The sequence below is a fragment of the Hibiscus syriacus genome, unplaced genomic scaffold (assembly GCF_006381635.1).
Source record: "Hibiscus syriacus cultivar Baekdansim isolate YM2019G1 unplaced genomic scaffold, ASM638163v2 tig00000002_pilon, whole genome shotgun sequence".
NCBI lineage: Eukaryota > Viridiplantae > Streptophyta > Magnoliopsida > Malvales > Malvaceae > Hibiscus > Hibiscus syriacus.
In genome coordinates this window covers 1,027,687-1,129,277 of record NW_024061752.1, presented here as the reverse complement: position 1 = coordinate 1,129,277, position 101,591 = coordinate 1,027,687, and the positions used below count along the sequence as shown (strand labels likewise).

Sequence of the window (101,591 nt, the reverse complement as noted above, 5' to 3'; positions counted from 1 at the left end):
GCTCGTGTATTCCAGTTTCATCTGTCTTATAAACTGGTCATCAATGCACTTATTCTTGAACTCTTATATAATTCTAATCACAGCATTTAATCTTTTAATGTTCTTATGGTGACAATTGTCCACCATACTCTAACTTACCAAAGTAGTAACAAAACTACTCAATTCAACATCTCCACTTTGAAGAAATGAAAACCTTCTATCATATCATTCAACCAAAGGTCTATAACAATAGAACCTTCCTCAAATCCACCCTTGAACTTGGGTGCTCGTAACTTTATCAACTAATTTGATATATTCATTCTATTAGTTAAAGAAGTATAAATTGAAAACACATCAGAACATTCTTCAACATGAAGAATAATTTTCCAAATTTTATACAGGCACTTCCTGAGGTGTTCGCTCTTCTCCCTGCCTGGTCAGGGCAGGTGAATGCTATTACCTTTAGGTTTATTATATTTCACTTCTTTCGAAGCTCTTATTATCATACTTCTATTATCACATAATAATCTATTTTTATTAGCAAGACAACATACTCCTTACACTATCATATCAGAATTTTTCACTTTGAGTTGGCATGTATACTTTTTAAAACACTTCTGACTTCGATTTAAGCCTAGAATCGGCTAAACCGTAGCTCTGATACCATTAAATGTAACACCCCTAACCCGTATCCGACCCGGATACGAGTCCGAAGTGTCACATTGACTTTTCAAACTTTGACTCTTATAGAAAATCCCGAGAATTTTTAAAACTTTCATTAAAACGAAATACATTAATTTACATAAGACCATAGAATACAAAATCGATCAGAGTATTTGTAATTAACACTTATTACATGCCAACATTCTATACATAACCAAGTACATACTTTGTCAATTACTTCTGATCTGATCTTCTAGTAATGATACTATCTTTACCACTTCTATTCTTGCTCTTCTCGTTTCTTGGTACCTACGTGTAAATCACTTACACGCTAAGTCATAGACTTAGTGAGGCATATAAAACATATAATATTTCATATAACATAAATCATACATAAACATATATTATCATTATCATTAAGAAACACACATAACATCATATGGTTCATGTAACACATTTCAAACCACTTACATTTGATAACCATTTATAAACCCATCATATACATATCACATTCAATATGTTTGTTTAATCTCTTTATTAGCCCATGTACACTATTAAGAACTTAAGGTATGTGAGTATATTGAGGTTGTTCACTAATACTGTCACCACAGCTCGTATCAATTCCCTCATGGGGCACCGAACCTTAGTTCAGTATTCGTCCCGAAGGACCAGTCCATAGATTCCGAAGAACCTAGGTAAACAGTCCATATGTCTCGAAGAACATAGGTAAACAGTCCATATGTCCCAAAGAACATAGATAAACAATCCATATGTCCTGAAGAACATAGGTAAACAGTCCATATGTCCCGAAGAACATAGGTAAACCCTCAACCCTTGGCATGCCAACTATACCACTAGCTCTCTTATCACATAACATGGGCATTAACATTCATAACAGTTCAATTTACTTATTCATATCCTTTCTCTTATGAACATATATCTTTTCTTTTCAGTCACGTACCAAATGTACGTGTAATCATTGATCTTATAATCAGATGTTCATTCTCTTCGGTCACATACCATATGTATGTGTAAACATATATCTAATATCATATAACACGCATCACAAGTGCATGTATTCACATAAATAATTTCTTATAGCTTTATTCATATCACATATTCATATAAGCTCATATCTTATTTCACATATACTTTCCATATAATTTATATATCTCATAATCACACAAATCATAACATTGATCACCAATCAAATAACATTTTTGGAGTTACTTCTTACCATAGTAACTCCATCACTTGCTCATCGCAAGCCAAATGTTTATTCAATAATATAAGTACAAATAAAATTGCACTCACCTTAGCTTTGCTTTGATTCGATTATAATCCTTCAATTGATCCGGAACGGGATCACGTTCTATATCTACATCATCATACATAGATCTATATTAGTATTATAACTAATATACTCTAATGGTTCACTCTTTAGACTAAGAGAAAAGGCAATTTCATCTTTTAATGAAGGTATGCATCGATGCACTACTGATGCATCGGTGCATAAAATACATTCGATGTTGTATTATTACTGGGATGCATCGATGCACTAATTGCATTCGATGTTTCTATTTTAAAAGAGTGCATCGATGCACTTCCTGTGCATCGATACACCTTCAAACGATTTCTGGGTTTTAACCTTGATGCATCGATGCACTCTGCCCAGAACCTCTTTTTGAACCCGAAAATCATCCACTCTTCACTCAAATGCTTCATATTTCATCCCCTTTCATATTCCTAACTTTCATATACTTGTTTAAACTCATTTATAATAAATTATCTCGTCTTTAACCTTAATATCCTCTCCTCTTTATTAACTTCAAGAATCATACCAGATTTTAAACATGTTTTAAATCTAATTCTAACACTCCATATTCCTTAATTAGATTGATGACAAGTCAAATTCCTTCTCAAAATTCACTTACTAACTCTTTTCCAGAATTTCCTTAAGAAACTCATTTTCTTTAATCTTTCATAACTTCTTTATCTTTTGATTTTAGGACAACTTAAGCTTTCCATAAGCTTAAGTATTACCTAATGATCAAAACCCACTCTTAAAATTAACAAATAATCAGCTAACAAGGAATCTTACCTTTGCAAGCTTGGCTCTTCTCTCTCTCGTACGTGAAGAAGAAGAAGAAGAAGATGAAGAGAATATCTCTTCATCCTTATCCCCTCTAACATATATATCCTTATCATATCTATTTTTAATTCATTTATTAGTCAAATGACCATTTTGCCATCAACTTCATTTGATAATTACTAACAAATTTTAGGATTTATTTCCAGATAAATCATTGAACTAATCCATTCTTCTACTTTAATCACCAAATTTCTGAAACTTTACCATTTAGTCACTAACCCATTGTTTGGGATGTTACAATGACCTTACTTGGACTTTGGGGTGCAGTTGGGTATGCTCCGTTGTTAGCACTTAGACAGTATGGGGCACGTCAGTTTGTCCCAGTAATATGCAGACTAGCCAGATCAGAGTTTGAATATCACGGTGACAACTATAAGAAGATGATCAAGGAAACAGTCGATTCATGGAAGAAAGTATTTCAGATGAATGTTGTAGCTGCCAGAAACATGCTTACTCCGGACTATGTGGAGTGGCGAAGATTGAGAAAAAATGACAATATCCCGGTGCCAGACTGTGAGGACACCCGACTCTGGAAGAACATCTCAGGCCCATCTTTTCTGAACTTGAGATAGCCAAGACAGAGTTTGAAGCTGTGAATAACGAGCTGAAGCAGAAGGTAAAGGAGCTTGAAGCTGAGCGCTATCAGTGGAAGCTAGATGTCGACTCTCAGAAAGATCGAGCAGAAAAACTTGAAAAAGAACAAAAAAAAGTATGTTTTGAGCTCGAAGACTTGAGAAATGGGTATCAAGAAAAGTCAAGGATAACTCCAAGTTGAAAGTGGCTTCTGAATACTGGAAAGACGAAGCTCATAGCCTGAAAAGAAAGTTCGAAGGGCCTGATGAGAGAGCTTGGAAGGAACAGATGAAGACTGCCCAGAGGCGCTTAGACGACAGTCAGCATCAAAACCAATGCTTGAGAATCCAGATGACTGATCTGAAGAAACAACATGAGAGATATGGCAAAACAATAGCTGAGTTAGAAGCTATTGTAGATGGGTTCAAGAAGAAAGTAAGCGAACTTCAGATAGTGCTCTTCGACGGAGGTTTACAGTGGCGTTTCCGTTGGGAGCAAGCACAACAAAAGGTGAAGGCCAGAGACGCAGTCATCCAAGACTTCCTGGATCAAGTACAGAAGGCAGCTTGTCATCTACACGGCCTAGAAAGGGAAGCTGGAATGGTCTGACAAGGCATACAACCAGTGATAGATGAAGACAGAATACTTGTCAACCTACTAGAAGCTGTTCGGGGTCTAGAGGATTTAGTCTGAATGTACCTTTGATCATTTTTATGTCTCTTATAAGATAAAACATTTTTGTCTAAGTAAAGATTATTTATAATAATGGACACTTTTCTGGATCAATGCCTCGAACATTTCATGCATTCTTGCATTTTGCATTTTTGCCTTTTTGCATCTTCATCTACATTTTTAAGCATTTTCACAAACATGAAATTAAGTCATGAAGGACTCGATGAAGTGGATTTAACCACATGGAAGCAAGATTGTAACATTAAAGAGCCTGATCAGCTGATGGTAGGACAAAGCCGGCTAGGATGATCTAAGAAAAGAATCCACATATCCTAAGGACTACGATGTTAAAGCTGTTAGCTGTTACCACATAAGAAGCCCCAAACATTCCTCTGAGAACTATAAGGCGCTGAAGCGCAAGATCCAAAACCTGATGGATTCAGGGGCATAAACGACCGAAGAAGGGGACATGACATATACCATTTGTACTTAGAGGATTATTTTGTTTAAACACGTCTCTAATATTTCATCATTTGCTTAATCTTTTAAAGGATTGAATTTATGCTACTTTCTAAGGTGGAGCAATTGAACAAATTGTAATCTTTAGTTCTTCGAATATTAAATGAATTAAGGATTCTTTTAATTCTTCAAGAATTATAGATTTTTGACATATGGCAAGGTTAGACCTTTCTTATCCTGTCTCAAACCCCAAAACAAAATACATTGATTCTTTACCCAAAATAACTCATTATCATTACCAAAAAGACCAAATTTTGACATTACCTCCCTTTGAAATTCTTGAACATTACCTTTATCTTTTTGATACACCCACACCTTTCTTTGAGTTAATAAGATCACACCATTGTCTTTTTAGACTCAAAATTGACATTTTTACACCATTAAAGCCCACAGCATCGAGTTGTTCATTTGAACATGAGCATTCTTCTAAGACATAACTTGGGGACATCTCGCAGGGAGCTTGAACATTAAGACATCTGGGGGGGAAAAGAAGAAGAATTCATCCAAAATAATTCTATCATGCATTAATTACACTGTTTTCATGTAAATAGAATTAATCCTGAAAATCTATCCCCCTGGGGATACCTCTTCTGTGAAGACTTCCATGTATGAAATAATGAACGTCTTTCTTTTTTTATCCCTTCACAACAGGAGAAAAAATATATCTCTTGTGTTCCCTTTTGAGCCTATAGTATTTTTCTTCTGATTCAACCCTAACCAAGGATCACCCTCCACACTAGGGGGCAAGGTGGAAGAAATCTGCTCACATGAGTGAAGACATCAATCTAAAGGAAATACCAAAAGGTAGGCCAAATACCAAGTGCGAAGATTCAATCAAGAACAAAAAAGAAAAGAAGCAAAAAAAAAAACAAGAACAAAAAAGAAAATAAGCACAAAGGAAAAAGGACAAAAAGCACATGCAAAGATTCCCTAAAGACAAATGGAACATCAAGCTTCAAACTATGAGATTGATCAAGCACAATCATTCTTGAATCACTTCACTCGAAGATCATAGAGCATCAGGAGAAAGAGGCATTTTGAGCAAGACAAAATCGAGGGCATTAGAATGAATTGATCCTTGGTTCAATACCCTGAAACACTTATTTGGTCCTATTTATCCTTTTCTTTCATAACCATGAGCCATGGCCTACATTACGTGCCTTAAAAGTCCATTCTAATCATACATGGATTTCTAAACAAAAGAGACTATCTTCATATTTCAACCCGCCCATCAGGATTAATTTGCAAAAAAACAATGTAATTAATGCATGGTAGAGAAAAATGACAAAGGGGGGTTCAAGACGTAAATCCTGAATAACGTCTTGAAACCAAAGGAGGGTTCGAGTTGAAAACCTGAAAAGGCGGCTCGAATATAAAAATTGTGCAACTGAGGCGATCACACAAATTCCTTGATAAGGCATCGCACAATCCGAGTTTGACAACGAAGGTTGGGAGTCAGAGAACACTTCCAGCAGAGAAACATGCAAGCTACCCCATCAATCATTTGAGCATAAAATGCCAAACCTTTGACCAAACATGATAATCTGAGACTTTTTTATCCGTTCCTTACTTAACCATTTCCCAAAGATAGCTTTGAACTTGACACTTGTCAAATAGCTATAATTTATTGAAGGATTAACATTGTAATTAATTCTTTGATATCCGATGAACTCTAGTTTTATGATTCGTCTCAATTGTAAAACCGTGAAAGTGACAATATTTTCAAAACTTTTGGTTAAACATTTTTCGAAACTCTTTTAATTGATATTTTCATAACTTTGAAAATAAAAGAGAAAGAAAAACATTTTTTTCAAACAAGACAGTCTCTCTAGAGTGGATCTTGGTAAATGACATTTGACTCTTAGACACAAAGCTCGTGCTCAGAATCAATGTTGAAGTAAGAAATGAGGAATATTTGGGGCATCTTTGAAGATTCAACATCAAATATTGGGGCATTTTTGGATATTGGGGCATCTTTGGGGATTCAACATCCTAATGCGAATTATTAGACCTTCTGAAGACATTTCCTCTACATGCAGGAACAAGCAGGCAAAAATGAGGCTCTATCCAAGAGATAAATGACATTAATTCATGTTTCTTGCATCTTAGACATACTTGAGAGCATCACATTTATCATTTTTAGCATACATAATTTTTGCAGTTTTAGAGTCAAGTTTCAACTTCAATACGAAAGATACCTGATTCAAAAGAGTTTGTAAAAATCGATAGTGGTTGCTTAACTCAATAGCAAGGAGCTACACCTCAACTAATTTGATATATTGAAAGATCGACAGATCTTAGAATCAACTTCAGACGAGTTCGAGAGCTAATTCAGAACTGATCCAGTTCGCATTTTCAAGTTGGATTTCAACTTCACGACGAAGGATATCCAATTCCTGGCTCAACTTCACGGCGAATGAGCCACCCACGGTTTCAACTTCACGACGAAGGGAATCGTGCTCACTATTGTCTCTCTTGAGACAGTTTCCCTTGAAACAAACTTTGTCTCTCTTGAGACAGTTTCCCTTAAAAAAACCTTTGAAATTGTTTCTCTTGAAACACAAAAACCTTTGAAACATAAACATTGAAAACATTTCCCTTGAGATGAATTTTGTCTCTCTTGAGACAGTTTCCCTTGAAACAAAATCTTTGAATATGTTTTCCTTGGAACTAATTTCATCTCCCCGTGAGACAATTTCTTTTGGAACTAAGTTTTGTCTCTCTTGAGATAGTTTTTCTTAAAACAAAATTTTGTCTCCCTTGAGACCGTTTCTCATGAAACAACATATATCTTTGAGATCGTTTCCCTTGAAACGAATTCTGTCTCTTTCGAGACAATTTCTCTTGAAGCATCATCTGAACCGTTACACTCAGCTCAGGCACATACTTGGGATGGTCGAAAGCATTTCTCAAATCAAAAAAATAGAATGTGCACATCAGATTTGAACATTTGAAGAATTCGAGATCAGAGATCAAAACTTGAAGATTCTAGAACTAAGATTCCAGAAAAGCAACCGGAGATCGAGATTTCTCTCCTGAGCCCAAAAATAACATATGTTGTATATGCATTTTAGGCATACCTAAGAGCATTGCATCCATCTCATCACATATATGCATAACTTTTTCAGGTTTTAGCTAGAGTCAATTTCAACTTCGCATCGAAGGATATTGAGCTCAAAGCTACACAATCAACTCGAGAGTAGATTTCAACTTCGCGACGGAGGATATCTAGCTCGAAGCCAAACTTCATAATACTTGGATTTTAACTTCACGACGAAGGATATTCAAGTCAAGGCTCAACTTCACGACGAAGGGGTCATCCACGAATTCAACTCCACGACAGAGGATATCGTTCCCACACATCAGCGATTTCAACTCCACGACGGAGGATATCGCGCCACTCGAGACAACACAAGTTCAACTTCACAACGAAGGGACGACTGGTTGTCAACAAACCACTTTTCAATTTCATTCAGAGCTAATTTCAACTTCACAGCGAAGGATATTGGACTCGGGACAACACAAGTTCAACTTCACAACGAAGGGACGGCTGGTTGTCAACAAACAATTTCCCAATTTCAGAGCCAATTTCAACTTCACATCGAATGATGTTGGACTCGGGACAACACAAGTTCAACTTCACAACGAATGGACGGCTGGTTGTCAACAAACAATTTCCCAATTTCAGAGTCAATTTCAACTTCACAGCAAAGGATATTGGACTCAAGACAACACAAGTTCAACTTCACAACGAAGGGACGGCTGGTTGTCAACAAACAATCTCCCAATTTCAGAGCCAATAGTGAAGGATATTGGACTCGAGACGACACAAGTTCAACTTCACAACGAAGGGACGACTGGTTGTCAACAAATAATTTCCCAATTTTATGGTCAATTTCAACTTCACATCGAAGGATATTGGACTCGAGACCACAAGTTCAACTTCACAATGAAGGGACGGCTGGTTGTCAACAAATAATTGATATTGGACTCGAGACGACACAAGTTTAACTTCACAACGAAGGGATGGCTGGTTGTCAACAAACAATTTCCCAATTTCAGGGTCAATTTCAACTTCACATCGAAGGATATTAGACTCAAGATATCACAAGCTCAACTTCACAGCGAATGGGCGGTTGGCTGTCAACAAACAATTTTCCAGTTCCAGAGCCAATTTCAACTTCACGGCGGAGGATATTGGACTGGGAACAATACAACCTACTCGGATTTCAACTTCACGACGAAGGATATCCAATTCTCATGCTCAACTTCACGACGAATGGGCCATATACATATACAACTTCACAACGAAGGGTATCATACCCCAACGGATTGACTCAACTTCACGATGAAGGGGTCATCTGTAACATCACAACACCAAAGTCTTCAGGTCAAGTTCCACCTTCACGACGAAGTATCTTGAGCCAGAAGACGATTCAGAGGCCACTTGTCAAAAGCTTTGAGCTCATTTTCAACTTCACGACGAAGGGTTTCGTGCTCAGAATTTTCCAATTTTGACTCAACCTCATAATGATTTCAACTCTACGACAGAGGATATTCGATATGGACAAAATTTGTGTCTTGTAATCTTTGCTCTATTTTCGTTACACGATAATGAGCAAAGAGGGGCAGCTGAAGACACCAGATTTTGTCCTGCTAACCGAGGAGTCTTCATTTAACCAAAAAAGAAGAGTTGGATTAGGACTCAAATATTAGTCTAAAATAGAGTTGGATTAGGATTCAAATACTAGTCTAAAATAGGGTTTTTTTAATACTATAATTAAGCCTTGTAATTACCACACCAGGGGACACGATTATCATACGGGATTACGCACACACAAAAATACCCAAAACAAATATGCAATAAGCCCCAAAGATTCGCTTGTAATTTTCAACAGAGAAATAAAATAGGTATTTTTACCTATATTGCTTCGATTCTCGCTTGCATGTGGCTTGTTTCACTTCTTGTTTTCCGTTTTTACTTTGAAATGACCGATGAACATAATGGAACCGAGATCTTTTTTCTTAGATTTACGCTTCCCCTAGGCTTATTTTGAAAAACCGGTTTGATTTTTGGTTAAAGGAGGGGAACAGCTTTTTAAAAATCTATATTAGTCCTTTTATTTATTATATGGATATTTTATTCATTTATTTTTATTATTCATGTTATTATTATACGTATATATATATATATATTTTAAATTATTTTCATTTGATTTTTTTACTATATTTTATTATTATATATATATATATATATATTCCTTTAATATTTTACTTATAAGCATATTATTACTATATATATTGTAATTATCTTTATCTAGTTATATATTTTTATACTTTTAATAGTTTATTTATATACCTATTATTTATATATATATATATATATATATATTCTTAATTATTTTTATTTGATTATTTATTTATTTACGTAATATATCTTATAACTTTATGTATATATATATATATATATATATATATATATTATTTTTTATTATTTTCATTTTTTTATTCATTATTATATTATTTTTTTAAAATCTTGTGTCTTTATCATTATTATTATTAAATATTATATTATATACTACTAAAGAAGGCCAATTTTTTTGTTTTATTTCTAACTAAAGTCTCTTCCACTTTTCTCTTTTTGTCTTATTTCTGACTAAAAGCCCTCACTTTCGGTGAAGTAAGAGGGTAACTTTTCTATTTTTAAATATTTGTTGTATATATATATAGCTTATTTATTTTATTAATACTTTGATGTATATATATATATTTTTTTCCTTTTTCAAATATTACTATATATAATTATTACTTTACTATTTTTTTTATCTTATTTATTTTTTTTATTTTTTTTATTTTATTTTATTCTCTTTATCTTATTTGTTTTCTTTACCTTGTTTATCTAACATATTTCTTGATTTTTTAAGGATATTTTCAAATCAATCTAAGGTAAGTAATCATGATCAAATTTTACCTTTTTATTTAAAATTACAATTTTCTTAATTCAAGACAACTGAAAATTATGTGGTATCGAAAGGACGGTTCAAGGGTGCTAACCCTTCCTTGACCGTAACCGACTCCCGAACTCAACACGTTTCTGATACAACGCAGATCAGGTAAAATGGTGTCCGACCCACCTAAATTCGTTTAACGTGATCGGTGGTGAGTCCAATCCACATTTTCCCAAGTCGAAACTCAATTCCAGGACCCAACCAAAAAACGGTTGCGACAGTATCAAATACAGATAATTCAACACATACCCGAGAATAAGAGAGATTTATAACAGAAATAACATCAAAACAATGGCAGAATTAGAGAATTTAAAAGGAAAATAAAAGCTACCATTTCACATATGTAAAGTTTAATTATCAAATATATACCAAAATGTTAGAAAAGCTTTAAGGGGGCAATGACCACTCGGGTTCTCATTGTGACTTTAGCACTGGCTCTCATTCCAGTAATGTGAAGACTCAAAATAAACTATGCTTCACATTCTAAAGTGATTAGGAAACCTGCTATCATTTACAAAGCTGAATGGATACAACACCACTTCAACAACAACAAAAAACACCTAAAGTGGTGATATCCATGGTTCAAAGACCCTTTTCTCGTTATTATATATATAAAGGTGATGGCCGACTTGACAGAGGACCCATTGATGAATCTACTTGAAGATGGAAGTCTCTGATTTCTTCCATTTGGCAAGACGTAATAGAAAAGCTAATACCTCAGACGGATCACGCAAGGAGTACCAAGCTATGGTGTCTCTTGGAATGGAAGAAACTATTATGGGAAACCCTTCACGTCTACCCGCTATGACCTGCAACATTTGACCATAAAAATGCATCAGTAAACAGTTACATGTTAGTAAATTATATGGCAAAAACTATGCAAAAATGTATTAGACCTTGAATGCATCTTCATCGGTTCGATCGTCTCCGATGTACAATGGGAGAACATCTTTGGCATTGTTGAATCCTAAAGTATCGAGCAAATAATTCAGGGCATCCCCTTTGTTCCACTCTATTGATGGTCGCACTTCTAAAACCATTTTACCCTCAGTGAGATGAAATTCGGGGCGATTTTCGACTAGAGATTTCACTCTCTCCTTCAAAATTTCACGGTCCTGCATACATAAGGACAAGAACCGGTTAAATTTGTGCTGTTTTAAGAGATAAAACTATGGTATTTAAAAGGTTTTACCTTTGGTTGAACTTGACGGTAATGCACAGAGATGCAGAACTTGTTATCCTCTAGCCTAGCACCTTGTATTTCTCTAATTGTGTCCTCTAACTCTACGGATATCTGTAGTTAACAAACAGCTAATTTAGATGTAAAATATATACACCATAAGCTTTAAGAACAGCGAGTTCTTGAGCAAATTACCTCTTGAATTGCAGGTAAATATAATTTTGCAGGTTGAAAGACACCTTCATTCACCTTCTTATCTGCTCTGGGTGGCGCCAATATGTCCAGCCCATGACTCCCAGCATAATATACATTGCTTAACTGTACAAATTCTTTAACCTTTTCTCGGCTCCTACCACTGACTATAGATGTTGGAAAATACTTTGCAACTTCACGTACTGCCATACGCATCTGAAATCAAGAAAAAAATAGAGTTATTTTACCTCAAAATGCATGGTGGAGATATATAAACTGAAGGGTACCTCAGCAGACATGAAGGCCTTGTCGGGGTCTTCAACGATGGGTGACAAAGTGCCGTCGTAGTCCAAAAACACGACAACCTTTTTCCACTTAGCTTCCTTCTTTATGGAATCGAATGTGTTCAATGCAGAAGGGTGTTGCAACTGGACAAGAACATGCACGGCAATGATGAGTTTCAAGACATGCATGCATGATGTTCATTTGAATGTCGTCGGCATATTTCAAATGAAAGATCACTAGGGGAAATTTACCAGCCATGAAGCATAGCCTGCAACATCAGGTGGGTTGACTAATGTGAAAGAGCCATTGGTGGTTCCATCATCATCATTCTCTGGAACATAGAAAGGCTTCACTTTCTTCTGCTTGTTGGAATGTGATATCTGAAACCCCATTGCGTGCTTAAGCTTTGCCAAGTTTCTCTTGATCATCTATTCATATAGAATCTTTAATATCTTTAACTTACAGATGCAGGAGTCGGTGGTGTACTATAACACATATACCTAACACCATTAAATTAAGGGGAAAATCATTTAAAAATTTATTATGTGGTTTACCCCTTCTTTTCCAGAACATGAGAATATGGTTTCAACAAAGGTCACTGGAGTTGAAAAGAAAGTACATTAGGGACCAGAAGAAAACAAAAGACAAAATGGTTTTATATTTCAGATAGGTCTGATTTGATGAGTCGACAGAACTGGACATGGCATAAGTCGTGCCTGAAATCTAAAGGGTTTTGTCTCACAAGGGTTACTATCAACTGATTCAGAAGACACCGACATCTTCTACTGCCATTACTAGTTCAAACGAAACAGGATGAAATTTGAAAACAATCTTTAACTACCCTCTTTTGCCTTTATTCTAACTGAATTCCCTTAGGTTCGAACTCGAGAAATGGAAATTCCGTTTAAAAACAACCATACAGATACGATGAGATTCAGAACATAGACATCGAGCCGGTGATAGTATTGACAAGACAAGACTCGGCGAACATATGTTTATCTAACATCTGATGCTCCTTTGATGCGAGCTGATAAGATGGTTACTTCATGATGATATATGGTAATTAAAAAAACAATAATCAATTTACATATTCTAATAAACTACATTAATAGTTCCTGAAATTTTATGATATTTTCTCTTTAATCACTAAAATAAAAAAAAAGCTTTAATTAAAAAAATATTTTCACCCTTGTTAAATCGATAACAACAAATATAGAGATACATTAAAAAAATCTAAATAATGTGATAATAGTTTTTTCTTCTTCTTTCTATCAAATTCGATTATTTCATCAATCGAAAAGGTTCTTAAATTATTCTTCATCTTCCTTTATTTTTTCTATTTGTCGAAACTCGTCAAAAATTCTTTTAAATCTTTCCAAACTATATTAATGTTCCAATTAGATAAAGACTTTCTACTATTAAAATTAATAAATAATAATTTCGTTCATTAAAATTTTTTACGATAATAATTAAAGTAAAGTTTATTCTATGCATTTTGTTTTTCCATTAAAGACAGAGACAAATAGGCCTCAAACTCAACCAGCAGAAGCAGCCAAACTCGATTGTCAGAGTCGACGACCAACCAAAATAAACAAAGGGCTCCTCGACATGGCAGGTCCCATAATACACGTGTATCCAATGCAGACATGAATTGACAATGTTTTTATGGATTGCTTTTTAAAAAGAATATCAAAGGTGACTTTTTGAACCCTGGTTAGGTGTGAACAAAGGAAAAAATCCGGTTTTTATAATATTAAACCTATATTTTCTGAAGTAAAAAAGACAGATTTTCACGTGTCGACGGGGTAAAAAGGTTGATCGAGGAGCATCGGCCGATCATGGCGTATATGGAGGACACGTCGAGGACACGACTTAGAGTAGACTATAAGTTAAAGTAAAAAATTTCAAGTCTTGTGGGAACCAGTGCATGGACTAGGTAATGACACCTGTTCTCACTTAATTTATTAACGAAAACAATTCTTTTAAACAAACAATTAGAAAACATAAAGCAACAATTATAAACTAAGACTAATTTCAAAACTGATTACATTGTTTTGAAAATCGAATCGAACCGACCGGTTCAACCGGGAATCATTGTCTGATCCGATCCATTATACCCCAATTGAATCGGTTCTAGTAAACCGCAAAGAACCGTTTGAACTGACTTTAAATCGATTAAACTTAATCGTGAATCGGTTCAACCTAAATTTTTTATTTAATTTTTATTTAATTCTTTAAATAATTATAACGTCATTCGGTTCTTACGATCGATCTGACCAGTTCGACCGGTTGAATCAGTGAACCGGTAACACGATCAATTCGCTGACCGGTCCGGTTCTGAAAATCATGCTAGAGGCATATCTTAATGAGGTTAGAAAAAGTCTTTAAATTTTAGAAAATTAACATTTAACCCTCTAAATTCTAAAAGAATTTAATTTGATCTTTTCAAAAAAAAATCTCATTAAATTTAGAGTTTGAAAATTTTATATAAAAGTAATTGCCTTGATATTTTCTAAGATTCTGGGTCAAAGTCAATGGAGGTTCATCTAGAACTAGGGACAAAGTAGGGCAATTTTATTATCAAAATATACCACTAACCGTTTTTCAGGTACAAGTCGTTTCTTTGAAAAGAGCTCTCTGTGGGCCGTAGGTTAACGCCGACTCCCTTTTTTCACTTTACCCACTACGAGAACCTTTTAAAAACTAGTCGGTGGAACCTACAATCTCTACCCTACGCGCGCCCAATCCTACGGTCAAGAAAACAAGACGGTTGAGCTCGGTCCCGGATTTAAGATTTACGGCCCTACAAGACACGCGTACGAATCTCGGAAAGTGAATTATATGAGTTTGTTTCTTTGGTAACAGAAAATAGAAGAAATTTTACATTCCGAATAAAATAAGGTGTTATTGATTTTATTATTATTTAAATAATAAAATTAATAAAAAAATATTTTAAAAAATATTAATTTTTTAAATATTTTCAATAAAAATGTTCCCACCGTCGCAGGGTGTGTGTTTGAATCAAATTAACGAATGAATCGACATTATTATTTGCAATATATATATATAGAAAAATAAATGAAAAAAAAATGAAGAAAATTGCGTACCGAATATAAGTGATTTTCTCGAGAAAATTGAATCGACGAAGCAGGAAAAAGAAGAGAGGACCGAAAGTATAATTTTTTTTCTCTTTGTTTTTTTTTTAAGTTTGGGAGAGAGCAAAGAAAAATGAAGATAGAGGTGGAAGAAAGACTAAGGAAGGGTTTAATTTATAGAGTGGAGAAAGGGGGTTTCAGGGGGAAATTTCTTTTTTATTAAAAAAAATTACTTTCTTTTTATTTAAAACTTCCTAGAATTTTACCACAATTTGATGTTTTCTGAGATTGCTTCGGTTTCACCAAATATTTCTTTCTTTTTTCGTCTTTCTTTTCTTGTTTAATTTCACTACGGTTGCTGTACTTTTCAGATTCTTGAAATTTAGTCCCTTTCTACTTTTATTTATTATCATTTTTTAAAAATAAATTATCAATCATTTTCTAATCAAATTTATACCCGATTAACACTTACACCGTCTTAATCACAGATTTAATATATTTGTTACCACTGTAATTTCTCCTGAACTTCATCGAAATTTCTACTGAATTATTTCAAAGTATCATTAGACTTAAAAGAGAATATATTATTGATAGTCACTGTATCGAACTAAATGACTGTAAATGACTTTTTTACAGAGAGCTATAGAAATTTAATCCCGCTGATTTAGGGGAATACTTACATAAATAATACAATAACAATACACCAACCACAATAGGATAGTAAAATATAATCTTATTAAAACATAATACGTGTGCAATCTATAGTTAAAGAGATTACACTTTGTAGAATTAAAAATTAAAATCAATGTTAGGATAAAAAATATAATTAAACACTTTTTTTTTGGATAATTCAATTTTATTACCCAACGAATCAAGAACTGCTACAAAAATCATATGTACACCATACTTACAAGACAAAAGATCGGTTAATCAATACCCCAAGGATTACATAGAGAAATATTGATACTATCAGACATATTAATATTAACCCCCCTCAGTTTGGTAGAAACAGAATCTTTGATACAAGCAAAAAGGTCGTCAGCAGTCCTTGTACATCCTCGAAAAATTCGTCTATTGCGTTCCTCCCATAGTACATAGATTTTGGCACACCAAGCAATCTTTAAAATGGTTGAGAGAAGAGATTTGTCTTTCCAGTTATTGCTTGCCCATGTGATCATGTCTTCCCAGGTTGAAAGTGGTTTCTTTAACCCATTATGAAGCAATATTGAGTCCCATAAATTAGCAGCCAGTGGACAATCAAAGAATAGGTGAGACCGAGTTTCCATCATTCCGTTGCAAAGCACACAATTCCCCAAAGTGGTAATCCCCATCCGCAAAAGTCGATCCCGGGTCGGGAGTCGATCAAGAATAGCCATCCATGCTATAATAGTATGTTTCGGAATATGATAAGGGTACCAAATCAAAGGATGCCATTTTACTTTGTCTCCATTCAATCTAATTTCCAGCCAAATATGTTTGATGGTGATAGTATGATTCGTGATAGCAGGGTAAGCTTCGGGCCAAAGCTTTAGAATCCTATTAAAGCTCCAGCTGAAATTGGGACTTCCTTCGATGTGCCAAAAATCTTTCTTCTTTATAATATTTAATAAATAAGCTGTTTTGATTGCAAAGACAAAGGTGACGATAATCATGTGGTGTCTTTTCCATATTATAATGTCTTTGAATAATTAATCAATAAATAATAATGTGTTTGAATATGGTGTTATTCTAATAAATTTCTGCTGTGGAACATGGGTGTTGGATGTTAGTACTTCGAATATTGCTGGTCCTGGCTCTTCGTATGGTTGTTTGTTTCAAGTGTTTTGGTGGGTTCCCCAGGGCCTGCTGCTGATTGCTAATTAACGAGGCTGTTTCATCTCCTCTATCTTGGAATTGCAGGTGTTGGATTACTGCAGAGAGTCTATTATTCTACTTTGATCGCTTCTTTTCGGGGATGTCCAAAGCTAGTTTTCATGCTGCTGTGCCTGGGCTCGTGTATTGAAGCTGTTTTTAACGACCTATCGCAGTTTTGTTCTATCATTGTCGTGTTTTCGGGGTTTTTTTTTGCTTAGGATTGTGTTGTTTGATTGGATAACATGTTGTATCGATTACTGATGATTGTGGTGTGTTGTGGGGATGATGAATTATATCTTTTGAGAGATCTTTTCTCCTTCCACTGTTATTTTTTAGCTGACTTGATCGAGTTACAATTTTTTTTTAATGAAGTTCATTTTTTTCCTTTAAAAATACTAATAATTATATAAATAATAGTGAGTTAAAATATTTTATTGATGAAAATAGAATAAGAATATTGATAATAATGTACCAAAAAGAAAATAAGAATATTGATAATTAAAATATAAATTTAAATCTCGAATTGCGTAAATCAAGCAATAAAATATTTTTGATAAATTCACACACTCTTACACCAACAACATTGTACTCACATTCTTCAACCTAAGTCGAAAGTTATCTATCAGTTAAAAAGACTACATTGTAATCACTCCAGTATATTAAAAAAAATTACTCATGCTAGCCACTTGGATAGACAATAAATTCAATATTTGAAAATTTAGTATCATTAATTATATTTCAAATCCATAGATTTATTAGATGTTTGTCTAGCATGTTTTCGAATATTTTGATTCTTTTTCATAAATTTATATATTTTTATTTATTTTTGAATTTAGAATTTTTAATTTGTAATACAATATAGTACATAAAGAAAAGAGTGAAACATATTTAAATGTTGGTATCTTTTAGTTTATGAGAGAGAAAAAAAACTTAACAGAATAAAAACATTATATTAAAATAACAAAAAATAGACCAAATATACTTTTTCAAATTGTTAATTTCAAACTGACATACAATTTCATCTAAAAATTAATGGAATTTGCCTATGAAACTTCCTTGGATGCATTTTAAAAGAGAGAAGGAAGGGAAAATTCATGGTCTTCGCTCCCAATTAATAAGGCAAGAAGAACGGTCTTAAGACTTTGGGCTCAACTGTTGGCAAGTCTTCTGCATTCCTTGTCAATGTCGACATAAATTCTACTCCATGTATCTAGATTTTTGAATGATTAAATTACCTTTTTTAAAAGAAAAAAAAAGAACATTTTATTTAACTTGATTTATATAATAGGTTGAAGATTTCATGTGCGATCAACTTTTAAGAATATAATGGAATAACTTCATTTTCAATTAGTAAATAAATAAATAAATCAAAATTGAATCATATTCTTTTTTTCAAATTGAATCACGATTTGATTGATGATGAGATTTATATCAAATCTTCAATTAAGATCAATCAGTTAATAGATCAACTTGAAAGGCTTATTAGAGTTCAACAAAGCATAGAGATGAACACACGAAAAGAGTGTAGAAATGGGAACAAACGGGGCATTCGGTCCATGCATTCCGTTTCGGGAATTAGGAAATTAAATTGAATACGCAAATTGTCACCTTGTTATATATGCAAATGCAGCATACTACAAGGACTTCTAATCACACGCTTGGGGATCAGGATTGACTCGACCTGCCTTGTCGTGGTGGAATCTCACCACGATGCATGTTATATTGTCGGCACTCCCTCGGGTGAATGCAGTTTCTGTCAACTTTCTAGCAGCTGTCTCTGGTTCTTCTTCTACTCGGGCAAGCGAAACAGCATCCTGGAAACACAATGATTTTAACTCATAACATGCAAAAATCTAGGATACTACTCATAACAATACATCAAGCTCGCGTGCACTGGTTTCCTACCCCTTTCTTTTCCCCCCTTATTTACTAGTTAAACCCTTATTTACTAGTTAAAATGTCCTGGATAACTAGTATGTTCACTCTTAGACGTTGCTCAAACACAAAACAACTTGATGGAATGTAACTTTAAATCGACAAGCTTATGCGAGTTTCCTTCCCAACACAAGAAATTAAGTGCAACCATGCACATGTCAGTGAAAGGTTTACCTCATTAGGCACTACATCCCATAATCCATCACTAGCAAGCACAAGCAATTCGAACTCCTCATCTATCTCTTGCTCCTGAGAAATAACAAAAACAATAAAATTTTCATTAACACAAAACAACCTGTCAAGGTTTTAATGGAATGAGATCAGAAGAAGGGAGAGTAAAGTTCGCTGGTAAAGCTGGTATGGTTTCCAATGAATGTGCCAAAGTTCTCTATTACTTTCTGAATGGCTTAATTTGATAGGTTGCCAACTAAAGAATGGCTCCTGAGCATGGTAATGGTTGTGCAGTTGGATTGTAATTTTTGCAACAATGGAGTTTATGAAAGGGATCATATCTTCTTTGTTTGCCCTTTTTCAAAGAAGATCTGGGACCATATTCTTAGACTTTGCCATATTCAAAGCAGTCGGTATCAAGAAATTCAATGGGCTATATCACAAGGCTTAAAGGCTAATCACTTCTCACTTTTATATTGGAGGTTGCCCTGACTGCTTATATCCATAGGATTCGGAGTGAGAGAAACAGAAGGCTTTTCAGAAATGAACAATGCAGAGGAACGTATTGTAGATAGGATTAAAGAAATTGTTCGATATAGATTGACAGGGAAAAACATTAATAGGGTGGAAAACGAAAATAGTAGACTCTCTATTGATTGAAGGCTAGTAGATTTTGACAGCAATGTATAGAATACAGGTACAGAAGCCTCTTGTATGATGTTCCATTGTAGTCAGATCACCGTATGTAAGAAAACAATGGACCAATTAAAATGGAGCAAGGGTTAGTAGAACTCAAGGAAAAAGGGGAGATCAGATTTGACTTTTTGGATGTTTGTGGTCAATCAGGAAAGACGAAAAAAAGAAGTTAAAACATTAAGATTTTCTCGTGGGATGATGTTTTCCCTACATGAGCCCTTAGTATTACACACAAGGCAATATAATGGAAGAAAATAATTGCAAGATTAAATGCAATAGTGATGAAAGATCACCTGAATATCTGGTTCGGCAACAACATATTGTTTCAACATTCGATTACCGAAAGCTCGAGACATAGCTAATACACCTCCTACCCTCCAAGTTCCTGAAAACATGATCAAAAATAAAATTTATGATGAAGTTTCAGGAGCCAGCTCTACCATTTTAATCACCAGATATAATGGAAAATATTTGACTCGACTTCAATACGACAAGATGGATCTTTAAACAGTTTACCTGCCCACATAACAACCCCTCCAGCACTTTCAATTCTCTTCCGTTCATCACTTCTATTTGGTTTATGATCTTCAGAAAGTGGGATAGCTTTAAAAGAAAAAGAAGCTGCTATTAGGAATCCCGATTTACAAATTAAGAATTCACAACATTCATTTTCATGTCAAGTGTAGTTACTCTAACAAAGCCATAGGCTTCATATGTAAGATACACCAATCACTCAAAAATGTAATGTACATTTCATATTATATATATCTCATACTTATTAAAGATTATTGACCATGCTCATGAGTAACAGTAACTAGGTTAAGATAAGTAGTAGATAACCCACAATCTCTAAAAACAAAATAATGTGGCATGACTACTCATTTATAATAAACGGAGGACAGAATAAAGAAAAACTGAAATGCTTTCAGAATATGTTGCCTGGCATTCTTCCGTTTACAGGACCCTTAGAGCAAGCAATTTCAAGGAAGAATATACTAACGCATGTATTGATGCACTTGCAACTAACATATCATTAAGCACTAAATAATGCATAGAATACCTTTTCCAGCCTTTGATATTATAGTCCGTGAGTCTCCAACATTGGCAACATATAGATGGTTACCAACCAACACTGCAGTTGAAGCAGTCGAACCATCGTCTCGATAACTATCTCTTTCAGAATCCAAGAAATCTGCATCAGTCTGTTGATATGTTTCACCTGCAGGCATATCCATTGAAGCCAATATAAATTACAGAAAAATTCCAAATGGGTTGATTGTATTTATGTGGACACAAGTCCATGTGAATGAAACCTACAGAACAGAACAGAACAAAACAGAGATACAAGTACTTGTAATTGCATGGATCCTCCAAAACATTAACAACAAAGGACACGCTACAATTTATATGCTCCATAAACACAGCACATCAGAGATCTTGAACGCACTTATCGCAAGTTTGGTGTCAGTCATGAACTGTGGATGCTTCATTAGTTTCTCAAAAAGGTGTTGCTTCAAATACTCAGCGGCATGAGAACCACCATGCCCTGTAATTGCAAATGATAGTGGTTAAATCACAGATTAACAAAAGCTGTCATTCTCATACATGAAAGGCACCTTAGTCTCAGGAAATGTTACTTATCATCCAAGAACGCATTGCTAGAATGATTGATGACATAGGTCAAAACTCAAATCATAAATCCAGAGGCCCTTTTGACATGTTAATTGAAAATAAGACATATTGATTATCATAATCACATATCCGCTTCTACTCTGATTTAAATGAAACCACAAAAAAGCTTAGAAGACATAATTTAGAATTTCAACTCTCTTTGGAATAGGAAACATTGGACATTTATGCCACTAATTAGTTGTAAGCATGTCCCAATACACTACTCCAAGGTTATTTAACTTGTTCAGATTATATGGACACGGATTTAAACCACAAATATATCATACCATCAACAAACTTGTATGTTTTAGCATTTCTTTGCATTATCAGTCTTGTGGTTGTGAAAATCCAGATCCTGTGGAAAGACTAGCCCCATATTGTAGAGTAAGCACTTAGCCAATGATCATATTGGATGGTGCCCTCTAAGTGCTTTTAAATAATATGTTACATCAAATTTACAATATCTTATATTTCACATCCTTCTACAAAGAAAGCAACGATAAGAGAGAAACTAACCATCAAAGATTCCAAACAAGCAGACTGTCTGCCCATTAATCTTGGAGGTTTTGATATCATAGCAATCTTCCATGGTTGCTCTCTTTCCCCTGAAGCTTGAATAACCACAGCTTAATTTTCCATCTTCACTGCCAAATCAGAGTAAGAAATGTACTATGAATTTAACCTATCAACACATATAAGATTCACATTATTGAATTCCTTAGATTGTATAAACAGTCAGTGACTGCCACAATCAGACCTAAATCTAGCTTTCCATGATTAATTAATATGCTCATTGAACCAAACTCCAAACATGCAAAGTACAGATCTCAATTGAATCTGACAATAATTATTAATCAGTATACAAGTAACTTCCTAGCAACATTTATCCAGAAACAAAATCATAATTTTTGATCCGACAACATGCATGTTTGGTTCTGAACCAATGATGGAATTCATGAAAACTGGCTATGCTTATAGCTCGAACTGTATGACAAATACAACTAATTAAAACAGGTTGGAAAACTAATATTTACCTTTTCCACCCTCCACTAACATATCCACCATCATCATTCTCAGGGAATTTATGGACAACAGGGCCCTGGCTTGCCGCAGCACCTGAATCAACCATCATCTTAGCACTCGTTCGAAAGTTATGATTCCACGGAAAAGTCAATCCAGCACCACCGGCATATAATGTCCTTGCAGTATTTCGTATATGCAGCCTTTTCCGGGTTAATATTGTTCCTGTCTGCCCAGTTTGAACAATTACACTCTTTAAACAACTGTTGCATACCATCTAAACTGCTGTCCCACTTATGGCTTTCTGGAACCAGATCCTCAAAACCTCGCACGATGCTGCATACCAAAATCATTAAACATGTATAAAATCAACAATATTTTTTAACTTCGAAATCGAAATATACAAATATAACTATTCATCACAGTAAATAATTCTTAAACGGTCATTAAATAAAATAATAACGCAATTAACTCCAGTAATTCGCATAGACTATATAAAACGCTTGCAACAAAATTGAATGAGTACACTTTCAAGTCGAATATTCTGGAGTATAATGTTTTTAATCAACAGCTTTTAATATCCATAAGATGGAAAATCTAGCAGGATTAAGCTGAGATTTTGAATTACGGAAGTATGTTTAACCAGCCTAATAACAAATATTTATATATATATATAGAGAGAGAGAGAGAGGGAGGAATCAAAATCTCACATTCGGTTTTTGTTGTAATTAATTCATTTGCTGAGCTGATAAATGATCAAAAGTGAATCATTTCGCGTTCAATCCAAACGAAACTAAACAAACAAAAAGGATATCTCTCTCGTCCAGAATTTTGGATTAAAAAAAAGGGGGAAAGGATCGGACAGGGTCCAGGTTAGAACACATGGAGGATCTGAATCTGAAGTAGAGACCAGTGGAAATCGACCGCGTAGCGAATTGTAGCAAAAATAGAAAACGCCAGGGGAATCTGAAACCCTAGAGAGAGATGGTGGAGAAAGCGATGTGAATTGTGAAGAGATCAATAGATTGAGTTGAGAGAGTGCGGAGTGGAAAGAGGGGTAGTGAGAGGGAGAGAGGTGGCGAATTTGTGTAGGCTGGCCCCGAAGAGGAGGCGCAACGTGGCACTCTTCATTCATCTTTCTTTTTTGGGAGAGGATAATCTTCGATAATTTTAATATACAGTTAATAAAATATTTTACTAAAAATATTAATATTTTTTAATATTTTTAATAAAATATTATTTAAAATATTATTTTTTTAGTGAAAATATTAATTCTAATCTATTTTTTTTGAAGAAAAATGATAATATTTCTGGTAAAAAAAATAATGTTTTAAATAGTGTTTTATTGAAAATATTAAATATTTTAGATAGTGCCCAATATTAATATTTTCGGTAGAAAAAAAATTTTAAGTATTGCTTTATAAAAAATATTAAAAAATAATAACATTTCTCATAACACATTTCTTTAGCTGTATATTAAGATTGTCGTACTTTAGACATCCACATAATCTTTTGTGCTAATGCTTTTAATTTCAATGTTTAAATTTAGGAGTATATAATTTTTTTGAATTTTTTTATGATTTCTTTTTATTAAGTTAAAGATAATTATAAAGTAGTATTTATTCTAAATTTTTTTTAATTTTTCATTTGGTCAATTTTGGTTATTTTATATTTTAAATTTTTGTGTGTTGTTTTAATAACAATAGTTCTATTTTATCATTTATACTTTTTAATTTATAATAAGATTATGCGCATTAAATGAACTGGAAATAATTACATATTATTATTATCTAATTTATTAAAATTAAAATTTTATTTTATATTATAGTGATTAATTTTGATTAGAAAAATTTAAACGATATTTTAATTCTTAAAATTAAATTTTATTATCTAATTTTTTATTCAGTTTTATTTTGAATTTTTTAATCCTGATATACATTGTTTAGTTTGTTATAATTTTGATTCTGAATTTTTTTAATCCTGAGTTTTTCCTTAAAAAAATGTTTTATGAAATTTAAAGTTTCTCAAATTAACAAAAGTAACGTATCAAAACATAAAAAGGTAACTCAAAGACTTGGAACTTGGAATGATTTTGAATATTGTGGGAGAATAACATTGGTATTTCTTTTATTGCTAAATGATTTTTTTTCAACTTTAACGGAAAATACATTTTTCTTTTTGGAATAAGGATTCCCGTTCCCTCCTCTTACAGATTAACATTCCTGATCGTATCTTAATCCATGGAAAGGTGCTAATTTGACAAAATTAGGATAAAATTATAGTAAATGGACTAGTTTGACAAAATTAATAGGAAGAAAGAACTCAAGAATACACATTTCATGGAAAGTATAAAAACTATCAAATTACGGTAAATGAGCTTATTTCGGAAAGAACAAATGGCACAAGGACCCTCAACACGATTTGGCCTTTTCTAAACATCAATGGTAAGTGCAACGATTAGGATTTAGGCTCTTAGATGAACAAGCACCCGACTCGGACTATGACCACTGGATTAAGTACAAGATATATTCTAAAATATAAGTAAAAGAAGAATTCCATCTGCACTCTTACAAATTCCCTTGACCTCTTTTTTCCCCTCGGGAGGAACACGAGCCAGGGGCGCAATTTACAGAGATCCATAAGAAAAATTATAAACACAAACTGCGATAATTATTATAAATATGAGAAACATGAAATGGTACCTTATTCTTCAGGTGTTTCAATGTTGTCAAGTCCAGAACACTGACTTGAAAGACATTTGAAGCACCACGAATCAAGCAAGCACACTACTGCATCACAACTCATTCGATTAAGTCCCATGCTATGTATTCCTTGAAATAAAACCATAATACATACTAGAATGGCTCCAGTTGCACCTACATGTTGAAAACATTTATTAAATGAACGAATATGAACAAGATTTTGTGTTCGTTTAATTAAATGAACGAACATGAACAAGATTTTGTGTGTAACCCCCCTAGACCCGGCCTATGCGTTTCGACTAAGTCTAATGGATCACAAAGACATTTTCCAAAACCGTTATCCAATCAATGTAAAACCACATTATTCATAACATGAAATTATAATAAATTATACTATTTAAAACTCAACTCTTAAATATAAAATCAATCAATAATAAATTAATTTAAACCATATCTTAAAAAAATCAAAACCACGATAAACTGAATAGTAATAGCAAAAGTATCATCATTATAAAATCCAATACTTTAAAATAGGTCCATGTCACCAGAATAAAGTCAACTTGCAATTTTAAAATATTACAATCAGACATACTTCAAGAGATATGTTGATCCTCCAAGTGCTCGAACCGAGGTATCTAACCAAAAGTATCTGAAAGGGGGAAAACATTTTCGAAATGTGAGCTAGGCTCAGTGTGTCCCAACATTACCATAAAATCACAATATGTACATTAAACAAATCATAGTCCAGTAAATCTCACAAATTCGTAAAAGAGTTTAACTTTTGAAAACCATAGTTTAAACCCTTTTCTGGTACACCATCAGTAGTTCCCAAAATTATTTTCCATATAGCTTACTTTATGCACATAGCAAAAAGAAAGCCGACTTAAGGATAAGCTATGAAGCATGTATCCTTAAGCCCAAGTCAATAAGTCCATATAGCTTACCCTAAGCACACAGCAAAGGAAAGCTGACCTAATGAAACATCTTGGGGCCCTCAAGAGTCACATTAGGCCCGTTTATTAGCTTGATCAGAGCTATACAATTGTAGTTCAATCATCCCAAAATCAATATCCATATACCAGTCATCAAAGTCCATAAATCATCAACAATAAATCGGTGTACCAACAATAATAAACCATAGATTTCAATGTACCATATTTCAAAACATATAAAATCATTATTTAGTAAACAAGAACACACCTCGATAATGGGTTCAGATAGTAGATCTACTGATTGTTGGTTTCACCACGCTCTGTTACAGTTTTCGAACGGGTGAATACTGGTATACGTGGTTTAACTGATCTAGAAGAGTTGGGTCGAGCTGTCGAACGATCCGGAGAGTCTATTGTACCTTCAAACAATAATAATTAATTAACCCCAAAGCTTACTTAATTGTTCAAAGCTAAAATTCTTAAGTATATAAGTATTTTTCGGGTTTGACTATCATTTTGGGGTATTTCGAGTCTGAATTTGGCCAAACGGATTGCGGAATCGAAATCAGGACGTCAAAAAACATAAAGTATGAATTTTCAAAATTTTAGATTCTTGGTCAAAGTCAAAGTCAACCACTTTGACCGTCAATTTGGAGGCCTTCGAGTTCGAATTTGACAAAACGGACTTCGGAAACATATTCGGGACGTCAAAAACTATCAGAATAGGTATACTCGGAAAAGATTTACGGTCGTTTAAGGGTCGGTCAAAGCCATTTTAAGTTTTGGTCAAAGGAAGTCAACGGTCAACGGTAACGGTCAACAGTCAACGGTCAACGATCGGGTCAGTCGGGTCGGGTCAGACCGGTCAAACTGGTTCAGACCGGTCAAACCGGTTCAGACCGATCAAACCGGTTTCCAGCCCTCCACTCTCCCTGCGGCGGCGCGTAAGGACTCCTCCGGGGGTCTAAAAATTCCGGAAAAATTTCTAAAAATTATTTTAAGCGATTTCGAGATACTTACAAAGATCGGTTCAAATTTTTGAACGACGGAGAGCTCGATTTCAACTCGGCCGAATCTTTGACTGCTCCACCTCCTCACGCACCGCCGTCGACGGCGAACAAGGTTGACACCGGCGGACTCGAAACGACACAAGGAACACGATGGTGCAGGAGGTGTCGAAAACCGATCAACGATCGGAGATGAATTTAAGATTTTCCCGACGGTGGTGCTAAAAAAACGTCGATACTTTAACTCGAAATTCACGGCGTTTGGCAGCGTTTAACTAAAATTGGTTTATTGGGCTTTGTTCACGAGTCGAAGATGAACACGATGGTGGTTTTAATTTGACGATCGGATGTCGAACGGCGTCGGGATCAGACTTGCAAGAAGGGTGCGAGAGGAGGAATTTTGTTTACAAAAGTTTCTGATTTTAAAATCAGAAACGCAGTGCATGTATAAAACCACATAACCTGCCGACAATCTTTGGCTAAATTCAGGGCTTAGCCCCTGAATTTCCTTTAACTTCTAAAATAGCCTAAAATTTTGAAAACTTCCAATTAAATCCTCAAATTTTGCCAAATTACTTAATTAATATTTTTTTTCCAAATTTTATTCCGGGTTGTTACAATTCTCCCCCTCTACAAGCAATTTCGTCCTCGAAATTTACCTTATAAGAATAGTTGAGGAAACTGAGCCTCCATTGACTCCAATGTCTCCCAAGTAGCTTCAGAGGGGCCTCGGTTACTCCATTGGAATGCGCCTATTCCGAAGAACTCGCTCATCTCTTTCTAAGATCTGAATAGGCTCCTCCTCATATGAAAAATCAGGTCTTAGCTCTACATCCTCAACCTGAATGATGTGATCTGGATCTGGACGGTATCGCCTCAACATTGATACATGAAAGACATCATGAATACGATTGAGCTGGGAAGGCAACTCAAGCTGATATGCAACAGGTCCTACCCTCTTCAAGATACTAAATGGTCCAATAAATCTTGGACTCAATTTACCCTTACGCCCGAATCTCAATACTTTCTTCCATGGAGATACCTTGAGAAAAACCTGATCTTGAACGTCAAACTGTATATCCTTCCTCCTTTGATCTGCATAAGATTTCTTCCTATCAAATGCCTCTTTCAGACGGTCACGGATCAATCTGACTGTGTCCTCTGTCTCCCGCACTAACTCGGGTCCCAAAGTCTTCCTATCACGCAACTCAGTCCAACAAATCGGGGTGCGACACCTACGCCCATAGAGTGCTTCATAGGGTGCCATACAAATGCTGGTATGGTAACTGTTATTATAAGCGAATTCAGCCAAAGGCAAAAAGTTCTCCCAGCTACCATGAAAATCAATTACACAACCCCGTAACATATCCTCCAGAATCTGAATTACTCTCTCAGATTGACCATCAATTTGTGGGTGGAATGAGGTACTATAATCCAATCTCGTACCCAAAGCCATATGTAGCGCCTTCCAAAATCTTGAAGTAAATCTCGGATCTCGATCTGAAATGATAGATAACGGAACACCATGCAATCTAACAATCTCTGAAATATACAACCTCGCCAACTTGTCCAATGTATAATTTACCCGTACAGGAATGAAGTGAGCTGACTTTGTAAGTCTGTCAACAATCACCCAAATTGAGTCCTTTTTCGAAGGAGTCATAGGTAAACCAGTAACAAAATCCATAGTAATACGCTCCCATTTCCATTCAGGAATCTTGATAGGTTGTAACAAACCTGATGGATGTTGATGTTCCGCCTTAACTTGCTGACAAGTCAAACACCTCACCACAAAATTCGAGATGTCCTTCTTCATGCCGACCCAATGATACCTCTATCTCAAATTCCGATATATCTTATCTCCACCGGGGTACATAGCATATGGACTACTATGAGCCTCCGTGAGGATAGTCTGCCTCAACTCAGAATCATTCGGCACACAATACCGACCTTTGAAGTATAAAACTTCATCCTGATCAAGGGCGTAATCTGAGCTTGTCCCTTTCTTTACTTGCTCAAAGATGGAAAGCAAGGAGCTATTAAGGGGCTGCTTAGCTTTGATCTCATCAACCAAGGTCGGCTTAACTTGTAATTATGCTAACAGAGTGCCATCGTCATATAAATTTATCCTGGCCATTAAAGATCTCAACTCTGTTACCGTCTTTCGACTCAAAGCATCCGCTACAATATTAGCTTTACCAGGGTGATAATAAATCACGCAATCATAATCCTTTAGAAGCTCTACCAGCGTCGATGTCTCAAATTAAGCTCCTTCTGGGTCAGAAGATACTTTAAACTCTTATGATCCGTGAAAATGTAACACTTCTCTCCATAAAGATAGTGTCTCCAAATCTTCAAGGCAAAAATCACTGCTGCTAACTCTAAATCATGAGTAGGATAATTACACTCATGCGGTCGCAGCTGACGGGATGCTTAAGCCACTACCTTACCTTCCTGCATTAGAACACAGCCGAGTCCTGAGTTTGACGCATCACTATACACTGTAAAATCCTTCCCGGACTCTGGTTGCATCAACACTGGTGCTTGAGTCAATACTGCCTTTAATTTCTCAAAGCTCTCCTGTTGTGCCTCACCCTAGTCAAACGGCACATTCTTCCTTAACAACTTTGTCAAAGGAGAAGCAATGATCGAGAAGCCCTCAACAAAACGTCGATAATAAGCAGCCAAGCCCAAGAAACTGCGGATTTCAGAGATATTCTTGGGTCGTTTCCAATTCACAATCGCCTCGATCTTGCTTGGATCGACCTGAATACCTTGCGTAGAAATAATATACCCCAGAAACGACACTTCTTGAAGCCAAAATTCACACTTGCTTAGTTTGGCATATAGACAATGCTCTCTCAAAGTCCGCAGAACGATTTTCAAATGCTCGTCATGCTCTGCCTCAGTATGAGAATAGATCAGAATATCATCAATAAAGACCACCACAAATTGATCCAAATATGGTCGGAACACCCGATTCATCAAATCCATGAAAGCTGCAGGAGCATTCATCAAACCAAAAGGCATCACTAAGAATTAATAATGACCATATCTAATGCGAATGGTCGTCTTGGCAACATCAGATCCTTTAACTTTCAATTGATAATAACCCGAACGAAGATCAATCTTAGAGAATACAGTAGCTCCTCGCAACTGATCAAATAAGTCATCAATTCTGGGTAGTGGATATTTATTCTTGACCGTCATCTGATTCAACTTCCTATAGTCAATACATAATCTTAGCGACCCATCCTTCTTTTTCACGAACAGAACTGGAGCACCCATGGTGAAGTACTATGCCGAATAAATCCTCGATCGAATAATTCTTGCAATTGGACCTTCAACTCCTTAAGTTCTTTTGGAGCCATGCGATAAGGTGCCATAAAAATAGGTGCAGATCCCGGATAAGTCTCTATCTCGAACTCTACCTCTCTATCAGGAGGTAAACCAGACAACTCCTCTGGAAAGACATCAGGAAACTCGCTAACTGTACGGATCTCTTCGATCGTGGACAATGAACCTTTAGTGTTCAAAATACAAGCAATGAAAGTCTCACACCCCTTCCGTATCATACGATCAATTTCCATCGCTGAAACTATATTGGAGAGATAGCCACGCCGTTCACCAATTAACACAACGGTCCGACCATCTGAAGTCTTTAGAGTAGCCCGCTTGTATTCGCAATCCAGATTTACCTTGTGTTTATTCAACCAATCCATCCCAAGAATTAGATTGAACTCCTCTAAAGGAAGTTCCATAAGATCAGCGAGAAAATTTTCTCCCTGAACCTCGAGAGGACAACGCCGAAATACTTTATTCACTAATACCGCTTGTCCTACTGGACTCGTAACTGTAACAGTATTTTCAGTGTTCTCGATCGAAATATGAAGGTTTCGAGATACCGAGCTCGATACATAGGAGTGAGTGGAGCCATTGTCCAGTAATGCAAAGTATGGGATATAATAAATAGTAAATGTACCTGCAATAACCTCAGGCTCATCTCTGTCATCCCGACGTCTAGTGGCATAAAACAAAGCTGGTTGTCTAGCCTCAGAAACTGTTGGCCCTCTATTTTGCTGAGGTCAGGCTCTACTGTCAGTCCTGGACGCTGAACCACGAGCCTTTACTTGGCTACGGTCTCTAATTGGAGTCTGTACTGTAGTCTGAGAACGCACAGGAGTCTGAGTAGCGGTCTGCTCAAACGAAGCTAGTTGAGGACAATCCCTCCGAAAATGACCACTAGATCCACACTGATAGCAAAGACTCATCTTCTTACGACACTCTCCTGTGTGTTGTTTACCATAAAACTCACAGAGAAATCCATGATAATACGACGAGGAACCGCCTCGACTGCCAACTAACGGTGAGGATGCTGCAAGCCTGAAACGTGTATTGCTTCTCTGAGGGACTGAAGTACGAGTCCTTTTCCCGGACTGTGCTAATGACTCCATCGGGTTTGAAAATTTCTTAGATCGTTCCTGTTCAACACGCTCTCTACCAGAAGCTAAAACCTCCACCTCTTCAGCAACTTTGGCTCTGCCCACCAGCACATCAAATATCTCATCCTGATGGGTTACAACTTGCCAACGCAGCTCGTATCTGAGTCCAAAGACAAATTTACGACATCGATCTCTCTCAGTAGGTACCATACTGAATCCATACTTCAGCAACTTCAAGAACTCAATCTCATACTCAGAAACAGTCATGTCTCCCTGAATCAGGTCTTGAAACTGCTAACGTCTCTGAGCTAAGTAGCGCTCTCCCAGAAAACGACTCCGAAAGCGATCCTTAAAGAAATTCCAGGTCAAACGATCGGTAGGAACACTACTGGTCACTGACTCCCACCAAGTGTAGGCATTGCCATCTAACATCGCCACAGCACCCTGATATCTCTTAGTTGAGTCTAAACCCAACTGATCCATGCTTCTCTCTGTATCCTGGAGCCAATCCTCAGCTTCAATAGGAGCTCCACCAATCGGTCCCCCAAAAGTTCTAACTCCATTGGCAATCAAAGTCTGCGAAATAGGAACCTCTTATACAACACCAGTAGCTCTGACTGCTCTCTGTATCAACTACAGAAATTGTCTACCAAAATTCTCATCCAAAGCAACTCCGGTAGACTCTGACTCAATATTGGTCGCTCCTATGATAGGTGTAGTCATGCCAATACCAGCGACATGAGGCAGATTCGTTAGGGTCGTAGGAGCAGGATCACCTATCGGAGGTGGGGGATCTACCCGTATCTCATCAATCGGATCTGCAAATCTAGCCACTCGACCTCGTCCACGGCTAGTTCGACGACTACGTCTAGCACTCATTTTGATGGATCTCAAGTTTACTACAGAAGATAAAACTTAGGGTTAGATAAGCACTTTGAGTCTCGAACACAGTTAAAATCTTAATAACTTTATGACATGGCCTTAGTAACTTGTTTTGTAAAATATTTCAAAATCGTATTTTCAATGTGGACTCATACACAGTCCGAGGTTTAAAAACCAAAAGCTCTGATACCAATAAATGTAACCCCCTAGACCCGGCCTATGCGTTTCGACTAAGTCTAGTAGATCACAAAGACATTTTCCAAAACCGTTATCCAATCAATGTAAAACCACATTATTCGTGACATGAAATTATAATAAATTATACTATTTAAAACTCAACTCTTAAATATAAAACCAATCAGTAATAAATTAATTTAAAACATATCTTAAAAAAATCAAAACCACGATAAACTGAATAGTAATAGCAAAAGTATCATCATTATAAAATCCAATACTTTAAAATATGTCAATGTCACCAGAATAAAGTCAACTTGCAATTTTAAAATATTACAATCATATATACTTCAAGAGATATGTTGATCCTCCAAGTGCTCGAACCGAGGTATCTAACCAACAGTATCTGAAAGGGGAAAAACATTTTCGAAAGGTGAGCTAGGCTCAGTGTGTCCCAACATTATCATAAAATCACAATAGGTACATTAAACAAATCATAGTCCAGTAAATCTCACAAATTCGTAAAAGAGTTTAACTTTTGAAAATCATAGTTTAAACCCTTTTTTGGTACACCATCAGTAGTTCCCAAAATTATTTTCCGTATAGCTTACTTTATGCACATAGCAAAAAGAAAGCCGACTTAAGGATAAGCTATGAAGCCTGTATCCTTAAGCCCAAGTCAATAAGTCCATATAGCTTACCTTAAGCACACAACAAAGGAAAGCCGACCTAATGAAACATCTTGGGGCCCTCAAGAGTCACATTAGGCCCGTTTATTAGCTTGATCAGAGCTATACAATTGTAGTTCAATCATCCCAAAATCAATATCCATATACCAGTCATTAAAGTCCATAAATCATCAACAATAAATCGGTGTACCAACAATAATAAACCATAGATTTCATGGTATCAGAGCATGTGCGTTTCGACTAAGTCTAGTGGATCACAAAGACATTTTCCAAAACTGTTATCCAATCAATGTAAAACCACATTATTCATGACATGAAATTATAATAAATTATACTATTTAAAACTCAACTCTTAAATATAAAACCAATCAGTAATAAATTAATTTAAAACATATCTTAAAAAAATCAAAACCACGATAAACTGAATAGTAATAGCAAAAGTATCATCATTATAAAATCCAATACTTTAAAATAGGTCCATGTCACTAGAATAAAGTCAACTTGCAATTTTAAAATATTACAATCAGATATACTTCAAGAGATATGTTGATCCTCCAAGTGCTCGAACCGAGGTATCTAACCAACAGTATCTGAAAGGGGAAAAATATTTTCGAAAGGTGAACTAGGCTCAGTGTGTCCCAACATTACCATAAAATCACAATAGGTACATTAAACAAAGCATTGTCCAGTAAATCTCACAAATTCGTAAAAGAGTTTAACTTTTGAAAATCATAGTTTAAACCTTTTTCTGGTACACCATCAGTAGTTCCCAAAATTATTTTCCATATATATTACTTTATGCACATAACAAAAAGAAAGTCGACTTAAGGATAAGCTATGAAGCCTGTATCCTTAAGCCCAAGTCAATAAGTCAATATAGCTTACCCTAAGCACACAGCAAAGGAAAGCCGACCTAATGAAACATCTTGGGGCCCTCAAGAGTCACATTAGGCCCGTTTATTAGCTTGATCAGAGCTATACAATTGTAGTTCAATCATCCCAAAATCAATATCCATATACCAGTCATCAAAGTCCATAAATCATCAACAATAAATCGGTGTACCAACAATAATAAACCATAGATTTCAATGTACCATATTTCAAAACATATAAAATCATTATTTAGTAAACAGGAACACACCTCGATAATGGGTTCATATAGTAGATCTACTGATTGATAGTTTTACCACGCTCTGTTACAGTTTTCGAACGGGTGAATACTGGTATATGTGGTTTAACTGATCTAAAAGAGCTGGGTCGAGCTGTCGAACGATCCAGAGAGTCTCTTATACCTTCAAACAATAATAATTAATCAACCCCAAAGCTTACTTAATTGTTCAAAGCTAAAATTCTTAAGTATATAAGCATTTTTTGGGTTTGACTATCATTTTTGAGTATTTCAAGTCTGAATTTGGCCAAACAGATTGCGGAATCGAAATTAGGACGTCGAAAAACATAAAGTATGAATTTTCAAAAATTCAGATTCTTGGTCAAAGTCAAAGTCAACCACTTTGACCGTCAATTTGGAGGCCTTCGGGTTCGAATTTGACAAAACGGACTTCGGAAACGAATTCGGGACGTCGAAAACTATCAGAATATGTATACTCGAAAAAGATTTACGGTCGTTTAAGGGTCGGTCAAAGCCATTTTAAGTTTTGGTCAAAGGAAGTCAACGGTCAACGGTCACGGTCAACGATCAACGGTCGGGTCGGGTCGGGTCAGTCGGGTTCAGACCGGTCAAACCGGTTCGAACCGGTTTCCAGCCCTCCACTCTCTCTACGACAGCGCGTGCGGCGCGTGAGGCCTCCTCCGGGGGTCTAAAAATTCCGGAAAAATTTCTAAAAATTATTTTAAGCGATTTCGAGATACTTACAAAGATCGGTTCAAATTTTGAACGGTGGAATGCTCGATTTCAACTCGGCCGAATCTTTGACTGCTCCACCTCCTCACGCACCGCAGTCGACGGCGAACAAGGTTGACACCGGCGGACTCGAAACGGCACAAGGAACACGATGGTGCAGGAGGTGTCGAAAACCGATCAATGATCGGAGATGAATTTAAGATTTTCCCGGCGGTGGTGCTAAAAAACGTCGATACTTTGACTCAAAATTCACGGCTTTTGGCAGTGTTTCACTAAAATTGGTTTATTGGGCTTTGTTCACGAGTCGAAGATGAACACGATGGTGGTTTCAATTTGACGATCGGATGTCGAACGGCGTCGGGATCAGACTTGCAAGAAGGGTGCGAGAGGAGGAATTTTGTTTACAAAAGTTTCTGATTTTAAAATCAGAAACGCAGTGCATGTATAAAACCACATAACCTGCCGACACTCTTTGGCTAAATCCAGGGCTTAGTCCCTGAATTTCCTTTAACTTCTAAAATAACCTAAAATTTTGAAAACTTCCGATTAAATCCTCAAATTTTGCCAAATTACTTAATTAATAATTTTTTTTCCAAATTTTATTCCGGGTTGTTACATTGTGCGTTTATTTATTAAATGAACGAACATGAACAAGATTTTGTGTTCGTTTAATTAAATGAACGAACATGAACATAGGTCTCGTTCGTTCATTTACGTTTGTGAACGTTCGGTTTTGTTCGTAAGGTTATGTTCGTTTATGTTCGTTCGGTTATGTTCGTTTATGTTCATTCATTTATGTTTAACCCAATATTCTTAAATCAATTTTGGTGACCAATTTGTAAGTATCTTAAAAATATTAATTAATCTAATATTCTGATGACTAACTCTATAATTAACCCAATTTTATTTGGAGATTAAATCCAATATGTTAACCCGTGAGGCACCTCGCACCTATATTCATTTCCCATTTTTTCCCCAAACCCTAGTGTTCACTGGAGAGTGGAGACGATCACTCAAAACTTCAAAACAAGTTATATTATAGTGCAATCTGAAGTTTTACATGTCTGTTTTCATCTCTTTCTCTATTTTATTTGGCTTAATAGTTGATATGTAAAGTTATTGCGGGTATCTTCACATCTAAAACTCAAGAAAGCATCATACTTCTTTCTAGAAATAGATGGGAAGATAAAGGTAACAATCGGAAGTATATGAGCATCAGTAAAGAGAAAAATATATAGAATTTGCCAGAAAACAAAACAAAGGTTTCTATGCAATTTCTGAAAAAGAGTGTAATAGGTAATGTGTTTTCCAGGAAGAACCCATTAATAAATAGAAAATACACTTTGACAATGAACTTTTGTTTTCATAGTTCTTGTGTGACCTTTAGTTGTGGAGTAGACTTTAGGTACGTTAAAATTTTGAATGGTGGTTTAGCAATAATATCAATTATGATAAGTAGCATCGAAGGGATTTCGGATCTATGTTATTGCCTTGTAGTTCAATTTGTACCGTTCGAAATCTTCATGCTGTTAAATTTTCTACTCTCACAACGGAAAAGACCATTATTAACAAACCTCACTAAAGTCTGACATTAATGTCACAAAACTTTTAGCTGGCGAATTTATTAGAATAAAGTAGTGAAAAATGATTGTTCATATGTAATTATGGACCACTAAGATAAATGTTGTAGCGTTAAATTAAAGTCGTGTGAATCATTTAATATCTTTAAAAGATCGATCGAAATATTTGATATCTTCAAACATTTCATCACTGCTAATCAGCTCCGCTATTTATCACTGTAGATTTGGTTGATTTGCATTGTCGACTATTTTTCATGAAAGAACAATGGAAAGTAGGGTCTCCAACGTTTATGTTCGTTTATGTTCGTGTTCATTTATGTTCGTGTTCGTTTATGTTCGTGTTCGTTTATATTCGTTTATTTATTAAATGAACAAACATGAACAAGTTATATTCTTAATAAACGAACATGAACAAAAAAAAAATTTGTTCGTTTATATTCGTGTTCGTTTATATTCATTTATTTATTAAATGAACGAACATAAACATACTTCCGTTTGTGTGCATTCGGTTCGTTTACAGGCCTATGAAAGACATTTGAAGCACCACGAATCAAGCAAGCACACTACTGCATCACAACTCATTCGATTAAGTCCCATGCTATGTATTCCTTGAAATAAAACCATAATACATACTAGAATGGCTCCAGTTGCACCTACATGTTGAAAACATTTATTTACTATGTCCTGAATGAGAGTATTTCAGTTTATGGGAATAAGTTAACCAATCGCAAGTCTACATATTTGCTTCAGGAGAGGCAAGTTCCTTGTTCCTCCGCATCAGTCTCGAAGTAGCCTCACCTCCCTCTTCAGGAATGGAGGCAATGCAAAAGCAGCCCTATGCATCTGTCAATAGAGAATAAATATTTTATTTCTACTATAAAATGGTTAGATCACAAAAGAAATTACAGTAAAAGAGATAAGACTTTGCAGGTCAAGATGCTAAGCCATCGAGAAATAAAATGGACCATCACTCTAACTCGATGGGGTTCATTTCCTTGCACGGAACGAACTATAATAGCTTCAAGGAGTCCATGTTCATAACAAAAGTAAATACCAGTTACTCTGCAGAAGACTAAAAACTGAACTTGATGGAATGAGTTCTCACCTCAGAGTTGTAAAATCTAAGTTCTCTCTTATGATGGTAAGCTCCATCTAGCTTCTCAATAGGGTTTATGGGATTCAGAAAATCAACCGGTAGTCCCTCTGTGGAGCATAACAGGAAACCAATCACACCACTGCATTGCAAAAGAAAAGGAAAACAGAAGTCAGAAGTCGGAAATGAGATAGGCACTGATTTGAAGACGGGTCTGCAATTGGTAAATGATACAATATAAAATTACCACTGTCAAAACCATCATTAATATCTAAAAGAGAACCAAGGGGAAACAACAGCTTAATTAAATACCTAGGATAAGTTGGAACACTTGTCCATGCATAACGAACACAACCCTTGAATGTTTCACGGCAAACAGAAATCATATCTTCAATTAAATGTGTATGAAGCCACATACTCTCAGCCATGTTACAGAGGACACCACCAGGCCTTAATGCTTGAGCTATAGTCTCAAAAAATGGTTTTTCTACAAGCTCTTGAGCAGGACCTAAATTGCAAACCGGAGGAGTAAAAGCTTGAATGACGTTAAGTCTTAAAAGCAAAAATACCATGTAAATGTTCTTTAAGAAACCATCAATGCTGAGAATAAAATTTTATCATATCATACATTACAACGTACCTACAGGATCTGATGAATCAACAATGATCGCGTCATACTTCGCTTTTGGAACATGACGAAGAAACTCAATAGCTGTTAAGATTATATGCAAGTAAAACATCAGTTTGGGAATTAAAGCATCATGCTTGACCACTCAACAGAAAATTCACATAAAAAAAAGAGTATAAATGAAACACATAAAATATTCAATATTGCTTTCACATACCATCACCAACATGAAGATGAACACGAGGGTCCTCAAATCCAACAGCTAATTCTGGAAAGAACTTTTTGGAAACCTATAAAAAAAAAGTTACATATGGCTACTAAATGAGCGTTTTCATACAAAAGGTAAAAGGAAAATGAAACAAGAATAGATACTAAAATACAACATACATCTATAACCATCTTATCTATTTCACATATATCAATGTGCTCAACAGAGCTGTGCCGAGAAATCTCCCTAAGAACTCCACCATCACCACCTCCAACAACCAGGACCTGCATCCAATATTTAGGTAAAAATCAACACGAAATAACTGATGGGCTAAAATAAAATCTTTCACGAACTGAGGCAAGATAGGAAAGATTTGATAAAGTAGAGAAAATTCAAGACTGATCAGCCAGTAAGAACTTTGAATCAACCAAACAGCTTAGGGGATATATCGATGACAAAAAAGACCAACCAATTTCAATAGCCTTTCTGGCACAAAACTTCATCAAGATTATCTCATTATGCAATCTTAGAGAAAAAAATAATTTTGAATGTCAAATTAGAAATTGAACAAAAGAAAGTAGGATAAGCTCATCAATAGACGAAGATATTAGCAAGATAAGATGAGATTACAGTTTTGGGAGATGGAATTGAACAAAGCGGAAGATGAGCTATCATCTCCTGATATGCACATTCATCTTTCTCGGTCAACTGAACTATTCCATCAAGAACAAGCACTTTCCCGTACGTTGATGACTGCAGGGAAAAAAGTATTTTCATCAGCAAGATTATGCATAATGAATGTAAGAAAAGAGGCAAGCCAAGTCAAGAGGAAAAAAATATATAGGAAGGAACTAGAGGTAGACAGAATTGGAAATATAAAACACAGTTAAAATGCCAAACCTCAAAAACAAGGACCTCTTGGAAGTCTGATTTCTCCTTGAATAAAATGCTTTCAACTTTCAGAGAATGTGCTTCTCCTGCAGCAAAAATTTCAAGCATTGTAAATTAAGAATGTGGTGCAATATGTATGAGGTATTCACTAGTTCAACTCAAGGCTCCTAAGCTCTAATTTCATAGAATAAGTTACTACGATAAATTATAAAAGGAAGACTGGGACTCTAGCACAATGAGAAGGTAAAGAATAAAGATACTCTAAAGAATTTCAAACATATATAAATTGCAAAAGAAATTGAAACTCACCAGGCCACATAGGATTGTTGAAGTAAACCCTTTTACCAGCTTTATCTGCCAGTGATGAAAAAAGAAAAATAAAGATCAAACCAAGTAATTCTTGTAAAAGAATGAAAAAGAACGGGAAAAGCTAATTCAAAGATAAAGACCAGAGGAAGACTGAGATTCTGAGAACCACCCAGAAACAACAGTTGAATGGCATTTTGCCTCAAGCTCAGGGGCTGAGGCCCTGGCCTTCAAGCAACAAGAAGGGACAACCTTCTCAGAGCCATTCCCACTATTCACCTTCCCATCCATAATCTTCTGGCATTCCAAATCTCTTCCTGCGTCTTCCCCCATAGACAATCTTTTTCTTCTTCGGCTCCAGCCTCTATATGTCAAAAAAAAAAGTTATAAGCTCCCTTCTTAAAGAAGGAGAAGGAAAAAACATATGTTATCACGTGCAGTGTAAATTTTTTTTAGCAGAACCATTAAAAAAAACACATGCATGATGGTATAAAGAAGTAAATATATTTCTTTTAGAAATAAAAAATAGTAATTTTCATAATGTTCCCTACGAAAAAAAAATAGCATCAGATTCCTTGTTCTTCAATCACTAATTTGATACATTCCTCAACATTGTTAAAAATATAATAATAAGCCTCAAAGTGGGGGGATTAAAGAAAAAAAGTTATGCTACATAGAACTTTGGCAGCAGAAATTCCAGGCCCATTGGCTCGTCAAAGTGATTAAGGAACTAAAAAATATAACCTAATCACCTAAAGTAATACAAGAAGATTCTGATGTCATACAATAATAAAAAAAAACAAATCATACCACAATGATTGAACTCACATGCTATGATTACTGAAAAACAGAATTTACCAATTCTAAAGGGAAAAATTAAAAACAACCTAAACTAGGCTATATGCGTTTCTTAAACGAGTATAAACAAATAGAAACGTTGCTTCTATAAATGATCAAAGTCAAGATCATCAAAAGGACGTCGTTTAGTCTGAATAAAATATATCATCAAGGGAAGAGAAATCCCATCAAGTAACGTAATGTAAACGAGACTTTCAAATCAAATTTTGTTGGAAAGAAACCCATAATTAGCCATGAACTATTATTTGCTGCAATTAAGCCAAGTTAACATTCATTTTTTTCCTTGCATGACAGAATTGAACAGACACAAAAATAAAATAAAATAAAATAAAAGCAAAGCTCCAATTCTCTCCCGCGAAATTTTCAAAATGGAAGGAACTAGGGTTTTGAAAAGCGAAATCAAAACAAAGAATCTCCAAACCACGGCTTTTCAAACTCAAATAAATCAATAAACAAAATAGGGAAAAATAGAAAAATCGAAGTGTCAGAGATCATACAGCAGCAATTAACATATCAAACAATAAAAATTGAGGGGGGGGGGGAATGCAAATCGCAAAATAAAAATAGATTAATAGAAATAAATTCTGAACTTATAGAGAAAAAAATAATTAAATAAGGAAGAAAAAACCTTGCCTGGTCTTATTGGCAGTGAGAATTTGATTAAAAAAAGATAACGAACCTCTGAGTAATCTGGATAATCCAAAGGGCTAGAGGGAAGGGTTACGATGAAGGGGGGGAAATAATTTATTCTAATTATATTATTCAGTTCAGGTTGTTCAATGCTTACCTACTTATTTGTTTGAATAAATTACTCTGACGGTCACTAATGTTTATATTAGTTTCTTTTCTCATCATTAAGTTTGAAAATTTATATAACATTCATTAACATTATAAATTTATAATAGAGTCACTCTATTGTTAATGTTTGCTATTTGAGATACTTTAATCTGATGTAGCACGTTAGAAAAAATAATTTGATATACTTTATTTACTTTAATCTCTATTTAACCCGTCATTTAACTTTCTTAGGGAAAAAACTATAATTTTTTGTATTAATAGGAAGTTGATATTATAAACGAAGAAGAAAAAAAGTTGACAAAAATGGAAGAAATAATCAAGAAATTCGAAAGTAACATAATCTATTGATATGTCAATGTATAATTGTGGACACATTTTTTTTTTTTGAAAGATAGTAGTATGATTGATAGATGAAAGCAAATAATACATGGTAAAACATTTACATGAATCTCGTTAGGAAACCTCCCTAAACCTAGCCGGAGGACGAAGAGTGTTCATGTCGATGTTGGTTTTGAAACAAAACAACGAAGAGAAATTCGACCACCAACACAGCTCACACTACACTTATGCGAATGTTATACCCCCAAAGGACTAAAACGTGCATACACTCAGCTGGTCATCCACATAATCATAAAAGAAGATTTTTTAATTCTAGAAATCATAAAAAGAAGATGCATATATCTTGTCTCTTTCATCGGATGGATCCTTTTATAATACCTCGTGTAATAGTGATTAATTATGAATTTATGATACGATTGTAATGAGAAGTGACAAATATAGAGAGCAAAAAAAGAAATTAGATAACTTCTTATTTTATGTAGGGTTGAATGTGTGTGGATGCTGTAAAGTGAATAATGAATAGGTTGTAATGGTTTGGATGCATGGGATGTTATATTAGTAAACCTCAGCTCGAAGATGATCTTCAAAAAGTGCTAGGGTTTATTTAACTCCACCACAATCACACTGTTAGCAGTCTAATGTAAGTGGGTGTGCAGCTGATTGTAACAGATTGTAACTAAGTCATGCACGTGGCATTTGCTGAATGAGTCAGCTGTTAGTTAGTTAGCAATGCAGTTAGTGTTAACTGCTTATATGAGGCTTGTGCTTGTGTATATAAACTAGTACCATATCTCAGCTGAAATATACAAGTTATGTAGTACTTTTTCAGTGTGCAAATTACCATTCCAATATGGTATCAATCGCCATAGATATTGGGGTGCTTTCTTTCGCTGCTTAAAGCCTTTCTTGATGGAGTTCAACACCAACGCCAAATCGTTCACTCACAAGAAAATAAATGTTGTTCTTGATGAGATGAATTTTCTCCTTTGGAAGCAGCAGATTTTGCTCACCATTCAGAGCCACCGTTTGGAACGGTTTCTTACCGGTGCCGTGACAACTCTACCAGAAACTATTGTTGATGATGATGGTATCACCCGAGTCAATGACGCCTATGAAAATTTTGTTGCACAAGATAGCGCACTTGCCTCATGGTTGTTATCCACCATCAGCAATCACTTGCTCCCTCAATTTGTTGGGGCTGAAACTGCAGCAGCCGTATGGAACACAGTTCTTCAGTTCTTTGCCAATCGCTCCACGACTGCAGTAATGAGTCTCCATTACAAGCTTCAGTCATTAAAGAAAGGAGGTGATAGTATGCGTACTTACCTTACCCGTGTAAAAGAGGTATGTGATGCCTTAGCTTCTTGTGGCAGTGTTGTACCTCAAGTTGAACACATAACAAGTGTTTTGAAAGGTCTCCCTCGAGAATACCAGCCTTTCATGGCAGTTATAACCTCTATGAGGGAAACGTTGTCCCTAGATAACATCTACACAATGCTTCTTGATGCTGAGACTCAACTTGCGAGCCTTGATGACCAGCTGGAGACCTTACCTATGAGTGCCAACGTTGCCCAAAGGGAGAATCAAAATTTTGCAATATCGAATTCAGGCTATGATCATCGCCCGGGAACTCGAACTGGTGGCCGAGGTCGTGGTAGGTCACGCTTGCAATGCCAACTTTGTGGGAAGATTGGCCATCTCGTTGATCGATGCTGGCATAGATTCGATGAAAATTTCTCTTGTGTTACCACTGATCGATGATCCAGTCACTCGGACCGTAAGTCAACTTCATCTGCTTACAACTCCACGTTGTCATCTTCTGATGCTGGGTGTGAGTACTGCGCCAAGCATAAGTCTGGCTTAACTGTGGCTGGGCAACCACAAGCTCATGCCTCCTCCATGTCCTCTGACCGTTGGATTGTAGACACTGGTGCCACACACCATGTCACCTCAGATTCCAACAACGTATTAAATACGACTGAATTTCTTGGCCCAGGTAAACTGCTAGTCGGTAACGGTATGCCACTTAATGTAGTTTCTACTGGCCACTCTCATGTTTGTGCTAATTCACGCATACTTTTGCTGAATAATCTACTGCTTGTTCCTCAAATAACCAAGAACCTACTGTCTGTGTCCAAGCTTGCTAGGGACAACGACGTTTTTCTAGAGTTTCATGCAAATAGGTTCTATGTCCGTGATGAGAAAACCAGAAATATTCTACTTCAAGGTGATGAGCATGAAGGTCTATATTCGTTTTCCATGAATAACAACTCCTTGGGAGTGAATCTTGTTGAAGTCAACACTAGCTCAGTTTCGTACTCTTTAGAAGACCTTTGGCACAGGCGACTTGGTCACCCAGCTGCTGAAACATTAGTGAAGATAGCTAAAGAAATAGGCATCAAGATACATTCTAATGTACATAAGACCTGTGTAGTGTGTCATATGGGAAAAAGTCATAGACTTCCCTTTGTTGAATCAAATACATCAGTTGATTCTCCTTTCAAACTTGTGTACTCTGACTTATGGGGGCCACCTCATATGACATCAAATGGATTTCGTTTTTATGTTTCATTTGTAGATGCCTTCACAAGACATACGTGGATATATTTGTTAAAAACGAAAGGAGAAGCTGTGCTGGCATTTCGTATGTTTCAAAAACTGGTGGCAAATCAGTTTGGCAGCTCCATTAAAGCTTTGCAGACTGACTGGGGAGGTGAATTTCGTACCTTGTCACCCATGCTAGCCAGTGAAGGAATCTTGCACCGATTAACATGCCCCCACACGTCTGAACAGAATGGGGTTGTTAAGCGTAAACATCGCCACGTTATTGAGCTAGCACTTGTTTTATTAGCTCAAGCATCTTTACCAGTCAAATACTGGTCATATACTGTTGTTTCAGCAGTCCATTTAATAAATCGTCTCCCTACTGCTGTGCTACAAGGAGTATCTCCTTTTGAGAAACTTTATGGCAAGAAACCAGACTACACTATGATGAGGGTTTTCGGTTGCCAATGTTTTCCCCACCTGAGGTTATTTCAGAAACACAAGCTCGCATTCAGATCTCAAATCTGTACTTATCTTGGCATCAGCCCTCGACATAAAGGATTCCAATGCTTGGCATCAGATGGGAAAGTTTATATCTCTAGGCACGTTGTATTTAATGAATTCATTTTTCCTTTTGCAGGACAAGCAGCTTGTGAATCCTTGAAATCGCTTGAGCCTACAAAATCAGTACGTTGGTCCTCTCAACCACTAAGGGTTGTTGCTCGAAATATGCCATCTGCACTTGAACAACCTACTGTAAATGATGGACTCAGTTTTGACTCTAGTGATGCTGCAACAGGAAGTGTTGGATCTCCAGACTCTAGCAGAGTCAATACTGGTACGAATAACACTGAAGTTGACGATGCTCATGAAAGCACTAGTGCTGCTGCAGAATCTGGAAGTATTGAGCCAGCAACAGATGTGTGCAGCAGCCCTGCTGAACCCAATACTGATGAAGCAACAGATGCGTGTAACAGTCCTGCTGAACCTGATACTGATAATCATCGTCAAGACATTGTTCTCGATTCCAGTACTATGGGATCTTCAATGCGTGTTCATCCTATGATGACACGTAGCAGGTGTGGAATTTTTAAACCCAAAGTATTCTTTACTGCTGAAGAGGAGGATGTTCCAACTACAATAAATGCAGCACTAAAATCACCACATTGGTCTACTACTGTACATGAAGAATACAATGCCTTACAGAAGAATGGCACTTGGTCTTTAGTAAAGCTCCCAGAAGGAAGAACCACTGTTGGATGCAAATGGATATTTCGAATCAAAAGAAATCCGGATGGGACTGTACTTCGATATAAAGCCCGTTTAGTTGCTAAAGGGTTTTCTCAAACACCCGGTTTTGATTTTGGAGACACATTCAGTCCAGTAGTTCGTTTCTCTACATTCAACACTGTTCTATCGATTGTTGTTTCTAAAAGCTGGGAGCTTCGACACGTTGATATAAACAATGCATTCATGCATGGAGATTTAAATGAAGACGTTTATATGCAGCAACCTCCTGGATTTGAGCAAACTGACGAGAGTGGCAAACCTCTCGTGTGCAAGCTTCTAAAGGCTTTGTATGGTCTTCGTCAGGCGCCTCGTAATTGGTATATAAAACTCAAAGAGAGTTTGCTACAACTTGGGTTTACAGTATCTCGTGCAGATTCTTCCTTGTTCGTTAAACAATCTAGCAACGGATACATGTATGTACTAGTGTACGTAGACGATATAGTTATAACAGGGCAATCATCTACACTAATTGAAGAGACCGTGTCACTACTACAAGCTCGTTTCTCTCTTAAAGATTTGGGGGACTTAAGTTTTTTTCTGGGCATCGAGGTTCAGCGTATTAATGGCTCGATTCTGTTGAGTCAGAAGAAATATATCCTTGAGTTGCTTGAAAAAACAGGAATGATGGCAGCTGCAGAATGTGCTACACCTATGGTAGCTGCGTCTAAACTTTCCAATGCAACAGGAGACCTGTTAAGCAATGCAAGTGATTACAGGAGTATTGTAGGCTCATTGTTGTATATCTGTCATACGAGACCAGACATATCGTTTAGTGTGGGACAAGTTGCACAATACATGCACGCTCCACGTGAAGATCACTTTGTTGCTGTTAAAATAATACTTCGCTACCTACGTGCTACTCTAAATTTTGGCCTATTTTTTTCACCTGTTGAAAGTGGACAGAACATAGTTGCCTTTGCCGATGCTGATTGGGGAGCTAGTATTGATGATCGAAGATCCATAACGGGGTATGGTGTGTTCTTGGGCAAATGCTTAGTTACTTGGTGCTCAAAGAAACAAAAGACGGTCTCTCGGTCGACAATGGAGGCCGAATATAAGAGTGTAGCTGATGCAGCTGCAGACATAGCTTGGGTGAATGCTCTCCTAACTGATCTTGGTATTCAACAAGGTCGAGAACCGATTGTCTGGTGTGACAATACCAGCACAGTGGCTATGAGTGCCAATCCAGTTTACCACGCTCAGTCCAAGCATGTGGACCTTGATGTGCACTTTGTTCGGGAGAAGGTGGCAGCTGGTCAATTGCAAGTTAGCTATGTCCCTGCAATGCATCAAATTGCTGATGGATTCACCAAACCATTAGCGCGAGCTGCATTTGAGGAGTTTAGATCCAAAGTATGTGTGTATTCCTTTGAACAAAGGAAACAAGAAGTAGGGAAAATGTTAGCAGTCTAATGTAAGTGGGTGTGCAGCTGATTGTAACAGATTGTAACTAAGTCATGCACGTGGCATTTGCTGAATGAGTCAGCTGTTAGTTAGTTAGCAATGCAGTTAGTGTTAACTGCTTATATGAGGCTTGTGCTTGTGTATATAAACTAGTACCATATCTCAGCTGAAATATACAAGTTCTGTAGTACTTTTTCAGTGTGCAAATTACCATTCCAATACACACTAATGTTGTCCTTGCTACCCCGAGCCATTGCGAGCTCAACCAACACCGCAGCAGCTCCTACAGCACGGTTGCGGTTTCCGTCAACGATCGTAGTAGATCTTCTCTTAATCCGACTGTTCATACATTTCCTCACTACTCGACACGTGATTTCGTTAGACACGACATCCCACAGGCCATCACTAGCTAGTATGAGGAACTCGTCGTCATCGGTTAACTCTCTTTTGATTACGTCTGGTTCGGATATGATAGATGGTTTAAGGTATTGATCGCCTGCAAGCATGCAAATTTTACTCTCCGTGGTGAGGAAACAAAAGGTTAGCTCTTAAAAAGGTAAGATTTAGAAATAACATATAAGTGATACATGTTGATATATAACAGATGAGATAATGATTCATAATGTTATCTATTACACATCAATAATACATACCTATCGATCTTGAAGTAGCGACTACTCCTAGCACACGATGGCCATTCCAATTTATGACCCTTCCACCAGCAGTTTCGATTCTTTTCAGTTCGTCTGGCCTATCGGGCTTTATATAAGAATGTAATAATGTAAAACTGTTTAGTTTTACATTATATTATTATAGTTGGGATGAATGAAGATGATAGTTAAAATTAATAATGAAAAATATTAGTTTTAATAAAAAATAATAATCATTTATTTTCATCATCTAATAATGTTAAAATTTATTCTCTTCATATTAAATAACCCAATGATCAAACATTAATTCAACTGTTACTGTTATTATTGTATTATTTAAAAAAATAAATCTAACATATTTCAAAACAATGGAAAAGAAACGAATGAAATCATTGTAAACATTACCTTATGATCGTCAGACAAGGCCATAACAATACCACCCGTCGATAGCATAGCTTTGGAGTCTCCACAATTCGCCACCAACTACAGCCACAACCGCCGTCGAACCCACCGTCTCCTCCCCCAACCTCCCTCGGCTCACTTCTTCATCCATCTTCTCGAAACATCTGTTCATCGTCCTTGTAACAACCCGAAAATTTCAAAATAATATTTAATTGAAAATTGAGGTTTTAATTGTGAAAATTGATAAATTTTGGGGACTAAATTAGAAGTTTTTAATACTTGTAGCTTATTTTAGAGTTAAAGAAAATTCAGAGACAAAGCCTTGAATTTACCCAAAAAAAAGTTGGTCATATTGGTTTATATATACGTGGAAAATAGAAAACCACTCCAAAAAGCTCCCTTCCCTAACCTCAACTTCCGACAACGATTCCGACGTCGTCTGAATTCCGATTGTCGTTTTAAAACCATCATCATGTTCGTTATCGAGTGAGGAATAATTCCCTTAAATCAATTGAGGTGAAACACTGCCAAACGCTGTGAATTTCAAATCAAAGTCTCGACGTTTTTTTTAGCTCAATCGCTGAGAAAATCTTAAATTCATCGCCGATCGTTGCTCCGTTTACGACACCTCCCGCACCATCGTGTTCCTTGTGTCGTTTTGAGTCCGCCAGTGTCATCCTCCGTCTCCGTTGACGGCGGCGCGTGGGGAGATGAAGCGGTCAAAGTTTCCGATTTGATGAAATCGAGCTCTCCGCCATTCAAAAATTTGAACCGAGCTTTGTAAGTATCTCGAAATCGCTCAAAATGATTTTTAAAAATTTTTCTGTAATTTTTCCGACGTTTATAGACGCCGGCGTGTGGGGAAGACTAAAATAACTGGTTTTTCAAAGGGTTGACCAGTCTTGACCGACCCGTTGACCCGACCCGACCGTTGACCGGGTGATATTTTAGGAATTAATTTGAAATGGGTGTTATTTTGGGAATTAATTCGAAAAGGGTGCTATTTTGGGAATTTAATTCGAAAAAGGTGCTATTTTAGAAATTTAATTCGAAAAAGTTCTATTTTGGGAATTTAATTCTAAAAGGTGCTATTTTGGTAATTATTCTAAAAAGATGCTATTTCTGTAAAATGGTTGACAGTTTATTGACCTCCTTTGACCAGAACTTTGATCGGCTTTGACCGGCCATTAAACAACCGTTAATCTTTTCCGAGAATACCTATCCTAACATTTTTCGACGTTTTGAATCCGTTTTTGGGGTCGGTTTCACAAAATTTAAACCCGAAAGTCTCCGAATCGTCAATCAAACCCGTTGACTTTGATTTTGACCAAGAATTCAGAATTTTGGAAGGTCATACTTTATGTTTTTCGACATCCTGAATCTGATTCTGAAGTCCGTTTTGTCAAATTCTGACCTGAAATTCTCGAATCGAGCTTGTAAACCCAAAAGGCTTAATATTTCAATATTTTGATTATTTATTTGAGATTTGGTTAAGGAATTGATTCAATAAAAATATTTTATGAAGATACTCGTGTTTCACATGAGCAAGGATCATTTAGGTCCGGTGTTGTCCGTTCGTTTGATCTGCCTGAACCACGTACTACGAGAATTACCCGTAGGTTTTCGTATATTATTTAAATAATATTTAGATTATTTATATTAGGTTTCCAATATGGATTTTTCCAATTCGTAGGATCTAGCGCTGCAGCAGAGCGTGATCGACAAAACCAGTAATAAGTTTCCCTATCTGATTTCTCAGACTGTTACAAGTGTGTTTCCTGACAATGTTATCTTACAGTTTTAAACTATATATCTGAACTGGTTTATATTATGAGAATATAATATATTTTATGAGGAAATATCCGGTATTTTGAATAATGTTTATTAAATGTCTGATTTACCGTATAATTTTTATATGGTTTATAGTTATAGTATTTTTGTACATGATTTCTAAATATGGAACATTTCCATATTTAATAGATTAATTACTGTTTTTACTCCAATGCATACATGTTTATTTTTTTCATTAGGGGTACGATTGAAGGAAGTATTGTCAGGTCCCTTTTGCTGTATGCGAAGGTAAGCCTTACAGTTTCCCATGTCCCTTTGTTGTGTGCGAAGGTAAGCCTTACAGTTTACCAGGTCCCTTTGTTGTGTGCAAGCGTAAGCCTTACAGTTTCCCAGGTCCCTTTACTGTGTGCAAGGATAAACCTTACAGTTTTCCTAGGCTCCTCTGCTTTGTGCACAGGTTAAGCCTTACTGGTGTATAGGTGGTGTACGGTTCAGGTGAACCTACATATTTTGGGGATTGGATGGGGGTAGTGTTCATATTATTAAAATATATTTGATAAATTGTTTTATCTTATCTGAATTATTTTGTTATGTATGTGTTATACATTGTATAGGGCACACTGGGCTTTTTAGCTCATTCTATAATTTTTACCTTTTTCAGATAACAACAAACCTTAAGCTAGCAGATTTGGCATCAGGGGAGATCAACTACTTATTTTGTACGAACTTATATCTATATATGTTTTTCAATTATGTTTGGTGACATATATTTGCTATCGTTTTGGATATATATGTATTAATACATTTTGTTATGTATTATATCTAATGTATTGTAAGATATTTTAAAGAAAAAAAATATATCTATGAATGGGATATGTGACCACTTAGGTTTGGGTCTAAATTACAGATCGGGTCTGGGGGTTATATTTGGTGGTATCAGAGCTTTCGGTTTTAAACACTCGGACTGTATATGGGTCCTAAACTTTGAATTTTTAAGAAATTTGAAAAAAAAATGTCACCTTATTTTATGATTTAAAATTTTCTCGAGATCCTTGATGCTAATCTGACATATGTTTCAAATTCTTTCTGTAGAGCCTTATAGATCTAACGATGAGTGCTGCTAGAGGTCGTAGGACAGGACGTGGCCATGGTCGAGGACGAGTCACTCGACCTTCTGTTACGATAGACGATCCGATGTCATCACATGATCCTTCTGTTCCGCAAGTAGATCCGACTCTTTCTAATGATGATCAGTTTACTCCTGTGAGAGACCCTCTCATCACTGAAGATGAGGATACTGAGATGAATGAAGACACCATTAATAGAGCTATCTTCTGCATGTTTCAGAGAGCTGCTAGAGCCCCTAGTAATATGATTGCGGTTGAGATTTCAAATTCCTTGGTAGCTGTTGGTGTAGTTCCATTCGAGGGTATTACTGGTGGACCTCCGACAGACGCTGAGTATTGGTTAGAGGATACAGAGAGGATTATGTATGAGATGGATCTCATACCTGAGTAGAAGTTGAAAGGGGTCCTAACTATGTTGAAGAAAGAGAGCTTCAGATGGTGGCAATCGATTTCTGGTAGTATCCCGAGAAACCAGTTAACATGAGATCTTTTTAAGACACGTTTCCGGAGTCGCTATATTGGGGAGAGATATCTACAGGAGCGACGCCATGAGTTTCAGGATCTGGAGCAGGGTAATATGCCTGTTATGGACTACGAAGTGGAATTCATCCGATTGAGCCGATATGTCCCTGGACTTGTTAACACAGAGGTAGATAGATGCTTGAGGTTTGAGAATGGACTCAGGCATGAAATCAGAAGCCAAGTTGCTACCCACCGGGAGAGAAATTTTGATGCATTGGTTGAGATAGCCAAGACTGCTGAGGAATTAAAGCGATTGGGTATGGAGCACAGGAGAGACAGTGATCGAGCTCAAACCCGATTCAGGAGGCCTTCTGGTTCTGTAGATTCTTCTGAATACCCCAACAAGAGAGGCATGGGTGAATCCTTTCAGAGAGGTGGTGCAAGTGTCAGGCCTGTGGCATCCGGTTCTTCAGCCGTACATCATTCTAGACATGGTGGATCTTCTGGGCTGCAACCTATACCGACATGTGTGCACTGTAGAAGATGTCATTATGGTAAGTGCAGTCTGAAATTGGGGACATGTTTTAGATGTGGTTCCGGTGACCATTTCATGAAGGATTGTCCAGAGCGAGATCGTTCAGTTCAGACGCCAGCTCGTACTCCCGCTAGTTCTCATAGTACAGTCCAGACTCCAGCAGGGGGTCGTGTTCAGGAGAGAGCATCTGGATCAGCTAGTAGAGGTTGAGCATTTCAGAGTAGGGTTCCATTCAGATCTCAGGCCAGACAGCCTGTATTGGTTTACACTGCCAGACTTCGACAGGATCGCGATGGGCCTAATGTGACTGTAGGTACTGTTACTATTCATTCAATTCCCTACTTTGCATTGTTTGATAGTGGCTCTACCAATTCCTATGTATCACATTCCGTTTCTGAGAGACTAAATATTCCTGTTGAGAATACTGAGCATTCGGTGATAGTTCAAAGTCCCTTAGGCAAGTCCATAGTGTTGGATCGTATTTTTAGAGAATGTTTTGTAGAGATCAATGGGGAGATTTTTCTGGCTGACCTGATGGAGTTACCCTTTGAAGAGTTTGATTTGATTCTCGGCATAGATTGGTTGGACAAACATCGAGTAAATATTGATTTTGAGACCAAGAAAGCTGTTCTGAAAACCCTAGATAATCGAAAGATTGTAATGATCGGAGAACACCGTGGATTTCTGAAGAATGTTGTGTCTGCTTTGGTGGCTGAGAAGATGATCAGGAAGGGTTCTGAGGCGTTTCTTGCTTATATTTTGGATACTAGAAGTTCTCAGTCTGATATTGAAGGTATCCGGATTGTCAAAGAATTTTTTGATGTTTTTTCCGAGGAGTTTCCTGGATTACCTCCGGATAGAGAAGTTGAGTTTGAGATTGAAATCTATTCAGGTTCCACTTCGGTTTCAATGGCTCCTTATCGTATGGCCCCAAAGGAGCTTAAGGAACTGACAGTTCAACTCCAAGAGTTGTTGGACAGGGGATTTATCCGACCCAGTGTATCACCGTGGGAGCCCCAGTTCTCTTTGTCAAGAAGAAAGATGGGAAATTGAGACTCTATATTGATTATAGGAAACTGAACAATCTCACGGTTAAAAACAAATATCCTCTGCCCAGGATTGATGATCTATTTGACCAATTTCAAGGGGCTTATATCTTTTCAAAAATAGACTTGAGGTATGGTTATTATTAACTCAAAGTGAAAGACTCGGATATTCAAAAAACTGCTTTCCGTACTCGGTATGGGCATTATGAGTTTTTAGTGATGTTATTCGGGTTAACAAATGCCCTGCTGCTTTTATGGATCTGATGCATAAGGTGTTTCGACCTTATTTGGACCAGTTTGTTGTTGTGTTAATTGATGACATATTGGTGTATTCTAGAAGTGAAGAAGAACATGAGGAGCATTTAGAGATTGTTCAACAGACTCTAAGGGAGAATAAGCTATACGCTAAGTTGAGCAAATGTGAGTTCTGGCTCAGCGAAGTGACTTTTCTTGGACATATCGTTTTTGCTGATGGTATTCGGGTGGATCCAAGCAAAGTGGAGGTTATTCTGAACTGGAAGCAACCCATGAACGTCTCCGAGATTCGTAGTTTCTTGGGCTTAGCTGGTTACTACCGTCGTTTCGTTGAGGGGTTCTCCCTTATTGCAGCTCCTCTAACGAAACTATTGAGGAAAGATGTTCCATTTGTCTGGTCTGAGAACCAACAAGCTAGCTTTGAGAAACTGAAGACTATTCTAACTCAAGCCCCAGTACTGATTCAGCCTGAATCTAGGAAAGATTTTTCTGTCTACAGTGATGCTTCTCACTCTGGATTAGGTTGTGTTTTGATGCAAGATAGGAAGGTTGTCGCTTATGCTTCGCGTCAATTAAAGCCGCATGAGCGTAACTATCCTATTCACGATCTGGAGTTAGCTGTCGTAGTTTTTGCTTTAAAGATCTGGAGACACTACCTATATGGAGAAAAGTGTTATCTTTATATTGGTCATAAAAGTCTGAAATATCTGCTTACTCAGAAAGAATTGAATTTGAGACAGCGTCGCTGGTTGGAGCTTCTAAAGGACTATGATTTAGAGATAGAATATCATCCAGGGAAGGCTAATGTAGTGGCAGACGCCTTGAGCCTTAAGGCGATATCAGATCTCAGAGCCTTATTCGCCAACTTGAGTCTATTTGATGATAATAGTCTGTTAGCAGAGTTGCAGGTTAAACCTACTTTGGCCGAGGAGATTAAGACCAAACAACTTCGGGATAGCTCATTGCTTTCCATTATTGAGCAAATTAAACAAGGATCGAGTTCAGAATATACTGTGGATCAGGATGGTAATTTGTGTTTTCACGGTCGTTACTACGTTCCTAAAGATGATGAATTGAGACGGGTTATTCTTCAGGAGGCTCATAGTAGTCCTTATGCTATGCATCCTGGCGGGGACAAAATGTACAATAATCTCAAGGAACGTTACTTTTGGACTGGTATGAAAAAGAATATTTCAGATTTTGTGGCGAGGTGTTTGACTTATCAGCAGGTTAAAATAGAACACCAACATCCATCTGGATTGTTACAGTCAATTAAGATTTCTGAGTGGAAATGGGAGAGCATTACGATGGACTTCGTTACTGGTCTTCCTCTGACTCCTTCTAAAAAGGATTCTATTTGGGTGATTGTTGATCGACTCACTAAATTAACGCACTTTATCCCTATCCGGATTAATTATTCTCTGGACAAACCGGCTAAGTTGTACATTTCTGAGATCGTTAGACTTCATGGTGTTCCGTTGTCTATCATATCTGATCGAGATCCGAAGTTCACTTCCAAGTTCTGGAAGGCTTTGCACGAGGCTTTGGGTACTCATTTGAATTTCAGTACATCTTTTCATCCTCAGACTGATAGACAGTCTGAGCGAGTAATTCAGGTGTTAGAGGATATATTACGGGGTTGTGTGATTGATTTTCGTGGTAGTTGGGAAGATTTCTTGCCATTAGCTGAGTTTGCTTACAATAATAGTTACCAGGCAAGTATTCGCATGGCACCGTACGAGGCTCTGTATGGACGTAGATGTCGTACTCCTATATGTTGGACAGAGTTGCATGATAGAAAAACTTTGGGTCCAGACTTGGTTCGAGAGACTGAAGATATTGTCAGACTGATCCGTGATCGCTTAAGAGAAGCATTTGATAGGCAGAAGTCATACGTAGATAAGCGACGTAAGGATATCGAGTTTGAGGTTGAAGATCAGGTTTTTCTTAAAGTATCTCCATGGAAGAAGGTATTGAGATTTGGACGTAAAGGTAAACTGAGTCCGAGATTTATTGGGTCGTATCGTATTCTGAAAAAAGTCGGACCTGTTGCTTATCAACTTGAGTTGCCTCCCCAACTCAGTCGTATTCATGATGTTTTTCATGTGTCTATGTTGAGGCGATACCGTCCAGATCCAGATCACATCATTCAAGTTGATGAGGTAGAGCTGAGACCTGATTTTTCATATGAGGAGGAGCCTGTTCAGGTTTTAGAGAGAGATGAGCGATTTCTTCGAAATAGGCGTATTCCGATGGTCAAAGTTCAGTGGAGTAATCGTAGCCCCTCAGAAGCTACTTGGGAGACATTGGAGTCAATGGAGGTTCGATTTCCTCATCTGTTTTCATAAGGTAAATTTCGAGGATGAAATTTCTTGTAGAGGGGGAGAATTGTAACAAACCATAAATTTCAAAATAATATTTAATTGAAATTTGAGGTTTTAATTGTGAAAATTGGTAAATTTTGGAGACTAAATTAGAAGTTTTTAATACTTGTAGCTTATTTTAGAGTTAAAAAAAATTCAGGGACCAAGCCCTGAATTTACCCAAGAAAAGTTGGTCATATTGGTTTATATATAAGTGGTTTTCTGTTTTGAAAACAGAAAACCACTTCCCAAAGCTCCCTTCCCCAATCTCAACTTATGATAACGATTTCGACGCCGTCCGAATTCCGATTGTCGTTTTGAAACCACCATCATGTTCGTTATCGAGTGAGGAACAATTCCCTTAAATCAATTGAGGTGAAACGCTGCCAAACACCGTGAATTTCAAGTCAAAGTCTCGACGTTTTTTTTAGCTCAATCGCCGAGAAAATCTTAAATTCATCGCCAATCGTTGCTCCGTTTACAACACCTCCAACACCATCGTGTTCCTTATGCCGTTCTGAGTCCGCCGGTGTCATCCTCGGTCACCGTTGACGGCGGCGCGTGGGGAGGTGAAGCGGTCAAAATTTCCGATTTGATGAAATCGAGCTCTCCGCCGTTCAAAAATTTGAACCGAGCTTTGTAAGTATCTCGAAATCGCTTAAAATAATTTTTAGAAATTTTTCTGTAATTTTTCCGACGTTTATAGACGCCGCACGCGCCCCCACGTGCCGCCACTGCGCGTGAGGAAGGATAAAATAACCGGTTTGACCGGTTTTGACCCGACCCGTTGACCTGACCTGACCCGACCCGTTGATCGGGTGACATTTTGGGAATTAATTTGAAATGGATGCTCTTTTTTGGGAATTAATTCAAAAAATGTGCTATTTCGGGAATTTAATTCAAAAAAGTGCTATTTTGGGAATTTAATTCGAAAAGGTGTTATTTTGGTAATTATTTTAAAAAAAAGGTGCTATTTCTATAAAATGGTTGACAGTTTGTTGACCTCATTTGACCAGAACTTTGACCGGCTTTGACCGGCTGTTAAACAACCGTTAATCTTTTTCGAGAATACCTGTCCTGACATTGTTCGACGTTCCGAATCCGTTTTTGGGGTCGGTTTCACAAAATGCAAACCCGAAAGTCTCTGAATCGTCAGTCAAACCCGTTGACTTTGATTTTGACCAAGAATTTAGAATTTTGAAAGGTCATACTTTATGTTTTTCGACGTCCTGAATCTGATTCTGAAGTCCGTTTTGTCAAATTCTGACCCGAAATTTTTGAATCGAGCTTGTAAATCCAAAATGCTTAATATTTCAATATTTTGATTATTTATTTGAGATTTGGTTAAGGAATTGATTCAATAAAAATATTTTATGAAGGTACTCGTGTTTCACCTGAGCAAGGATCATTTAGGTCCGGTGTTGTCCGTTCGTTAGATCAGCCTGAACCGCGTACGACGAGAATTACCCGTAGGTTTCCGTATATTATTTAAATAATATTTAGATTATTTATATTAGGTTTCAAATATGGATTTTTCCAATTCGTAGGATCTAGCGCTGCAGCAGAGCGTGATCGACAAAACCAGTAATAAGCTTCCCTATCTGATTTCTCAGACTGTTACAGGTGTGTTTCCTGACAATATTATCTTACAGTTTTAAACTATATATCTGAACTGGTTTATATTATGAGAATATAATATATTTTATGAGGAAATATCTGGTATTTTGAATAATGTTTATTAAATGTCTGATTTACCGTATAATTTTTATATTGTTTATAGTTATAGTATTTTTGTACATGATTTCTAAATATGGAACATTTCCATATTTAATGGATTAATTACCGTTTTTACTCCAATGCATACATGTTTATTTTTGTCATTGGGGGTACGATTGAAGGAAGTATTATCAGGTCCCTTTTGCTGTGTGCGAAGGTAAGCCTTACAGTTTCCCGAGTCCTTTTGCTGTGTGCAAGGATAAACCTTACAGTTTTTCTAGGCTCCTCTGCTTTGTGCACAGGTTAAGTTTCTACTGGTCTCTGTGATAAATTGTTTAATTTTATAAATTATTTTGTTATGTATGTGTTATATACTGTATGGGGCATACTGAGCTTTTTAGCTCATTCTATAGTTTTTACCTTTTTCAGATAACAACAGACCGTAAACTAATAGATTTGGCATCAGGAGAGATCAACTATTTATTTTGTACGAACTTATATCTTTATATATTTTTCAGTTATGTTTGGTGACATGTATTTGCTGTCGTTTTGGATATATATGTATTAATATATTTTATTCTGTATTATATCTAATGTATTGTAAGATATTTTAAAGAGAAAAAAAATATATTTCTGAATGGGATATATGACCACTTAGATTTAGGTCTAAATTACAGACCGGGTCTGAGGGTTATAGCCCTTCCCAAGTCAATACCATTTCCTTCCAACACTATCTCCTCCACCAACAGTTTATGAAACCTTTCTTTACACTCCTCCGCCACCCCGGGCCCGCCGTGCCCGTCATAGACTCTATAAAAATCAAACTTTCCCCCTCCTCTCACCATCAAACCTAACCCTACTTTCACAACATCTTCTATCTCTCTTCTCCTACCAATAACCGATACTACCCCATGGGACCTGCATGTTAAAGTTGGAACGTCGCCGATATTGCTATATTCATCACAGTCTGGTACGTGCACTTCAACGTTCTCCAGCGAGGCTTCTCAGTTCTGATTACTGTAAACGAGTTAAATTCGCCGGAATCTGATGTCATTAGCATATTCTCCTCCATGTTATTCTCATTTTTTTTGCATGAAACCGAAAGGCAAAGCGACAACTGGACAATAACCGGTGAAAGTTCGATTATATAAATGAAAGCATTGAATTTAGACTACTGTGACGAAGCCACGTGGGCTGTTACCGTACAATTGAACCATATTTTTCAAAAGGAACGTGGACGGTAATGATTTGGTTGGAGTTAAATCTGTTGGTCATTCATTCGGTAGGGTAGAGGATTGGGCCCACCACTGATCTCTAGAAACACTAACGTGGCATCTCCTGCTTAGGGAAGGTTATGCTTTTTTTGCTCTTGGTAAAGTTTTTATTTCGGTCACTTTTCTATGCTTAAATTATAGATTTAATCCTTGTATTTTAATTTAAAATAATTTTATGCCTAAACTTTTTAGAACCACGTTATATTTTCAAATAATAATATCATTAACTATTCTGATTAAAATATTATCATCAATTTTTTTTAAAAATACCTCTTTCTATATAAAAATTCATATCTCAATGAAAATGATATTTTTAAAGAAAACAACATGCCAATATTTTAACAGCAATTAATGAAATTATATAAATCAAAGGGATAATTAAGTTATTTTTAACGTTAAGTCTCGATTTCAAACATGTACAACCTTTCTCTAATTTAAAAAAAAAAATTGTAGAAGGATAAAATTATATCAAATAAAAGTACATATACTAAATCTTAAAATATGAGCATTAAAGAGGGACTAAAACCACAGTTTAACTGTTTCTCTGACATGTAATAACACGTGTTGGATTATGGTAAGTCGCATGTGGGGGTTGGGATTGGGCCAGGTTTTGAGCTAGGTGCTTCGAAGATCTACTCATTTCTTTGGTAAATGAATTTTCGGGAAGTTTAAATATTTATGAATGAAATTTAAAGTATTAAAAGTTTAAAAATTAATTCAGAATGAAAGCATTTTACGGTTGTCATTGAAATTAATTCTTACATTTAAAACTATATATTTAACAATTTAAATCAACAATCGAATTGAATTCAACGCTTGAATAGAAGCAAGACCTCCGTGTCATTGTTTTTAACTCAAATCCAAAATTTTATTCATAAATCTACAGTTAATATAGAAAACTCATGTATTTAATAATAAGAAGGATTTTGGCTCAATAATAATAATAATAACAACATTATTTTCCAAAACAAACTATACATTATTGTTCCTTTAAGAAAACCATGAGACTTGAACCCCATGAACAAGGTGGGTAAAAACTATAAATAAAGCATCCCCTGGTGGTTGCAAAGGATTTCATGCTTCAATTCTCACTGTGCCCCCTGGTGGTTGCAAAGGATTTCATGCTTCAATTCTCACTGTGCCCATTATGTCATAATTGTTTGTTGCTTCTGGGAAAGGTCTTGATGCCGCTTGACAGAATCTTGAGTCTCGCCATTGAGACTCGTGTTCTTGTCTTCACTAGTCAGGTATTTGTCAACTTGTGCGGCAGTTTGCCTTCCCTCTGAGATTGCCCACACAACTAATGACTGGCCACGCCGACAGTCTCCAGCGGCAAAGACACCATCCACATTCGTTGCAAACCGCCCGTATTCTGCCTTGAAGTTTGACCGATTATCTTTTTCAACACCTAATTTTTCTGCCACTGTCTGTTCAAATCGAAAAGCAAGATAATTGATGAGCAGTGGCTCAAACCATGCAACATACAAGCATCTTAGATGACTGACAAGCAACAATTATTCACCGCTAAATGACTTTAAGGATGCGAAAGGTAAAAGGAAATAAATAAAAAAACTAAGCATGAATGAGCATTCAGGTTCACTAGACGAGGCATTAAGACCTGATTTCCACACAAAGAAATACAATAAAGGGGCAGTGATCACAATACTGACCGATTCAGGCCCGAGGAACCCCATGGCTAGCAGGACTAGGTCAGCCTCGATAATTTCCTCAGAGCCCTCAACTTCCTTGAATTGGAACTTCCCACTGGCATCCTTCTCCCAACGCACACGAATCACTTGAATTGGAACTTCCCACTGGCATCCTTCTCCCAACGCACACGAATCACCTCGAGTCCTTTCACAGTTCCATTCTCATTTCCGATAAACCTCTTGGTCAAAACCTCATAGGTTCTTGGGTCTTTTCCAAATTTGGTAGCAGCTTCTTGGTGCCCGTAGTCTACACGGAATACACGAGGCCACTACAATTCCAAAAAGGAAAAGGAAAATGGTAACCGTCAGATTTCTATATTTATTTAATATTAAATTGAAAGCAACAGCTTAGAATCAAGAAACGAAGAATATAACTGTCAAACCTGTGGCCAGGGATTGCCAGGAGCTCTCGTCTGAGGTGGCTGAGGAAGTAACTCGAGATTGACAATGCTACTACATCCATGCCGGATAGATGTCCCTATGCAATCTGTACCAGTGTCACCGCCACCAATGACTACAACTTTCTTGCCCTTAGCTGATATGTAGTTTCCATCTTGGAGATCACTATCAAGCAAGCTTTTAGTATTTGCATGTAGGAACTCCATTGCAAAATGAACACCAGATAAATCCCGTCCTGGTACAGGAAGGTCCCTGCATCAAGCAAATAAATGCAATCAATTCTGCAACCATGTAACAATTAATTTTATCATTTTGATCATTTAGGTACTATTAGTACTTTTCTTTCAGGCCAAGACACCATTGTCTGATTGTAAAGAGTGAAAATACTGAAACCTCTCCAAAGATTTATCAATAACCAACAGCTCTATTTCTTCCCTCAAAGATTTACCTGGGTTTGGTGGCTCCAACTGCCAAAACAATGGCATCATTCTCCTCTCGTAGCCTGTCAAGAGAGTAGCTCGGGTCATTTCCAATATTTGCATTGACCACGAATTTAACTCCTTCCTCAGCCATGAGGTTCACCCGACGCTGAACTACATCCACCTTATCGGCCTTCATGTTAGGGACTCCATACATCATAAGCCCTCCGATTCTATCAGCTCGCTCATACACAGTGACTGAGTGACCCATTCTATTTAACTGATCAGCAGCAGCCAAACCAGCTGGTCCACTTCCAATAATAGCAATGCTTTTCCTGCAGAAATAAATGCATACAAAAATTTACTTTAGTGAAAGCATAAATTACCAAAATATATCAAGCTTGCAGAAATGCAAAGTATCTCCTAGCCATAACATTTTAAATTTTTACTATAACCTTTAACAAAGGAACTAACTTTTTAAATGCAAGGTCTACAAGATAAATATACTGAAGGTATAACACAAGCCATACCCTGTTCTCTTGAGAGGAGGTCGGGGCACCATCCACCCTTCCTCAAAAGCCTTGTCTATGATAGCACATTCGATGCTTTTGATGGACACAGGATTTTCAATAATACCAAGCACACAAGACCCTTCACATGGTGCAGGGCACACTCGGCCAGTGAACTCTGGAAAGTTATTTGTCTCTAGAAGACGATCTAGTGCTTCACGCCACCTATTTTGGTACACCAGCTCATTAAATTCAGGGATTTTGTTTCCGAGAGGGCATCCAGAGTTCTCCTGAATTTATAAAGAAGATCCTAGATTTAAGCTGTGCTTTGTGTAAATTAATATCTAAAATGATGAAGAAAGAGCAAAACGGGAATCTGTACCTGATGGCAGAAAGGAGTACCACATTCCATGCAGCGAGCAGATTGTGTCTTTAGAAGTGGGTCAGGTTTTGATTCCTCCATGACCTCCTTCCAGTCATTCAACCGAACATTAGGATCTCTATATTTAATGCCTTCACGCTCATAAGCAACAAAACCACGATGTTTCACAGCATCAGAAACTTGAGTTGGCCTCTTCACTGGTTCAGCCTCAACCGTCTACAATTCCAAAAGCCAAATTAGAATGTAAACAAATAGTTCATGATACCAACAGGCATTAAGCTGATAGCAACCTAACACCAAAAAGAAGGGAGCAATCAACAAGGGATTGTACAAATTCAATTAAATAAATCAAAAGATAAGCGAGGGAAAGAAAAGTTTGACTAAGAAGAAGCAGAGATCCTTATAAAGGAATGTAAGATTTGATAATAACAAATACTGCATACCGGACCCGATTTCTCTTTCAAAGATGCAGCTGCCAACTTCTTAAGCTCTTCAAAAGCATCTTTTTCATTCAGCTCTGCTTCAGCTTTATCCTTGGCTTCTTCAGCATTTTCAAGAGCTTCCTTAGAGGCTTCCTCATCTTTCATCTTTGTTAGAATACGCTTGTAATCTCTGGGGAAGACTTTTATGAATTTGGGCAGAAGATTCTCAAAGTCAGCAAGTACTTCTCTAGCTAACTGGCTGTTGGTATGACGCTGATGTTGCTGAATCATCATTTTTAGAGTGACAATATCCTCTTCTTCTTCAACTTTATCAAGGTCTACCAGCTCAAGGTTGCACCGAGATTCAAATTTTCCATCCACATTGAGGACATAAGCAATACCGCCACTCATACCTGCAGCAAAATTTCTACCAGTTTTTCCAAGCACAACAACAGTCCCACCAGTCATGTACTCACAACCATGATCACCAACACCTTCAACAACTGCTTTGGCACCTGAATTACGAACACAAAATCTTTCTGCTGCCATTCCGTTGAAATATGCTTCCCCAGAAGTAGCTCCATAGAGAGCCACATTACCAATTACTATGTTTTCCTTGGGATCAAACTGGCTTCCATTCGGTGGATAAACTACAATTTTTCCACCTGATAGTCCTTTGCCAACATAGTCATTGCTATCACCTTCAAGCTCCAGCATTATGCCCCGGCAGAGGAAAGCTCCCAGGCTCTGCCCCGCGCTTCCTGAGAGTTTGACATGAATTGTACCATCAGGAAGACCCACCAGGTGGTAGCGCTTAGTTACTTCATGGCTCAGCATTGTTCCAACGGCACGATTCACATTGCATATGGGTGTTTCAATGTAAACAGGAAGACCTTTCTCTAGAGAAGATGTAGATAGTTTAATGAGCTTTTGGTCCAAAGCCATATCCAAGCCATGATCCTGTTTTTGAATACAATACTGAGCAGCTTCAGGGCGAATGTCAGCAGCAGGCCTGAGAAGCAAGGAGAGGTCAATATTCTGAAGTTTCTCATTACTACTAAGAACTTCCTTATCGACTTCAAGCATATCTGAACGACCAACCATCTCATTAACTGTTCGTAAACCAAGCTGAGACATTATCTCCCTGACCTCCTCAGCTAGCATAAAGAAAAAGTTTATAACATGTTCTGGCTCTCCAGCAAATTTTTCTCTCAGCACGGGATCTTGAGTAGCAATGCCCACGGGACAGGTGTTCTTGTGGCATTTTCGCATCATAATGCAACCCAGAGTTATTAGAGGAGCAGTGCTGAAGCCAAACTCCTCAGCACCAAGCAGTGCAGCAATGGCCACATCTCTTCCGGTTTTAAGTTGGCCATCAGTCTGGAGTACTGCACGGCCACGGAGATCATTGGCAACTAGTGTTTGGTGAGTCTCAGCCAAACCAAGTTCCCACGGGAGCCCAGCATTTTTTATGCCAGTCCAACGTGAGGCCCCGGTGCCACCATCATGACCAGATATTAAGACATGGTCTGCATGCCCCTTGACAACCCCACTAGCAATTACTCCCACTCCAGCTTCAGATACAAGCTTCACACTGATCCGAGCTGATGGATTTGAATTCTGAAAAACCAGGAGTGTCAAAAGACTAATCATAGAACAATAACACCATAAAATATTGCATCTTAGCAAGAATATTAAACCAATTCTCAAAAGTGGAAGGTAAACAGGCTGCTGGAAGAGAAAATATAGTCACGAAGTCATGTTGCATACAGAAACAAGAAAAATAGCAGAACATGCCCAGAGAAAATTAGGACCATTGGTAGAGTGAAGAACTCCAAGTTCCAATGTCCTAGCAGCTTCAATATTTAAAGGGAGAGCACGTGAACCTACCTTGAGATCATGAATTAGCTGCGCAAGGTCTTCGATTGAATAGATATCATGATGTGGAGGTGGACTGATAAGTCCCACACCAGCTGTAGAGTTTCTAGTCACTGCAATATCTCCTATTACCTTATGACCTGGAAGTTCACCTCCTTCACCAGGCTTGGCACCCTGCATAACAAAGAAAATTTAAGTTAAAAGATAATCAATCTACTAAGAAGAATTTACTTGGTTCATATTTTAACCTCACCAAATATCAAATGTACGTATCATTTAAAGATGCAAAGTCACTCAGAGGTGCTTTGCAGAACACAGCATCATCTGCCAGGAATACAAATCCATAAACAAGAGGAACCTATATTCCTATTGGAATACAGGCACTAAATACAAAAAAGGTGCATATACTGTTCCATATGAAAGATTAATACCTGAGCCATTTTTATTTGTAGTTCATCAGCATTTGTAAGGTAATAACTTGAAACTCCAAATCTCCCACTAGCAACCTGCTTGATAGCACTACGTTTCGGATTCCTTGAACCATCAGGAAGAGGTTCCATACGAGATGGTTGCTCGCCTCCCTCACCTATTAGCAAAATTTGAATTACAAATAAACAACAGAATTTCATCATTTTCGGATCAAAGTTTGACACAGGAGTTCTCAAACGAGCGTATATGTTGATACTTCTCTAAGAACATACCAGTATTTGATTTCCCCCCGATTGTATTCATAGCAACAGCTAGGGTTGTGTGTGCCTCCAATGATATTGATCCATAACTCATGGCCCCAGTACAAAACCTTTTCACAATTTCACTGGCAGGTTCCACCTCATCCAATGGAATTTTCACTTCTGACTCTTTGAACTTCAACATACCACGCAGATTACAGGTTTTGTTCAACTCATGAATACGCTTGGCATATTCCTTATAGGAAGCAACACTATTACCCCTGGCAGCTTCTTGCAACTTTGCAATAGCAAGTGGATCATTCAGGTGAACTTCACCACCTTTCCTCCAGTGATAATCTCCAGGATTAGGCAGTGCTACAGCTTCTGCACTTCCAGGAGCATGAGCCCGAGAAGGGAATGCTAACTCATGCAAATGCAGCGCATCACGAGCTAGCATCTCAAATGTTGCTCCTTCAACTCTGCTAGGAGTTCCTGCAAAACACTTCTCAATTACTTCTGAAGAAAGCCCCAACGCTTCAAAGATCTGAGCACCCTTGTATGAGGCCAAAGTAGATATCCCCATCTTGGCAAGAACCTTCATCATTCCATAGTTGCTTGCCTTGAAATACTTCTTCACCAGCTCTTCCTTTGAGAGGAAATCGCCACTAGATTTTGGAGGAATCTTCCCATCTACTTGCAATCTCCAAATGGCCTCTATGGCCAAGTATGGGCATATAGCATCTGCACCAAATCCAACTAGCGTGCAAAAATGGTGCACTTCACGTGGTTCTGCAGACTCGACTATTAATCCAACTCGTTTACGCTCAAGATTTTTTACTAGGTGGTGATGAACAGCACCAACAGCCAAGAGGGAACTCACAGATACACGCTTCGATGAAAAGGCTACATATTTGAAGGATGGTGAAATTAGTTCGTTGAATTATGGTTCATGAATAGAAAAGATGGCAAGGGCAATAGAGAAGGTGCAGCAAAATGCCACAAAAAGTTAAACCAAATATAAGAATAAAAGTTTAGTTACAGTGGAGAAAAGAATGCAATACCTCTGTCAGAAAGAACCAGTAATGTATAACCTTCCTTAATTGCATCTCGTGCTTCAGCACAAATCCTGTTCAAGGTTTCCTCTAATCCCTTCCTACCACGGTCCTTTGAATAAGTTATGTCAAGAACTTTACTACGCCAACCTCTGAAATTCATCTTCTTAATTGCTTCCGTCTCTTCAATTGATACAAGAGGCCCTTTCAATGAAAGACGATGACATTGCTCTTCCGTTGTTTCCGTTAGATCTCCTTCTGGACCAATCATGCATTCCATGGATGTCACAATTTTCTCTCGAATAGGATCAATAGGGGGATTGGTTACTTGAGCAAACATTTGCTTGAAATATTCAAATGTAAGCTTCTCTCGGTTGGACATAACTGCCAGAGGAGTATCATTTCCCATTGAACCAAGGGCCTCTGTACCATCTTTAGCCATAGGAAGAAGAAGCATCTCCAAAGCTTCAACAGTGTAGCTGCATGGAGGCAGAAGAATATTACATAATGTTCCATTAAGGCATTTCCATTGTGTAAAGCATAGCTGGACAGACAGTTACATACCCAAAAGCCTTTAATGGAGCCAATAAGCCATGAATTCCCATGTTCTCCATGTTGTCATCATCAATGGAAGCCTTCAAGTCAGAGAATTAAATAACGGTGAGACTTTTTTCAGGGAAAAAAACTACTTGAGGAAGATGCAAGTAAAAATTAATGAAAAGAAAACCAATCACTTACCGGCATAGTTCCAGCAATTGATGGAGAAACCCTCTCAGATTCCTGAATTGAATCGACAATGTCCTTGAGATTAATTTTTTGCCGCTCAATCCATTCACCATAAGGCCTAGCAAGTGAATATTGCTGCTTCAAGGCTTCATCATCAACAACAATATGATTCTCAAAATCTACCAAAAGCATCATCCCAGGATTTAGTCTTCCTTTTCTTAGTACATCTTCAGCAGGGATATCGACAACACCAACTTCACTGGCCATGATGACTCGTCCACTGTGTGTAACATAAAACCGACCTGGGCGGAGTCCATTTCGATCCAACGTAGCTCCAAGGTAGCGACCATCAGTAACTGCAAATATGTTTTTCATCAGTTGAAGAAGGCTGAAAGAATATGTCAAATCCATCAGTAACTGAAAGAATGTGCTTATTTACATGATATCAGAGCAGGCCCATCCCATGGCTCCATTAGAGCTGAGAAATACTCATACAAGGACTTCCTATGAGGATCCATATTTTTATCATTTTGCCAAGCTTCAGGAATCATCATCATTATTGCTTCTGGGAGACTTCTACCAGCCCGAACCAGAAGCTCAAGGACACCATCAAAAGCCCCTGCAAGACAAAAAAGGGACAAAAAAGATCATATACCTTCCAGTTAAAAGACAATGAGTATCATCTGTTTGGCATCCAAAACTTTGGAATGGGATAAGAAAATGCAAGTATGATGCAAGAATACATGCAAGATAATCCAAATACACAAGAAGAGATGCAGAAGTTTACCTGAATCAGATGAACTGGCATCCACAATTGGAAGAAGCTTTTTCATCTCATTCTTCGAGAGACCAAGCTCCTTGCACTTCAATAATCCCTCACGTGCCTTCATCCTGTTGAAATACAAGAAATTCAGCCAAAGGCCTTTAATTGATAAATATACAAACAAGAAGGAAAACAACTTTATATAACAATTCAACAAACCAGACAATATAATCATTTATCCTTTTATTTTAGCTTTAATCACACAAACAACTTCATAACCAAATAAAACTTAGCGAAATGAAGATGTTGTAGCACCCAAGTTCTGAATCATAGAGAAAAACTCAAATCAGCATGAATTTATGCATTGTTCACTTAATTTATCAGATCTACCATAAAGAGGAGCAAAGGCCACATGTAACCAACAATAAAACATTGACAAATACAGAACTAAGATTGAAATAACATTATTAAGTTGCTTCAGTTACGGTGAAGAAAAGGATCTTTTATAAGATTCAAACCAGTTTTAAGTTTAAAATATATATTCTCAACTATTCAAGGAAAAGGGAGAAATCATAATATACATGCACATGCAAATTAATCCAGAATTTGGATTTTCCTCTGATACATACCAGTTTATATTGCCTCTAAGTGTATTAATTTCCCCATTATGGCCCAAGACACGCATTGGTTGTGCACGATCCCAGTTAGGAAATGTATTTGTTGAAAATCTAGAATGTACCTGCATCATTAGAAGGATCAAAATTGTCATTCACAGCTTCCTCTGCCAAGAATGTAGGGACTGGTTTGGAAATGTATGCAATGCACACAAAAAATTGTGCTCATGCATTTCAAGAATGGTATACTGCAGTGCTGAGACACAAATTACACTACCCTGAGCTAACTCAACCAGACACAAATTTCCCTTCCACCGGTAAATAAAAGTCTCCCTCACACAATCGATGATAAAGAGCATTGCAGCAAGTTTCTGCAAACATTATTTACTTGCAATGAGGTTTCTTACCAACTCACCCAAGGCATCCAATCCAGCATCCAAATTCATATGGTTAATCAAGGGAGTGGAAGAACTTAAGAGATCATTCAAACCTCAATGCCTCAGAAGTCATCCCTCAACCTTGCATCTCTTCAATTACCAGTGGTTCCATGCTGTTTGTAAGTATTGAGTTAGTGGAGAAAGAATAAACATGCACGGGATAATATATTTACCAGGGCCATGTAGCTCGTAAACCTTTCATTGCCAAGATCAGCATAATAGTAGTTTGGAAGTTGGTCAGGCTTTAACTGCCCCTTATATACAACAGTCCTGCACAAGCCAGATACAGGTTTAAATATTTTTGACGTAGAGAACAGTAGAAAAACTTCTTATGACCGAACCCAGGTTTCTAGAGCACAAACCTTGAGGAAAGAGAACATATATAGAAGTCTCTAACACCACCATGTTGGAGGTTTAACGCTGCTCGGATAGCAACCATTGAAACCCTCCTTAATATATACAATCTGTAAAATAGTTATCACATTCACAATTTAATCAGGCATATAGAAGCAACTTGTAATGCCCTTACTCTACCACAAAGAAAGATAAATCTACCTGTTGTTCAAGGTCAGCCTTTGATCTAGGTGTGCCTGTAAGAAACACTTGCTCAATAACAGGCTCTGTTTGCAAAGCAGAATTGCCAAGTCCTGCGTTATCTGTTGGTACAGCTCGCCACCCAAGCACTCTATGCCCTAGTGATTCAGCAACCTGCAAAAGCCAACAAAATTTTAGTTAACTGTTATCGAAAGATATCTGTTGATATTAAGCTGTATAAAGGATAAAAATGAAATGCTACCAGATGAGACAGCACTACCGTACAGTTTCCACTTTGAATTACGGGCAGAAAATGAGGAATCCTTATATTTTGCTTACAAGAAACTGGGCAAGTATACTAGGTTGAAACCTTTTAAAACATATACATGTTTAATTTAACTTTCTATATATATTTAATGGTTGAAAGTTTTGAAGTTGAACAAATAGTCAGACATTTTAAAATAAAAAATTGTATAAAAAGTTATAGAATAACATAAAACTAATTAAATTTTTACACTTCGTAAGTGGATTTTTCTGATATATATATATGCATTGTATGTGTGGAGAAAGGAGTGCTCTTTAGAAAAGGTAAATACAAGGAAAAAAAATATTTATCATTTAATGAACACACAACAAATACTAGGACTGTACTCAAAAACACTTACCAGATCTACTACTAATATTAAAGAACAACTCTTTCAACTTCGATATTTACCTTGGTGAATACATTTTTGCTTTCTTCCTGTCGGCTCTCGGATGTGGGCAAAAAGAACATGCCCACAGCGTATTCCCCTGGTGGTGGCAACTCAAACCCAACATCTTTTGCAACCTGAACCGGATAATAAAAATATGTTCAAAAGGCCATTATTTTTTCCCATAATTACTCCATAATTATTATATACGAATAGAATCTGGACACATTTCATTTATTATTCTTCCACGCACTCACATAAAAAGTGGTTCAAAGTTCAAACTTCAAAAAGAAATCTGAAATGGAAATTTCCAGTTAGAGAACTTTATTATTCCACGAAATTTAATTCCAAGCGTGATTTCTCTATTTATTTTTTTAGGGATACGGGATAGACAAAAAGTCGACAACACGAACAAACCTCCTTATAGAAATCATGAGGAACTGCCACAAGAATCCCAGCTCCATCTCCAGTATTTGTCTCACATCCACAGGCCCCTCGATGCGACATCCGTATCAACATCTCCAAAGCATCCGTTATCTAACAAATTCCATAAAAAATCGACTCAAAACACTAAAAGAAACTCGGAATACGCTCACATATACCTATATACACCAAAATTACATTACAAGGCACACATATACTAAAACGTACAGTTTTGCGGCTGCTGTCACCGGATAGCTCAGCAACAAACCCGACCCCACAAGAATCCTTATCAAAAGACGGATCATAAAGACCGAGAGGCTTCTCAGGCACACCGGACAATGCCGACCGCACCGTCACCCGGAGTTTTGGAATCTGACCCGGCCCGTCCGACTGCCAAAAGTGTAATCTCTCGGAAGCAGAGCACCGCAATCTGGTTCCGAGAAACTTCTTCTCCAAAGGCGCCGATGCCTTTCTTGTAACGGAGCATCGAGCATTTCTAGTTTTACGGCGGTTTGAAAGAGTGACATTCAGATTTGGATTAAGATAAGATTTGTTGATTGAAGGGATATGTACATAGCTGTTTCGAACTTGAAGAAGATAACTAGACGTCGGCACGGACGACATTTTTCAAAAGACCGATTTTCGTAATAATAATTCACGGAGTTCGCTTTTCGAAAGATCAGAATATTTTGGAGTGAAAAACTAGTTTCGTTTTCAGATTCAGAACCGACAAGAAGATCTAGATAGATCTGAAAATAGGACGGATTTCGAATGAAATTTTTAAGGATTTTTCCGATTGGTTCCGGGAAATGAAAACGAAGCCTCGAAATCTTTCAGGTTGAATTTTTAAAATCCAGTTCAAGCAAAAAAATTAAATCCTTCAAATCGATAGCGATTCTTTTACACGTATGAAAAATCCACGGATTCTCCAACACTGATCTTCTAATCACTCGAACCAGGAATCGAAATTCCCTCACCGATCACACCACAAGAAATGAAACGAGAAAATGCGCGAGAATCCTAAAGAAAATAGAAAAGCAAAGAGAAATTTACTGAGCAGATACGACCTCTTTTAGGTAGACTTTGTAGAAATGAGTACTTGATTTATATAGAAAAATGATAATAATAAAATAAGAGAATTTGTTTTCAGTGACAAGTATGTGGGGACCACAGTTTTGCAAGAAATACTTAATGTTACGTTTGATTTACGGAATGTAAGATTATCAGTGGGAATAAAAGATTATCAGAGAATAAAATTACTGAGAATACTGTATTTTGTGTTTGGTTGGTTTAACAGAAATGTAAGATTACCGTGTTTGATTAAAGGAATAAAAGATTATTAGAATGTATATTTGACTAAATTATCCTTATTATATATTTATATAATATTATAAATTATAAAATATTTATATATTTTCCAACTTGTTAAAAAATATATATATAATAAGAATAATTTGGTCAAATATACATTCCAATAATCTTTTATTGTTTTAACCAAACACAGTAATCTTACATCTCTGTCAAGTCAACCAAACATAAAATATAACATTCTCAGTAATTATATTCTCTTATAATCTTACATTCTGTGAACCAAACGCACCTTAAATATATACGCATGTACCCAAACAACCCCAGTCTAACAGAGACGTGACAGATCATGCTTCAGAAACCGCCACGTGTAGGTTTTTGACCCTATGCGGCACAGCGACGGAGGGAGATAGCCAACCCGGGAGTTCGATGCTTTTGTTGTTTTCATGAGGTTTGGTTTATTAGGTTCGGCTCCGAGCCTCTGCAAGATGCGTCACTGTAAAACAAAAGGTAAATTATACTAGAGAGTCATTCAAGTATGTTCAAATTATGTTTATTGTGGTTATTATACTTACAAAAATTATAAAATAGTCATTAAATCTATTAAATTAAATTATTATAATATATAAGTAATAAGAATTAAATATGTAAAATTATAGAAATTTATTTAACTATCACCTCAATATTTTCATTAATACTATTTAAATAGTCAAATGACCTAATTGACAAGATTAAGATTAATATATAACCTCTTATAATTAGTGACTATTCAAATAATTTACCCATAAAAACCATGAAGTGTACTTGTTGTAAGGTTATTGTTGATGACAAATTGGCATTTCACTTATATTCAAAATTGTTAAAAAAATTATTAAAAAAATCTTAAAGAGAAAAGAGCTTACTAAAAACAAGGTAGGTAATTAGAAACGTAATGTGACGCGAGTGATGACGAAAAAGCAAAAGCCAAAAAGGTAAACCTTTTAACCTGATAAACACCGGACGCGGCCAACAGTATATGTAATTTGGTTGCCTATAGCAAATAACTTACCCAATTTAGTTTTTTCCCTTATTAAAATTATTTATTACCATAATTATTTGTGAACTATAAGATAATATCGACATTTAATATCGTTCCATTTTATCTGTGGAATTTTTATTTCCCATAAATAGTTTATATAACATACTATTTAAATTTAAGTGGTGTTTGATAAATTAAAAAATAACTATAAATCAAATCACTGTTATTTCAACTAATTAATTTAAGAAATTATATAAATAATGATAATTTAAAGGATTGTGAAGATAAAAGGGTGGGGGGGGACGCGGCCAGTGGTATATGTGATTCGGCCGTTGACCGTTAAAAAACAGATTTAACTTCAATTAGCGTACCATTTTTTCCTTGTTCTTTTTTGTGACAAAATCCCCTCTAGATTGTTTAATTTATGGGAAAATTGTGGCGTCTGCTTCTACTTTATAAGCTTTTTCGAATAATGTGTCAACGGCCAGCCCATTGTAAACGGGAAATGTCAACTGCTAAAATGAGTTATGGTTTGGAATAAATTCTATGGGACCAAATTGCACATTGGATGACAAAACCCAAAACTAACTGCGCCACTTGTTTCCCACTTTTTATCAATATAATTTTCTCCATGCCCCCACTCCGCCAAAAGGACTAAAAGGTAAAACAGAGAAAAGCTAAGGGGAGTTTTTGCAAACAAACTATATAAGGACTCCTTGCTATCAAAGTGCCGAGCCGAGAAGTACGGAGAGAAAAAGGCAAGTGGACCTTCGTTAACAAAAAAAAGCGAAAGTAGGTTCCATTTCATTTCTTGAAAGTCCACTTCACGAGGAGGACCGCTAACCTCACTGTTCGGTTTCCGCCCGCGGGGCAACTATCCGCTCCGGTGTCGGACACGCGTCGGCAAACTGTACACCAAACACGAGATGGCATTGGTTGCCACCAACCTCCTTTGGAGTACGATGGATTTTTGGAGGTTTGGTTAGGTGGATCGAAGTGTAACAACTGAAAAAGTCTTTTGAAATAAGAACGAGGAGGAGTGTACTTTTATGTCCACACTTATCATCAATGATGTTCACATATTTAATTTTTTATCAAACTTGACATGATGCTATGATAGTAATTAATTAAATTTAAAATTATTTTTATTTAAATCCATCAAGTGAACTCTAAATATGAAATTATTTAGGGGTTAGGAGGGGTTCGTGTTTTTTGTATAATAATATTTTTAGGTCATTTTTAATTTAAATAGTATTCAGAAATGTCCGTCAAGCTCAGTTGGTAGAGCACAAGGCTATTAATCTTGTGGTCGTGGGATCGAGTCCCACTGAGGGCAATTCATAACGGAGGTCTTCCACGGAAGCTTCTCTCAACCTATCGTTGGGGACAACCTACTACCCTACCTCACCCTTACCCTATTACATATGTGAATAGGGTCAGCTAATTTATACTTAATAGATTATTGTTATTTTAATATAAAATAATTTTGCCTCCCCCAACATTTAATCCTATCTCAGTGGTCAAAGAGATTATTATTCTTCCTAGAGGTCATAGGTTCGAGCAATTGTGTCTATAGGATGTGTGTTATCAATTAGTTAAAAAAAATTCTAAACATATATTATATCGAAATCACCCAAACTATTTAAAAAATATTTCAAGAAGTTATATTTGTATGGTAAGTACTCTTCGTCAATAGGTTAAAAATTTTTGAATAAATATCACTTTATAATAAACTAATTAAAAATTATATATTTTTTTATTGAAATCTAACTAATAATATTAAATAAATAAAAATGTGATTTTATAATTATCATAAGATGAGGAGAATTCTTCCTAATTTGACCTCATCAAGCCTTTAAAAAAACTCGATCTAATTTAACTCAAAATTTGAATTTCATAAAAAGGAACTGACCTTATCGAAGGTGGTGAAGGTGACGAAAACGATGGAGATTTTGTAATTTTAGAAATAAATAAGAGGCATTTTAGGATCAAATAGAAATTTTAGATATTAAATTAAATAAAAGAAAATCTGATATGTATGATATGTCATTTACCATTCTCATTACGTGTCGTAATTTTATTGATTGTTATATATTTTAATAAAATTAACGATTTTAATAAGAAATTAAACATAAAAGAATTAAAATTTTAAAGCTCATTGAATGATTTCGGTGGTTAAAATGATATTATTCTTCCTTAAGATCCTGAGTTGGAGCAGTTGTATCTGTATGGTATGTGTATTATTAGTGGTTATTGATTAAGAAAACTTATAAATAGATATTTTTTTATAATCGCTTTAAATTATTAAAAGATCAAATATTTAAAAAAAATAAGGAATGGAACTTGTGTAATATAATAGACAATTAGTTAATTAAGCCTTTATTTTAATATTGAAGGGGTCCTTTCCTGTCCATTCATCACTGCTAAGAATTGTATTGTAGGGTCCTTTATTTTTTGTCATCTACCCCGGGTGGTTAGATGATAACCATGTGTTAAGCATATAAAGCAACACATTACTATAACCAAAGTATTAACTTAATCTTACAATAAAACAATCGATTAAATACTAGCTTAATAATTGATAACAATATTACTATAAATTCTTAACAACTATAAATATAAGTGATACCGATATTATAATTGGTCAATATTTGAGATTAAAAAAATGAGTTAATATGATGAAGTTTGATTAAAATTTTGCTTTTAGGTTAATTTAAGATGTCGGAGCCAATGGGAAGATTCAAACAAAAGATCCACCTGTAAACACCGATAAATTAGAACCACAAATTAAAAGGACTCCTTTGTAATTAGATATTAAAAGATTTTTAAATATATTTTATCGAAATGTACTTATAGTTTTTTTAAGTACTTATTTATTATTTAGTCCAGTTTCATGTATTTTTAAACTCCATATTATTAAGAGTAGAAATTAAATTAATCTATTAAACTTGATTATTCAAAACTCAATTGTTTATTTATTTATTTATTTGCTTTGGTATTTACTGGAAGTGTAGTGTGAAACGACATAAGGATACTATAAGTGGACAAACGTTACCGTATTTGTTTAATGTCTATCCGGTTCACGTAAATTAAGAGAGTGTTTGGATGGGGGAATGTGAGATTCCCATGGGAATAGAATCCACATTCTCCCGTTTGGTTAGCCCGGAAATCCTATTCCCGATAATGTAAGATTACCAATACTGGATTTTTTGGGATATATTACCGGGAATGTCATTACCTCCCTTTCCTTAGGTATTGTTGGATTACCGACGTTTTGGACTAAAATGCCCTTAAATTTTTATTTTTTTTTCAAAAACATATTTCTTCTGTCATTTAATAATAAAAATTCTACGAAGGTTAAATTACAAATTTATCCTTAAATTATTTTAGATTTACAAAAAATATATAATTAAAATTTTATATGAAGTTCAAGGGTTAAAATAAAATTTTACCCTTTCATTAAACTTTTTTCTTATTTTTAACTTTGTAAAAAATATATAAATATTATGAATTTAATTTTTTTTAAGAAAATATATAAATATTTTTAAACTTGTAATATTATACAAATATATAATAAGGACAATTTGATTAAATATACATTCTAATAATTTTTTATTCTTTTAACCAAACATAGTAATCTTACATTCCTGCTAAGCAAACCAAACACAAAATACAACATTCTCAGTAATCATATTCTCTGATAATCTTATATTTCCACTGATAATCTTACATTCCGTTAACCAAACGCACCTAAAGGTAATTTAAGGATGAGTAGGCAAAGACTCCCACGTCATCAATCTACCGCCTTTTTCCAAAACCGCTAAAAGACATCACAACGATGTACTATAGTAGCCCTATCGGTTTTATAATACGTTAAGAAGTGATCCGACTTCTAGTGTATTATTATTCTTTTGTTATAGTATTTTAAGCTGTAATAATAATTAATCTATTTTATTTTTTTAAATAATATTATTTTAAACTGTTAGAGTATTAGATAATTTAAAACTGATTTAAAAACTAAATTATAATTTAAAGATATTTAACGCAATTATTTCCACGTTTACATGACATAACTTTTTTGATTCTCTAAATTTATAAATTTCTTGATTACAAGGATAAAATCATATTTAAATATTTCTAAAATTACATTTATATATTAATCTTTAATGAAGTTTTTCTAACTCCATGATAGACATTTATGTAAATATTGTACAGATAGACGGATTTTATTTTCATATAACCCACAGTTAGAAAGCAAGCATATTCGTAAATTCCAGATGATGAGAATAATTCACACTTAAAACTTCGTTAAAATATCTCCCTAATTTTAAATAGAGGAAAAATAGTGTATCTTAGAGTGAAAAATTACATATAGTAGAGCAAGTAATCACTTATACACTACGACAAATATGCTTAGGGATGGACATGAGATCCAAATTCGATGGGTTCTGACCTAATCCAATCGAATCGGGGTTTTTTAAAAAAAAATCGGGTTCGGGTTCGGGTCAGGTCGAGTTTTTAATGTGATGTTTTGGTCGGGTCGAGTTCAGGTTTAGGGTGAAAATACTCGACCCAACCCAATAAAATATATAATTTTATCTTATATATTTAAGAATAATTATAATAATACCCCTCTATATATTATTTTTTTTCCAATTAAGTCATTATTTTTATTTAATAAAAATAATATTTTATTATTATTTCGGATCATGGCGTGTTGGATTTTTAAGTTATATATCGGATCGGTTTCAGGTCGGGTGAAATCTTATTTTGGTCAAGTCGGTTCGGATCTCGGATGATAAATTTTTTGTTCTAACGTCGGGTCGGGTGGCTAAAAACCAGACCAATGCACATCCCTAAATATGCTGCCTCCACAAACAGGCTGCTGCAATAGAACAGGAAAACCAATAACACGAGAAGAACCGCGAAACCCCATCAGTCCCCCAGCTGACGCCACGCTGACCAAAACAGCAACCCGCATGGCCATACCACAACTCGCCAGATTTAAGAAACAATGGCAACAGCCCACCAGGAATCGCACCAGAGACAGAAAACAGATTGCAGGCATAACGAACCTGGACAACCAATCGCATCCAACAAAACATACACACCACAAACCGCAATTAACTCAAAGGAAAAAGAACACTACAATAAGAGCTGCGACCTACCCCATACGACAAACAAAACCCAATCAAAGAAAAGAAAAACAAAACCATACGCACAACAACTAAAACCTTTAGGAACAACCAGCTAACACCCAACAAGATACTCAAAAAAACTCACCCTACCGAGACAAAATACAAACCACAACGGTCAGCAACAATGAGACAGCCCTTAACCAATACTGAAGGTAAGAACCTCTAGGATTCATATAACAGACTAGGAATCTTTGCTTATTTTAATTATTAGTTATGTTTTTCATCGGTCCGAACCTAAACAAGCCTAGGGATGGAAACAAATCCGAGCCAAAAGACTTGGATTAAGAAATTCGTTACATTACTTTCATCGACCAAACTATATATATAGTTTGGAAACTCCGCTACGAAGAGAAGCAATGGCTCACACGCACCAAAACAATGATGCATTGTTCTCTGTCTCTTAAATACAAAAAATTAGCCAATTATCTGTCGTTTAGTACCTTCTCGCGCCAGCCTTACGAAAAAATAAATTAAAAAATCTCAAGAATCTAAAAATTATAATTAGTGGATGTCTTAATTACTGATTAATTTAATACAAATTTTGAGAATCTACAAATTAGGATTGATGGCTGTCTTAATTATTGATTAATGTAATAGAGCAAAAACACACTGAGAGATTAGAACGTGATTATTGCGTCAATTAGATTGTATTTTCATTAATATTGCAGGCTTGTTTTATTTTATATGTTTTTTATATGGAACTCCACAGTTGACAAAACAACTTTCTCAATACAAAATCAAATCAAATTTGGATTGTTTTAATTAATTAATTAATATAGACAAAACCAAATCAAATAATCCGAAAGCCATATGGATTTATGTTTAAATGTGGACTAAAAAAAGATATTTGGACGAACAATTATCAATTTTATATTCTTAAATTATTAATATAATTTTTAAATAAAATATATATCAAACTATGAAATGCCTAATATATACATATATTTATTATAAAATTTAGATTTATAAATATAAAAAAATGTATTTGATCAAAGTGCACAAGAGGCGTTGACAATGTCTTTTACAAATATATAAAAGTAAATTTCGACATCACGTAAGAATCGGAGATGGACCTATATGTATAGTTTGACAAAGTGAGCCTTATTCTTCTTATTTCTTGGAATTAATTATTTTTGAAGTTCTCTTAATTTTGAAATTAGGTGAATGAGATCTCAGCCTCTCAACTCTTTCATACAATTTCATTTCAAGTTACTTTTAGATTCGAAACTGGATAAATTAAGCTTTGGTTTATCAATTTTCAGTTGAAGTATTTTATCAACTTTTTTTTTATTAGTGTGCGGTGAATACAAATTAGTATATGTTTAAAAGATTATCAAGTATCAATTACTTGTGATGAACGCTCGTACACCGATACAAACGACATGCTCGAACTCGAGACCTCAAGAGACAACAACAATCTCTTAACCACTAAGATCATTTGGTTCGTACACTAAAATATCAACTTAAATCCAATAATCGGTTGATCTAGTGAAATGAGACACTAGATCTCTTAAAAAATATCAAGAGTTAAAATCTCAACGTCTGCGAATGGAGAAAATTTTTTGGAAGGGTTGTCCTCATAATGAATATCTGTAAAATATAAAAAATCGATCAATAAAACAGATATTGATGGTTAACCAAAAAAAAATATCAACTTAAACATCGGAAAATGTCTCGAATTACAAAATTCAATGGTAGTTGATATCGTTTGGCATATTCACCTATCACAAGACGCTAGTCCAACATCTGATCCAGCCTAGCACAGATATGACAAAAAAAAAAAGGTGTAAATATATATATGCACACGTAAATCCATATATACATATATCTTGCATGCACTGTTCAAATGTCAACCTTTCTTTTTGTTTATATTAATCAAAATTTAATTGCAGGTGAAACAGAAACCGCGGCTTCTCGGAGCAGATATAGAACCTGTTTTCCTTAAGAAGGTGAGTTTATATATATATATATATATATATATGTTAATTGAAAATGGTTGGCCCATAGAGGGAAGAGACAATGGAAATGGTTGAAGGGAGCATGATGCATGACTTTTCTTCATCGAGTTGCTGCGTACGCCACATGGATGGCTAGCTTGTCGGCAGACTTAATTATAATTTAGATATTTTAATTATAAAATGGGAGATAATATATGGTCCATGAAATTATTGATTTGATTATTCAAGAACCAGTTGGACTCTTAAACTTGATTACATTTTTCTTATACGATTTTTAATAATTGAAGAGAGAGAGAGAGAGAGCACATGCATGAACAGAACAAAATGGTCAAATCGTAATGGGGTGGATAATAAATATAATAAAAAGAAGTTGGCCGTTTGATTAGTTAAAGAGACCATGAGTGGAAGAGTGGAAAATGCATACACCCTTGAAGTTTCAAAGGGTCAAGACTCGACAGTGTAGCTGAGCTTTTGGCGTGTGGTAACGTTATCGGTCGGACATGTAAAGCCTGTCCCACTCCCCCACTTGTGCTTTATGTTCCAACGCCATGCCAACTGAATTTCAATCATTGGAGCCCGGGTTGTTCTGTCATAACTATGAATATCAAGCACACTATGAATATCAAGCACACGGATCAAGTAACTCTAATGGTTAAAGATTTATTATTATTTTTTAAGATTTTGAGTTTACATATTATGTACGTTAGATATATATACATTCAACGTTAACTAATTGAAAGTCATTCAAGAAACATTACCTTATATTCACATCATATTAATAATAAAAGGGAACTATAAACACCAAGAACATAAGTGTAAGATTATATGAGATAAGATTCAAGATTTAATGTCAATTGAAATACAAATAAATAATTCAAAGAAATGATTGATGAAAATGATATATTTATCGAAAATGAAATATCAATATTTATCGTACTAAAAGAAGAGAGAGAAAAATAAATAATTAACAATCAACTTAAGATGGGGCGTTATCAATAGGAATGGTAATGGGTCGGGTCGGGTCGACTATTTGACCAATTTGACTCGATCCAAAGATATATATCATTCACTTGACCTTGACTCCATTTGGAAAATGCATATCCTTTACTCAATTCGATCAGACCCAAAAATTACATTTCTTCTACTTGAACTCGATCAAACGTAAAATTTTAGAGTATAAAATCGATATGATCCGATCCAAAATAAAATAAAGACTTAATTAGGAAAACAAATAAAGAGGGGGTATTATAGCAATTATCCATAAAATATATATGTAAAAATTATACTATTACCTTCGTATTGGGTCGGGTCAGAGATTTTTTACCCTCCACCCGACCTGAACCAAATTTAAAAAAAAAAAAAACTCCGTCCCTATCGAGTTGGAATCTATTTATTCTGGCTTAAATTGCTATCACTAATTATCAACTATTAAAAATATTAAAAAATCTAACAAAAAGTGAAAGATAAATAAATAGGGAAAAACAACTTATAATCTTTTATTATTATTAAGGGTAAATTATGCATTTAGTATCTATACTATCAATTTTGATCCATTTTAATACCTAAACTTTCAATTTTTTCAAAATCATTCATAAAGTTTAGTTTTTATTTCATTTTAGTACCCTGCCATTAAGTTTTGAAAAAAAGTGAAAGTATAGGTAGCAAAACACGATTAGTACCTAAACCATACTTAAGTTTTGAAAAAAACTAAAAATTTAGGTACTAAAACGGATCAAAACTGATAACTAAACGCATTAAGTTGTTAACGATGGAGTATTAAAATGAAACAAAAAGTAAACTTTAGGTATGATCTTAAAAAAATCGAAAGTTTAGGTACTAAAATAGATCAAAACTGATAGTTTAGGTACTAAATACATAATTTACCCTATTATTAATCATGTAACAAAGTTTTATTGGAGGGACACGTATAAAGCCCCGAGGAGTGGCGTAAGGTTTTTATTCGTTTTCTTCACGTGCAGTCTCGTAGCTCATTTCATTTATATGATTTTATATTAGTACGTAGTTTTTAAATTTTTTTAAAGATATAATTGAAGGAATGGCTTCAATTATTATAAGATAATATATTTTCTTTAGTGATTCAAATTTAAATAATATTTTGTAAGTAAATCGGTGACACGTGAAGATGCTTTCTTCTACAATTTATTTGTCCAAATTTTTTCATTTTAAATTGCAAAACCTATAAAGGTTATTTTTTTAAGAGATTTCGGTTGGTTGGTAGTGTGTCCCCAAATCCACGTTTGTTAGGACGAATAATGTTTCCGTTTATCATACTTGAATTTAAAAGTAATTCATAAATGGGATAATTACAAATAGGTAGGGAATCAGATTTTATGTTACGGTGAATTTATAAAATTCTAGAGAGAAATAATAGTATAAAACTTTAAGAGGAATAAACAAATTATCAATAGAAAATATATAAAAAAAATCTAAAATATAAGAGAATATAAAAATTTCAGGGGGCAACTACTCCCATCGACCCCCATTCGATCCATCATTGATCATAAAAATAATTTTTTATGTATTAATAGATTATCAAATAATTTTTTATAAAAGATATATGTAAAAAAATATCAAATAAGTATCAGATTCGTGATATTAAATTATTATTATTATTTTGGAATTTTATGATGTTAAATTGAATAAGCTAATATTTCATTTGATTATTTGTATTTAAATAACAGAGTTATATGAAAAATAATGTTAAATCTAGTTTGATTAGAATCAGATCTTTCATTTGTTAGGACGAGTTTAGGATGAGTATTTTTTTTTTTAAAAATCGAATCGAATCTAAATTAAATTATATTATTTTAGTGTCAATTCAATCTCAAATCTTAAGATTATAGGGATACTTTTCGTTTTAAATTTCTTTTACCTTAATTAAATCAAATAATTATCAGTTAATATGTTTAAATAAAATTCGGAGGTTAAATTCCGATATCGTAAATAAAATAAATTAGAATAAAATCATTATTTTTTCATATTCTTCGTAAAAAATGAATTTTATTATCCATTTCAATTACCGTCGTAAATCTTCATTCTTTGACGTCTTTTACGACTGCTATTGATATCAATAAATTTATCTCACCATCCTCTATAATTTTATCAGTTTAATTTTTCTCAAAATCTCTTTAAAACTCACAAAAGTATACAAAAAAAATTACTGTTTTAGAGGTTTGATGAATTTCTCATTTTAAGAATATTTTAATACCAATTTTACCGTAAATGGTAACCAATAACATACATCAATTGACCTACAATAATAACAGAACGAGTTAATAATTTTCTACATAAGAATGAGAAAAAGACAATCACATCATCACGTCATTAACGATTCAACAATCTAACGACGAAAAACCTAATATTAAAAAGTTAAATACTAAAATTAAATGACCAAATAAATAGACAAATTAAAATTTAGTAGTAATGAGAGAGTCGGGGATTACGGTTCATTTAGTTTAGATTCCGGCGCAGTTACCTGTTCCTCTGGAGAAGTAGTTAATGTATGGTCCGTGGACCGTGCTCACCTTAGGACCTTACGATTTTATCCACAAAAGATATAATTTAAAAGTGACATTTAAGATTATTAACAATTTCATCAATTAGATATAATTTAATTGAAATAATCTTCGTTATAATAAAATTTTATAATATCTAATCTAAATTAATTGATTAATATATCAAATGTATGTGACTATATAAAAAAATTATGAATCCGGAAATGACTTTATTTAAATTTAGATGTCTTGTTAATAGAATTTTAAATTAGACATTAGAATATTTAAATATAACATGTTTAAATTTAGTGAAAGATTATTAACAGTTTTATCAATTAGATTTAATTTTTTTTAAATAAGAAAAAGGGACTAAATTCCTAAAATTAAAGTAGACGACCGAATTTGAAAAATTCTAGAGAATCCAGGGAATGGGGCATAGTTTGTTTTTTTTTAATTCACAAAAAATATCAATTTAAACAAAAAAAAAATGGGTTAGCATTCAACTAAGATGATGAAAGTTTGATTGTTGGCAGATTTACACAAATGCACGAAGAGCAACTGGAAAATCCTATAATTTTATTATCGGATTTGATGTGAAAAGAAGGGATAAAAAAGGGAGGAAAATATGCATTTTCATTTCTTTTTCTGGGGGGGGGGGAATACAAATTTGGGTGTTTAGATTGGCTATGAGATCCCCCCTCTAGCACAGGGCAATTGGGTTAGTGATCGTCCTTGCAGAGAAACAATGGCCACGCTCTGTGTATTTATCCTAATTCATGAATTGCCGACAAGTTGGAGCTTTACATAAACAGGGAACTTTGAATTCCTCTGGTTCATCCGGATGGAACAAGTAATCGTACCTGTCAACCGATCGTCAAACAAAGCGATACAGAATTTAACCAACGATTACTACGATAGCAAGAGAGATAGAGAGTTACGTTAGCTCGTCTCCAGCAGACACGTTGGTCTTGGCAATAAGAACGATCCGACTCTCATCATCTGCAACACTCATAATCCTTGCATAACAGTTGGGCATGCACTGCATGAGACCAAGTGTGATTAGGATTTCAACCCAGTTAGTCCTATCATATTTTCTTCGTCGACCAAATCCTGGCTTACCGAATGATTGATTAAGCGTGCTATGTTCCCCTTGTCGGTGGCATCCACCACGACTTCTTCACTGATCTTGAACAGCTGCAAACATAATGTGTTGCTACCACATTTCAGTTTCTACTCGAGCATATCATATCTGCAAAAAGATAAAGAACAACTACTGAAAGATTTTTGGCTGAATGAAGAATATGTTGAAGATTTGTGAATGACTAGAAGAAAATAACTCATCTTACATAGCAATCTTTTCCTTCTATTCGGTACCGAGCTTCTCTTAGATCAGCAATACTTCCCCTCACTTGTTCCCATGGTATTCAAGAACCTGAAGACAGACAAAAGCTTCTCACTCCACAAAAAAACTTATTCCGGTTATCAGTGAATCAGAAAACATCGATACTCCAATCATTCAGAAACACAGTTTGCAAAATGTCACCCTTTATACAATGAAACATTTACTTGTTGAAATTTTAGTATAAACATGGGTCCATTTTAATTACAAAACTGGTCACAAGTCTATTGGATATTTTTATAATCATTTGTAGCGAGAAATCTGAGCAAATAGTTTTCTAAACCCAAAGAACTTCAACCATAAATGGGGTTTTCATAAAAATACCATTTCTCCTTCTTGAATGTTTCTTCGGGCAAAGAGGCCCCACCCATGTATTCCAGATCTACCAAAGCAAACTCTATCATGTTCCGTTCTCTGCATGTGGTATGTGCATACATATCGTTTAGCAAAACAAATCTGAAAATTAAGTTCTCAAAAGGAAAAAGGGATGTTGATTTGCCTGTAAGTGGTGGAGTCGTTCTTTGAAAGATGAAAAACCTTCAGGCTCCTCTACTACCTATTAGATTGAACAAAAAAAAAGGATGAGAATCATCGAAAAACTGTAAACAAACTCAGAGATTGTAGAAAGGGGAGAGATTTACTCTGAATGCATTCAAACTCAGTATAGTACTTAAAGGATGATGGCAAGGTCTTGTTAACCGGTGGGGCAAAGCTTCATCTTCAGTTCTCTAGGTAAAGAAAGAACATTACTGAGATTAAAATATTTTGGAGGGACAGAGGCATGAATTGTTTTCTCGCCATTCAGAAAAGATAAAACAATACGAAGGAAAAGAATTGACTAGGAAAGGAAGCCAAATCCGATGTTGTTCTTTCTTTATCTCGCCCGTCCCTTTTTCCCTTTACATTAAAACAAAACGCAGCTTTGAAGTTTTAACTCATATACCAACAGATTTCCAGCTCATCTCACTGGAGAAAGGAAAAGGAGCCAAGATACATCTGGCAGAAACTAATACCATGAATAAATTTAGGCAAACAAATACCCCGAGACAATATGTACTAACATTTCAGGCTTTCATATAAAAGCTTACCTTTCTATTACTGTTTGATCTTTTGAAGACCCGGCACCTAGCAGCAGAAAATGGCTCAACCTCAGTAGTTTCCACAGTTGGAGTGTCTTCAATTTGCAGTCTGTTTGATGAAATTAGCCTTGACCCACTCTTCTTTTGAACAATTCTCTTGGCAGAGAAGACCCCTAGAGGGAACTGTATGATTAAAACAGTATCTGGATTTGGAGCACTGCACAGAATTGAAATAGGGATAAAAATAAGAACCAGACACGAGCGCATATGAAACCGCTAAAAGGAAAAGAAATACAGCAGATATACTTAAACAAACCGATGATAAGCACAATATGAAACCATTTTTGTCATTTCTCTGCCATTTTTCTCCAAGCAATGCAACTGAAATTTGAACAGAACAGATAAAACAATTAACAAGAGATCAACTGGATGATCATTGGCAGGTAAAATAAAAAAGAATCAAAATTAGGATACTACTTCGGCAGCATTTGACACGTCTACATATGGAACTCACATAATGTTCCAGAAGATTCCCAAGTCTCTCTGAGGTGTGCTATAACACTCTAAATTCTAACATGATTGGATGTATCCCATAAAGGTGCAAATAAACTAAGGAGCTTCATTAGCATAGGGTACACTCCCTATCACTTTCCTATGCTCAAATGCAGTCTTCAAAACTGCGAGTCATGCTTCACTCTCATTTAGGTACAGGATTGATTAGGCATCAAATTTTAAAATATACTATTTATTCATTGATTTATCCAATTGAATGAGATCATATTATCAAAAGAAAAGTAACTTACCTCCATGAGGTAACCAGCTCTTGATGCACACATGGCATGGTAATACGTTGAACACTTACAGCATTGTGTGCAAGAACCATGAATTTGCTTGCAAATAACACAAATCTGCACTTCGTGTGAACAATCCACAGTTATATGCAAATATCACCAATAGGAACCAGCTAATAAAGCCATCTTCATGCCCCAAAACACAACACTGAACCGCGATTCGAACAATTACTAATAAAAGTTAGGATATTTTAGCAGAATTATTATCCCCAAGATAACACAGTAGGAACTAGTCATTTTATACCAAGAAAATTCTATTATGTTCAAAGGAACCACTTCTCAGACAAGCATGCATAAATTTATGTAAACCATTGTTTCTTCTACCAAATTAATACAAAGAACTGTAATCTACAATTGCAAAAGATCTCATAAAGAGCATGCTACCAATATATTATTGACTCGATTGGTTAAACTTAAATATCTGTGCCAAAAGGAAAACCCCAAGGTCCACTGCCCACTACATGAATCCAACGTTACTTAGAATCTTAGTTAAGGAAATGACATGTCATAAAATTTTCACGGTTACAAGGAGTGAAAAGCTCTTCACGATTGACTGATGACTAAAAGAGCAACTCTACCTTCACAAAAGAATTTGAAGGTATATTCAAGATTCCAAGAGCAGGTTCCATCTTTTCATCACTTGCAAAAGATACTTCAGGTTGAAACCAAGCACAAGTAACATGAAGCCACAATGTCTCAACATCAGTTGGCTTCAAAGCACCTCCTGAAGTGGGGGGAAAACCATGTAAGTTACTATCATAAAAACAAACTGGATTGAATAATTACAGATGTGGAAACAGACTTCCAGATTGCAAATATACCGCCCATGGTAAGATAATCAAAGAACAAGCTTTAACCAAACAAGAAGAAATAGAGAAGATCAACTGACCATACCTTTGACCGAACAAAGGCAACATTCTCGTGTAATTTCAGGTGTTTCACAAGCTTTACAAACCCATGAAGTGAAATCCCGAACATTTCTTGCTCCATAACATTCTTGATGCACAGCAATTTGACATCTGATTAAGAAAAAATACCAATATCATTAAAAAAAATATGATTAGCTCTAGTATAATCACCAACAGCAAGATCACGCTTTTCCTATCAGGCATGCTTATAACTCTTGAATCAAATGTCATTCACTGCCAAAACTGAAGCTGAAAATGGATAATAAAGAACTAGTGCAGACCTCTCGTGGCCATGCGAAAGAAATATAAGTGGCAAAAAAAGATTCTTATACACTTTTAACATTTAATTACCTTAAAGATCAATGTTATTTGAAAACCAGAAGTCGACCTTAAAAGTGTCAATTAATAAGATAACCTAAAAACCAATGCCTTTATGCAACAAAGGCTGAAAGTGCATCCAAATATGGATCCATAAAAACTCCAGTCTTATATAAAAGAAAATACTGCAACATTACCTATTGCAGATAATAATTTTATTGTAGTCCCAATCTTCAACCCATCTACATACAGCACAGCGTTCGGTTGTCCACTTCACAAGAATTGGTTCATATTTTTCTGTCATGACAAATGTAATAACCTAAGGTGATGGGAAAAATGGGAAAAAGAGAAGAAAAAAGAAAAGCACAATCATGAAATTGCTAATCTGATGCCTAGAAGAATACCCTGCAAAAAAGCAAGCAACTTCTGCTTCCTCTCTCTTATTGGTGATCGTTTAGGAGGTTTGGTAGAGGTGGTAGCATTTTTATGGTATTCTGCTAACTGAAGCATCTGCAAGGTTAGACACGAACCAAGTAAAAGGAAAATCCTCAGAAGCAATTAAGCAAAACAGTGCCAAACTGGCTAATAAAAGGTAGTAATGACGCATCTTCTGAGAAATAGACCCCTTTACATAAAGAGTGGGAAAACAGATGCAAGGGTTCAAGAACTTGGTTCACATACTCCCCCTCCATGCTAAAGTTCAACTTAAAGTCAATAAATTAGGAAAAGGAAGATGGGAAACACTGATATAGAATAGTACGTCTTATTCTACATGTTTTTTTTAACAAACTCCTATCTTTTACATTCATAGACGCAAACTATTAGCAGAGGTAAGAACTATAGAACTGAAAAGAAAAAGGTCCAAAAGTTGTACAAACCCATTGCTCTAATGGCAGCAAGGAACCTTTCACCTTCACGCTAATCCTCCAATTTCTTTCTCTGGAACCAGTGTGCCTTTCCCACTTGCTAAGTGCTTGCTTCTCAGACCCACAGGACCCGCACTTGCAAACAACTCTGGAATAGACGATATCATAATGAAAAGACTCCCAGTCAAAATCCAGAAAGTTAAATTATTTTTCCCAGATGAGACAAGTTATGTCACTCAGAATATAATTCTCCTAGGGCACTTAAAGATTATTTGTATGTTAGAAGAAATTAAACTTATTTTGCATTGATTTAGATAAACCCCACTGTAACGATACTTGTTTAGCAGATGTAAATTTTACAGGAAGTAGCCTCAATATTCTTGAATGGAATCATGGACTATTAAATCACAATGGTGTTATTAATCGTATTCAGAAAATAAATTTCCACCAATATATATACTTACTAAACAATGTGGAAAACAGACAAAGAAGTCAAAATACACTGAAACGGTGAAGATGTTTTAGGAAGTATCAAGTGGAAAAGAAAAAGAGAAATTTACTCACTAATAAAACAACTCCTTACAAGTGGAGGGTTGGGTAATATAAGCCTTCAACACCACGGCAGAGAACAGTAACCTTCTTAGACAAAACAAATTGACCGTAGTTAGTTTTTGATCTGCTTAAAAGGTTTTACAAACATTAGAAACATCGAGGTGAAGAATAAAGAATCAGCCAGAAGAATTCCATGAATAATTTTCTCATGCATATAGATATGTTTTGTAAAACAAGGTAAATCATAATATACACAAAGATAGAGACAAAAATATCAATTTCAAAATAGAACAGACTTACTTAATTTTCAGCCGCCACTTCTCTGAATAAGATAATTCAAAACTAAATTTGCCTTGCAAGTAGGACAGTAATAGTCAGTGGCCCCCAGAGCCTGGATAAGCAAATATGATTTGATCAGGGAAATTCAAAACTAGAACCATTGGCTTCACTAGAAGGTCAAACAAAATAATGAATTGAGATGGACAATATGACACAGACCTTAAAATGATGCCTGAGAATTTTGTCACACTCTGCATGCACCCAAACTTTACAACCATCACATCGCACCTGACAGTGTATATAAGGAAGAAACAAATTAGTAAAAAAAGCTGCTCTATAGCAGAAAGAAACAAATCAAAGCTCAAGCTTCTTGGTTGCCTTACCCAACTTCCACTATCTGAATTATTCCAAATCTTCATTCAAATGCCACAATAGTGTTTTGATTTAGTTAACTGCAATAAAAAAAGCATGTGGTTATGAAAAAGTATAAAAAAAACAAAACAGTGAAATCATAATTTAAGATCCAGAAAACACATTGCTACATACCCTAGCACATGTTTTACAGAAAATTTAGCCTTCAGGAACAGATGCTTTCATTTTCTTTCCCGTTTTAAGTAGGAGGTTCATGCCACAACCTTCACAAGGTCTTGAGTCCTTATATTTACCAAAGAAGCCCTGCAAATATATTTAAACTGGGAACATTAACCTCTATGTTCCAATTGTTTTAGATAAACATATAAAAGGGTTATGGAAAATGATCTCTTACACAATCCAGGTAAAAAATTTAAAGCTCAAAATCTCTCTAAAGCATCCAAGGCTCAAATTCATTCTAATCCCCCACCCCCTCTCTTCCCAGAAAAAGAAGAGAACTCAGGCCCAGCCTGTGGATGGGATTCAAGATGTGGAGGTAGGAGAAGACTTGAAATTTCAGTAAACGTGTATCCAAAGAAATAAGAGAGTACTGAAAAAGATGGTGCATTCTACAGCAACTTGCCTGATTAGGAAGGTGATAATCATGATCCTGGTTTGGACCGGTACCCTCCTGAACCCATCCAAGAACAGATTCTTCATAAGTTGTATTTCCAGCAGCGATGTTAATATCCTGTATCAACTTCTCCGTAAAACCCTGTTCTGCCAGAAAAGCTTCTTCCATTGCTAATTGGAAATCGCTAGGCTTGCACCTGTGCAGCTCAGGCTGCTCGTGGAACCTACATAAAGAAGACTACCTAAACAAATAGACTTTACAGGATAGAATTTCAATTAGCTGTTTAACAGAACAAACAACGTACCTGTCTAGAAAGTCCACAAATGGGAAAATCATGCCCCTACTAATCCAGGCATAATCCTGTCCATAATCATTCAAAGTAACATAATTAATGACTAAATCATAACTTCCATCACATGAAAAACCAGTCCACAAATATAAATTTGACAAAGAAAGTCTCCATACCCTTCGGTTCATTCCCAGAATGCCCAAAGAACATCACACAAGCTGCCTCGGGTGTACAAGATCTCAAAACCAGCTCAGGAGCTTGCGTCATGGTATCAATAACAACTGCTGGCCAAAATGGTTCCCTCTTCCCTGGCCTTGCCCACACTATATCCCCTGCATAAAAATCATCTGGTTCATAAATCCCATCTTTCCTCTCACCGTTCTCAAATGAAGCCTGCTTCAACGTTGTTAAATCATCAATGTCAATCCCATTGGAATACATCTCATTCTCCTTGACGAATAGCTCTCGAGCTGAAGTTAACGAACTCCAGGAACTCAAGTACTTTCTAGTATTAAAAGTCCTACCATACCCTGCTCCTCCTCCATCTTCCTCGCACAATGTAGTATATTTTTCCCTTTATAACCATTCTTCTCTTCACTTCGCCATTTTTTCATGTTCTGCTTCCAATTCTTAGGTTTCTTAAAACTAGACTTATCCTTTTTACATTCAAAATCATAATCGTCGTCATCATCACCATCTTCTAAACTACATTCGGGCAAGCTAGTTTTACTTTCTTTCTTCCAATTCTCAATTACGGAATCCTTGAACCGCGAAGGAAGTACCTGAACTCGCCCTCTGGAGGTCCTCACAAGTGGTGGCCGAGCAATCTCCACTGTCTGGTTCTTGGCATTGGATGAATCTAAGACTGCATCAGGGGAGTACGAGACATCTGCGCACAATGAAGCCGAGAAACCTTTATCAGTCTCAGAGGCAATGAAACGATGGAGGCTGAACGGAATTATGCCGGTGGCGACCTCCCCGAGAAGAGCCAGAGGATAATAGTCATCGACTTTCCGCTTCTTGCGAGTTTTACCCAAGTTATCTTCGTCTTCACCTACTGAATCGCCGAGTTTGCACCGTTTCAGACTCGGCATTTGAGATTTGAGGTTGCGCTTAATTATCATTTTTTCTCTAATCAATCAATCCCTCCTAATCGACATAAAAAGAGGGGGAGAAAAACTTCAAATCAACATTGATGGAAACCCAATTCCCAAAACACCAATAAAACCTAATTGCAAACCCAATTTTCCATCCACAAAGAAAACAAAATTGGACCAGCACCTATACTTTCTCTCTCCTGTTTTTTCCTTCTCTTGATACAAACGGAGGTATCCGAAAGATGAGGAATCGAAATTGAAACGATAAAACGATGACAAACCGAAGAAGAAGAAGAAGAGAGAAATCGGGTGAGGTGGATTGAATGTAATGTGGTAAGAAGTTAAGTTTGTTATTTCAGTTTTGCAGCTATAACTAATTATTTGTTAGTTAGTTAGATTAGAAATGTATATATATTTGTAATATTTCTATTCAATAAACATGATGAGGTATTACACAGTATACCATTTGGAAATTTAACATGGAATCCGTCTCCAGGCCGTCCTTTCTTGTTTGGCTCATCTCTCGCTGAATTTTCTGTGGCCCATTTCTCATTAAGTTTTCTGAGGCTTGTCTCTTGCAGTAGTTCCAGATTACATTCTTTCCCCAAATCGCCTTATCTTAGGGCTAATGGCTCTCTCAATTGATTCGAACCATTCTCTCTTTCTGCATCTTTCGGATACGCCGGGGGTTCAGCTAGTCTCGCTACAACTCACTGGAGTCGAGAACTACAGCCTCTGGAGCAGGACAATGCTCATTGCGCTTCTGGCCAATAACAAACTTGGTTTCGTAGATGGGAGATGTCGAATGGATGACTTTCCCGATGCCTTGCAGTCTCAATGGGAGCGCTGCAATGCTCTCGTTCTCTCATGGATTCTGAACTCGGTAAGTCCAGATCTCTCTGTTGGAATAGTCTTTGCTTCAAATGTCGAAGCCGTTTGGAAAGACCTCAAGGAGCGATTTGATAAAATCGATGGCTCTAGGGTTTTTTTTCTACATCGCTCGATTGCAACACTTGTTCAGGGCGAATCCTCTATTTCTGTCTATTTCACTCGTCTCAAACTGTTGTGGGACGAATATACTGCGCTGGTTCCGTTCTCTTTTTGTAACTGCGAAGCTGCCCAGCAGAACTCGGTTCATGTGGCTCAACAACGCTTGTTCCAATTTCTGATGGGCCTTAACGAAACATATTTTGCACTCCGTAGTCAAATTCTCATCATGAAGCCCCTCCCTACGGTCAATCAAGCCTACTCTATGATCGTTCAGGAGGAGCTGCATCGTGCTCAACTTTCTGCCTCGCCACGATGGTTAATTCTGTGCACGCTGCTGATAATGACACTGCGAATGGCTTGGTGGTTTCCTCCACTGTTTCAGCAGTACCTTCTTTCACCTCTGAACAATACCATCAAATATTGAAGTTACTGAGCAAAATTCCACCCTCAGATTCCAGTGTGAATCTTGTAGGTACCGTTGCTAGTAATTTACCTACTTCCAACAATTCCTGTGTTCGTTGGATTATTGATACTGGTGCAACTGATCACATTTTATCTGTTTTCAAGGGCTTGCAATTTCCTGTTTTATGTTCTGCTCATCGTTTTGTTCATCTTCCTAATGGTCATACTAAAATTGTAACTCATGTAGGGTTTCATAGGTTAAATTCTGAACTTGTTCTCTCCAGCGTATTGTTTGTTCCAAGCTTTTCTCATAATTTGATCTCTGTTTCTCGGCTTGCTAAATATCATGCCTGTATCATTTCCTTTTATCCTGACATTTGTATCTTGCAGGATCTTTGCAATGGCATGATCAAGGGGATTGGTAGAAGGTTTAATGGCCTTTACATTTTTGAGTCTAAAGGAACTACTGGTTTGATTTCTAATTCTTTAGCTAGTAATGGGGAAATTTCTTCTGCTCACTATGTACATGATTTTTCTGTTAATAATAAAACAAGTCTTTGGCATGCTAGGTTTGGGCATGCTTCTGCTATGAAAAAGCTTTCTTCTTATATTTCTGATAAGTTTGATGAAAATTTTGTTCATTCTTGCAATGTTTGTCCTTTAGCAAAACAAACTAGGTTACCATTTCCTCTTAGTTATACTAGATCCTCAATATCTTTTGAACTAATTCATATCGATTTATGGGGTCCTTATAGAATATCTACTCATAGTGGTCATAGGTATTTCTTGACTGTGGTTGATGATTGCACAAGAATGACTTGGGTTTATCTCTTGAGGGCAAAAAATGATGCTATTTTGTTTCTTAAACAGTTTCTTTCATTTACCTCCACTCAGTTTTCTTCTGTCACTAAAATTATCAGAAGTGACAATGGTACAGAATTTTTTAATTCTCATTGCTCTCCATTTGTTTCTTCTCTTAGAATTTTGCACCAAAGTTCATGTGTTCAAACTCCACAACAAAATGGAGTTGCAGAAAGAAAACATAGACATCTCTTAGAAGTAGCTAGGGCTTTACGTTTTCAGTCAAAAGTACCTATTAAATTCTGGGGTGAATGTGTATTAACAGCCTGCTTCATCATAAATAGACTCCCTTCCTCTGTTTTACAATGGAAGACCCCTTATGAACTTCTTTATCACAAAGTCCCTGACATGTCCATTCTAAAAGTGTTTGGTTGTTTATGCTATGCTACTATTCCTAAACCAGTTGATAAATTTGCTCCTCGAGCCTTCCCTTCTGTTTTCATGGGTTATTCAAACACTCAAAAAGGTTATCTCTTATTTGATCTTACTTCTAAGAAGTTCTTTGTCAATAGAGATGTTATTTTTCATGAACAAGTGTTTCTTTTTCACTTTCCTGTCCAAACAAATTTTTTTCCTTCTACTCCTTTTATCCATGATTATGAGTTTTTAGATATTTCTTTTGGTCAGCAACCTGTTACTACTACACCACCTGTTTCTACTTCCAATACTGAACTTGGGCAATCATCACAACAGTTAGAAAGTCCTGTGGTTCCAGTAGCTCCAGTCCCGGTTTGAAAATCTACTAGAATTCCTAAGAAAACTCATTGGTTATCTGATTTTATTTGCAATTCTGTTTCCACTTCTTCTTATCCCATTTCATATTTTATTTCTTATAATCATCTTCCTTGTGGTACTCAATCCTTTGTTTCTTTTATTTCAAATTCCGTTGAACCTAAGTCTTATCATGAGGCCATTCAACACCCTGAATGGGCACAGGCCATGAAGGATGAAATTCTTGCTCTTGAAACAAATAAAACCTGGTCAGTTGTTTCCTTACCTTCTGGCAAAATTCCCATTGGTTGTAAATGGGTTTATCGGATTAAATACACTACTGCTGGTACTATAGAAAGATATAAAGCTCGCTTGGTGGCCAAGGGATATAGTCAGAAAGAGGGTGTGGATTATATGGATACTTTCTCACCAGTGGTTAAATTGGTTACTGTTCGTCTTCTCCTTGCCATTACTTCTGTTTTTGATTGGCCTCTGTTCCAGCTTGATGTGTATAATGCTTTTTTACAAGGTGATTTGTTTGAGGAGGTGTATATGGAACTCCCTCCTGGTTTTTGCAGTCAGGGGGAGAATATAGTATGTAGACTGCAAAAATCTCTTTATGGCTTGAAACAAACATCTAGACAATGGAATTTAAAGTTGACTGAGGCCCTTTTAGGGGTTGGTTATGAACAGAGTAAATTTGACTATTCTTTGTTCACGATGAGAAAAGATAAGAAGATTGTAGTATTGTTGATTTATGTTGATGACTTGTTGATCACTGACAATGATGATTGTTTGATTAATGACTTGAAGAGTTTTTTGAATAAAAAGTTTAAGATGAAAAATCTTGGTGAGTTGAAGTATTTTTTGGGGCTTGAAGTTATGAGGTCAAAAGAAGGAATCTTAATCAACCAACGCAAATATGCTCTTGAATTAATTGAGGAATCAGGAATGAGTGGTTCAAAACCTGCAAGAACTCATCTTGAACAAAATGTTAAGCTCACTACAGCAGAATATGATGAGCTGTGCATGAAAGGGAGTAATGAAAATGATGAGTTGTTAGTTGATAAAAGTGTCTTTCAAAGACTCATTGGAAGACTCATTTACCTCATACATATCAGGCCTGATATAACCTTTGCTGTACATTACTTGAGCCAGTTTATGCAACAGCCTAAGGAGTCTCATTTACGTTCTATGTCGAGGATAGTGAGGTACATAAAAAAGAGTCCTGGTCAAGGGATTTTGATGGACTCAAACAGTAGTTGTGAACTTAACGCATATTGTGACTCAGATTGGGTTGCATGTCCTATTTCAAGAAGGTCTATTTCTGGTTTCTGCATTAAGCTTAGAAGTTCATTGGTTTCATGGAAATCTAAGAAGCAGAATGTTATAGCCAGATCATCTGCTGAAACAGAATACAGAAGCATGGTGACTACAACAGCAGAGTTGACATGGTTAAATGGTTTAGCCAATGAGCTTGGACTAGAAAGAAAATACCCAGTCAGATTACACTGTGATAACAAGGCTGCCCTTCAGATTGCTGCAAATCCAATTTATCATGAGCGCACGAAGCACATTGAGATTGATTGTCACTTTGTAAGGGAGAAAATACAAGAAGGGCTCATCAAGACAAATTTTGTGTCTTCTTCAAAACAATTAGCAGACATTTTTACTAAAGCTTTAGGAGTGCAACAACATGAATATCTTGTATCCAAGTTGGGGGTAAAGGATGTTTTCTACCCACCAACTTGAGGGAGAGTGTCAAGAAATTAAGTTTGTTATTTCAGTTTTGCAGTTATAACTAATTATTTGTTAATTAGTTAGATTAGAAATGTATATATATTTGTAACATTTCTATTCAATAAACATGATGAGGTATTACACAGTATACCATTTGGAAATTTAACATAATGGAACAGAGATTCGCTTCGATTAAGCTTTCTCACTCTAAAACTGTTTCAGAGCACAGAGAAGGAAAGGTAAGACTATAATATTGAATTAAATTCTCCTAAACATTATTAAAAAAAGGTCAAATATCCGAAACCAGAAAACTTCCTACAGATTCCTGAATTACAAACTTAATTAAAGCTTTGTTTTCTTCATAGACGATAGTGACGAGATTGAAAGACTTTTTCTGGAAATTTCGCTGTTCGGTGAGAGATAAAGAAGGGAGAAAGAAAGGGTCGGCGTTATATAACTTGCGAAAGCAAAGGCCGAGGAGGAAGGGGAAGAGGAAGAGGCAGAGCAGTAACATTTGAGCTTGTGAGTACGTGGGGTGGGTGATTTTGTGTACAATGAGTGTGTGGGCGCGTGCCTTGGCTTATAATGTTTGGTGGCTTCGATTTTCTTCTTCCTTTCCCATTCGGATGATTCACTCACCAATCTGATTATGGCTAATAATAAAAAATTTAAAAGCTTTTCTTTTTCCTTTGATTTTCTCAGCACAGAGGGATGATTCCGAGAAACTTGGGAATTGTTTTTACATTTGGTTTTTAGTTTTCGTCTCAAATCTGTAGTTCTAGACTTCCACCAAGCCCTGAATTGGTTCATAATATAAAACTATCAAGTCTGCCAATTTTTTAATCCTGTGAATTACAGGAATTTGGGTCTCTTATAGGTTGTGCACCATATGAACTCTGGGATTTACTCGAAATGGTAATTTGATGCGACAGGGTTCATCCAATCGGTAGTGGAAAGCAGTCGTGTGTGAAAATTTTATCTTGTTTGATCATAAAAGAGTAAAAGCCCGGATGATGCTGATAATTTCTATACGTATATTTGTTTTGAAAAAGTTGTCTGCTAATGAAACGAAGGCAGCCTCGTTAGGTGACCCGGCGACTTTTGATCGAAAAGCATTGTTATGCTGGACTTGTTTTTCAGAGTTCGAAGAACAGGACAGTCAACAGAACAAGTTATTCAGAAACTATTCATGTCGTGTAAGAATAACACGCTATTTATAACGAGAAACTTGGGTGGGAAAATGAACAGAAAACTGTGACCAGTTTGAGTCGAAAGAGAATTGCCGAGGAGCTGGGAGCATGGGTACAAATGGGGGAATGCGTTGGTTTTCTTTTATGGTGGCCCTACAAATGTCCTTGCAAGCTTCTTCAAGTAATTAAACATGGAAGGATCTAAGACACTTGGGGCTTTCCTTTTTTGGCACATGCCCTGGACTTCTTTATCAAACAATCTATAAATTACTTGCCTCAATTAGAAAGACTGCATACTCAGGTCGCGTCCATAACCATGCAAAGCAATGACGTATCCCCAGTTTTATAGCACAAAAGTTTGTTTAAGAAATAACTCGATCAATCAATATCAGTAGTTTAAATCTCGACATTCATAGATGAAAAAGATTCGAGTTAAAAAGTAAAAAAATAGCTTAAATATTGGCATTCGAAAATAAAAAAGATTGAATTAAAAATTGATTTTAACCAATCAATTACTTAAGTTTCTTGCAACATTCAAATCAAACCTTTGGGAATAATGCTTTAATCTCAACCATCCATTAGATTAACTCCATAACTATATTTTCGTGTAAAACTAATGATCTTTATACAATACAAGTGGATTGTATACACACACATATATATATATATAATGAAATTGGCAACCACAAGATGGAAGAGGGGAGAACATCATTTTTATACTACATAAATGAAAAGGTACAAATTTCTGCTTTGCCATATGATTTGAACAAACGCTATGTACATCCTTACAAAGGAGCTTATTACAGCAAACAAAGATTTGAAGAAAAAAAGAAGAAGAAGAAGGTGAAACTACCAGTCAAGAGCTGGTTTATGGCTTATTCAGAATTACCCGTCTACGGATTCCGCAAAGGATACTACTGCTCATTGGACCTAGCAACTTGGTTCGGGTTTTACTTGGTGATTGTTTAATTAGTCAGCAGCAATTTCCTCTTGGAGTTGTCGGATTCTTCAATCTTTGCAAACCTTCCGTGGATCCTCGGTTGACTGTCGGCAAGAGCCTTCCTGCAAGCATACTAGGTGAAGAAAACCATACCATTGAGATTTCGTTATTAGATGTCTTGCCGAATGTTAGTCGTCTTGTTTGATGTTAAAAGCTAAGCAAAAGCAACAAGTTAAAGCAATTGATTATATCGACCGGAATGGGAATAACTTTATTTTCTACCTTGATTTTCCTTCCGAAGTTCCTCTTCGTCTTCTTGTTCCTGTATCTGGAGAGCTTTTCCCTTCGATCTTCGGTAGAACAGCTGCTGACAGTTAATGGCCGCTCAACAGGAGAATGGATGACGCTCACATTACCGCTGCCGAGTGTCTGTCATAAAAACTCAGTATCATCATTACCAGCAGCTGACTCACATTAGCATTTTTACGTATTAGTAGAGTTTAGTTGCAAAGCAGGAAGGATCCGTATCTTCTTGGTGTGATCTGAAAAGGGATATACACTGCTGTGTTCATAAGTGGCTTCTAAAAAGCATTTAATTAATGTTAGCAAATTAACCAAATGGGTTTATCCTTGGGTTAGTTTTCAGCTTCCAACTGAAAAACGCAGCAGAAGCTGAAAATCGGATACGGACGGTGAGTACCTCCTTTAATTAGACTAGGTCCGGGTAATCAAGGAAGAGGCTTTAACATTCTCAAATCCGGTGCATCAGCTATCAAAACAAGTCTAACACATGTGCACACAAAAAGCTAACAGCTTCGACATCGGTCACAGGAGAAGTAAAATATAGAAACACAATTCAAAGATAGGCTGACCTTGATATCTCCTTCACTAAATGCTCTTCTCATCGTATAAACAGAACCGAAATCCATTACAGGGAAATCCAGAAAATTAGGCTTGATTGCAGCTCCTTGCAGAGATCCCATTGAACTCAAACAGCCCGAGCTCACACTTTTCTGGAACGATGTATCGCCGAGCAATTCATTTTCTTGATTTTGGCTTTCATCTATCTTCACAACAGGAGTCTCGAAATCCAGGACCGCAGCCAGTGGCGTTTCTATTGCTTCTTTTGCCATTAGATCCTTCTCATACTCACAGAGAACCTCTAGAAGTTGCTCATTTGGAAATGATCCGATATCTGCGGCCTTAAGTCCTTCTGAAGTAACGACATCTTCACCGTACGATATAAACGAGATGGCTGCAGTCATGGGATCAAGGCCCACAATTGGTTCTTCGATGATAGTTTCTAAATCTCTGAACATATCAACTTCCCCTTCGAGGTTATATTCAGTTGCGGAGGTCTGAACCAGGTCGTTCAACATTACGCACAGATTTAGAAAAAAACAATGTCAGCCGTTAAATATGATCTTTAGCTGAAAGCAAAAATGGTAAAAACTATAATTCAGTATGGAAGAAACACACTTCGCTTTCAGACACTCGAGACGCTGTCAGCTCCATTAAAAAGCTTTGCCTACAACCCTGGATATAACAATGCTAGTTTACTAGGCCCAACATATGAGTTCAGTTTCATTAACATCTTTTATAGAAAAGTCTATTACAAATGAATTGCCCATCATCACCATCAGACATGATTAACTCGAAGATTCTACAGAAAAGATCACGAACCTAATATACAAATTACTAGTAGCAATCACACCAAGAGGTTGAAGAAAATGAAAGAAAGCTTCAAGAACACGGAACTCAGGGTATTGAGAATTATTTTCGAATTATATCCTAACAATTTGTTTGTTTGGTTTCTTTTTCGTGGTTCAGCATGTACAGATTATTTTCAATATTATTATTATTATTCCCCATTTCAGCCTTGGTTGGTTGCTGAGATAGTGCTTTAAGAAACTAAATCAATCGGAATTTCTCCTTTCACGAGAACCCAAAAGGCATAAACATGAAGGCTGAAGCTTCCAAAATGCTTTTTTTTTTAACTGTTCATCTTCGTCCTTAGAATTTAAAAAGGGTCATGAAACAGACAATTTCAATACGGAAAATCACTCAAAAGCTTGAAATTTTAACTGGAAACAACAGTTTCTCCATTGAAGCAAAGATCAAAGAGCACCAAATTCTTCAAATACAGGCAATCAAAGCTGAAACTCACTTCATAACTAGAGCTAACCAAACAAAAGGACATCACCCGAATGAAACCAACGCAATGAAAACAAATCAAAAACACATATTGAGATGTTGAATATATATACCATTGAGGCATTGGGTTTCTGGGTTTTGCAGTACTCTTCTAACAGCTCAAAATCTTGAGCAGAGTTCTGCATGCAAGGAAAAAACAGCCCAGTCTCTGCATACATTTCTAACCCACGAAAATCAAGCACTTTCCTTCGATTCTTCGGTGGAAAAAAACACAACTTTCTTTCACATGCTCAACGAAGAAGAGATGTTGAACTCAGTAGAAAGCAGAGGTCCGAGTTAAAGCTAAATATCTAAATAATTTATAGCACCCAATAGATGCTTTTGAGAGCTATTCAGGTTGGTTTTGGCTTTTCATGGACTTAGGTAGCTAGAATATGTATAC

The 101,591-nt window shown here is 36.0% G+C and overlaps 6 protein-coding genes and 1 pseudogene across 17 annotated transcripts; all 7 read right to left on the bottom strand.

Annotated features, from left to right (window-relative positions):
- Window positions 1-11,176: 11,176 nt before the first annotated feature.
- On the bottom strand, window positions 11,177-12,651 carry LOC120210795 (probable trehalose-phosphate phosphatase D). 2 transcript variants are annotated; one of them, XM_039209725.1, is made up of 6 exons: window positions 12,475-12,651; window positions 12,226-12,366; window positions 11,942-12,154; window positions 11,759-11,860; window positions 11,463-11,681; window positions 11,177-11,375 (listed from the first exon to the last, which is right to left on the bottom strand). In XM_039209725.1, exons 1-6 carry the CDS (start codon window positions 12,649-12,651, stop codon window positions 11,220-11,222), a joined length of 1,008 nt encoding a protein of 335 aa, XP_039065656.1. In that variant the 3' UTR covers window positions 11,177-11,219. The 2 variants fall into 2 exon arrangements, with proteins under 2 accessions (XP_039065656.1, XP_039066168.1); XM_039210237.1 differs by having other exon boundaries at window positions 12,226-12,360; window positions 12,469-12,638.
- Window positions 12,652-18,697: 6,046 nt separating this feature from the next.
- On the bottom strand, window positions 18,698-23,694 carry LOC120206824 (probable protein phosphatase 2C 76). 3 transcript variants are annotated; one of them, XM_039206431.1, is made up of 9 exons: window positions 23,376-23,690; window positions 22,680-23,001; window positions 22,162-22,289; window positions 21,422-21,520; window positions 21,035-21,193; window positions 20,491-20,577; window positions 20,268-20,359; window positions 19,282-19,356; window positions 18,698-18,986 (listed from the first exon to the last, which is right to left on the bottom strand). In XM_039206431.1, the coding sequence occupies exons 2-9, from the start codon at window positions 22,940-22,942 to the stop codon at window positions 18,819-18,821; spliced, it is 1,071 nt and encodes a 356-aa protein (XP_039062362.1). In that variant the 5' UTR covers window positions 22,943-23,001; window positions 23,376-23,690; the 3' UTR covers window positions 18,698-18,818. The 3 variants fall into 3 exon arrangements, with proteins under 3 accessions (XP_039062362.1, XP_039062416.1, XP_039062464.1); XM_039206485.1 differs by having other exon boundaries at window positions 22,680-22,894; window positions 23,376-23,689; XM_039206533.1 differs by lacking the exons at window positions 18,698-18,986; window positions 19,282-19,356 and adding an exon at window positions 19,400-19,670 and having other exon boundaries at window positions 23,376-23,694.
- Window positions 23,695-25,368: 1,674 nt separating this feature from the next.
- On the bottom strand, window positions 25,369-41,651 carry LOC120206493 (spermine synthase-like). Of its 5 annotated transcripts, XR_005524129.1 has the most exons (12): window positions 41,062-41,081; window positions 40,204-40,424; window positions 40,064-40,108; window positions 39,764-39,840; window positions 39,494-39,616; window positions 39,043-39,147; window positions 38,873-38,945; window positions 38,668-38,739; window positions 38,340-38,535; window positions 38,040-38,169; window positions 37,588-37,777; window positions 25,369-25,541 (listed from the first exon to the last, which is right to left on the bottom strand). XR_005524129.1 is itself a non-coding variant. In XM_039206221.1 (11 exons), the coding sequence occupies exons 2-11, from the start codon at window positions 40,391-40,393 to the stop codon at window positions 37,712-37,714; spliced, it is 1,077 nt and encodes a 358-aa protein (XP_039062152.1). In that variant the 5' UTR covers window positions 40,394-40,424; window positions 41,552-41,651; the 3' UTR covers window positions 37,521-37,711. The 5 variants fall into 5 exon arrangements, 4 of the variants coding, with proteins under 4 accessions (XP_039062152.1, XP_039062090.1, XP_039062280.1 ...); XM_039206221.1 differs by lacking the exons at window positions 25,369-25,541; window positions 41,062-41,081 and adding an exon at window positions 41,552-41,651 and having other exon boundaries at window positions 37,521-37,777; XM_039206159.1 differs by lacking the exon at window positions 25,369-25,541 and having other exon boundaries at window positions 37,521-37,777.
- A 997-nt stretch (window positions 41,652-42,648) lies between these two features.
- Window positions 42,649-58,712, bottom strand: LOC120152569 (probable protein phosphatase 2C 8). Its single transcript, XM_039164986.1, is given in 7 exon segments — window positions 42,649-42,679; window positions 47,516-47,789; window positions 47,947-48,052; window positions 48,349-48,421; window positions 48,423-48,521; window positions 58,316-58,591; window positions 58,666-58,712. Coding segments are annotated over 7 exon segments (906 nt in total).
- Window positions 58,713-59,943: 1,231 nt separating this feature from the next.
- Window positions 59,944-71,594, bottom strand: LOC120206192 (glutamate synthase 1 [NADH], chloroplastic). Of its 4 annotated transcripts, none has more exons than XM_039205986.1 (23): window positions 70,770-71,594; window positions 70,536-70,655; window positions 70,142-70,255; window positions 69,449-69,600; window positions 69,255-69,356; window positions 69,066-69,162; window positions 68,471-68,580; window positions 67,866-67,969; window positions 67,518-67,697; window positions 67,091-67,434; window positions 66,917-66,987; window positions 66,362-66,831; window positions 65,334-66,203; window positions 65,064-65,218; window positions 64,645-64,806; window positions 62,776-64,374; window positions 62,333-62,548; window positions 61,972-62,240; window positions 61,471-61,776; window positions 61,007-61,274; window positions 60,737-60,892; window positions 60,585-60,686; window positions 59,944-60,341 (listed from the first exon to the last, which is right to left on the bottom strand). In XM_039205986.1, the coding sequence occupies exons 1-23, from the start codon at window positions 71,163-71,165 to the stop codon at window positions 60,060-60,062; spliced, it is 6,645 nt and encodes a 2,214-aa protein (XP_039061917.1). In that variant the 5' UTR covers window positions 71,166-71,594; the 3' UTR covers window positions 59,944-60,059. The 4 variants fall into 4 exon arrangements, with proteins under 4 accessions (XP_039061917.1, XP_039061871.1, XP_039061967.1 ...); XM_039205940.1 differs by having other exon boundaries at window positions 59,945-60,341; window positions 60,585-60,710; window positions 60,761-60,892; XM_039206036.1 differs by lacking the exons at window positions 69,066-69,162; window positions 69,255-69,356; window positions 69,449-69,600; ... (1 more) ...; window positions 70,536-70,655; window positions 70,770-71,594 and adding an exon at window positions 68,863-69,005 and having other exon boundaries at window positions 59,946-60,341; window positions 60,585-60,710; window positions 60,761-60,892.
- Window positions 71,595-84,192: 12,598 nt separating this feature from the next.
- LOC120206086 lies at window positions 84,193-92,467 on the bottom strand (annotated as a pseudogene).
- Window positions 92,468-98,917: 6,450 nt separating this feature from the next.
- On the bottom strand, window positions 98,918-101,569 carry LOC120205937. Of its 2 annotated transcripts, none has more exons than XM_039205715.1 (4): window positions 101,263-101,569; window positions 99,868-100,368; window positions 99,278-99,424; window positions 98,918-99,128 (listed from the first exon to the last, which is right to left on the bottom strand). In XM_039205715.1, exons 1-4 carry the CDS (start codon window positions 101,365-101,367, stop codon window positions 99,021-99,023), a joined length of 861 nt encoding a protein of 286 aa, XP_039061646.1. In that variant the 5' UTR covers window positions 101,368-101,569; the 3' UTR covers window positions 98,918-99,020. The 2 variants fall into 2 exon arrangements, with proteins under 2 accessions (XP_039061646.1, XP_039061703.1); XM_039205772.1 differs by having other exon boundaries at window positions 99,868-100,353.
- Between the last annotated feature and the right edge of the window lie 22 nt (window positions 101,570-101,591).

What these genes read in the sequence shown, in the direction of transcription:
- LOC120210795 (XM_039209725.1), bottom strand. Translation starts at nt 12,651, where the DNA reads ATGATCAAGAGAAACTTGGCAAAGCTTAAGCACGCAATGGGGTTTCAG. An exon ending in AGGCCTTCATGTCTGCTGAG is followed by an intron (nt 12,155 to 12,225) that starts GTACCCTTCAGT and finishes TCTTGATTTCAG; the next exon opens with ATGCGTATGGCAGTACGTGA. An exon ending in ATTTACCTGCAATTCAAGAG is followed by an intron (nt 11,861 to 11,941) that starts GTAATTTGCTCA and finishes TGTTAACTACAG; the next exon opens with ATATCCGTAGAGTTAGAGGA.
- LOC120206824 (XM_039206431.1), bottom strand. Translation starts at nt 22,942, where the DNA reads ATGGTATGCAACAGTTGTTTAAAGAGTGTAATTGTTCAAACTGGGCAG. An exon ending in TGACACCAAACTTGCGATAA is followed by an intron (nt 21,194 to 21,421) that starts GTGCGTTCAAGA and finishes ATATGCCTGCAG; the next exon opens with GTGAAACATATCAACAGACT. An exon ending in GGGATGTAGTGCCTAATGAG is followed by an intron (nt 18,987 to 19,281) that starts GTAAACCTTTCA and finishes TTGTGTTTCCAG; the next exon opens with GATGCTGTTTCGCTTGCCCG.
- LOC120206493 (XM_039206159.1), bottom strand. An exon ending in CAACAATCCTATGTGGCCTG is followed by an intron (nt 39,841 to 40,063) that starts GTGAGTTTCAAT and finishes TTTTTGCTGCAG; the next exon opens with GAGAAGCACATTCTCTGAAA. An exon ending in TCATCTTCATGTTGGTGATG is followed by an intron (nt 38,740 to 38,872) that starts GTATGTGAAAGC and finishes TAATCTTAACAG; the next exon opens with CTATTGAGTTTCTTCGTCAT.
- LOC120206192 (XM_039205986.1), bottom strand. Translation starts at nt 71,165, where the DNA reads ATGTCGTCCGTGCCGACGTCTAGTTATCTTCTTCAAGTTCGAAACAGC. An exon ending in GTGACAGCAGCCGCAAAACT is followed by an intron (nt 70,656 to 70,769) that starts GTACGTTTTAGT and finishes GGAATTTGTTAG; the next exon opens with ATAACGGATGCTTTGGAGAT. An exon ending in TGGGCCTGCTCTGATATCAT is followed by an intron (nt 67,435 to 67,517) that starts GTAAATAAGCAC and finishes ACATATTTGCAG; the next exon opens with TTACTGATGGTCGCTACCTT.
- LOC120205937 (XM_039205715.1), bottom strand. Translation starts at nt 101,367, where the DNA reads ATGTATGCAGAGACTGGGCTGTTTTTTCCTTGCATGCAGAACTCTGCT. An exon ending in AGAAACCCAATGCCTCAATG is followed by an intron (nt 100,369 to 101,262) that starts GTATATATATTC and finishes TGCGTAATGTTG; the next exon opens with AACGACCTGGTTCAGACCTC. An exon ending in TTAGTGAAGGAGATATCAAG is followed by an intron (nt 99,425 to 99,867) that starts GTCAGCCTATCT and finishes TTTTTATGACAG; the next exon opens with ACACTCGGCAGCGGTAATGT.